At 39.8% G+C, this 115,570-nt stretch overlaps 9 protein-coding genes across 13 annotated transcripts in view; 3 read left to right on the top strand and 6 right to left on the bottom strand.

Moving 5' to 3' along the window:
- Nucleotides 1-2,339, top strand: part of LOC108885463 (fibroblast growth factor 20) — a 4,496-nt gene extending 2,157 nt beyond the window's left edge. Inside the window, exons 2-3 of the mRNA XM_018679827.2 lie at nucleotides 801-904; nucleotides 1,080-2,339. Of these exons, the coding sequence (XP_018535343.1) occupies nucleotides 801-904; nucleotides 1,080-1,325 (350 nt within the window). The 3' untranslated portion in view covers nucleotides 1,326-2,339. The remainder of the gene's footprint in view (nucleotides 1-800; nucleotides 905-1,079) is intronic.
- A 20,580-nt stretch (nucleotides 2,340-22,919) lies between these two features.
- Nucleotides 22,920-26,523, top strand: kpna7 (karyopherin alpha 7 (importin alpha 8)). The gene is made up of 12 exons (XM_018679691.2): nucleotides 22,920-23,059; nucleotides 23,141-23,284; nucleotides 23,358-23,443; nucleotides 23,670-23,838; nucleotides 23,999-24,098; nucleotides 24,404-24,486; nucleotides 24,717-24,803; nucleotides 24,890-25,066; nucleotides 25,182-25,415; nucleotides 25,670-25,852; nucleotides 25,968-26,114; nucleotides 26,368-26,523. Exons 1-12 carry the CDS (start codon nucleotides 22,994-22,996, stop codon nucleotides 26,452-26,454), a joined length of 1,563 nt encoding a protein of 520 aa, XP_018535207.1. The 5' UTR covers nucleotides 22,920-22,993; the 3' UTR covers nucleotides 26,455-26,523.
- A 2,461-nt stretch (nucleotides 26,524-28,984) lies between these two features.
- Nucleotides 28,985-30,495, top strand: LOC108885371 (NAD(P)(+)--arginine ADP-ribosyltransferase 1-like). Its single transcript, XM_018679692.2, has 3 exons — nucleotides 28,985-29,041; nucleotides 29,145-29,221; nucleotides 29,498-30,495. The coding sequence occupies exons 2-3, from the start codon at nucleotides 29,147-29,149 to the stop codon at nucleotides 30,341-30,343; spliced, it is 921 nt and encodes a 306-aa protein (XP_018535208.1). The 5' UTR covers nucleotides 28,985-29,041; nucleotides 29,145-29,146; the 3' UTR covers nucleotides 30,344-30,495.
- A 442-nt stretch (nucleotides 30,496-30,937) lies between these two features.
- Nucleotides 30,938-34,780, bottom strand: xpa (xeroderma pigmentosum, complementation group A). The gene is made up of 5 exons (XM_018679693.2): nucleotides 34,373-34,780; nucleotides 34,116-34,221; nucleotides 33,073-33,238; nucleotides 32,024-32,141; nucleotides 30,938-31,935 (listed from the first exon to the last, which is right to left on the bottom strand). Exons 1-5 carry the CDS (start codon nucleotides 34,653-34,655, stop codon nucleotides 31,781-31,783), a joined length of 828 nt encoding a protein of 275 aa, XP_018535209.1. The 5' UTR covers nucleotides 34,656-34,780; the 3' UTR covers nucleotides 30,938-31,780.
- A 3,312-nt stretch (nucleotides 34,781-38,092) lies between these two features.
- On the bottom strand, nucleotides 38,093-50,382 carry slc24a2 (solute carrier family 24 member 2). Its single transcript, XM_051070249.1, has 9 exons — nucleotides 49,421-50,382; nucleotides 41,669-41,704; nucleotides 41,403-41,514; nucleotides 41,075-41,158; nucleotides 40,171-40,250; nucleotides 39,948-40,085; nucleotides 39,580-39,669; nucleotides 38,711-38,877; nucleotides 38,093-38,565 (listed from the first exon to the last, which is right to left on the bottom strand). Exons 1-9 carry the CDS (start codon nucleotides 50,339-50,341, stop codon nucleotides 38,316-38,318), a joined length of 1,878 nt encoding a protein of 625 aa, XP_050926206.1. The 5' UTR covers nucleotides 50,342-50,382; the 3' UTR covers nucleotides 38,093-38,315.
- Nucleotides 50,383-56,958: 6,576 nt separating this feature from the next.
- LOC108885368 (sialic acid synthase) lies at nucleotides 56,959-61,122 on the bottom strand. The gene is made up of 6 exons (XM_018679688.2): nucleotides 60,867-61,122; nucleotides 59,572-59,787; nucleotides 59,393-59,492; nucleotides 58,788-58,942; nucleotides 58,067-58,333; nucleotides 56,959-57,939 (listed from the first exon to the last, which is right to left on the bottom strand). The coding sequence occupies exons 1-6, from the start codon at nucleotides 60,996-60,998 to the stop codon at nucleotides 57,730-57,732; spliced, it is 1,080 nt and encodes a 359-aa protein (XP_018535204.1). The 5' UTR covers nucleotides 60,999-61,122; the 3' UTR covers nucleotides 56,959-57,729.
- Nucleotides 61,123-61,341: 219 nt separating this feature from the next.
- Nucleotides 61,342-67,002, bottom strand: LOC108885367 (sialic acid synthase). Its single transcript, XM_018679687.2, has 6 exons — nucleotides 66,787-67,002; nucleotides 66,447-66,662; nucleotides 66,125-66,224; nucleotides 65,739-65,893; nucleotides 63,241-63,507; nucleotides 61,342-62,399 (listed from the first exon to the last, which is right to left on the bottom strand). Exons 1-6 carry the CDS (start codon nucleotides 66,916-66,918, stop codon nucleotides 62,214-62,216), a joined length of 1,056 nt encoding a protein of 351 aa, XP_018535203.1. The 5' UTR covers nucleotides 66,919-67,002; the 3' UTR covers nucleotides 61,342-62,213.
- Nucleotides 67,003-71,138: 4,136 nt separating this feature from the next.
- On the bottom strand, nucleotides 71,139-81,877 carry clta (clathrin, light chain A). 2 transcript variants are annotated; one of them, XM_018679684.2, is made up of 7 exons: nucleotides 81,600-81,877; nucleotides 80,802-80,830; nucleotides 79,430-79,547; nucleotides 78,981-79,092; nucleotides 76,786-76,839; nucleotides 73,950-73,985; nucleotides 71,139-72,381 (listed from the first exon to the last, which is right to left on the bottom strand). In XM_018679684.2, exons 1-7 carry the CDS (start codon nucleotides 81,775-81,777, stop codon nucleotides 72,210-72,212), a joined length of 699 nt encoding a protein of 232 aa, XP_018535200.1. In that variant the 5' UTR covers nucleotides 81,778-81,877; the 3' UTR covers nucleotides 71,139-72,209. The 2 variants fall into 2 exon arrangements, with proteins under 2 accessions (XP_018535200.1, XP_018535202.1); XM_018679686.2 differs by lacking the exons at nucleotides 73,950-73,985; nucleotides 76,786-76,839 and having other exon boundaries at nucleotides 81,600-81,876.
- Nucleotides 81,878-82,786: 909 nt separating this feature from the next.
- gne (glucosamine (UDP-N-acetyl)-2-epimerase/N-acetylmannosamine kinase) lies at nucleotides 82,787-98,846 on the bottom strand. Of its 4 annotated transcripts, none has more exons than XM_018679683.2 (14): nucleotides 98,683-98,846; nucleotides 91,910-91,963; nucleotides 91,252-91,400; nucleotides 90,832-91,078; nucleotides 88,202-88,409; nucleotides 87,957-88,109; nucleotides 87,614-87,826; nucleotides 87,264-87,351; nucleotides 86,690-86,900; nucleotides 86,315-86,444; nucleotides 86,013-86,234; nucleotides 85,742-85,924; nucleotides 85,112-85,228; nucleotides 82,787-84,890 (listed from the first exon to the last, which is right to left on the bottom strand). In XM_018679683.2, exons 2-14 carry the CDS (start codon nucleotides 91,940-91,942, stop codon nucleotides 84,655-84,657), a joined length of 2,190 nt encoding a protein of 729 aa, XP_018535199.1. In that variant the 5' UTR covers nucleotides 91,943-91,963; nucleotides 98,683-98,846; the 3' UTR covers nucleotides 82,787-84,654. The 4 variants fall into 4 exon arrangements, with proteins under 4 accessions (XP_018535199.1, XP_050926684.1, XP_050926686.1 ...); XM_051070727.1 differs by lacking the exon at nucleotides 98,683-98,846 and adding an exon at nucleotides 96,086-96,192; XM_051070729.1 differs by lacking the exon at nucleotides 98,683-98,846 and adding an exon at nucleotides 94,229-94,249.
- Between the last annotated feature and the right edge of the window lie 16,724 nt (nucleotides 98,847-115,570).

Genomic DNA, 115,570 nt, shown 5'->3' with positions numbered 1-115,570 from the left:
ACTGGAGCACCTACTTCATATAACCATGAAATAACGTGCTGCTCCAGCCACACAGGTTACTATAATCAAATGTTGGTTGTATCTGTAGTAACCTACTGTGATGGAAGCTGTCGCTGCTTTAACAAGCCTGTAGTCTATGGTGCCACTACATGTCATTATGCATAGAGCGAAGCATAATTTATTTTAAGATGAATAAGCTTTCCAGGTGGGACAATAGTTGGAATATTTTATGTTTGCACATTTCTAAGACATTTCCTCTTACAGATTAGATTGGGAGCTTTTCTTTACTTTTACCAGCTTATCTCCAGTTATCAACATAAACAGCTGCAACTCAGGGCAGATCAAAAGTAGACCTCTTGAAGAGGCCTTTTAGTGCTGCAGGGCTTTAACACTGCTGGCACTTGATTCATTCCATTTGAGACTTGGATGTAACTTGCCAGAGGCCATTCCTGACACCCAGCCTTGCTTGTCAGAGTCAGCTGGTGTAGACACAGCATAGATTTATGTACTGTATGTGTATTGAGTGCAGGTAGATTTTAGTATCACCATCAGGCATCTTTAAATATGTTCCATTTGGCTGGTATATCTAAATTATTTTACAAATACTTGATGTTATCGGATATTTTGCAAATAGCTTGGCAGGATTAATGCCATACTGTATGCTGTTTAAAATCATGCTCATGTGTTTTCAGATGTGATAATCAGACAACACTTATTCTATCTTGCTTTGACAAAAACATCTGCCAAATCAATGTAATGTAATGTAAAGTAATGTAATATGTGTGTGTGTGTGTGTGCAGGTATTCTGGAGTTCATCAGTCTAGCTGTAGGACTGGTCAGCATCAGAGGGGTGGACAGTGGCCTCTACCTCGCTATGAACAGCAAGGGAGAACTGTACGGATCGGTGAGTACGCACTTTAAACGCACACTAAAACATTCACATCATCACTTGCACACAGATGTCGTATATTTCAAAATTAAGTATACACCAATTCTCTGTAACCCTCTGCCAGCAGGTGGCACATTTTGCACCACAAAACTCAGATTTCTTCTTTCTCTGTTTGTGTTTGTCTCTGCAGGAGAAGCTATCAGCAGAATGTGTTTTTAGGGAGCAATTTGAAGAAAACTGGTACAACACGTACTCCTCCAACATCTACCGGCATGGAGAAAAAGGTACATTTTATTTTGTTGCTCTAAACAAAGATGGGACGTCCAGGGATGGAACGAGGTCGAGGCGGCATCAGAGGTTCACTCACTTCTTACCGAGGCCCGTAGACCCAGAAAGGGTACCAGAGCTGTACAGGGACATACTGGGCCAGAGCTGAGACTGATGGGGTGTTACTGAGCTGGTCTGAGCCTTAAAAGCAAACCAAGTGCACCTAATCCCAACCCTGTCTTGACGAAGATGGGAAATCTTGTTGATCAAGACAAAACAAGATCATAAAAAGTGCACAGAATCAACACTCCCCATCGCTGGAACGGAGGAAGGAACTAGGGGTTCTTTGAACCAGACTGACCACGGAGCTCGACTGAACAGCACCAAGGAACTTCTGTGGAAGATGTGAAGGCCCCGTGACAGATACAGAGGTTACCTTGCCCCTTCATTGGCCTATGCAGAAGCCCTGGTGGCCAAGCAGATGTTTCATGGATTTCCTTTGAGTTTCCTAATTAAATCCAACTACCTGCTAGTCCAAACTGCATGTTGAAGAGGACTAAAGTGTGGAACTAATAGTTGAGATAAACAACTGGCTGCTAATAGCTTGTTACTGCTGTGGCTGGTGAATCTTGTCATTTTCACTGTTTTCAGTAGGGCTTTTTATTTTATTCTAAACACTACTGTGGCTGCTATGTAAACGATTTATTAAAATGCATAATCCACTACAAAGAGTGGCTGGTTTACACTAAAAGGTAGTTTCATGCACTGGAAAGCAGCCATGTTTGTTCTGGGACACGGGTCTGTTGCGATGACATGGATGGATTCTCTTTGAAACGGCTCCAAAGACACAAGCTGCTCACAAAATGTGACTTTTCTACAAAGTGCATGAGGAATAAGAGAGGAACAGGTCCAGTGGCGTTTTATAAGGACATTTTCTCTCTTGTGTCCCCTGGCGGACTACTGCGTGTTCTTGTGGGACTCTAGAGACTCATTCCAAAACGCAGCGAAGGATGTTGTTCTCCCACTGACTGCACGACACCTTACAAACAAGTTGACAGATTTTATTCTTATTTATGAGGTTTTGTTATCTAGGACATGCAGTATATTTATTTCATATATTTATTTATTTTGAGAATATATTTTTACAGGTATGAGATAAAATAAAATAAAAGATATCCAGAACAAGCCATGAGAGGTTATTCTTGTTTTTTTTGTCACAGCATATACTTGTATTTTGATGGATGGATGGATCATTGCTGAAAAAGATCTCTTCTCAGTTAAAAACAGCAAAGTGTCATTGTACCACCATGAGTCCATTTGTCATCTGTATTTGTGCTAGTTGAACGATTTGAATAATGTGACCTTCTTTGCTAGGTAAATGCCCATTTCAAACTCCACAATCCCACTTTGTGTTAAATATTTGTAGTCTCCAAGCCGAAAACAGGATTATTCAAGAGATGGCGCTTGGGTAATTTTCTCAGACCACAAAAAACCTCCACCACAGCCACAGAAGATATTATACAGGCTCCCCAAGACTAACAAATTGACTTCGACATGTAATATCACTGGAGTGCCTCTTTAATATACATTATCTATCCATCTGACAAATTAATCACAACACAAACCTGCACATTGTAGGCTTTCCGTATCCTGCTTTTGAGAAATTTGCAATGGGCCTGATGTAACTGCCCTGGTTGACAATGCCCTTAAAGTCTACTTAGACAGAACCAGTGAGACAAAGCATTTCACATCTTGTTTGTACTTTAATACATCAAAGTCAAGTATATGTTGAGAAGTATCACTAGCTGGCACACATCCCAGGACTCACATTGGCTGATCCTTACACAACCTTATGCATCCTTATGACTTCTCTTTTGCTCTAATAGCTATAGAGGGAAACATGCAACACCAAGAGATAGTTTATACAGAAATTAGCCGCTGTAGTTGACACCAGAGAGCTGTTGGGTTTCTCCATACTTCAAGAATATTGTTATCTGAATGCAACTGTGTGCAAATGTTAAGAAGACAACGACCTGGTTAAATCAAGCAAATAATAAAGTCTGTTCTAATCTGCTTACATATGGCTCACACCTAAATTTATTAATGAAAACAGCACTTATTAGCTTTTGGAAAAGGACTGGACCACCAGTATGGCTGCCTTGTCACAGATTACATGTTGCAACATATGATAGCATCGTCTAGTAGCTCACAGCCCGAATGATATCCAGTAAAAACAGAAACCCCAGTTGCACGCTTTGCTTGTTGATCCTTGTAGAAAAGTTTATCTTCAATTAAAAATAAACTACAGACTTTTCCATGTTTTACATATGTGATATTAAAACTTTGAATTCCATGTCAAACTTTTTCAAGCTTCAAGGTCAAAAACATCCCTCTACATTATTTAAAGTCTGTTAGTGAAAAATACATAATCAATGTGTGACTCTATTAGGTAAAAATAAAAGGATGGTTTTTCCAAATTCTTTCAAATTAAAAAAAATGTGTTCAGTTTCATGCATTTTTGTATTTCCAAATTGTTCATGTGGGTTGTTTCCATTGTTATTATGGAAATGGTACAGCTAAAAGATACTGTACAGACAGAGTGATGGGAGTAATGGGAAAGGAGGAGAAAAATAACATGAAGTCATCTACATGAGGAGACAGCACGCGCTTGCTCTGACAGACACTGCAATTAGACAAGTGACTGACAGCACAAGTGATCTACTGCACTCTTTCATCCTCCCCTTCATCATCCCTTTATCTCTCTCTTCATCCCCCTGGCTTGGGTGAGTCATCACTTGTTACTTATGACACCTGAGACTGAATTGGGCAGATGTCACTGTGGTATAGGTGAGAGAAAGAGAGAGAAAGAGAGCACAAGAAAAAGGAACGCTAGAGTTAGAAAATAATGTTGGAAGACAGAGAAGGATGAGTATGAGAAAGATGAAGGTGTGGGATAATTGTTTTGGAGTCTATGGCAGACAAAAAAATAGAGCTGAAGGCACTGTCTGCATGTTATTGTCCAGGTTTCAAGCATCTCTGTGTGTGTTGAGTTCATTCTTTGCCTCAGAAAGACTTGACAAAACAGTTTCACCTGAAGGTCCATTTAGTTGCTGTTGTGAAGCTTTTGATCGCACCTTGTGATCACCATGTGAATCCTGGTATCTGGTGTTACAACCATCATCCACTCGATCCACATCATTCACTCAAAAAACATTTCTATAGGTCATGGTTGTTTAACAGCTTTCAATAATGTTATGATAGAACTGAAACTGGAAAATATCTACAATTGACAAAACCCTTTCTTAGTCAATTAGCTAGCTGGCTGGCTAGCTACAATAAAATACCCTGGCACCAGTTGCTATTTCATCTGGAAAGATCAATCCTTACTGACTAAAACTTGAAAAATGTTTCATGTGATAAATCTACATCCATCATCACTGTAAGCTGCATACATGTCATGCAGTAACTGAGAGCTTGACAGGTGTAGAAACAGTATGAACAAGAGCTGCAAAACTGCTGCTAAATGGACCTTCAAGTTTTGGCAATTTGTGAGTGTTTGTGTTTATCAGTGCATTTGTAAGTATTTTTAATAATTTAAGTGTAATGAGATTAAGGTAATACTCTGAAAGTGAAGTGAAACTGGAGTAAGCGTAATTCAGTTAGGCTTATCAGAGTTTGGTTACCTGCCAGTCTTATGAATTACTTTGGCACACCTTAAGTCCTTTTCGCATGGGACTAGAATTACTTGGGGACCATGTGTGATTTAGGGATTTACCCCCATGTAATGTGAAGTAACCTTTGTTCTACTTCGTACAGGCTAAGCGCTGTAATAGACTCCATTATGTGAGTGAAGTACGATGCTTGGACCCCCATCTGTGGCACCCGAAGGCCCCTGTGTATTGGGGATGGGAATGAAAGGACTCAACAAAGCCTGGCTGACCTTGCACAGCACTGAAGTAGAGCTTAGTACTGCCTCTAAGTCTGTACCCTTAAACATCTGGCTTTCAGTATGTTGGTCTGACACTGAGGAAACACCAGTTCTGTCATATTTATCTTGAAATTGTTTTATGTCTCCAGCTGCATTTCACATCAAGGAGATATTGCTATATAAAGGTCGGAACCAGCATACAGGCTCATCAGCACAGCAAAATGTCTCAGATAAGATTACAGAACGCAGTGGTTCACATCTGCCCAGTTGTACAGGCCAGAGCATGGTTACAATGTGTCTAGTTAAGACATGGTTCAGTGTGTGTATAATCCTCTGATAGGGGTATACAGTGTAGGATGAGAGGGAGAGAACATCAGAAAGACAACGCTTGAGTACCAGCATATGTACACTGGCTGAGAGCGTATGTCAGAGGGAGAGAGGAAGAGAGAGAGACAGAGAGACAGAGAGACAGAGAGATCTTAAAACCAGCCAAGAGAGAGGGAGGTATGACTTGAAAGTTTGTTAGAAACAGGTGGGTTTCTGTGAAAAAGAATCAGAAAAAAGGCTGTATGTGGGTTCTTAGTGTTGCCGGCCTGTCAGGTTGCAATCTTTCTTTGAAGTGTGTGTGTGTTTGCAGGGAGGGGGGGAGGCATGTTTATGTGAGTCAAAGTGACTGCATAGATTCATGTCAGCACAACGTCTGTGAGTGTGTGTGTGTGTGTGTGATCTGTGAATCTGTGTGAAGGTGAGCCAGGGGTTCTCCTGACTTGAGGGCTGTCTGACTGATGTGGCCCGTGTGTGTGTGTGTGTGTGTGTGTGTGGTGCCCTCCCTCCACCCCCTCTCTTCACTCTCTGTCTGTCCTCTGTGGGGTTTTCCATTGACTGGTTAGATCTGAACTGTTGGATCCAGCAGGTAATGGTCCATGCAGAGATAACCAGAGCAAAACAAGTAGGAGAAAAACTGATGCTGAAACTCTCCTTAAAACATCTTTCCTCTTATCTTTCCTGTGAATCTCCTCAGCACGTACTCTAAAAAGCTCCATAAAAACAGTCTACTGTCATGTGATAAAAAAATTGCATTTAGTTTGAAGTTAAAATGTGGAATAATGTATGGTTGACAGCGAGTATGCGTATATTTTTTAGAATTTGAGACTCGTCAGCCTTAGTCCCTTTTATGGTTTTATGTGCCATAAAGCGAGAATGTGTGTATGTGTCTGTGTGGGTTTTTTTTGTTTTTCTCAGCATGCAGGTGTAGAGGTCAGTGATTCCTGCTGGTACGTATCTACTACTGGTGGAGTCCACACAGGTGTTCTTCCTGCAGTCCTTAGCACCACACATGCACACACACTTCTGACATGCGCACACCGTCTGTCATCACTCCTCTGTGCGTGAGATTAATGGTGCTGTGGGAGTGACTCAGCTGTGGTGAATTCAGACGAAAAAGAAAAAAAACTATGCGTCCTTCCCAAATTCTTAGACCTACTAGACAGCTGTGAACTCATCCAACAAATGACTAACAAATGACTTCAACCCTGACGTACTTATCAGTGGCTACATTTTTACAAACTTACGTTGTGCAGCCAGCCACTGCTGAAACCAACACAATGTAAACTTGCTGACCTCTGTTGAATATCCTAAACTTTTTTTGAAGATGCCGAGTTCAGTATCTGGAATTTGCATCATTCAGTTGAAATACAAAAGTTTTCAAATGTGTTTGTCCCAACTGCAACATTTCTATATGAACAGGGCCTTCAAAAAGTAATCTATGTGTTAACATGACTGAAGATGAACCTGAAGGAAAAATCATCCTAAAAGAAAACAAGCTTGACTATTGGCTGGACAAGAACTCTCTGGTATTAAAGGCACATGCTTTATAGACCAAAGTCCTCATGCTCATCACTCCTACTGAAAAATTACATTTTATTCATTTTAAAGCTGAACTAACCAAATATTATATATTAGCAAGGGGTCAAGTGACTGTGTGATATGAAATGTGTGAAATCCATAGCTCCTGTCAGCTCAACAGAGACTTTGGTTTTACATTCTGTGGCAGGCAACTGCTTATAGCTAAGAAGCTCTAAAATCCCACTGTGCCCTACCGGCCTAGTATCAAATGGATTACAAATAAAGTTAGCGACGAGCTGGTGGTGGAGAATTTAGCAGATAAAGAGCCAGATATTTCCCTCAGGAATTAATGGAGACCAAAACAGAACTAAAAGTTTTAGCCTGTCATATCAACTCCAGATAAATGCTAATGGTGTTTCATGTTTGTTAGATGTGTAAATAAGCAACTATTTGCTAACAAGATCTCCATATTAACTTTATAAAGGTGATAAGGAACTATGTATTTACAGCTTTTAACACTGCCCCCAGGTGGGCAGAAATAATCAAGTCAAGCATTAAAATACAGCAGGACAGTACTATGTACTAATATCTAGAAATTAATTACTAGTAACTTTAAAACATATATTTGAGTAACAAAAGCATAATTATTTTGAAAGGGAATACATTTCAAAAGAATAGAAAGTACTGTTGCAACAGCATAAGGATGTTGGCCAAATTAAAGTGGTCTCAGAAGAAACAATACACAGTCAAACCACATCACAAGCTAAAGTAAACCAAGTGTAGCTGATGTGTACCTCCACACCCTCCTGCTTTTTCTCTTGGTCTGTTTCAATGAAAGAGTGTTACCTGACATATTGCAGATGAAAGATTCACAACAGTGCACATATTTTCAACCCTGTTATCATCAACAGTTCTAAAGCAGCCGGTGAACATGTTGTTGAGCAGAAGGCAGATTCCATGTCAAATACCCATCTAACCACTGTCTTCAGCTCATATTCACAACTTTAAAACCACAAATTACACACAACACTGGTAGGACACGAAATTGGGCAGAGGACGAAAGCTAGTTCTGTCAGTTCTAACTATCTAAGTTTGTTTCATAGATGATCAGGACAATCACAATGCATTTTTATTAGTTTACAGTGGGTTTTGCCAATGAGATTTTGATTGGCCCTAAAGTCACAAAACAGTGCCTGCAGATAAAAAATAATTCCCTTTTAAGTCATGCAAACATATCAACAGTACATAATTGGTGGTGCAAGGGATCTACATGAAATCAGTGGTTTGTTTATGACTGCAAACTGTTTAATGCAAACTTTAATTAATTTAGCTGACTGACTTATGCTAGCGGGTGTCCGATAATTCATGTTTGCCAGTAGACAGACAACTAAAATGAACAACAAACTCAGTTGAACCTGCAGGTGTGATCATACATACAACTGCAACAGATTTATTTTGAGAGTTGTTCAGGAAACATTGTGGGGATGAAGTCAAGCAGAATAAACACCTAAGCTGGCCAAGTTGCACATCAGCTTAATTCTAAACTTATAAATAATATCTGCAGCAAACTATTTTGATTTTCTTTTGATAATTTACTATGAAGTGAAAGAGTGTGTGCAGATAAAGAGGTATTGGGAACTGAACTGATAGGAGGGAAAATAAGGGATTAGAGATGAGACAGCAGACACGTATTCCCTCGTGGTTCTCCACCTTTGTGGTGTAAAATCATTTATGTGGCTTACGGCGGACATGTTGGCTCAATGCTATGGATTCACAGACAAATTCACTCCTAAATTCTTAATAGGACTGGAAACATCCATCAAACATGCCAGACAAGGAGGGGTACAGGGAGGGAGAGGATAATACTGTAAACTCAAAAGAAGGAAAGAAAAGAGGTCTGTGATTTAAACCTACGGTGTATTTAGTATACACAGATTTTATACACACACACACACACACACACACACATTTGGTCTCCATGTTGTTATGTTTAACTCCAAGACAAAAATTATGAAAGACAATGAGATGGGTGACATGCAGGTCAACAGAGTGAAACACAACTTTGTTTATCTGTGTAAATGTGCTACAAACTAAATGTGTGTATACAGTTAAATTTGCAACAGGTCTGTTCTCAGAACACTTGAAACTTGATTTCTTTCTGTAGCAAATCAATTATCTGCACTGAGCCAGGCCTACATAAAATTTCACCATTCAAATGATTAATGTGGAGGCCGTTTTACAAAATGATGGTCACGTTAAAAAGTCATTATATTTTGCATTTGAGAACTTGATGGATTCAACCACGATCATCAGCAACAAAGAGCAAAGGACATATTGTACTTTATATAGCAACTTGGACCTGACTGATTATTTCAGTGCAACATAAAATTGCTTCACTGTCCATCTATTAAAGGACAGATCTATCTCTAAGCCATGGGTTGAAACACTGTTTGATTAAGGTTAAGAGGGGAAATTAAGATTTGGAACTTAAACCCTTAAGGATAAGTGTCCATTGCACTGAGTGCAACATCTCAACCATTCAGCCTGACTGTGTTAACACAGCAATTCATAGATCACAGCAAAGGAGCAGTGCAAAAATGCAGAAAGGCTGGCTTGAACCTGCATAGTTATATGCTTTTAATCACTGCAAAAATGTATTATTTTCTCAAACAAGGTATAAATAATATACAATATGAAATGGGCAAAATGATTAAAATATTCTGCATTCTTTAGATAAATGACTTTCCCTCCTAAATATACACCTTGAGGGGTCACAGCCCCCAGGACTCTTCTAAATACTCAGCAGACCCTGAATTCAATAATGGCCAAAGCTGTATTTTTATTATCAGCCTTCATGGGTAGTCTAACACCAGTCAGCCTCTGGGGGTACACACACACACACACACACAAACACAAACACACACACATACATATACACATACACACACATACAGGGTGGAAGTAATTAAAGCAAGTGGAGCTAAATTGAAGTGTATTGAACTCATCTCTCACACGCTCCCACTCTGTCGATAGATCACTCGCCAAGAGCTATCGACCGCTGCAAAGACTTCCCTCTGCAAAACGCTCCTTTCTGCAATGTGTTGGTGTCAGTGTGTGAGAGCATGTGTGTGTGGTGTGAGCTGGTGAACAAGAGAAAGGGACAGACTCAATGAGAGAGAGGAAAATTTAGACAGAGACAGAAGGGTTGCTCTGTGCAGCAGAATTAGCAAAAAATGATTTTAGACTTGCCCTTCATGCTATTTTTTCTCCTCCTCTTTCTTTTTCTCTTCATCCCTCATTTCCCCTCCCTTCCCTTGTTTTTCTCATCTTTTTCTCTCTCTTCATCTGCCTTCCTTTCTCCATCCAACCTCCTGTTTTCTCCTCTCTCCCTAAATCCCTTTATCTCTATCTATCTTGCAGGAGGGGTAATGATTTTAACTAAATGAGAGTCTTGCACTTCCCCACCCCACTAGATTAGCAGATCAATGGAACAGCGTTTGTGTGTTCATCGGTGAGGGGGTGGGGGGTGTTTATGTGTGTGTGTTTGCTCAGTCCACACAGACTGTATAGTCATCATAAATGCCCAGTACCCCAGGTGACTCCGCACTGCACTGAGGACAAAGCCCTGCTGATGAGAAACAGCAAGAAAAAAAATGACAGCAGAGATTTTCCCCAAAATGGCAGGGGAGTACAAAGCCATGGATTTTTATTGAATAATCGGTAGGAATTCTCCAAAAGGTCTCGACATGACAAATGTGTGTCAAACACACCATCAATAGCAGAGGAGGAGAATGCCTCAGCTGCTCTGTTGAAATGCCTTTCTCCCTCTGCCTGATGTGAATTCAATTGGAGCCCAATTGATTATCTCCTATTTGTGATCAATCCTAAGTGGGTTTGCATCTACTGGCTGAGTCCTTCCACAGAGTGACAGAGCCTCTCAGTCTCAACCTTTGTCTCCTCCACTTGCTCTGTTTGCCCAGTTTCTCCATCCATCCCTAACTCCCTGTGTTGACTTTGTAGTTTAATGAGACGGATCAACTTTTAAAGGCTACAATAACATGTTGGGAGACCCATTTGATTTGACACATTTATAGGTAAATAAATATACTGCAAGCTTCTAAGCTCCACCTAAGCAAACCAAGATGGATGCCTATTTAAAGCTAAGTCAGCTACAGTGAGTGAAGCATCACTCAAATCACAACAACCACAAAACAAACAGGAGTCAATGTGGAAAACAGTTGGTTCGGCCAAAATTGAGGGGGGGGACACAAACATATACACAATTCTTTCTATGTTAGTCTTCATTTATTCTTTCACTGTTGTTATTTGAGTGAACCAACCATTTAAAGGTCCCATGCAGAGTTTTCTCATGGATATAATAAGAGAACTGGGTACCATGTTACAAGATGAAGACAAACCAATGAACGTTTGTCACCACGTGCATTTTCAAAAAAAGTTTCTCAAACTTCTTTTGGGGCCTATAGAGCATGTACATTACAGTCCATCTCTAGCACAGTTTCATTTAGTTGCCTAATCCTAACCATACCTAAAGCTTTGCCATCCCATATAGTTGTCACCTGCAGATGTTGTAGCTAGAAGTTATTTATAAATTGTTAGCATGAACATACGCCAGGATTTTGTTTAGCCTCACCGCTGTTTAATATATATTTAGGCATCATGCAGCCTCATTGAGCAGTGGAACCTGAGAATATGTAGCATGCAGACACACAACTACATGCACTCACACTGACACACGTCCATGCATGCTGTACGCACATTTCTGTTCAGTGTGGAAGGCTTATCAAAGCATGGTGGTTTCCTCCTGTTGGTGTGACAGCTCTTAAGCCTCACACATGAAAGACTGACAGGGAAGTTTTATTACACCTTTTCTCAAGGCAAGTGTGTGTGTTACTGTGTTCTCAGCTGGGAGAGGTGTAGACAGCGGTCAGGCTGAAGAATTGCCAGATTTTCAGGACAAAACATGACTTAACAGCAACACAACCTTTCTCAGTACTTTTATCTGTTGCTCTTTTATGAAACATGTTGCTGTCAATGCAAACACCAAGGATTAATCCTTACACACAAACACACACGTATATGCAGACTCAGACAGGGTTTGGCTGCTCTGGAATCTTTTCATAATTTCTGGATTAGAAATTAGAGAGAGAGTTGAAGTTTGTGTTAATTTCAAGATTTTATTCTTTAGCAGGGTGGAAATCTTTGAGTAGAATAAATATTTAAATTATCCCAAGATATTTTGTGATAACTGCATGTACCCATCTACTAATGCGTTCATAATAAAGGTGGAGCCTGTGCATTAACATCATTAAAAATACACGTAAATCAAATAAAACATTAATTTTCAGTGTTTTTAGCAAATGTTGTATATTTAATAAGTACGGCTGTTGTTGAGGCCATCATCATTTGTTGGTAAAAAGCCAGAGAGAAATTCTGAAAAGGTGGATTAAGTGTTCAAAATTGCTGATATCCCACTGCCTGCATATTTGTGCAGTAATTTAAGGAAAATAAATCTTGCAAAAAAGATTTTTTTTTTCAGTAACTGAAAATCACTGAAAACTTTACATGTGAACTATGACTATGATATCATTCATTGGGCTTACTTTTATCAGTCACAGCTGCTGTCCGAACAACCACACGCATACCGATTGGAAGTATTGGATCATGTTGTGTTTTGTGGTTGTGTCACCTGTGTCTCACCGATGATTTCTCTTCAAATGGGGAGAGACCTAAACAAAGAAATAGAGACAGATAAGAGAGAGATGTTTGCCTGTGATGACAGTATCCATACCTGAGGAGTTACGACATGTGGAGGTGACAGACAATATTTGGAAAAGCAACTCTATGTGTGTGTGTGTGTGTGTGTGTGTGTGTGTGTGTGTGTGTGTGTGTGTATGTGTGCAGAACAAATGGCAGCACATCTATGGAATGCTCGTCTTATACATGCTGTAGCTGCTGTACTCATGAACGAATGCAGACAGTAACTATGGCAATAGAAAGCAGATGACTGTAAGAACCACATACACACACACACACACATAAACACACACACAAACCACACACACGTTGTTATCAGAAGATCAGGATATGAGTGATCACTGCCTCTCTAAGCCAGGGAGTTTCCTTTCCTGGCTGTAGCTCTATTAAATTTGTGTGTGTGTGTGTGTGTGTGTGTGTGTGTATGTGTGTATTCCTTACCACTTCCAAGCAGCTTTGACCTGCCAGGAGGTAAACAACATTGTTGCCTCAGGTTCTTCTTAGATATACCTCAATTACACACACTCATGAGTTCAAGCAAGCACACGCACTCACACATAAACACATTTGCACATTCACACACTCTCTCTCCCTCTCTCTCTTATTCTCCAGAGGAGTGTATCATATTTTTGCTCTTCATTGACAAAGCTTGGAAGTGAAAGAAAGCAGTGTTCTCTCATTAGCAGCTTCAATCAGTAATTCCATCACATGTCATGTCACAATGCAAAGCTGTAAATGACACCAGTGAATTATTCGAATCAACACTATAACTGAGATTTATGAGGGCAAACATCATCTGTAGAGGGGAGTAAAGCCACCTAAACCTAACGCTAGCAATTTCCCACAGCTTTCAAACCCTTGCCCAATCATTTCCCAAAAGTTGGAGTGCTCCTTTTAACTTGCCACAACTGATCCACAACTTATCCTTACATCATTAGGTGTGATCAGAAAGGTCAGAGACTGTTGCTGTTGACAGAGCTACAGCACAGTAATGCACATGCAGCCGGTATGAGCCCTAAGTGTTGTGAGCCAAAATTCAGACTTATGCATTTTTGTGACCATTCACAGGTGCACACTTGTGATCTCACCATGGAGCAGAAAGCAGCACTGTGTTGAAGTCTGCAACGATCTCTGTCAACAGGCCTGGGATGTCCCAAACCTTCATGTTGAGGATCATGACCCAGAGACAAAACTGCAGTCTTCACAATGGGATAGCCTCCAGTCCCAGGAGAGAAGAAGGTGTGTTATTTTCATCTTTTTCTTTGATATTTGAGGGGTTGTCAATGTGAAATCCTGTAACTGCATATCCTAACTTATAAACAGACTTCCTCTCTGAAGACTGGACCTGACATTTGAGACTGGAGATTTGACTTGGACTTGCTCCAATAGACTTAAAAGCAGCTCTGCACTGAATTAATAAAACTGGACTGGACTTAAATGTTAAGACTTTTTAAAACCACAACATCAACAACAACAACAAAACAACAACAAAAAAAAGACTTGTCCAGAACACTTCAGCTACAACTCTGCACAGAAAAATATTCCTCATCAGTTCGCTCCTCTTTCCACCTTGCAGCTAATCTGTGGTCTCTTCCTCAGAGAGGCTGAATTCAGGCCCATCCTGCCCAGCTGTGTTGCATTGAGCCTGGACACGTCAGGACACGTAACTTCTGTGTGCTTTAATCGCCGAAAAAAACACACACATGCAGGCACAGACAGTGACACAGTGGAGTTTGCAAATACAACATATGTATATGTGAAAGAGTCTCTCCATGTGCTGTGTGTCAGCGTGTTCCTTAAAGAGCATGTATGTGTTTGTGAGTTAAGATGAGTGTGTCCCTACACCGAAGCCTGAAGTCAGGTGGGGCTGGCGCATCTAGGGTCCCCTTTGAAGGTGTGTTCATGTACATACACACACACACCAGCTGTTTCTCTCTTCCATTGCCTTTGATGTCTCTACTTTTTCCATCCTACTTACTGTAGTTGCATCTCTCTCTCTCTCTCTCTCTCTCTCTCTCTCACACACAGTCTAGTCTGCAAATGATTCCTTACTGTATCTCTCTATCTCATCATCTCATTTTGTATAATGTTATTACATAGGCCAGTTCACATAGAAAATTACAGAGAAGTCGAAGTAACATAAAAGTTTTTCTCTTATTGTACAAAACAACACAAAGCTTTTGTGCATACACACATAGACGTACTAAGACACATGCATCTGTCTGTCTGTATGTCAGTCAGGTATGGTAATTATTGTTTAGATTCAGGCCTCTGCAGTACGTATGTGTCAGCAGTATAATGTACAGAACAATGCAGAAATCAACATTCCTTTTCATTCATGAATGTCCCTGCTGTTGTTGCACGATATGCTCTGGCGCTAAAATGGGGATCAGTTACATACATAGACACAATCCCTTTTGATAAACACACACACACACACACACACACACACAGATATAGTATGTCAGCTTTTATGTTTGCTCACTATTTTTGTGTAAGGCTATTTCCTCAACATCTCAACGCGGTATTTTAAGTATTTGCATAAGGCCACCAAAATAGCTGAGAGGGCTAAATCATCTAAATCACTCTGACCTTGTCTGTGCAGCACCTTAAACCATTTTTTAAAAATCCATCCATCCATTATCTATACCACTTATCCCTTAAGGGTTGTGGGGGGGCTGGAGCCTGTCCCAGCTGACAGTGGGCAAGAGGCGGGGTACACCCTGTACAGATCGTGTTTTTTTTTCATCCCATATAAATTTTTTATTGGAAGTTGCTCTAGAAATTTTTGTATACATTGACAACCACAAACAATAGCAAGAAATAAATTTTTAGGACTTCATTATTGAGAAAACCTGACATGACAAGAGAAAGGAAATTTATCAAACATCAGCAGCTGTTAACAAAAATATGACATCAGTAAAACAAGATCCTACCATTTGCGATAGTGTATCTCTTGTCTAGCTAGTACATGTGTGCACTTACTTTTACATGCAAAAGGTACATTTACCATTTCCCACATTTTCTCTAACAGTGACATTCAGTCACTATGTTTTTGATATTTACAAATTAAAAAAAGTAAAAGTAGAGAGTTAAGAGGGAACAGATTGGTTTAAAGAAATAGTTTGACATTTTGAGAAATGCACTTCCTTGCTTTCTTGCTGAGGGTTAGATGATAAATTAGTTTAGCGTTGCATAGCACAAAGACTGGAAACAGAGGGAAACAGCTTGTCTGGTTCTGTTAGAAGGAAACAAAATCCAACAAATGCCAACCAGGCCAGCACCTCTAAAGCTTGTATTTTATTTAATCTGTAGAAAGAGTACAAAAAAGCAGTTTTACAGGAACTTATGTGGCGCTGGATTTTTTTGGTTAGCTGTTCCTTCCAGTCTTCATGCAAACCTAAGCTAATCATCTGGCTGCAGCTCACATATTTAATCACCTGGCATGCCAGTAGTTTTGATATTCTCATCTCACTCTTGGCAATAATGAGAATAAGCATATTTGCTAATATGACAAACTTCGAATTTTTTCTCCTGGATTTACTTTTTTTTTTTTGATTAAAAAGCTTGCGCTGTCTCTATAAGAAGACATTTTTTCTTTTTGTTTCTGGTAATGACAATTAAGTAAACAAGTGGCAAGAACCTGATCATGCTGCAAATGCGTCATACTCAATCAAAAATAATGGTGAATCTGTACAATGTTTGTGCTGAAAATGCTGTTTTAATAATGAGGTTTTCATCTGCACTTTTGTGTCAGAGAGTGATCAGCGTATGAGAAACACAATGCTGGTGTTGTGATTAGCATATTGATTTATTCCGTATGATTTTCACCTTGTTTGTGTGTTGAATAAATAAATATCTGGATCATATAAATAAACAAAAATAAACATGTAGTTTCTGTGAAGCGTTGCCATGTTCAGTTATTCAGGAGGGCTGCATGGGAAAAAGGTGACTGTTGACTGTGGAGCCTCAGACCATCAAAAAGCTCTGTTTTTAACCCAACATTTTCCCATGTTGTAATCTTCTTCTAACCATCTTCCCTTCATCTTGGGGCCATTAAGACCTTCTAGTGTTACCTGGCCTGTCTGTGGACCAGTGGAGCCCCAGAGCCCCAGCCTTTGTCCAGGTCCGGGCAGCAGGTGAATAGGATGCCCATGCGAGGGGCCTCTCAGCTCAGATACACCTGATACCTGGCTCATACCCCCACAGCAACATCCACCCACCACCCCTCCCTCCTAAGTCCCCACCGGACCCCCAGTGCCCCCCAACTCCTCCTCCTCTTGTCCGCCTGCCAGCTGGCTTTTTTTTACTTACAGACACACAACAAGAATGAAGGATGTTATTGTTGACAGTATTGGCAGCTTTACCCCCTCCCACCCCCACCCACCGTGTGTATGTTATGTGTATGTTTGCAGTTCTGTCTTTTTTGTAGAGTCGATGAGGGCTCTGCCCTGTTGTCTGAGCCTCATATCTGTGTGAACTCTGTATTCACCTTTGAAGTTCTCTACCGTGCATCCCTGCGCCCCCTCCGCCCCACCCTGTCTCTCCTCCACTGCTTTGATTCCCTTTCTTGTTACGGGGAGTTGGCTGATCCACAGATAATGCCACTCAGTCTCTTCTAGGCTGCATTATTGAAAAAAACAGCGTGCACAGCTCAGGTGCAGAGCAACTACAAAAGTACTTAATCTTATTTGAGCTGCTCCTTGTGTCATTTGTTTATTTGTACATTTAGACGTGGGAGTATGTGCTGTAGTAACATCAATAGAGGCAAATGTGTGGGATAAGTGCACAAGACACGTGGGCACAGAAAACGGATTGGACGGTTTGAAAACTTTGTTTGCACTGATTCATTGGTGTGCTTCCTCCACAAACTGTCTACTGCTTTCACTTTTTACTGCATGTCACCAATGTGCTGAAATAGCACAGTTGCTTTGAAGGCACACAAGTGGATTAAAACAAGCCTCACATTTGCATGCTGATGATAGTTTATCTGGGCTGGCTTAAGGACAATACAGTTAAACCATTTCATTGCTTTTTACTGCCTTCACAAACAGTAGTAACCTTCACAGAAGTTCCCCACTAACCGTCTGTTTTATGTTAGTATCTCCAACGTGTTAACTCTTCAGGGACATTCTTATTTTTGTCTTGACCTGCTGTGCTGTTTAGAGGTTACTATGGCATTCTTTGATTAACACTACTACAACTGGATTTCTGTTATTAACATCTTATCTTACTATGTAGTAGCTGTTCTGGAGCTTTTGACCACATAAGATCTTCTTTAGCAGAGGCACCAGTTATATTGGAATTGTAGGTGCTTTAAGGATTTCTCATCCATCTTGGCTTAACAGTTGCAGATGAAAGTTTATTCTTGACCTTGGAAACAGCACTTTTGACAAAACAAACTCACCACAAGATCCATTTAGTAGCTGTTCTGGAGCTGGACCTCTGAAGCTCTCAGCTGAAAGGGTGGTGCACCTTGCAGTGTTTTTAATCAGCTGGTGGCCGTATCATTTCTAGGAAGAAATAAATGAAAACATTTTTTGAGAAGATCACTGTATTCACAACACAATGCTGAAGGTTCTGCGCACGTTAACCTTGTATGAATGTAAAATAATAAAGCTTGGTTTTCGACCATGCGGCCATCAAATGTTTGACAAAAGAGAATCTCAAAGCAACAACTCAGTTACAGGTCCCCCATCTTTAAATTTGTTTCATAACCAATAAGCTCTTACTGTGAGTAATTTATCAGAATGCATGCACAGAGAGTTCATTTAATTTAATTTGTGTTTACAGCAAATAATTGTTTGTGCCGTTCATACTCTTAGTCCTCTTGGCCTTACTCCAAACTACAACCTGACCACTGGGAACACTTTTGTGTGTGTAAACTTACAAAGTCATTGGTTGTCTGTAAGTGATTCATTTATTCAACTTTGTTTCCTGTTCCTATGTTCTGTAAATCTTTTATTTTTTGACTGATCATCTGAGAAAATCTGTATTGATTTTTCAGCTGTGCATGCCAGTAAACATCTGTGTATGTGTGTGCATGTGTGTGTGTGTGTGTGACAGTGTGAATGTGTGTTTCTACAGGAAATGATAAATGGCTCATTTCGATCTCTCAGCTGTTGAGCCCTCAGCCTGTTTATACAAGCCAATGACAAGGGCTTTGTCAGCAGAAACAAATGATCTATCAACACACACACACACACACACACAATTTTGCAGCCTGGTCAGTGGTGAGTATGATGGATTGGACCTGAGGTGTGTCTTGTCTGGGTTATTGATAGGCAGGTACTGGAGTGGCAGCATGAAATATTAATAGAGTGGAGCTAAATGCCGATCTGACAAAGAACGAGAAGGAGAAAGTGAAGGGCAAAGAGAAAGACGTTTGAAATGCAAAAATGCAATGACAGTAGCCGAACCTGCAGCATTACAACATGAAGAAGTGATGAGCAGCATCAGAAAAGCAAAGCATTCACATACGAGTGTCTGAGAATTCAAAATATGTCTGATATCAGTATCAATTTTGTTTTCTTTTCTCAATGGAAATTCCCTCCATCCTTGATACATTTCACAAACACACACACTTCAATCTTTCTCTCTCGCTCTGTGTTTCTGTCACTCTAACCCACATCCTGTTGTGGTTCTTGTTCTCTCCTCCGCTTTGATATCTGAGAACCGCTGACTTATGTGGACAGACAAAGCACACCTTTGTCTTTGCCACACTGCATGAGTGTTCGTCATCATTTCTTGCGATCTATGTTTTGCGTGTGTTTGACTGTGCCCAAGTTCTTCCTCCCATAATGACGGCAACGCGCACACACACACACACACACACACACACACACACACAAACAACAGCAATCCCTTGCCAAGAATTTGTCCTCAATATTACACTTAAAATGGCAATGAGGGATCAAACATCCCTCTGCTGTTAGATGCAGAAAGGGCATATAATGCACAAGTTTGTGTGTGTGTGTGCGTGAATGTTCGTGTGAGTGTGTGTATTGACGCAGCACTGCAGCACAATCTATACTAATGATTTCCCATAGACACCTCAAGTTGATCTGGGAACCAGGGAAGATGGGAAGGAGAGAAGTCAAAAGAGACGAATGAAGAGATGGAAGGAAAGAAAGACTGAAGGAGGCAGCAGAGAGGAATGTAAGGAGGGCGTGGACGGGTAAATACCAGTAATGTGAATCCACAATTTACAACTGAAACAACATATACTAATTCTTAGGCTATGGTTTTGTGCTTTTTAGGCACAATTTTATTGAGAATCTGACACCATTTCCTAATAAAGGTTTAGCTGTATGGGTAATAAATTCCTTCCTTATAATGTAATTTATTGATCAGTTATAAGCCAGCAATAATTACTCTTTTGCTGGTGGGTCATTAATAGTCAAATCAATGACAAAATGCCAATAGGTTTCTCACTTTCTAATACGCGATCAAGTCTGCAGGTATAGATGTTTGTAAGTCGTAATACAGGGTCAAGAGTTCTTCACATTCTAAAAATCCATCATCAAAAGTTGGACAGTCATCTGTGATTCTAAATGTCAATCAGTCACGAGTCTGCAATGTTAATAAAGAGTTGATTGGGGCCCTGATGCCCTGCAGTTAAAAAGACAAAGCAAGAGCCCCCAGCCAGAGAGCAAAACACTGTTTTCAATAATGGCTTATAACTGTTACTGGCCATTAATAAAGCCATTAGTTACAACTTTGGCAATACTTATTCAGAATATGAAAACAGAGGGATCTGTAGCTCTGATGAAGAGCTAATGTAATTAGTTTTTTTCTGAATTGTAATAAAGTCAAAAGTATTAAAGGGAGGGTTCTACAGTCTTGGACTTGGACAAGAAAGACGCGTAGATTTTCACAGTGATATCAAATGTTCCTGCATTTGCTAATGAAACATGAATGCATTACTTTTCATCCATAATTAGTGTTATTAATGTGTCTTATCCTTGTATTCGTCACATTTCTTTGAGATATGAGATCATGTAATAGTGAGTGTGCTAACATGTAGGTGTGTGTGTGTGTGGGTGTCTGTCTCTGTGTGTGTTTGTGTGTGTGAAGCCTTGAACCTGCACAGTGGAATTTCCTCCAATCACCTCACATTGTTCAGACTAACAACCAGTCAAATACGACAGGGCAGGACAGAAACACTCCGCACCCTTCAGGGCGTCTCTTAGGAACCATAAGCACTTCCAGGTCAAAAGGCCAGAAGGATGATCTCATGGGCAATGAGAGGAGCACACACACACACACACACACACACACACACACATAGTACAAAACTCCACTTCAACAGGTAACCTTGCCAGAAATTATGTCTTGAATTTGCAGATTTCTTAAGAAGCAGCACTGCCAAACAGTATATCAACACCTCTGGTAAAGATTTGCAGTAGCCTGGTCATCCTTTGAAAGACATTCTGACCTTTACAGTAATAATAATAAAGAAAAGTACCTAGAGAGCATGAGAACAAATTAAATCATCCATCTCTGTTTATCCTCTCTGGTTTCTCACGCCAGACAGAGGGAAATCACTAATAGTAAGGGAGGGAAAAGAAAACAGAAGGTCGAGACCAGTGAAAATATACTTTTCCATCCATTTTTTCAATGATTTCAATTTCGCCCTGTGAGGTGACTGATGCTCCTCACTTTAATATGATCCTCAACTGACTGCCAAAGTCTGACTAATACACTAACCATTAAACAAGCCACTAAAATGGTCAATGGTGTAAACCTGTGGTTGTACAGGAAAACCATGATTCAACAAATACAGTCACTAAACAAATACCATTTTTTGAAACAGTCCAATAAGTTCTCAACAAACATCTGTAGCTCTCTATGGTACCACAAACTAAGTGATCAAAAAGTGGCAAACTTTTTAAAGCTACATTAATGCATTTTTGACCACTAGGGGGCTGAAATACTGGCTGAGACTTCAAGATTTATTACATGTGGTGAGTGTTTTAAAAAAAAGATCATTTTCAGAGGTGAAAATTAATAGACTGATCCACATCAGCGTGGACAAGGCCTGTGTATGTGTATGTTTGTGTTTGTGTGTGTGACAGCTTCTTCAGCACAAGGTGTGGGGAGGAAGGTTTAAGGTTCTGTGTTAGAGGAAACAACCATGATGAGGTCTGTGACCTACACTCAGGTTGGTGGTGGTAGGCCTGCAGAGGGACTGAGTGTGTTTATACATGAGCCTGAGCACTCACAGTGCACACTCACATGACCCTGTTTCGTGCAGCGTGAGTGTGTGAGTGCATATGTTATCAAGAGGAAGTGATTATAACTTGGTCAGAGGGAAACGTCCACTTCAGCAGCTATTGTTCAGCCCTTCCTGGTTGTTAGAGAGGAAGACGAGAGTCCATCACTGTCTCACTTTTTCTCTGCCTTGCTTTCTCTCTCACCCACTTTGTTATCTTATATATTCTTCACCAATTTATTTTTATCTTTTCCTTTGATTTTGACCTCATCCTTGACCTCACCCATCTACAGCGATGAGGCTAAAACAAAACACCTGGACTGCACATAGATACTCCCCTTTATGGCAGATATGAGAACACAGATGCAAAATAAATTCACAAGCTCCCTGTAAATTTAAACACATCAGATTTAATCACAATTACGTCACACACACTCTCTCTCTCACACACACAAACACACACATCTAGATGTCAGTTATGTTATGCTGCCATCTATTGTCTAAGACACACACTGACAGGTTATGGCAGCAGTCCATAACCACATAATTGTTTTCACATTGCCAAGCTATTTAGACTATTTCCACATATTTTAAAATAATAATTATTAGTAGTAATGGTGGTAACAGTTGGGCATACTATAGGTTTGGCTGAGCCAGTTTAAACAAGACAGGGAGCATTTTGACGACAAGAACGACAGGCAAGAAGTCTGCAAATGTATGAAAGGAAAATAAAGATGATGTGATTTTAAAGCGGGTGGGATTTGTTAGAGGTAATCAGTCATTCGTGATATTGAATTCACCATTGTTCTTACCGTAAAGACGGCAGGCTTTTCTCATTCACACAGGCCTTTGACAAACCAAACTGGTGCTGGAGGGAACTCGGAATTGAAACTTTTGATTGAAACGCGCACAACTGCAGGTGAATGAACCAATAGGAGTGCAACATCAATCGCGGATAATTAGATTCACCTGAGGCGGCCCTGTTACTTATAACCTCCCCGCGGAACGTTTTATTAAGTTTTCATCAGTGAGTCAAACAGCTCCGATCGTGTCCGTCGTGCGTAAAGAGACCACCATGCCCACCAAGAACGTTACTGACGAGCGGATCTCCAAATTCAAAAACAAGGGGAAAGACCCAGCGGTAAGTTGATTTGGAATTTTCAAGGTCATACGTTTGAATATTTTTTTTAAAATTGACTCTACGTTTGTCGTCCACTTGCAGAAACTTCGTGAGAAAAGGATCACGGAGTGCGTGGAGCTGCGCAAAGCTCACAAGAATGAAAGTTTCCTGAAGAGAAGAAACATAACTCTGTCGTCTCTTCCGGACGAGGAGGCCCTTTCTCCCGACTACCTCTCCAATGAGATTGTTAGTTAATTTACACCTTTTTAACTAGTTAATTCAAACTGGTGTGTTCTCTAACCGTTTACCTGTCATTTAGGCCACAATTTTATCTATTGAGGAGATCATTAAAGACGTCAACAGTGACCGCAAGGAGTCCCAAACCCGAGGCTGTCAGGCAGCCAGGTGAGCCATCAGGAATGAGTCTGTACTTCAAATCAAATGTGAATTGTTTTCTCATGTCATCATAAACTGGAAACATTTGTTCCGGGAAACCGCAATTGTTCCACAAGAACCAGTTGGATATTCCTCCAGTGTTCATCCACTGAAACTATTAGAAAAGAGGGGGGTTGTGGGGGGTCTAGAATAAAATGTACATTGTTCAATTACATTTCCTCCACCATTCTCCCAGGAAGCTGCTTTCTCAAGAGCGTAACCCTCCCCTGAAGGAGATCATAGATGCTGGTCTGCTGTCCCGCTTTGTGTCCTTCCTGTCTATGGATGATGAGCCGACTCTGCAGTTTGAAGCTGCTTGGGCTCTGACGAACATCGCCTCTGGAACATCTTGGCATACACAACAGGTGTCAACACTGTACTGAAACTGTGAAGCAGAACAATGGCTAACCTAATGTTTAATGTGACTGACATAACTATTCAGTTTCACAGTAACTTGGGTTCTCATTGGCTTATAAAGTCATCAACTTCTTGAATCACTCTCAGAATAATTCTTTCTGTCTTCAGGTGGTAGAACATGGGGCTGTACCAGCTTTCATCTCCTTACTGGCCTCACCGATGTTGCATATCAGTGAACAGGCCGTGTGGGCTCTGGGAAACATTGCAGGTAAAATGTTAAGTTGAATTGTTTTGTATTGTCATGTCCAAATAAGACAGAGTTAATAAACTGAGAAGAGCTTCAGCAGGAAAATGGTAATGGTTCTCAAAAGTACAAAACTTAAGTGGTTCTCCACCTTTATGGACCATTAACTCAGTGTGATTAAGCTATGAAAATGCTCAGGCTCATGTTTTTCAGATGTTGGTGTGGGCTCAGTGCTGGAAAAATATAAATCTGTCCAGTAAAGGTGGTGGTGGTGCAGATAGAAAATACACGTGTTCCACTGTGGATGTACTAATGAATGTAACTAACAGGTGATGGTGCAGCTTACCGAGATGTCCTGATTGAGTGCAATGTCATTCCTGCCTTGCTGGCCCGTATCTCCCCAGAGACACCAGTAAGTGAAAACTTTTATAGGACCAATTGCTGTTGGTATCGTTTTTGATGTTGTAGAGTCCTCAGCCCCAACTGATGCTGACTGAAGTGACCTCTTGTGTGGCTCCCTCTTTGGCCACAAAAGGCTTAATGCTTTTCACATATGCAGTAGTACTCCCAACACTTGTAAGCTATGTGGTGGTCTAAATTTTGCTGCTGTACAGTCCTGTTACTCATGACTTATTTCTCCAGGTTGGCTACCTGCGTAACCTAACATGGACTTTATCCAACTTGTGCAGAAATAAGAACCCATTTCCACCCTTGTCTGCAGTAATGCAGGTAAGTGAGTGACCCTCAGCTTCATTCTTTCTCAGTCCAGAAAGATGCCCACATAAGAGGACTAATGTGCTGTAATTGTCCTTCAGGTGCTTCCCTCTCTGATCCAGTTGCTCCACCTCAGTGATAAGGACATCTTGTCTGACGCATGCTGGGCAATCTCCTACCTCTCAGATGGTGACAATGATCGTATTGAGGTTGTGGTAAAAACTGGCATCGTCTCTCGGTTGGTGGAGCTCATGAGCCATGGGGAGCTCAGTGTCATGGTAATGTTTGAATCAAAATTCCCAAGTGATCTCACACACTATATCCACTGTCCTGTGGCAAAGTGGAGTCAAGGTAATCCTAGTCACTTTTTGGACCTGTTTGCCTGACCTCCAGACCCCAGCTCTCCGCTCCATTGGCAACATAGTGAGTGGCTCTGACCTGCAGACCCAGATGGCGATTGATGCTGGAGTTCTGGATGTCCTTCCTCAACTGATGAGGCATCCAAAGGCCAGTGTGCAGAAGGAGGCAGCTTGGGCATTGTCCAACATCGCTGCAGGACCCTGTAAACAAATTCAACAGCTCATTACCTGTGGACTGCTCCCTCCTCTGGTAGAACAGCTTAGAAGTGTGAGTAGATCACAATGAATGAAATGTACAAGTAGGTAGCATTTGAAATTATTCTACTGGTGTTGGAATTAATACAAAATATAGTAATCAATAACTTATTACTTTAGGGCTTGAACACAGACCATGTGGGGATTGTAAATCTCATTTGGAGTCTGCTGGTGTTGAGAATTCTTGACCCATGAGAAACACTTAAAGTTCATTCTTTTAATTGGATGGCGACATGTTAAATTAACAGATGAGCAATCTTTTCTCAGGGGGACTTCAAGACTCAAAGGGAGGCAGTGTGGGCAGTGACAAATTTCACCAGTGGGGGCACTGTGGAGCAGGTGGTCAATCTGGTGCAGAGTGGAGCCCTGGAGGCAATAATCAACCTGCTGCAGGTCAAAGATGCTAAAGTCATTCTGGTCATACTGGATGCCATCAACAACATGTTCATGGTGAGGATGGGGGCAGAGATTAATGTTTGCTGGTTTAAAACTACAGTTTGATCCAACCAGGACTCTGAGATGACCAGACATTACATGGATTATGTTGCTGTATGTGACTTTTCAGGCAGCAGAGAAGCTCGGTGAGACGGAGAAACTTAGCCTGTTGGTTGAAGAGTTGGGAGGGCTGGACCGCATTGAGATGCTGCAGAACCATGACAATGACATGGTGTACCAGGCTGCTCATAACCTCATAGAGAAGTACTTTGGTGACGTAAGTGGCTGTATACATGGCAAATCATATCTAACACAGAGGCCATTTCGCAAGACCAAGACAAGTTGATTATTTAAGGGCTTTCTCTTCATGCATCTTTTTCAAATGACCGTTACATTTTTGTAAAATCATTTTGACACATCAAGCTTATTTTTATGAAGGTTAGGTAGCACTCTTGGCAGAAGGGCTTTTAGATTTAACTTTTTGAATTTGACTTTTTTTTTTTTTTCTTTTTTTCCTCTTGTCCCTCTAGGATGACGTTGAGGGAGTCAAGGTTGACACTAACGATGATGCATTTGCATTTCAGTGTTCTGATGAGCAGAGAACTTTTGAATTTTAAACTCAAACTTTACTATTGTATGTATTTTATACTCATGGTGAAATAAATAAATAAATGTATTGCAGTACATTCCTTGTTACAAGAACTTGACTTGCTGACGTTCACCAGTTTCAGTACAGTCTCTATGGGGGGGGGGGGGGGGGGGGATTTACCAGCAATATTCAGCAATTTGGTATCTTCAACAGCAGTAAATATAGAATGTAAACCTTTTTGGGTAGGGATGTGCATGTGTAATCAATTAGTCGATTGATCGTCATGGTAAACCTAGTCGACATCTATTTAAGAGGGGGTTGCTTGATCTTCAAAGGAGTTATTGTTTTAGTAGTTTCATGTTCAGAATCTGTTTAAGGGCCTGCAGACTGAAACAGCTGCTGCTAATGTTTGCTTGTGTTTCTAGATACTGGGCTTGTTAAGTTAAAATAATGAACACCCCCTCAATACTGGGGGCTGAATTATCCACAGAAGACTCATTGAATAAAGCAGTTTTATATTAACACCAAAGGAGAAAAAGAAAAACCTGTTTCACAAGATGTTGAGAGCAGCTGTTTGCTCAGCTTGTTTCTCTGATTACTGAAACTCCAGACGTCTGGTTTAAGATTAGCGTTATCACAAAGTGACAATGTAATTTTAAAACCTTAAAGTCTGCTGAAAAATTTTTAATTTCCAGCTGACAGCCATGCTTACGGAAAACACTGGATTTATTGTACCTAAACGCTTGTGACAGCAAACGGCAGGAACAAATAATAGATTTGGTGACTTGAATGATTTCAGATGATATGCAGGTACAGCTCTTAAAAAGAATAGAAAAGCCAAGACAGTTCTCATGACTCAACATGACATTATTTTGGTTTAGGTGGAGGGTGTGTGTTAGTGACATTGCAACTAATCAACTTAAATTTGCAAAAATTAAAATGTCCATCCCTACTTTTGGGACTTAAAGTGCATAGAATTTTTTTTTTTTTTTTTTTTTTTTTTGTTTGTTTTTTTTTTTTTTTTTTTTTTTCCAAGCTATAACCTCCTAGATTGAAGTGTCAGCCTTCCTTCAGTTTTAACAATGTCGAACCGCTGCAGCCACTCATCTGGTCTCTTGGGATTGTGGATCATGGTGGTCTTTGTAGCTGATTAAGATGTAACAAAACTGGTAAATCTTTCTGGGAAATACACTCCATATAGAAATATAGACCGAACTAGAGGACAAGCTGTTGAGAAAGCTATGTTTCAAGTCTGGAATTTTCTTTTTTACATACTTCTGGAACAAAAACCTGGACTCTGCAGTTTCGCTGTGACACTGTATTGTTCTTGTGTGGCAGCCAGAAGCTTTACTGCAATGTTAAACATGAATTGGCACAATTACAACATACACTTTGCAAAAAATGTAGTCAAATACAACAGTTGAGCAATAAATCTACCTTCATCATGGTTATAAAGTTCAACCTGTGAAGTCTTACAGGTGCTGATGCTGATGATTGTTCTGGAGGATGTAGTTTGTGGTGCTGTTGAACTGCATTACATTACTTTTGTTATTTAGCCTACCCTCATTACTGTAAATTTGGACAAAATAATGGAAACTCACAGTTGAATCAATACCACAAAAAGTTTCAACATTTTTATTTATTGCAGGACTGTTGTATTAGATTGCATTTGTTTTGGCTTAGATGTACCTAATAAACTGGCAACTGAGAGGACACTGTGACCTGGCCATCAGAATATATTGATTTTCAGCCCTGGTGAACTCTTACTCGGGCTTCTGTCTGAATAGATGGCTGTGTAGCTGAATAAACCTGCATCACACCTGGGTGTTTACCACCATGACCTGATAACTAGACAGATTCCCTTTCTAATTAAGCATTTGGCCACTAAATAGTTTGTATTTCTTGTGCTATGACATTAAAATGGACAGTTTAGCGAGCAGTTAAAGGGACTTTCCAAAGGAGCGGACACTCACTTGATTTGACACATTTCACAACAGCAGTGATTCACAGGAAAATCTAAAATTAGGTCTGTTTTCTTCCTTGTATTATGGAAATCTCACTCTTCCACTAAAGTAAAAAGGAAGGACCTTATTTATGCTTACTCATTGCCACTTAAACTGATTTTACTTCTTCCCAAAACATATTTGTTAAAGGTAGATATTCAAATGTTGCAGTTTTTGTACTGTTCATGAAGTTACATTTTTTCATGGAACTCATTACACACTGAGAACACAGTCAGCAATTTCCATACTATTTCTTCGGTAAGAAATATTTCTGATGGAAAATGTCAGCAGCTTTTACCCGACACAGAAAAATGTGTGTGTGTTTTGCCATAATTCAGGGGCAGAGACCCTTTAACTTTGCAATTTCCATCTTTTGAAGCTGATGAAATCGACAGAAAAAACTGTCACGCTAGCTATCTATAAAAACATCTGGGGAATTCCTGGGCAGTTACATGAGTAAGGGTTTTGATTGACAGGGTAGAGGATTTTACGCCTTGACTCCACCCTTCTCCTACACATATCCACATCACCTATAGTATAAAAAGACAACTGGCATCATCCAAACACCTCACTGGCCTCTGACAGTTACAGCAGCTGCTGCACCATCATCTGGTGAGATCAAATACGATGATTATTTCATCTGTTTGCCATTAATGTGTAATGGTTTACTGCTCACTTGATACTGTACTAAGTTGTTCTACTTTTTAAATTTTAGACATGTCGAAGGATAACATGTTGTGTATTGTCCTCTGCTGCCTGTGTATGAGGATATGGCTTCTGGACGCAAAGACAGTAAGACACACAGCAACACTATCCAATGATGTTAACGTCTTACCACAGCTCGTAAAATGTATATATTTTGAGTGGTAAATGTATTTGAAATGAGTCCTTAGATCATGATTTAAATAGATAACACAGCTGTATTTTTGTTAACATTTACTGATCTGTGCAGATTCAATATATGAATTCCTCCTTCCATTAAAAACCATTTGAACCAATGTGGCCAGCTTTATTATTGCTGAATGTATTAGAAAATTCACTTGTTGAGTTCTGTTGTTTTTTCTACAGTTGGAAGTTGGGACATCATCTCCACAGGAGGCTGCAAAGGCCACACTGGACCCATCTTTAGCCTCTGAAGATCCTGTAAAGGTTCAGAATATCTCTGGCCATGCCGTCTCTAATGCCTCACTGAAGGCCTCTGGGGCCTCAGGTCTGTCCCGGCTCATCAGAATCCCTCTGAGCTTGTCTCTAGACTCTGTTGATGACATGTATTATGGCTGCTCTCAGAAGATGCTCATAAAGGTGAAACGTCACTACCTGCCAAGGAGCACCAGCGAAGGCCTGCACACCACATACACAAAATTCTGTGCTCTTAAAGCCATGAAGAACAGGGACGTCTATGACCCTCTGTCCTGGAATCACTTCAGGGCTCTGTGTGCCTACACAGCGGGGGCCTATGACGACTTGAACCGAGCAGTTCGCAAGGGGAGGGCTTCCTACAAGACCTCGTTTCAATTCCACGCTCTCCACTTCCTGCTGTCTGATGCCATCCGGCTCTTGAAACTCAACCAAAGGAGCTGCTACACCACCTACCGAAGGAGCAAACTGTTGTACAGCGGGGAAGCTGGACAAACCATGCGTTTTGGCTCCTTCTCCTCCAGCTCCCTCAACAAGGACCTGCGTCAGTTTGGACGAAGGACGTGCTTTGAGATACACACGTGTTTCGGTGCGTACCTCAAGTCCTACTCAGAGTTTGACTCAGACGAGGATGAAGTACTGATTCCACCATATGAGATGTTCAATATTGTCTCTGTCGACACGTCAGGAGAGAACGATTTACATTGTGATGTTCTCTACAAGCTGGAGACTGCAGGTGTTTACAGCAGCCTCAACTGCCAGGCTCTGAACATTTAAAAGGTGCTAAGTATTAAATTGTAACACTAAATCATTTTGATACATCAGTATAATTACTGTCATTATAAGCCACAGCCTCCGCCAGTCAACATTTTTGTCATGCTTCATTGTCTTTAGTTTATTAAAACAATTATTTTGAGTTTGAAAGATCATTCTTGACTGAGTCGTCAACTTTTGATATCACATTGTCACGAATTGTAACTCAGCATTTCTCATCCATGCTAGCATTAAAGTTCATTCTCAAACTGTTATTACAGCACAAAAGATTAAAAACAGACAAATTAGGGAACACTACAGCAAAACTTTAAGTCATACACTTTGGCTTATTTGCTCTTATGCCTTTTAAATGACTTTAAAACAGTGAGGGGGCAAAAGTTGTGAATTTAACATGAAGAAGCAGGATTATTAGATAAATGGTTTAAAATATGAGAAAAAACAAAAAAAGATCCTAGAATTTCTTTTACACTGTAGCCAAATTTACTCAAAAGCAAACTGCTCAACATAATAAAAATATACTTATTTCTAGTTACATAAATATCAAAATTTCTAACTAAAATGAATGGAAGTGAACAAATGTAAATCACAACTGTAATGTGACTTTTACATGACACAAATTTATTTTACAAAGATAAAAACATTTATTCTTTTTTTTTTTTTTTAGAAATTATCAAAATAAGTCCTGAGCAAACCCACAGCACCATTTCCGTATCATCACAAATATCTGCACAATGACAGCCTGCGTCTTACAGCTGATACTACGCAGTATCAAATGTTTGTTTACAGAAACCATCTTAAACTCTGATTAAAGTCTGATTTTACATGTCTGAAACATTTCCCAGCAACTTCAGACCAGACTAAGGTCTAAAGCACCACTACATCTTTGTCCAACAACAGATTACACATGTCCAATGAAAGCTGAAAGCCACAGACTTTTTCTACAATTCACATTTTTCTACAAGGCAGCAGAGTTTTATTCTTAATGCCAATATCTGTTTCAGTCGTAAAGATAAAGTATGCCCCACAATTCACTGTTTTACACAAGACAGAATTTTCTAATTTCACTATCGTGCCTTCCTCGATTTGCAGAACGTGAAAGGGAACTCCTAACAGGAAGTGTAGCAACAGGCAATAAAAGTTATTGCTAAAAATATATATAGTAACTATGAGTCAAAGTTGAGGCTGAGGTGAGTGACTGCTGTTTATAATAGACATTAATACTGACCGGGAAAAGTCTGTGTGTGTCACACAGGATTGTGTGATTTTGGCCCCTTGTATGTGATGAAGATGGAGAGTTTAATTAATGAGCAAGAAAAAGAAATAAATAACAAGAATACTCCTGGTTTGTGAGAGGCATGGTTCCCCACAGAAGCACCAAACATCATCTTCAATCTTGTCCTTAAAGATTGAGTCTGTCAGTGTGTGAGTGTGTGTGTGTGCCTACATCTTCTCGTAGGTAAGTTCATGTCCGCAGGTGGTGCAGGTTTTCTTGTACAGGTCCTCCTCTGGATCCACCACCTCCTCCGGCCCGTACTGGTGTTGGTGGACGCTGGTGTCTTTGGTCCACATGCTGCTTCTCACTGCTCTGCGCAGCTCTGACACAGACAGACACACAAATGTTTAAACAACGCACGGTGGGGCCGACTCAGAATTTGGGAGTTTTTTCTCAAACAGGAAACCGACCTTTGACCTTCTTGTTGAAGCGTTTTTGTTTCTGCTCCTCTTTATTCTCTTCCCTCGCCTCCCTGGCCTCCTCCAGAGCCTCCTCCGAACCCCACACCTCCATACATCTCTTCTCCACCTGGGGTGTAAAAAAAACCACACATACACACATGTACAGACAGACTCATTAAAGCAGAGATGGGGTAAGAAGACCTTACAGAGCAATGAGGGATTATCTGACCTTTGACCCAAAATCTTTGTAGCTTTGATTTGGGGATTCAACCAACCATTAATTTCACTATTAATTGGATTTTTGATTAATTATTTAGTCCAGATAAAAGTTATATTAAAATGTGAAATCTCCCAGAACCCAAGGTTACATTTCCAAATGTCTTGTTTTACCAAGCAACAATTCAACATCTAAAGATATTTAGTCAACAAGAGACTGCAAATCCTCACATTAAAGAAACTGGAACCAACCAAATGTCTATTCATTTTTCTGAGGACTGACTCACTGATTTAGCTTGTTTATGGCTTGATAACTTTTTGCTATTTGTATATTGGTCTTAAAATCTTTCCAAGCTTTTTAAATATTTTGTGCAATTTCTACACATCTACTGACCTTAAAGCTAAACTGCAGTAAAAATGTACTTCATTTTTATACTTAAATTAAATGGTTCTTGATGTGTGATTTTCACAATTAGCTTATTAGACTGCAGATTGCTTCAGTTACATGTTGTCTTAGCAGCAAGTAACATGTAGCTGTCAACCTATAAGACAAAAGGACAGAAAAGGAAAAAAAAAAAAAAGTCCAAACTGTATTAGTCAAGTGTTTTTAAATGTCGTGCTTGCAGAAGGTTAATTTCCAAACATGTAGGATAGTCATGTAAAAAGTAAATCAGAATTTAGCATGGTGTGATATAAGTTAGCGTGCACTTATTTAGAAAAACTGTAATATACTACATTACATTTAAGAACATGATGAGCACCTGGATTCTTCAGGATTCAGTCACAGGGCCCTCACTACCACACACACACACAAGAACAGGAACACACACGTAGTACAGCACCTGTAGTCTGAGGTAGAGCTTCATATCTCCCCAGCGTGGGTTGTGAGGGTTTTTCTTCAGTATGAACCTTAGTGGGGGTTCTCGCTTGTCCAGGTCACAGTCCTTCAACAGGTAGCGCTGCTTGGCCTCAGTTCTGGTAATCAGCTTGTGCTTCTCCTCGTTGTCTCTGAACAGAAAGGTGCTTAAAGTGTTAGCCTATCTTAACTGTATTTCAGTCACGCAATTATACAAACAAACATAGACAGATGCAAGGACAAAGGACAGGAAATCAGAAAACCATGAGCCCAGATATCTGCCAGTTTCAAAACTTTAACACAATACAAAGTCAAATTTATGGCTAAATGACCAGAAAATTACATGTTTTGAAATGTAATCCATCTGTGATGAGATCCAAATATTTTGAGCACATCATATTAATTGCATTAATGCAGGAAAGACATGGCCTTGGACATAACAGGACTTTCTTGGAACGGTGCTGCTGCACCATAACACTTCAAAATACAAAGTTAAATGCATAGAATTATGTCATATTAGCATGCAATATCCAAAATACTGTATGTTGGTATTTGCAGGGATTCTGGGCAGAGTTCAGCATAACACTCATGATATGATATGATATGACAGATATTCTGGTGATCTTATGAATTTATCTACCTTACTTTCCAACTTCTCCTTGACAAAAGTATCTCAGCATGTAAAGAGTTTGACATTATCTAAACTAAGTTGAGGTTTTACCAAAGTGGCAAAAACTTAAAGCTGTCTCTTTGTCTTTATGTTGCAAAGGTAACAAAAGAATACAAACATAATCCATTGATGTATAGACAAGGACTGTGCTGGTGAGATTAAAAAGGCACTTTCAAAGCATCTCATCAATAAATTAAAGACAAATTATGAGAAAACTGAATAAACAAATAAAACAATAAAAATGTGAAATTTGCATATTTCATGCTTATGCCCACAGTAGTGAGTCACTGTGAGTGTGAGTGTGTGTGTGTGTGTGTGTGTGTGTGTGTGTGTGTGTGTGTGTGTGTGTGTGTGTGTACCTGCACTTGTCACACACAGACAGGTCAAAGCTGTTGCTGAGGTAGGAGTCCATGAAGGGTTTTTGACAGTCATCACACACCAAGTAATCTGGCTCAATCACTGGAGCTGGAAATAAAACACACACACTCACACACAATAAGGTTGCTCAACACACACGTTGTATCATTCGCACACACAAACACAAACACAAACACACAAACACACACACACACACACACACACACAAACACACACACAAACACACACATACACAAACCTGGCTGATGCACCACCTTCCTGGCCCTCTGCTCCTCCTCTCCGTCCTCCTCCTCCTCGATGAAGAAGCCGGCGCCGGAGTCGATGATCTTGGAGACTTTGGCCGAGGTTGCGCCCTCCACGGCGGACAAAGGGCGGCTCGCCAGTCGGGCTTGCCGGAGCATCAACGCGCGCTGCCGGTTCCTCTCGATTTTAGCCCGCATCGCTGCAGAAAGCTCGGGTTTAGGACTCTGTGCTGGGTCTGGACCAGCAGCGTCCGCCCCTGCTGATCCTGAGGGATCCATGCTGTCCCCTGAAGTAACGATCACCGCATAGAAATGAATGAAATGGCCCTGCAAACCAGACGTTACTTTTTCCCCATACAAAGTGCAGCGCTGGGTTGTTACAAAAGTGAAAACTGCATGTTTCCGGCTGCGTCTTCTTCTTCTCTTATTTTGAACTCTCAGGTGCTTTACCGCCCCCTAGAGGCTTCAGACAGTGAATCTTCAGATATTAAATCCTCACAGTGGTATATTAGTGTCGTGGTTAATAACATCAAGGAAGCTGCATCTACCAAGTTAAATTCAAGATGCCTCCAGGTTTTCAGTCCTTCCATTTGTGTCACACTAAATAGAAGACTTCTCCATAGCTGTGACATTTTCATATGAGAAAATGGCTGACACAAACATTTGACATGATAGGTTTGTGTAACATTGTCTCTGTTGGTTGGCAGACGTTTACAGCGTAGTGAGTGGGTGTCTTTGTGAACAGAAACGCAAAAAGAAGGTGAGTATGTCCTTTATTGGTTGTCCTCAGGTGTCCAATGAATCCCTGTTGCATCACACTGATCATGGCAGACAGCCATGCTTGCTGCTGTAAGAGGCTTGTGTCAAAGTAAAGCAGATCACATCCTGATAGATGACACTGCAAATCTGATCGCTGTTGTAAGGAGTTAACGTGAACCAATTTGGTTTGTTAGATTTCAAAATCTTGTACGATCCTTGCAAATACAAAGTACAGTGTTCTCTATAATAATAATCCAATAATAAGGCCTTGTTGGGGTAACTGCCAAAGGGGATCAAGATCAACACCTAGGTCTGGTTCCTCAACCGTCAACTGAAAACAAAGGTAGTGAAAATTTGAGTTTTCATTTATTTGATCATATAACACTTTATACACAGTTGAATGATATATGTTTTTTTTTTGTTTTTTTTTTACAGTATAATACATGTTTCAAGTAGTACACGAATATGATTCCATACTTGCATAACATACAAGGGAAATACAAAAGCAGTTTACCATTTGTCATGGTGTTTATACTGGTTGAGAATAAATTCTTATCAATATTTCTAAATGCATTCATTCATACACACGTTTCTCACATTCAGATGATCCATCAAAGCAAGAATTATTTAGAGATGATACTGCATAGACAGGCTAATTATGACGCTGGATTCTGAGATAATAAATTGCATTGAGGTTCGTACATTATCAGCTGGCTATCATTACATACAGGAGCTTATGTACAGTCTTGCATTACACTTTACAAATCTTTTGTACATATACAAAACACACACTTTAATACAGCGAGACTGGGAATAAATGGGGCCAATTTTGTGGACAAACCTTTTTCATGTTCATTTGCACAAAAAAATGTTATGAAAACATACATTTAAAAAAAATGGTTGTGACACAAAATCATTTTTTTTAACCTTTGGTAGAGCAGAGCTAAACATTTTATGGAGGAAAGATAATCAGATCCAGTTATCTAAAGGGGGAAAAAATGTCAAACACAAATTTATTGCAAGTTTATACCTGAGTAAAACTGTGTGATCATGTTTTCCTTCAAAACTTACAGAATATTTTTTTAAAAAGGAAAGAAAAAGATTTTAGCAGGACACCAGTTTTCACATTCATTTACCACCTGCAGTCTTTACCAGTCTACAGGACCTTTAATCAGTGCGGGGGGGACCATTACCCTAATTCAATTCTTCTACATAGATTTGACATGGTGGAAGCAGGTGACATCAGGAAAATGGATGATAAATTTGTATAATTATTATATTACACTACTGTTTCCTTCCACCATTTTTATAGGCTGTTTGCTCATAAAAAAACAAAAAACAAAAAGGAAAACAACCAACCAACAACCAAAAACTAAATGGAAACCCCAATTAAAAAAGAAAGAAAAAAAATCAGAGAGAGAAAATGCAACAGCAGAGGTTACTGTGTGTTTCATCTTTTTGCAACCTCCTCAGAATATTTGCACGAGATTATTTGATGGAAACGGACACTTCAGTCATTTTTTAAAAATATATGTAACATTTGAATGGAAATATTGTACAGTCACTGTTCTACAACAGAAGGACCCTAGTGATATTTCAGTAGCTGAGCAATGGTTCACAAATGTAACTCTAAAAGAAAGGAAATAGGGAGCAACAAAGTTTGTGTCAAAATACTCTCTCATCTCTTTACCTGAGTTTCTCCAACAATGTTTTACTTTAGAATAAGGATATGGACCTACTTGATGTTTTTTTTATAACAATATTAGTCCAGGATTTCCCACTGTATGCCACACACCAAACACAAGAAAGTAGTGTGTCAACACAAAAATGATGGCCCCCTTTTTGATTTAATACAGTACAAAAGGCCTACAGCAGTGGAAAATGAGGAAAGATGACAAAAGTATTGCTATCATTTGCTTTGTATACAGTACATGAGTTTTGTTACATCAAAACATCACAGAAACCTGGTGTTACCTGTTGATATCGAACACCCCTTTTTATAAATACACATTCAAAAAAAAGTAAAATACAACAGAGAACACTAATCCTTAGTCCACCACTTGTTGTCCAGACTGCATCATCTACTGGGATGCAAATGTGACGTTGACCTGTTTATCACTAGGAGCATCTCCAGTGTTAGTCAGGATTATGAAGTAATCTCTCTCTAAAGTGGTGCATGTAAAGGCAGACAGAAAAAAAGACAGAACAGTAAAAGTCACACACACAAGCTTATTATATGAAAACCCAAAATAAGATAACTGGGATATACTGATATAAGCAGAAATATTGAGCATGAAAAAACTTCAGCCCGTTTAATCTTGGTCCATGCTATCTGTGTACACTCTATTGTAATTATTCAGCATTTAATGTGTTCTATTTTAGATATTCATGAATTGGAAAAAAAAAAGTTACAGTGTCTGCCATGTATGACCTGAAATGCAATGCAGTGTATTTGGAAAACACGCTCAAAGTATCAACACTAAGTGCTTCTCTTTTGATGACAGTACAAAGCCATACAGGTGGTGGAATGGGTGTAGTTAAAATCTAAAGGTCTGTTAAGCAGCTTTCACACTGGTGTGTTTCCCCAGTTTTACCCCATGACATACAGTATCTCTCCAGAGCTCTGCAAACAAAAAATAGTCTCTTTCAGCCCCCAAACAATATGGCTGCTTGCATTAGTAGTAGAGGTACTTTGTATACTGCAACACAGTCCCTTGATTGAAAAAAAAAAAAAAAAATCTGATGCTCTTCAACTAAAATTTGCATCTTAGTGGCATCTGAATCACTTGTCCATCAGTTCCTTTCAGCAGGTTTTAACCAATAGCAAGTACTGAAAGCAGTCACATGATATAATTTGAGAAGAGCCTCTCCTGTTGGGTGGCATTGTGTCCATTAATGAAGGACTGTCTTGCCTGCCACTGCTGGAAGGCTGTCATGCACCTTTAACAGCATGTGTGTGTGTGTGTGTGTGTGTGTGTGTTTGCTTCGTCTGTGTGTGCAGCTTGACAGTGAGCGTGTGTCTGTGTCTTTTCTACTATGTGTGTGCGTGAGACAGATGATGAGTTTGTATCCGTGCGATCATGGTGTTTTTTCGTAATCTTGTTGTAAATCACGGCGCACGTGAGCATGTTTATGTTCTTCAGCTTTCTGAGAGTAGGCAGGAGTCGCTCTCTCTCTCTCTCAGACGGTGACGGGACAGGTGATGATTTTGTCCTCCAGCATGACACTGACAATGAGGAACACGAAGTAGAGCAAGAACATGAGGAAGCCCAGGAACTTGCTCATTTTCCACTTGCAAGCTGCGATGGAGATGATGACAAAGAGGAGCATGAGGAAGAGGAGGACGATGGCGCAGAACAAGCCGTTGCTGCTCACCTCCACCGGCTTGAAGTCGTTGATGATGTTGTAGAGGAGCCAGGGGAATGGCAGACTGGAGGGAGGAGAAAGCAAAAGAGTGACAAGTTATTTTGGGTCTTCTCTTACCTTTGACTATGATCATTTCTAAATGGATATTACACTGTCCTTTATACACAGCAATTAGAATTAATGTTTTCTTTGTTGTTTGCCAGACTCACCCCACAGTGATATCAAAGATGTTGGAGCCCACAGAGCTGGACACAGCCATGTCACCGAGGCCTTTTCGTGCTACAATCACACTGGTGATCAGGTCTGGGATTGAAGTGCCAGCTGCTAATATGGTCAGACCCATGATCTCCTCTGTGATCCAGAAGGTTTCTCCAACCTGAAAGGAAGAGAATATGTTGCTTCAGCTGTTGTAGCTGCACAGCTCAGAAAACCATAAACACAGTAAAGATGCTGGGTTTTATGTGTTTATGCATATTGTTACAATCTTGGGTTGAAAGGTATCAACACCAACCATCACTGCTGGGTGAGGTCAGGTGTCTTCACAAGTAGAACACACCACACCTGACCACTGTGATAGGTGCACAAGTTGTGGGGAGAACATGCTGTCACCACTAGTTGGCTGTACAAGCAGGATTATTCTACTTAATGGTACTGATCGCATCCTATACAACAGAGTTGGTGAATGCTCACAACAGTTATTATGTGGATCATTTTGTGGCAAAATAATAATAAAAAAATTATGCGACAAGACTTCAAATATTTCCAGAAAGAAAGCATGGTGCGCTTCCTCAGTGACCTTGCACACATGACCTCTGTCTTTGCATTTGTGCTGTTAAAATAGAGCATTACAGGTTGATCTGGCTGTGGATCAAGGCAGATTAGTCAGGATAAGCCTCCCTGGTCACACATTCAACACCCTGACTGCTGATAAGAGAGGCTTCAGAAATAGCACATAATGCACCGGAATAGACAGCTGAGTTGGGGGATATGATGAACAACGACAGAGGTTAAAAGAAATACACATTTTGATGTACGGATATCTTCAGGATTGTGTTGCATGAGTGATTGTGTTTTGTACCTGGTGTGCCCACCACACCATCAGGTAGGAGAAGAAAGCAATCCAACAGATGGAGCCAAGGAAAGTCATGGGGAAGAACCTTGCTGAGGTCTGGAAAAAACAAAAAACAAAAACACCACTCAATAAATCAGTTTCTGGTCTCTGCCAAGCTAAAAACTTGATACACCTGATTTATCACTTATATGGTGCTAAATATTATACACATACTATATAGTGAAACAGCAATGACTGAGCATGCTTTGAAAATACATAGTTTTGTGTTTTTTATGTTTCGCTGCACATTAACAGTCTGTCACTCTGAGCTGCTTGTCCCAATAAGTGTACTTTTGTGTGTGTGTGTGTGTGTGTGTGTGTGTTTGCGTGGTCACCTCTCTCCTGACGTCAGGCAGTGTGATCCACAGTGGAAGGACAATGGGCAGGATGACAAGGTAGGTGAGCCTTTTCCTGTTGGTGTCGGGCCATGCCAAGCTCAGAGGCTGGTCTTCATCCTCGTCATCATCACCACCCTGAGGAAGAGTTCATCAATTATACTGTACATAAACCTATCAATACATAGACTCTACAATAACACTGAAAGACAAAAGCAAGTACCTCGTCTCCTCCTGCAACACCGTTCATGGGTGGCGTGACCTCCACTGCGACATTTGTACTGTTGGGGATGTTTTTATCAGCTTGAGGAAGGAAAAAGAGGAGAGAAAAAGGCAAAAAAAAAAAAATTAATAGACTCTTGTAAGAACAGAGTTAATTAGAAATAGAAAAAAATTGATGGTCTAGTGACAGTGAGTGATAAGATGAAACTTAGTACAATTTGCATTTCTTGAAGGTTGTGTCTGGGAGGGGGCTCCTATGTTGAGACACAAAATATGCTTGTTAATTTTCAGCCCATGATTACAAGTGTAATATGGAAGCCCTTTTATGCCACATAAAGTCAGTCAGTCAAGCTGATAAATAAATTGACAAATGTCAGATATAACTTTGACATTGCAGACAATTGGTCATGTGAAAAAGAAATGGTACATTTGCTGATAAAACAAATGAATAAATTATATATATTAAATACATGCAATTTGATGATAAGATAAGGAATTTTATCTGACTTTGCAAAAACACCCCTTTAGCAGTGAGCTCACTTTTCATAAACCACGAGAACTGGAGGAGGTTAAGTGATTAAATCAACCAGCTATCACCACTTTGACATCTTCTATTACATCAGGGAAGTAACTGACAGCAGTACACACATTTTAGCATAATAAAGGTTATATCAAGATTTGTGACATGTAACATTAAAAGTGCAACTTCAGTTTTGTTTCACAATTTTATTATTTAATTAAACTGTTATTCTCCATCCTGCCCGTTGTCCATCTGCTGATTAAAATATGTGTACTGTACCTATCAATAACCACAGTTCTTTATTATTTGATATTTGATTTGTCACTTGATTTATCAGTTGAGACATGTGGGCTCCCATATGATACAATTTATCAGTGTTACTCACCTACACCGTTGGCATTGGCAGCATCGTCTTTACACTTCTGCTTGGCCATTTTGTGAAGGATTGACGCCTTCTCTTTGAAACGTCCTGAAATAGAGGAAATGGGACATTTCAAGCAGTCTGAAGGTCTGTGATTAGTTAGAATGGGTTCATGCTGTGTGCAGTGGGGGGAAATGTTTTACTGTGGTAGAACTACTTGCAGGAGGCACAACCATAGGAAAGAGACATCTGATATTAAGGCAGAGCACTGGAAAATGGTGGGATGAAAGAACACACTCAGCACTTATCTACAATAATCCACCAGTGTGTTGTCTTTGTGTGTTTGTCATACCTTCATCACTGAGGGGGTCCAGTGTGTGTATCATGAGCTGGAAGATGCTGTTTCTCATCAGTGAGTTGTGTAGAGAGGCACAGCTGCCTTCTCTCTGCAGCCTGGGTTTTGCCTGTAAAAATGTAAACATTTATCAGCGTCTTAAACAACCCCTTTTCTATCAACTTTGTGTTGACTGATACATTCAATATAATGCAAATATAGACAGACACACATGCTTTCTTATTACATGATCAGATAAGTTTACATACAGAAAACAAACTTACCATCAGCTTGTTCTCATCATCTCCAGGTGCATTTATCTTTGAGGAAAAACACAGAGAAAAAAAAAACATAATGTATACACAATATAAGTTAAATATACAGAAATGTATTGGATGGAGGGTGTGGACACAGCAACACAAATATGTATGTTATATGCAATCCAAAATACTAAGCCTGCAATAAATTCACTTAAATAAAAACATGTGGCATGTTCATTTGATACCAGTTTTTCAGTTTGTGTTGCTGTTGGATTGGATTGCATTACTACAATGGCAGGGTGGATGAGGGGATAAATGCAGCTACAATACAGCTCAGTAAACTACAGAGCCATAGGGGCTAATATATAAACATGGAAAACTAAAATCACTTAATGAAAACAGACATGAGCAATGATTCAAATCAGTACCATTCACAACGTCCAAATGTTTGAGCTTCTAAGCAGTTAAAAGGAGGGAAAATAAAGTAGAAAAAAAGGATGCTAGATCTTAGCAACAGAAAGTTCAAACCAGGAGGAGCAGAGAAGGGGCAGGCTCTGAGTCTGAATCAGATATTATGTACTATGCTGGCTTACAAGTGATTTATTCAATTTATCATTATATTATATTATATTATATTATATTATATTATATTATATTATATTATATTATAGGTATATTGTCAGCACAGAATGGTAAGGACTGGTATGAAAGGTGAGTCACGTTCAACCCATGATATGACAATGAAAAGACCTCAAAACATCTTAACCAGCTGATCCTGTATTTCCCTTCCTCTTTTAGAAAAATGAACTACTTTACTTAAATTACATAGCATAGATCCATTGTCTCCTTCTTTATCCCTTCTCACATTTGGAGGGAGGAAACCAGAGCCTGAGGTTTTGGGTCCTATTCCAACATGAAGATAAGGATCGCACACACACACACGTACACACACTCACAGAGGAAGACTTCCGCTAATGTAAACCCCAGCCATTTCTTCAGAGGACATATACAGCACAGTGGTGTCACCAAACAGAGAAACACACACAAACACTAACAGTCCACCGGCTGAGACAGACAGAGAACTGTGGTGTTAGTTTGTGAAAAATACAGAGGTGGTGAAGTCAGCAGTGGGAATGGTTTAGTGTTGGGGGTCAGGGATTTGGAAATGTTCAAGAAAACAGGTGGGGACATAAAGTTGTGTGGGTAGATATTTTTGTGGATAGATTTACTAAAGCTTATAAAAGAGCCCACTCAGTCTGTTTTACCACACAAACTATCAGAGTGACAGCTCTATTGCGCCATAGAGCTGTGCTTCTTCAGTGAGAGAAGAGAGAAGCACCATGGCATTGATTAAAGGTACAACCAACTGCAGATTACAGTGTATACAAAATAAAAAATTAGCCCAAGTTTGAAATCTGAGGTTTATCTCAAAATGACTGACAGTTTTTTTAATAAACAAACTCAAAGTATTGACTACATTAAGTAAAAATGGTGGTTAGGCCAGTTCAGAAAGCTTAAATGATGTTGAAATGTTGAAAGAATACACAGGTAATGTACCCACATCTGATAATGTTGGTGTACGAGATCATTTAAATTCATATTTCATGGCAAATCAGTCATGTTTTATCAATATTAATATGAATCACATTCCAAAGCAAAAACAAGTCAACAGAAGAGTCATTTTCTGCGTCCACCACTCAAATCTGTCTCAGTAAGGAGCTACACTGGTACTATTTTGTCTGAGGTAGATTTTGCTGGCGTGCCTCGTCTTTTCCTTAAATAGCACTTAACTTACACCACTTACAAATGGTTACATCACACAGATGAGGTAACTATTCCTTTTCTTTTTATACACTTCCTAATTCACTACTACAGAGAACCAGTATCATACAAAGGCAATCAAGAAACTTGAAAAGCAAACGCAGACAACCACCAAGCAGAGAGGTGGAGGGTTTTGTTGTTGACACGTTTTCATGATGGAGGCCTTAGAGTTTGAGCAGATAATCCCCTTAGTTCGCATCTGACAAGACACCTGCTACTGTTATGGCTGAAGCGAGGCCAAAGCCAGGGTTTGATTTTTGTTTTTAAACAGGTGTCACCCCCTGTTATTTAGAAAGAAAAAAAAAACAAGAATGACAGGAAGGAAAAAGAGGCCATGTATCTGTCTGTATTGCCCATCTGATGCCATAGCAGCGTGGCATCTGCGCTAATAGTAGAGGCCAGCTTGACATTAGATCATGGTGTCTAATGCTCACATGGCTCCTGAGAGCAACATGATGACAAAAGACAAAAGCTGCTGTAGAATCTGCTGTGACTGAAACTGGCTTTTAACAACTGCTCTTTGTGTGAAAACCCAGTTTAGATGATTTTCATGTTTGTTTGTTTCAGGACATGTATTACATTCCACAACCACAAAAATTTTAACTCAACAAAGAACTCTCATCATGCTGAAATCAATAAAACCTTGCCTGTTTGGACATAATTTTACAATAGTTAACTGCCTTTTTCTCAGTATACTTACATAATCAAGTGTATTTTTTGTAAAATATTTGCATTTTGCATGGCATATTGTAATGTCTTTAGAGATGCTACATGTTTCTATCTTCCATCTTTCCCTTTTCTCCGCTTCAATGTATCTGCGAGGCTCTGTTGGTCCTCTGGTGGAGCTGCGGCCTCTCCTCCTGTTTCTTGCATGAATCATTAATGACTGATCACCAAAAAGTAGTCACAAAACTGGTCAACATCCTCCTGATCCTAACCTTTTTTGTTTGTCATTTCAGCAGACTGCAGCAACAAATTAAATATATTATGAAGCCACATGATTTCATTCATATCTAGTTATTTTCTGAGTTCAATGTTTGATGCATTTTCCTGGTTTTACAGAGAATTAATCTGCTCAGTTCCTTTTGTTTGACTTATAATGTACATCTCTTTTTACGAACTGATAATGTAAGGCGGTGTGGAAGGATGAGTAAAAAAGATGCTCTCTTGTGCACGTGTATCAATATTGTGATATTGAGTGTTAAGGAGTTCCTCTATGTCACTAAAGAATTTGTCTTAACAGCTTAGTTAAACACTGGCCATTTCTATGTTTAACAGCTGAAAATTATGAAGCAATTTTAAACTTAGAGGCAAAATGTCTTCAACATTCAAAACTTTCTTGAAGAGATTTTTGCAAACTAACACAAATAATACTTAAATACAAAATCTTCCTGCTGTTATTACAAGCAGATCATGACTCGTTCATGTTGTAACAACAAGCTGTTTGAGATTTGAGGATGATCCATTTAAAGAAGAAAGCTTCACTAAACGATCTGTTCACGTTGGACTGAGCTGCTGTTCTAGTTCAGTGGTCTCATCCCTCCTCCAGACGCTGGATGAGTGCCAAGATGAAGAGTGCTGAGCACAAACCAGTAGATTTACACCAGACTTTCCCTTCATCACAGCTATCGTTGTTGCTGTCAACAGCGAGGCACAATCAGATCACCATTTAAAAATTCTAACACATCCACATTTCTTCTCCCTCTCTCTCTCTCTCTGTCTCTCTCTCTCTCTCTTTCTCTCTCCCCCCAGTGTCCACCTGACTGTCCGAGCTGTGGGACTTAGCCAGGATTAAACGGCTGCCGAGCTTCACACACCAATGTATATGAGGTCCTGCACCAACTTTCACAGGTCACCGTGCTGTCAAACATTTCTCTATCACACTCACCTATCAGAAAATCCATGCTAAATAAATCAAAGTTCCACTACAGTCAGCAGGAATTTAACAATGATATATACTGTATCTTCCCAGTTATATAACATGAAATTTATGGTTGAGAAATTAAAAGAAAAAAACAAACAGCTTTCCACTGCCATGTTTTAGTATAGCCAAATTCAATAAAGACAACATTGATATGAAAATAAAAATACAAAGTCAGTCCTGTTGAGAAACTGATGCAAAACAGTTGCAACTGTGAAATCAATCAGTTTAAAGTGATGCTGCAACATTGCTTGCACTGTGATTTATGCAGGACAGAAATTCATGATTACAAGAGGAATTTGTGAATTTTGTGAGCTCTCTGCAGAGGAGCGGAGTGAGAGTGGGCTGGGCCGTGTGTTTGCTGTCGTCACTGCAGGTAAGCAGTTGATAAGGGGATCAGAGAGGATTGACAGTCTTCAGTGCCATCATCAAGCAAACCAGCAGATCACCCCCCCCCCCTTCTACACAGACACTGTATGCAACATCTAAAACACACAAAACCATCTGAAACATCCACAGTTATACACAAAAATAAAAACCACGCCAAGCTATGAGCATGACTCCTGGCTGACAAAGGAGCATTCAATCTTTTCTCTCTGTGATCTGCTGATTCCTGCTCCCCCAAGGAGCATCTGACTATTATTAGCGGCTCTAATGGGATTGGAGAGCATTAACCCCTGGGGATTATTTAGGAGCTACAGACACACAAGGGCAAGGCAGTGGGAGATCAAGTGCTGGACGACAGAAAGAGAAAAGCTGTTCTTGGGTTGAGGGGAGGAGGCCCAAAGAACAGCTGATTCCCAGAAGGGCACAAATGTCAAACAGGGCTTCTTCAACAATACTGATACTGACAGAACTTCATTAGCACACACGCGTATGAGCTCACAGGTCGATGAGACAGACGAAGAACATGAAATTCAAAAACGTGGATCAAACTGGGGATACGCTAGTATGCAGTTCAGATGATACACTTTGGGCCTGGGGAAATAAATTTCAGTTTCAGTCAGTGACTGACTCTTAGTGAACACGCTACAATGAATTAAGAAAATATTAAATACAGTCCTCATCAGCATTAATTGTAACAAATTTATAATTAGAAAAAATGGAAAAGCAGTTAAAGGATGGAGTTAAAGGGTGGAGCTTTAAAGCAAATAACAGTCATACTGGAGGCTGATGATCATGAGCTCATCTGTTGCCTAAAACTTCTGCTTGCCTAAATCACTGCAATGCAAAATAGTTGCACCATTCTGTGAAGTGTTTTCAACCAGTGTCATATCTTAACAGTTTGTTCTGTTTACATTCTGAGAACAAGACCTCATTTGATAGGCCTATGACGTAATGTGTAATTAATTAATATTCCTGGAGAAACAAAAGTGGCACTGCACTGTATACGCCCCTGAAGAACTGGTGATGGATGATGCTGGTCTAAGCTACAGGCAAGCTGGTCTAAGATCAGCCTACAGTATTTTTAACATTTTGTCACCTGTGCGCCGTATGAGATTACAACATCAGAGAGCAACAGATCTGACTCCAACTGCACACATGGACAGAACATACAACAGATAGAGAAAGAAATGTAAAAAGCCCGCCCTCCCCCAGAAAGCTCTGTCATGAGGATGCATGTGTTATTTATATACTCAGCACCAAGCAGCAGCACAATGAGCGCTCCAAGCAAATCTCATAATTATACTTTCCCATCATCTCTTCCCAGATACCTGGAAGTGATTGCTTTAGTGATGATTGAAGTGACTGGTAATGCGAGTGTGTTGCCATTACATTAACATCCTGTCTGTACAAATCACACTGTGCAGGAGCCTAACTAAAGAACTGTCAATAACCTTTGATTTCCAGAGTGACAAATTCTGGTTATTTTTAATTCTGAAAAGTCAGAATAGTTTCATCTATCTCATGCTGTTCTAGGTTTTCCTAAACACAGAGGCTTATGTAATATGTGTGTAATCCATGTTGGGATGAAGAACAAATGTTCTGAAATCATGATTACCGCGAATGAGTTGAAATACAGGACAAGCAACACTCAGAGCTACAGCTGACCTCCAGAAGACCCATTGCCATAACAACAATGCGGAGCATGCTGATGAGGTTGGAGAGATGTTGAATTATTTTTTGGGGGGACTAACTTCACATTTTGTTTTTGCTTTTAGTTATCCATTGATTTTATCACACAGGATGTCATCCATTGGTTAGAATCCATCTCAGCTCTTTTTAAATTGTCATTTGGAATATATTATTTGCCTAGAATGCTGTGCTCTGATACTTCATATCAAGATTTAATAAACCATATGGCAAAGCTATAATGTGTTTCCCTGGTGCACTAGCATGAAATTATCTTCATAGAGTCATAATGTTCAGTAATAGCGAAAGATATACTATATTGCCAAAAGAATTCGCTCATCTACCTTCACATGCAGATGAACTTGAGTGATATCCCATTCTTAATCCATAGGGTGTAATATGATTTTGGCCCATCCTTTGCAGCTATAACAGCTTCAACTCTTCTGGGAAGGCTTTCCACAAGGTTTAGGACTGTGTTTATGGGAATTTTTGACCATTCTTCCAGAAGCGCATTTGTGAGGTCAGACACTGATGTTGGATGAGAAGGCCTGGCTCGCAGTCTCTGCTCTAATTCATCCAAAAGGTGTTCTATAGGGTTCAGGTCAGGATTCTGTGCAGGCCAGTCAAGTTCTTCCACACTAAACTTGCTCATCCATGTCTTTATGGACCTTGCTTTGTGCACTGGTGCGCAGTCATGTTGGAATGGGAAGGGGCCATCCCCAAACTGTCCCCACAAAGTTGGGAGCATGAAATTGTCCAAAATGACTTGGTATGCTATCACTGGAACTAAGGGGCCGAGCCCAGCCCCTGAAAAACAACCCCATACCATAATCCCCCCTCCACCAAACTTCACACTTGGCACAATGCAGTCAGGCAAGTACCGTTCTCCTGGCAACCGCCAAACCCAGACTCGTCCATCGGATTGCCAGACAGAGAAATGTGATTCGTCACTCCAGAGAACACATCTACACTGCTCTAGTGTCCAGTGTCTAGTCAAGTGTCAGTGTGCTTTACACCACTGCATCTGACGCTTTGCATTGCACTTTGTGATGTAAGGCTTGGATGCCATTCCATGAAGCTCTCTACGCACTGTTCTTGAGCTAATCTGAAGGCCACGTGAAGTTTGGAGGTGGGTAGCTATTGACTCTGCAGAAAGTTGGCGACCTCTGTGCACTATCCGCCTCAACTTCCGTTGACCCTGCTCTGTGATTTTACGTGGATGGGTGAGTGAATACTTTTGGCGATATAGTGTATGTTTGATAAATGTGACTATATATAGACTTTATTATCTAACTAGGCTAACTAACACATCAAAAGCACTCTTACACAAAATTTCTTTGTATTTTAATCCAGTTGAAGTAGGGGCATTTTACCAACCAGCTCTGTTACATTAGCCCTATTCTGAGAGCCTTGTTTGACTCTGGTCTGGACTTGGTTACTAAAAGTGGTGACTGTAGATGAAGCCTGTACTTAGACTTAGTCAGCATGAAGAGACTGCAGTCTGGCACTGTATGAACAACACAGGTGGGAGGTTAAGACAAATCTTTATATCCTTCCCACAGGGGAATTCAGGATGGCTTGGCTGCTTGACAGAGTGCTGTCTGTTCAACAACTCCTTCAACACTCTCTCAGAGTCCCAGAAAAAGAAGAACTACTATTCTCAGGATCAGTAGCCTTGTTTTCAACAAAGACATACTCTTGATGGTTGTTTCTGATGGGGATGAGGATCAGTGAATAGTAGTGGATGGAGGGTCAGTGAATGAGAACAATGGGGTAAATGGATGGAGGGATGAACCTAAGATTCAGCTGTCGGTGCCCAGGGTGAGGTGAAGGATGGGTTCCATTCAGTGGATGGTGCTATCAATGAGGTGGGTACATCAAAGGAATAAGGGTTAGGGAAAAATGGATGGATGGATACTTGGATGGGTGGGTGGGTGCACGGATGGATGGATGAGGCTCACCTTTGGTGCAGCCTCCAGCTCGTCCACCTGGTTGCTGCCCAGCTTGCTCTTGATGAGAAGTTCTACTTTGGCATTGAACTTCATGAATATCACATAGCAGGTGTAGCACAACAGCAGACCGATACTTTCCCCCAACGTGATTTGATTATCCAGAAAGAAATAGATGAGCATGAGCAAACCAATGATATAGAACGAGACGTCTCTGAACAGAGGCCACCAGGTGAGGTTCAACACCTCTTTGGAGAAAAGGGCGCACATCCCGATCACAAACAGGATGTTGAATACGGCAGAGCCCACGATGGTACCAATACCTACATTACTGTGGGAGATGAAGACTCCTATGACAGAGGTGAAGAGCTCTGGGGCTGAGCCACCTGCTGCCATGAAGGTGGCTCCTGCTACATCATCAGAGATCTCCAGTTTCTCTGTGATGACAGTGAGCGCAGGGACAAAGAACTCATCGCAGACAATGGCTAAGGCTATGAACATGTACAACATGCCAAACATATGAAGCACCACATAGCCCTGACGTCTCTCCTCCACACTGAAGTAGTCTGTTGGGTAGTCCCCGTGATTCATCTCTATGTCGGATGATTTCATGGCCACCGGTGTGTCCTCCGGCACGGCTGAGAGGTTGTGGTACTGCAGAAGAGTTCTTTGAGGCACTGCTGCCTCTGCTGAGCCTTCGGTGGCCGCTTCCAGCTCTGTGGCCACTGTCAAAGCCAGCGACAAGGCACTCCATGAACAGACTGTGCAGACCACCACCAGGCTGATGACGAAGCCCAAAATCCGTCCAGACCGCAGCTTTCTCTTGATGCCATGGTAGTGGTGCCTGGTGCAGCTGCTGTGAGGGCCCAGAAGAGGAGCAGAGCTGGAGGAAGCCATCATGTCTTGACTTCTTATGGGTAGCATGAAATCCATGGTGTCTGGTGCAGGTTTTCAGGCAGTATGGAGGGTGTCTAGAAGCCCCCCCAAAGCTGGTTTGATGGTGCCGGTGGCTATGAGAGCAGGGGTTTGACAGGCCGCGGCGGTTCACCGATTTGTTTGCATGCTGCTCCCCGGTCTAAACACAACGGAAGCCCTGCAGTCTGATTCCTGGATCTAGCCCATTCAAAGGCTTCCTCATATTAGTCACTAGATAACAGAGAAGAGAGTAAAACAGGTTTTAATGCAAGGGGGCAAATAAACAATGACCACACATCCTAGATCAGAGTATAACATCAATAGAGAATACATTACGTTAAACCTCTTTATGAGCATGAGTGTTCGAAGCCTTGTTAACAGTAGTGGAAAGAAACCAAGTGCACTTTCTGCTACTTTCTACCGTTACAATCCAAAATCTCAGTGATAAATATTGTACTTTTTACACCACTACATTTGTCTAACAACTGTTGCTAGTTTCCTCACAGATGAAGACTTTACATACAAAACATTATGAATATGATTTGGAAAAATGTTATATATATAGACCACCCAACAGATCATAGCTCAAATTAGCACTCCCTCAACTGCTGCAACACTAAAATGTAGTATTGATACTTTTACTTAAGTAAAGGTTCTGAATAATTGTTCCATCACTGTTTGTTAGAGGCAACTTAAAAACACCTATATAAATGTGATTTTTTAGCAAGCCACAAAACACAAATCTCAAATGAAGCTCCAGAAAAACAGACTTAATAAATCATTAATTGAATATTTAAACTTTTTTCGAACAACTGAACTGTCATTTACAAATAATGGCTCATGATTATGCTACTGAGGTCTTGTGAACTGTGATGTCTATATTTGGATCTGCTGCTGACAAATTTTAACTAAGCTAAGCTAACTTTAAGGTCAACGCTCAGACAAATTGTCATTTTTGGGCAGAATATTCTTTTTACACAGACTACACTGATGATGGAACAATGTCCGATCTGCAGCTGCGGTCAGTGTTTATGTCAATGTGAACAATTCATGTCAAAATATCTTACATAAACATTTTTTTTTTAGGTTTTAGAGTTTTTTTTCTTAAATCTGTGTTTTATAGCAGTCAGAATTACAGTATGTACAAATTGGTAATCATAGCAGCAGTATAAAATAGCAACAGTTCTGTTACAGTGATGTGGCCTTCCTGACATTGTGCTGAGAACCTGCAGTGAGAGCTCTTCTCGAAGTGAAGCTTGGACATTAGTGAAAGCTCATTAGGAAGCTATTTAATCCCTGAGAAGATATACTTAGATTAGCCTCAGGCCCTGCACACTGATGCCACTGCACAAAGTCAAAAAGTTGATAACAAGAAAATAAATGACAAATTAGAAGGTAACTTTCACACCGGTTATTCAATTATGAAACAACTACACTGGGACAAACTACAATGTTGGAACTTATTCTTATACAAATCCTAAATATAACAGTCTTAATCTGCTATCAAACACCAATGTCAGTCATTGTAAAACATTTATTTTAGAATTTCAAATCCAACTGTGCTATAACAGCAGCTCTTCAAGAGACACTCTGGACTCTATAAGAATATTAGACCAAAGACAAACTGCAGCAACACATGAAAAGCATATAAGCATCATTTTGTTCTCATACCACTTTTGGATATTTCCCGTTGAGCAGGAAGGACTCAAGTGGGTAGGCAGTTCCAGAGTCTCTGGATGAATATTCCAGTAAATTGAATCCAGAAGGAGAAGGGTCCCGATGGCTCAGTGCTCAGTCTGAAGGTCCACAACAGTAAATCCTCAGTGAGATTTTCCTCCCTCAGCAGAGGTGGAGCTCCAAGACATTGGGTCAAAAGCCAAGGACCGAGGACTCCTCCCTTGCCCTCTATGTTCCTCCCCTGTTTGACACTGCCTCCCTCCTATTACCTTTCTCCTCCTTCCCTGTCCTCTCTCTCCCTGCATGTCACTGTCTAAGAACGACGATCAGTGCTGTCTATCACAGTCTATCTTCCTTCCTTCCTCCTCCTCCTCCTCCTCCTCCTTACTGGTTCCCACCTTCCCCTAGTGTCATGTCTCATTTCTTCCCATCTCCACACCCAAGAAAATGGGTCTTACACAATGAGCTTAGAGCTCGATAGCGTTGAAGCCTGTTGTGCCATCAGATCATGGTGCTGTGCATAAAGCCCTTGAAAACCATCCCAATGGCTCCACGATGAAGCACACTGTGGTGTTCTGAAGAGATGCTGCATGTTATTTATATGCATTATAGTTTTAGAACTTTTGAATTAGAGTATCAAACAGAGTGAAAGAGGCACAAAATACAGTTTTAAATCAAACTTTACATTTGCACATCTTCATTCTGGCATATTATTTAGATTACATCAATAATCTGTATATTACATAGATTATAGCCACTTCTTTCCAATTCCTTGTTTCCACTTAACATTTTAGTAATAAACAGCCAGTTGTCAACCAGACGTCACCATGCCTTCTGTCTTTCATTTCCCGTATGTCTATAATTGGCTCTGGGAGTGACACCTGCTCTCAAGAGACAATCCTGCATCCTTCATTTATAGCACAACAATAAAGCCTGTACACTGACACTTGCTCATTTGGACCCACACACAGACAGGCCCTGAGACACAGAACCGCAGATTCACAGTATTAGTGGATATATATTAAGAAGCCCTCCCCCTTAATTTACCAAAAGGAGTAAAATGACTAATGTACAAAAATATCCCAAAATTATTTTTAATAAGGGGAGTAAATGTGGAATCTGGATTGAGGTGGTTGTGTGTGCGTGCACACATTTCAAGTCAGGTCAGGGTTTACACGTGAGAACAGTAAGCTTCAATAGCCACCTGGAGGTGAGTTCAAATGATGTGATCTGTTCTGTTACGTAGCGTGTTCCTAACGCAGTTTCACCTCTCCCTCCACAGGTGCAATGTCTATTTGTGTGTGTCACAGAGAAAGTGTCTGTGTGTGTAAAAATACTGTTATAAAAGGGACAATTAGAAATTATAAAAAAATTTGAATTTATTTTTAAATTTAATTAATGACTCAATGCAAAAACAATGTATTGAAAAGATGGAGATTTTGGCAGTCAGTGATGTTACAATGTGACAAATTATTCCAATTGACTTCCTTCATTAGTGACACATTCCCTGCTGGGAATAAATCCAACCAGTCCTGCCGACTGTTTCTCACCTCCAACTGTTCCTATCCAATTAAACTGGAACACACTTAATGGAGTGGACTGCTAACTTTCCCTTGCAGGCAAAATGTTGGTTGTAATGGCTTACAGCCGATCTGTTTCCTCACCCAGCCATGACCACCTAAAATGCTGAAGACCTTTACGAAACAGGAGTGTGATTTTTGCTAAAATTGTGTTCATAGGATATTGAAGTTTCAGGATTTTCTCTGGCTGCCCATTGTCTGTTCAAGTGGTCTCTGGATTCTTTAAATAAGAGAGAAAATACAAACTGTGCCAAAATGACTTTGATAAAAGGTGTTGTGTCCTCTCTATATTTAGTACTGTCTGTATATTTCCACAATGTGGAATAACAAGCCAATGCCACGGCCTGAGGTGACACTTGGTTTGGTGCAGAGGATTTTGACCTCAGTAAGGATTCTTTATTTGGGCCATAGCTGTTATATTAAGGGCTATGTCCTGAAAAGGCTAAACTTGTTACATAACCAACCAAGCTAACCTAAACCTGCTTCTAGGTAGGCTGCGGTACATCGCCTGCAGAACTTGAAATACAAGTCTCATGGTATGCAGAGGAAACCTCAGCAGACCTTTGGTAGCTGTTTCAGGTTAAGTTTACAAAACTCGTATATAAGATCTATCAGGAAAAGCTGGTGTTATCATACAAATATGTCACCTAAAGGGAGTGAACAGGAACATTAGCCAAACTTTGGTCATATACACAAACAAACCTTGATTTTGCATTAGAGAGTAATTTGCATAGTCCATTAAATAATTCAGTCTCTATTTTTTGCACACTGTATCAAGCAGAGTAATGGCTAGGTCATTTTCACTGCTAGGTCAGGCAGTGAAAAGTAAAAGACATAGGTTCATGTTCCTCTGTGAAGCTGGGATCAGCAGCAGCTTACTGGATAAAGCTCCTGCCTGAAATAGCTGCTAAGTTATATATGAGTTAGAAAGAGACCCTTTATCTGTGAACAGGGACAGCCCAGGTAATCTGTGAGCGCTATACAACGTGTCCACGAGCAGAGTCAAAGAATTTACCTCTTCTCAGGGAAAGTTACCATTCAAGAAGCCCTGCCCCCTTAGTTACCATTACTGTTAGTTAGGTAATGACTCTACCTGTTACTTAGTTACTGTTGCCACACCTGTTAAGGGTGCCTAGCTTCACATATCAGGGGGACCTGGGACAACAATTTGGTGTTGGGTCCTAACACCTCAGATTAATTCAGGAATATGCACTGCATAAGCACAAATATCACTTTTGATACATGGAAATCTCAAAATAAAATTGATGATAATTAATTAATTAATTAAATTGAAGATGTGATGATATTTAAAACCTCTGGGAAAAAATGTATAAAGGCACCTTGAGTTGGGAATGTTTAGTCAATTAAAATATCAAAGTTCTCACTCTATATTAGGACCCCTTTATAAATGACCAAAACCTGGTTTCCATGCTACGTTGCCACTTTGGTAAGCCAGCCCTGTTGTCAAGCACAACTGCAATTGAGAGTGATAACAGTGGCAGATTTACCACTTGAAATTCTTTTAAACACTGACTCCTTGATATTCGGGTTTCTTATTTCGAGTCTGCAGCCGTTGATTTTGGCAGCAACAACGACCACCGCTAGATTTATTAGCTGTAGCTGGCTGATTAAGTTAATATTAGCTTCAACATTAACATGGAGGGCCATGACTTTAGAAACAAGGGAGCTGAAAAATAAAATGAGCGAGGGAGAGTAAATAAATAAACTAAGTAAATTAAGTTCAATTTATTTTATCAACTGATTGGAAGTTTACAGTGTAAAATTTTACATTTCTTTTTTAATTCATTATTCATCAGTGTTCTAAATGAATGTATTTGTTTTTGTTCTCTTTGTTTGTTTGTTTTACTCAATAACCTTTACTGCTGAGCTTGCTATTATCAATATATGACACTGTTATGACAACTGAACATGTAAGATCAGATTATTATGTCATTCTAATATAACAATGTTTGGCTGCTAATCTTATATACCTCGATAAGTACAGCAGTGGTTAGTGATCGATTAATGCTATATTGATTATATTTTGAGACATAATGTTTTAGCTTTGACACTACAATAGAAATGCAAATGCTGGTTTGGTAGTACATTATATAAAGTATGTTAAGTGCACTGTAAAACCATGAAACCCTAACAGATATGTACTAAATCCTGACATATTGTAATATTATTACAATATTTGTTTTGATATTTCAGTACATGTTGATACTTTTTTTTTTTTTTACAGGTAGTGTTCTGTTACACTGTGATGAGGATCATGATATCAGTAGCTGAGATGGCTGGTAAGAGCATGACCCATGTAGCTCATTAGCTTTATGTGGCCCCACCCTCTACCGCCAGCAACCTAAGACTCGTGCCAGACAGACAACTTTGCATAATCTTGGGAAAATCCTCTGATTCTCAAATGCAGAGAGCAGGATTACCACGGGCTTAGTGGCCCCTGCTAAAAAGATATGTCATTGTTTGTGAAATGGGATGTGGAGTTTGTCATGTTTTGGACATTATTTCAGATAAGAAATGTCATTGACAGCTCATTGTAACACTGGCAACTGCCTTTAACGCTGGAACAGACAGAGATGGGTTGACAAGCTTGCTTGTCTAAATCCAGCTTGAGATAATAAGGATATTAGATGAACAGCTCCACCTAGAGGTTCAAACATTATTAACAATATTACCAGTACCTGTATATGTGGTCCAAAGAAGTGATAACAACTTCTTTTCTCAACATAGCAAAATGTAAACTTACTTGCAGGGAGCTGGAACAGACAATGGACTGTTATCATCCAGCATTCAGTGCTCTGTGTGCACTGTTAAGACAGCCAAAACAAAATCCATGTAATATTCGCACCTGTAATAACAAACACATTTCATAACATGCAGATGGTGGTTGTAGAAAACCAGGCTAACTCGTCACCAACATAGTCGGAATCTGTGAGTAACTGATTCTCTACAAACACCATCTGCAGATGATGAAATGTGTTTAGATTATCCATGTTCAGAATCCATCGCTGATTCTGGACACGTTGGTGAGCTAGGTCTGCGGTGATCCACGTCCAAAACATCATGGCCTAAATATACACTTTGGTTTCTATTTTTGGATCTGATCTTGACTAGGACCATTTCAGTTTTATCGAACACACTGCACCCAACTGTCATGACCATGTTTCATTATAGTTAGATGAAAATCTAATAGAGATAATAACGGGAGAAATCTGCATTTAGCATCATGGACTCTGTAAATAACCATAATACTGCTATACAGAAAACATTAACTACATGTAAAGAGCCCGTCATGGGAATAAGTAGTACTTCTATGCATGATTAACACCAGTCAAACACCACAGCAATGTTGCAGAGAGATTTTGGCAATATCGATATTTTATTTGGAGGCTTCATCTTTTTGGATCATTGCAGATTTCTCAACAGAGTCTCAATAGTTTTTCACATGTTAATGAGCGTAACATCCTTTATCTTTAAGTTATGGTTAGTGGACATTGTTGGTGCCAGATTGAAGACAGAAACATCTGGTTTATGACAAAAGCAAGGTTAGACAACTGCACAAAGCCCGCTTGATTCACTACCAGAAATTTCAGTGACTATAGAATCATTCTGGTACTAGCTGACAATCCTGACAGCTCAATGAGCAGGTACAAAAAGAATACACTGACTTCTGGGCACACAGGATCTGTGATGCCACTGTTGTGTGATGAGATGACCGGGAGCAGCTTAACCTCTGTGTGTTCACTATTCATTTAATCTCTGGTGTGCGTGCTAAAACTATAGTGCAAAGTACGTTTAGTGAACAGTAACATCTGGCTTTGGTGCCACCTTCAAAAACACCACACCAGTGCTGATCAAACGACTACGGAGCCTCTTGTAAGATAATGGTAGGTAATGGTAGATAATGGTAGAAAGGTAGGTCTGTTGAAGAGCCTGTTTGCCAAAAAGTTAGTGCATCACATTAAGGAGGCTTTTAGGAAATTAAAAAATACTTTGGCAATGGAGAGCTAAGACAAAAAAAGTGACCATCACACTCCTGTGTGTGTCAGAATTATCTCCAGAGGCAACGATTCAATGTCCTCTTAAATCAAGTACCTTATTTTTTACCCATTTCAAACCTCTCTTCCCTCCTCAGCATTTTGCCTTTTTGCCATAGCTGTCCACCACCCCTGGTGTTACACTCTCGTCCTCCTCCACGTCTTCCAACATGGTTTTACCGACCAGCTGGAAGATGTTCTCAGCTGGGACACCCATGGGCTCAGCCACCTTTACTGTCAGCATGTCCAGAGTCAGGACGGTTCCTTTAGGGATCTTTACTTTGGCCACCACTGACTTACCCAACTGGTAAAAAGAAAGAGGGGAGTGACATTACTATTGTTTTACTCTTAAGTTTTCTTCTATTTTCTATAAGAGGGAAGAGCGAAGAAAAATTTATTGTGTGTTTTCTTGAAGACAAAGGATATCTAACCTTATCATGGCATGGCTTTTCGCAGGGTAACATCTGCTTGAGGCCGCTGCCTAGCGCCCTCTCCACCAGTCGGACGGAGCGGACCAGCTCGGCCAGCTCAGAGGGCACCAGCGAGGCTTCGTGGTCACTTCCTTTCCACGTCTTGTCCAAAGTTACGTGACGCTCAAGGACCTTTGCCCCGAGAGCTACGGCCGCCACAGAAATACTGATCCCAGACTCGTGGCCGGAATACCCGATGGGAATATCAGGAAATTCTTTTTGATATTCCTGTTGTGGGTGAGACAAGTGACATTCGTTATGATGCCCATATTTTCATAATCAGGTTGTAGCTACAGTTTGTGAACATTAATAAAAATAAATTGCAGTAATTTTGCCGTTACAGCTGTAAATGCTGACAACTGACCTCAGTGAAATCTGAATGAAAAAAATACAGCATGCTTTAACTAAATTATAGACTTTGTCAGATTCAGATTGGAAACCATACATTTTAAATACTGGGGAAACTAAGCAGGTGGATGACTTTGTAATGTGAAGACGGTATATCTCTTTACTTGGAGAGTCCCACGATAATTGCGGTAATTGCTCAGTCCCATAGCGGCTCTCTAGTGCCTCTACGCCCATGAAAGTGGGCAAAACTTGTTTTAAGAATCTATTTTAAAAAGCAATTGTTTTCCACACCAACATTTTATAAAGGAGTAAAACCATGTTCTTTTCTATTTACTGTGATCACTCGGAGGTTGACGTCTTCAGCTTCCAGAGGGTAGGCGCTTGTGCACTGCAGGATGGCGAAGTTCTGGTTGTGCTCTTTCACAATCTTGTAGACCTGACGCATCGTCTCCATCGTCTGCATCCCACTGGACACTACCATGGGACGTCCTGGGACACACGAGAGGGCAACAGTGTGATAAACATCTCTAACATGAGCAGAAGGCAAGATGCTATGGCAGCACTTATTTTGCTCTCAGAGAGTCCAAGCAGTTCATACAGCAATATAAAAGCAGAGCAGGCTGAATAATAATCACCCTTGCTATTCCATATTTTAATAGTCCACACCCAAAAGAATTACATTTTTAAAGCTCATATCATTACCTTTTTTTGTCGTAATTAATTTTTTAAAGGCGTGAGTATTTAATCTTTTACTATTTTTCGCACATATTGTCCAAAGATCACAAAGGGCACAAGTTTTAATGTATATTACATTACATTACATTATCTTCCTTTAATCCTACTATTAACACTAACTTAACTTGCTTGCTTTTTACATATAAAATACATCTAATGACTAAATCTCATACTTTAAACATTTTTCCAGTCACGACGGCTCACCCTTCTTGGCAGTCTTCTCCAGATAGGGGAAGTTGTTGGTGTCTCCAGATCCCACTTTGAAGAAAGGCACATTGAGCTCATGGAGAAACTCCACTGCCATCTAAAGACAGAGAAAGTTATGGTTAAACTTAAACGTAAACCTAACTGAAATGTCATTCAAACCTCGCTCTCTTTCTTACCTCATCCATCCCTGAGGCAGTGAAGAAGATCCCCACCTCCTCAGCATATTTCTGCAGTTCCCTGTACTGCTCGTGACTGAACTCCAGATGGCGTTTGTGTTCACCGTATGTTTTCCCCCAGGAGTTTTTGGTGGTGTATGGACGCTCCAAGGCTCGCTTGTTAAATTTGTGCTCTAATTCACTCTTTTGGAATTTGGCACAGTCAGCACCACAGTCCTGTGAAGGCGGATATACAGTAAGGGAGTGCTAATACAGGAGGTGAAGCTTGTAAATCATATTGAAACAGTAATGATTTATTTTAAGGGTCTTCTAGACTCCACTCATGTCCCAAAAAGCAACTGATATATAACTGTTAAGCTTGCAATAGGAAATTTATGATGAATTAATACATTCACTAAGGTTTAAAAGAGTAGAACTTTCAAGAAACTTCCTCACAAACTTAACATAATTACACAACAACTCTGAACTTTGCATTTTCCCTATAAGTGTTACAAAATTACATAATTATTTTTAGGAAATGTCTTGGGAGATTGTTAATAAAAGACATACCTGTCAAATGACGCACTACTTAAACTATACGGGAGGACTGAAGTCTTTGGTTTTGCTTCTGAAAAGATGTGTTACTATTTTTATGTTTATCATGTACATCTGCAATCTCAGTTTCTCAACCAATGCTGCACTCCATTTTACTGAACTGAAGGCAGATGACATAATTATTATTTGTCTTATGAAGGCTGCATCATATTCGTTATAATCTGAACTATTAATTCAAGGTGAAAATCAGATATTGGCTATATTATAGTGTTGAACTGAATAAACAAAAATTGGCATGTACAGTGGCTTCAGTACAAATACAGTGGTCTAGTAGGGCCACTATGTGCCAGGCAAGAATTTGCATGCAATACTCCATTCACAAATCTGTCAATTTAACTGTTTAACGTGATTCCACGTCTTCCTCCAAAACTCCCTCAGAGCCAGTTGATACAGCTGGTCCTTAACTTTGCACATTATAATCTGAACTATTAATTCAAGCTTTACGTTTAAGGCACACTCTAGCTTTATTTAGACTTTATTCAAATGAATGATTCAGATGAAGGTTTCGCGAGCAAGACACTGAACTAGGTCGATTTTTAGTGGAGTTCTGAATAAAACGTCATGTCCTGGCGTTAGCACGGTCCTCTCTCTCTCTCTCTCTGTGTGTGTGTGTGTGTGTATGTGCAATCTGTTCAAGATATAGGGAGAAGAAAGACAGTCAAAATAAACTAATACGTTGTCTTGCGTGTGGTTTTTACTACCTTTGCCATCTTGATCATTTGCTTAGCAATCTCAATGTCTCCCTGGTGGTTTTGTCCAATTTCAGCAATGATGAAGCACGGATGGTTACCTCCGATCATTCTCCCAGGACACAGCTCAAACTTTAAAGGCATTTTGTTCGCAAAAAAGAAACGAAAAACCAGTGAAAGTAATAATTTCGCAGAAAACTGGACGAGGTGGTAACGGTGGGTTGTATCTAAGAACGCCGACCGGAACTGTTAATATGCTGCGTTGCACATCCAGGATGTGGGAGGACTTCCGTTCTTGTAGTTCAACGTAAAAGCCGGATTAAAAACGTAAAAACCGGATTTCCTTTAAAAATAAAAGCATTCATTTAAGCGTATTTTAGGAGTGAAGCAGAACACCAGAATCACATAAAACTAATTAAAAACATTAATTAGGATGCAAAAATATGAAAAATGAGAATCAAAAAATGAAAAAAATGAGATTAGAATATAGAATTTATTAAAACCCTTTTTATTTTCAAGATTAACAGCAGGGAAAATGTGATTAGTATTAATGGGCCACATGTGGCACCTCTGAATTTAACCAAAGTTTCAAGTGAAATCCCACAAAAACTGCATATAAGTGCATCCTATATATTAATATAGACAACCACATTACATATTTTCATCACGATTTACTGCTGGGAAAATTAGGCAGGGACAGATCATTCTAAACAGAGATGATGTTCATACCACATATGAGAAATATATTTTCCCCTGTTAAAGGCCTGTGGCACACAGAAGGCAAATGGTGCAGGGATGCAAATGAGGGCAGGTATCACCATCACCAGGTAATATTTGCATGTATCCAAATTATTAAGTACAGACCTGGTCACTTTTATCTTGTTAAGGTTTAAACCACACAGCAGCCACGCAACTCCACGTTTGTGCTGTTAGTTTGAGAATATCTCATCATCTCAATGTAGAGGGGACAAAACAGACTAGCTTGAATTTCAGATCATGGAGAATACATACATGGCTTCATTTCTGACATTTGACCATTGACAATGTTCCAAACTGAGATGCACAACTAGTTTAATACCACATCCTGTAATAACAGTATGTTTGTCATTACATGTCATGCCATTCACGTGGAACAATTTTAAGATCTAAGACCTGTTCATCCTCAATGTAATTTGCCTTGCTCTAAGTGCACTTCTCTGTTCCTCTCTTTTGTTCCTCCTCATTCTCTCTGCTTTCTGTTCACACACTGCAGCACTGTCTATCCACCCTCTACCTGTCTGCATCTCTCTGTCATTCTCTATCTATTTCCCTCTCTGCCTGCCTTTCTGCCTCCCTCTCCCAACCTTTGTGGAGTATTCTTTATTCTATCATGTTTGCCAAGATGCTGTTGTCCTCCTTCACATCCACTTTGAGCTTCTTGCCCACCAGTTCCTGCATATTCTCTGGAGGGATCCCCTTTGGCTCGCCAACCTTCACTGCAAACATGTCCAGTTTCAGCTCTGTGCCTTTGGGAATGTCCACCTTGGCCACAACCGACTTGCCCAACTGGAACCAAAAAAGAGATGAAACAAAACAAAAATACTGACAGATTAATATAAGTGACAGATTAGGAAAGAAAATAACATTGAATGAAGTGTATGAATTCCAGTGGAATGAGTTGATGTGTGCCTATCTCACCATAGCAATTTTTGTCAAACTGACTGTGGCAGGGTGTGTTCTTAAAAACGAAACTGGATGTTTCAGTTACACTGGTTGGACAACAAGTCATATGTCAGACTTTATAGATGTCACCAGTGAGTGATAGCGAAGAAAGCTAATAGCAAAAGTATAGTATGAATTATTTCATTCTCATTAAAATCAGCTACAGTACTATCATGTGTGGGGAATATTAACTACTGCGTCTGTGTATTACTACTTGTATGACAGGATATATTAAATCAACACAAAGGTGGACAAAGTTGAGGTATAAACATAATACTGATGATACTGGAAAAAAAATCAGGCACCAAAGTGGAGACATCCCAACCTTTAGTCGAGTATGGATCAAGCTTCAAAAACAGTAGATCCTACATATCCCAGAATGCAACTCAAGACGTCTGTCAAACTCTACGCTACCAGTTTGTAAGGCAGGTTTTCGTTAAAAACTCAAGTTGAGATTAGAGTTATTTTCTCACATAATTGCGGTGTTTCAGTTCAATACTACATGCTAATTTTATACAGAATATACTATATAATAATGGTTATTGTATACTATTTTGTTTGCAACTAGTATCCAAGAAAACAACAGAATTTACAAATTTATACTCTATCAATGGCAAAGTACTAACTTTCAGAATAAAATGATACTGAATAAACTGAAGGGGATAAAGACTCGAATCAAGCCAACCTTATCGTGGCAGCTCTTCTCGCAGGGTAACATCTGCTTGACAGGTGATCCCATCGCCAACTCCACCAGTCGGATGGCTCGGACCAACTCTGCCAGCTCTGAGGGCTCCAGGGATGCCTCATGGTCATTTCCCTTCCAGGTCTTATCCAGGGTCACATGGCGTTCCACGACTTTTGCTCCCATCGCCACAGCGGCCACAGTGATGTAGATCCCCTGCTCATGACCGGAATATCCGATGGGAACATCAGGGAATTCCTTCTGGTATTCCTTCAGGAAAAGGAAAGGGAGTAAAAATATATTCACCACTAATGCTTGTGTGAGTTGTATAAAATGCCTGTTACCTATGTTTTTCATTCATGTGTATGTGCTTCCAACAATGATACTCTTGCATTAACTGTAGAATATTTCCTCTCTCCTCCATTGTTTGTTGAATGATAAAGGAGGGAGGACGCTGGATGAGACAGGTGTAGTTTCCAGTCTAACTGGTTGTCACGAACACTCCCTAAACTCAAATGAAGTAAAACAAACACCTGTCACAACAGGTATTACTAAGGTATTACTGTCATGGACAAGCACAGGCTATGTCTCATGGGTAGGACCACACCTATTTTCAAATTTGGCCTTGATTTTGATCAACTGCACATCATTAAAGTTTCGTGACTGTACGTTGCATGGTTGTAATGTTGCCATGTTAACAAAGTCAGGGCAGAACGGAGCAGATCGCTGTTGAGCGTGACAGGCCCAGTTTTAGGGCATTGGTTTGCTTAACTATTTTTTTTAACTGATCATTTAGCAGCATCTGAAACACCCACAAAATTTGGTCAAACTTTCTGACTATGTTTTTGAAACTAAAACTGCAACAAGCATGCCAACTTGACACAGCAACTGGCCAAGTGTGCACCCATGATGCACCTATGATGCACCCATTGTTGTGTCCAAATCAAATTACATTTACAAAAGTGATTTTATATACATAGAAAACATATGAAATAAACTGCAGTATCTTCTTTGGAAGGACAGTGGCAAAGAATAAAGATTTAAAATGACAATTAGTTACTATTTGGGAGCTGTATTGTGATCCTTACATAGTCTTTTAATATGTAATCTAATTATTGTTGCTCTTAATATGCCTCATAAGATTTTTTGTATATAAACTGTTCCACTAAATGACAATTTAGTGGAGGTCTTCTGTAAATTGTGCTAAAAACCTATGATAACCTATTTTTCAGAAAAAAGTTGTATCACATTTTTACTTTCTCAATGCTTGAAAGAAACTTTTTGTCTTAGTTCTAAGCATACTGAAATCTTCTTCAAATCTCGAAGAAGGTTTTAGTATGCTTGAATTATCTTCAAGATGGAGACCAAATAATGACAATAATATAAAAATGAAAGTAAATATTTTACATGGGATTCACTGTTGCTGACAGTAGCTATAGAAATGCAGGCATTTCCTTGAATGTTTTAGGTCATGCAAGAAGCTTGAGTTACTGTAAATCTTGTACTGAGGCATGCCCACAAAGAGGGCAGAACAGCTTTGTTGTGGTGTTACATGATACTGTAATATCATATGATAAGCAGGCACTAGCTTGAATGGCATCTAATTGTTTGCTTGTTAGGCTATGTGAAATGTGTATGTTTAGAGCAAAGCCTTGACTACTGATTACTGATTTACTTTAATGATGTTGCAATGTAATCGTCGACTGCAATGACATCCTGAACTCACTGAACTCGTACACTTCAGTCCTATGGAAAACATGTCTGAGGTAAAAGGTATGGTATTTACATATGTACATATTTATGTACATACCATACCTTTTATCAAATTTCAGTCAGATGTTTTAAAAAGGATGGTCTTCACCTGAATAGCATGAGTGCTAGCAGTAACTTAAAAACTTAAATTTAACAGTTCTTTACCTTATCAGCGGGGGTTTCATGATTGGACACAACACCAATGATTTATTGGATCGTCTTGTGTTGGCAAAAGCCCAAACTTTCATACCAAGGTACATTTGCGTTAACATTTGATAGAGTCATGTTCAAACTGACATACTAGAGGTACAATCCAGTCACAGGATACGAGGGGTCACTGAATGGTTCGATAATATGCTTTGATCACATGCTATGGCCTTCACAGTCATCACCCCAACCAACCCAGTTGAACACCTTTGGGAGATTTTGAACTGGGGTGTTAGCTCTCCACCACTATCACCAAAGCACCAAATGAGGGAATAGCTTTTGCAAGAGTTCAAGAGACTTAGAGAATCTATGTCAAAGTGCATTGAAGCTGTTCTAGTGGTACCAACAACTTATTAACACCACTTTATGTTGGTTTTTCCTTTAATTTCTTTCCTGTCTGTACATATATATATTTATTTATGTATGGTCGCTCTATAACAATATACTGAGATATCACTGATTATTTTACTGCACTGAAAACAGGGAAGAGTCAGTGGACATTATGATTGACTGGGAGGAGACACTTGTTCTTTTCATCTTACCTTGATCACACTGAGGTTGACGTCTTTAGGATCCAGAGGGTAGGCACTGGTGCACTGCAACAAAGTGAAGTTCTGGTTGTACTCCTTCACTGTCTTATAGACCCTCTGTATTGTCTCCATGGACTGCATCCCAGTGGACACCACCATGGGACGTCCTGACACAGATTGACACAGCTTTATGTCTTTATGTGAAATCATCATTTGTATAAGCTCAGCCTTGGTTTTCATGCTCAGCCATGCATAAACCTTCATTCATTTTCATCACCGTATTCTAAAGGCAACAGCTTTTATTTTGTTTTTTGGTCGTCAGTCTTTCCTCCCCTTATCTACAAAACATCTGTTGATATAAACAGGTAAAAAAAATTGCCTGATACACGGCCTCATACCTTTTTTGGCGGTTTTCTCCAGATAGGGGAAGTTGTTAGCATCGCAGGAGGCAACTTTGAAGAAAGGCACATCCAGCTCATGGAGGAACTCCACAGCCATCTGTGGAAATTAATATCATGAGGGCACAAACATACTGTAAGTACTGTAACTCTCACAGGTTAAGAAACGGCAATTCTTGTTTGTTTTTATCAGCTGTTCAGCTGTGCATTAACCAATTTATCTTAAAGAATACGGTAATTTCAAGAACAGCCAGCATGCAGCAATACACTACACTGTTCTTGTGGATTAAAGTGGAGCACTGTGGACAAAAATACTTCTTACCTCATCCATCCCGGAGGCTGTGAGGAAGATTCCAATCTTTGCTGCATACTTTTTCAGCTCCCTGTACTGATCGTGGCTGAACTCCAAGTAACGCTTGTGCTCACCGTAAGTTTTACCCCAGGAGTGCTTTGAATTGTACGGGCGCGCCAAGGCTGGCTTGCTGAATTTGTACTCTAATTCACTTTTCTGGAATTTAGCACAATCAGCACCACAGTCCTGAGATGACAGAAGATGGGGAGAAAACAAAAGAAGAGAAGACACTGGATTAATTTTGACAACACAAAGCAAAACATAAACAACATCATCATCTTTATGGAACAGTTTCACCCCCTTATTTTACCTTCGCCATCTTGATCATTTGCTTAGCAATCTCAATGTCTCCCTGATGGTTTTGTCCAATTTCAGCAATGATGAAGCACGGATGGTTACCTCCGATCATTCTCCCAGGACAGAGTTCAAACTGCAGAGGCATTCTGGTGATGTAAGAGAACAGATTAATAAACTGCAAAGAAGTATCAGTTGTCTCACAACTTGGCAGATGAAGATGTTAAAGAGGTGCGCTCCCGTGGTAGGCAATGAGTGGAAAGAGTGTCGTGTGATGTTGTGCCTTTTATAATACTGAAGTACATCCCGCCTCCACATCCACTAAATGCATACTTAATGAGGTGAACAGGTAGGCTAGGTCACACACACACACACACACACACGGAAACACAAAACAGAAAGGGAGAGGATCAGCATTAACCTCTAAACAATGAGTTAAGTGTCTTTGATGTTTGCTGTCTTTAACCTTCTGAAGTGTGCAGGAGCTCTCTCTTATATCCTGTTGTCTTTAGAGCGTAATTCCTCTGTGATAATTTAAACTAGAGACATGCAACCAGAGTGTCTGACTCTTTTATTTTAATATCATAGTGCTACTTTTTTAAAGACAGAGGTGGATAAAGTCTCAAGGAATAAACACAATACTGATTAAACTGAGATGCATAACTTGTTTTTCCTACCACACCCTGTAACAGTAGCCATGCAACTCCACTTTTTTACTTTTAGTTTGACAATGTGTTCTTGTCTCAGTGTTGAAGGGATAGAATAGAAATGCCAGCATCATATGATTGTAGCTTGAATTTCAGATCATGGAGATGTGGCTTATGTGGCTTCATATGTCTATATATATATATCATTGGCAATGTTCCAAACTGAGATGTGTAATTGGTTACCACACCCCTTAATAACACTGTTTTTCATCAAATGTCACGCCAGCACACTCAAATATCCTCTTTGGCTCAGCTGTCAGCAACATGTGGAATAACACCCTCTACCTGTCTGCATCTCTCTGTCATTCTCTATCTATCTCCCTCTCTGCCTGCCTTTCTGCCTCCCTCTCCCAACCTTTGTGGAGTATTCTTTATTCTATCATGTTTGCCAAGATGCTGTTGTCCTCCTTCACATCCACTTTGAGCTTCTTGCCCACCAGTTCCTGCATATTCTCTGGAGGGATCCCCTTTGGCTCGCCAACCTTCACTGCAAACATGTCCAGTTTCAGCTCTGTGCCTTTGGGAATGTCCACCTTGGCCACAACCGACTTGCCCAACTGGAACCAAAAAAGAGATGAAACAAACAAAAATACTGACAGATTAATATAAGTGACAGATTAGGAAAGAAAATAACATTGAATGAAGTGTATGAATTCCAGTGGAATGAGTTGATGTGTGCCTATCTCACCATAGCAATTTTTGTCAAACTGACTGTGGCAGGGTGAGTTCTTAAAAACGAAACTGGATGTTTCAGTTACACTGGTTGGACAATAAGTCATATGTCAGACTTTATAGATGTCACCAGTGAGTGATAGCGAAGAAAGCTAATAGCAAAAGTACAGTATGAATTATTTCATTCTCATTAAAATCAGCTACAGTACTATCATGTGTGGGGAATATTAACTACTGCATCTGTGTATTACTACTTGTATGACAGGATATATTAAATCAACACAAACACAAAGGTGGACAAAGTTGAGGTATAAACATAATACTGAAAATCAGAGCACCAAAGTGGAGACATCCAACTTTAGTCGAGTATGGATCAAGCTCCAAAAACAGTAGATCTACATATCCAGAATGCACTCAAGACGTCTGTCAAACTCTACGCTACCAGTTTATAAGCAGGTTTCATTTAGTAATCTACATACTATCATATACATATCATATACACTATATAATTAATACATAATATATTAATGACTGTATACTGCTTTTGCAACTGTATCCAAGAAAACAATATAATTACAGTTTATAAGTGTAAAATACTGAGTTTCAAATCAAACCAACATTTTAGTGACAGGTCTTATCCAGGATCTGTAAAGAACTTTTCATTCATGGACTGGGCTGATTAAATTAAGTGTAAGAGTGTAAGGCAAAAGTGGGAAAATGAGCTTGGAGGCTTGCCTGAGATGGCGTGACAAAAAACAAAACCACACACAATTTTCCCAGCTGATATAAAAAAAACACAATGCTTGCATGAATACAATTTTGACACAGTTTTATTTCAGTACTTAAATATTTTCTCTCTCTCTCCTTCTTAACCCAACCGGTCGAGACAGATGGCTGCCCACCCTGAGTACGGTTCTGCTCAAGGTTTCTTCCTCTTACAAGGAAGTTTTTCCTTGACACTGTCGTCTAGTGCTGCTTGTGGTGGGATTTGTTGGGTCTCTCTCTATAAATACCTATTTCATAGAGTATGGTCTAGACCTGCTCTATATAAAAAGTGCCTTGAGATGACTTTTGTTGTGATATGGCGCTATATAAATAAAATTGAATTGAATTTGAATTTTCACTCTCCTCAATTGTTTGCTGATCTGTTTGATGAAGGAAGGAGACAGTTGGATGAGACAGGTGTAGTTTCCAGTCTAACTGGTTGACATAGACAAGAAGTATATGCATCATATTGCTCAGGTATAATTAAATGTTATTACTGACATAAGCAAACACTAGTTATGTCTGCCTATTCTTTTGATAATAGAGTTGGCAAAGTTTTTGTTCTGCCTTCAACCCAGAGGGGGTTTTCTTGTCGTTTGACATTCACAGACCCAGAACATGAAGTCGGCCATGTTAGTAACATAACATAACATTAATATATTGAAATATATTATTAATATATTTCAAGAGGTGTAAAAGGGTTGTATTTCCAAACAAAATACTGCAGAAAGCAATTTAGCAATATCAAAATACATACTAAGAGAACTTTAAAGTCCCTGCCAGATTAATTACTCAGCTAGGTTATGTGTTCCCTATATATTTATTTAAAAAGTGTAAAGTGTAAAGTGTCTCATCGAATGCCCAAATGGAAATTATTTCCTTGGCTTTCCCTCAAGCAAAGTGCCTGGATTCCTACAACCACATTTTCTCTGCAAAACACCTTAATATGACAAATTGTTGCCTGGTGCCATGTTGCAATGGAAATATAGAGAAATCTGTTGATGATGGACATTGGCATTGCCATTTCTTATCAGTTTGAATGAAGGAAACAGGTAACTCATAAAGGTCACTCAGAGAGTCCAAAATGATACTGTACAAAATGATACATTGGCATGCCTTTTCAGGATGAGGAAGATTGCTTTGACAGTTAACAGATAACCAGTTTGACTGCCTGGCGGAAAGTGTTGGTGTGTCTAGGAATTTGTGGCAAACTGCTTTTTTTTTTTTAGCAGAAAGGCCAACTTCTCCTGTGTCATGAAGTGTGTCAAGGCAAATGCCAGATATGAGAGAGGTCTTTCTGAAGTAGTAGTCATGAAGTGTCAAGGCAAATGCAGATATGAGAGAGGTCTTTCTGAAGTAGTAGTCATGAAGTGTGGATTGTGCAAAAGGTGAAACAGTGTTCTTCAGGTTCTAAATCACTGAGACATTTTGTAAAGCAGTGTGGGAGTCAGCATAACCCGTGACGTATTTTCAAGTGTCACTTGAAACCTGCAAAGAAATATAGTGTTCATTTGGACCCGTTTCGAGACATTCAGTGAATATTAGGTCCAACTGTGACTCACTTTTTACCTCTGTCTTCATATTTCACGTAGGCACAGGTCATCCACTGTTAATATAAGAATACTGATAAGTGCAGCTTTAAGTTCAGTTATTCAACATCAAATGACTCAAGAGATCACTAAACATTGCACCTCTACAGAGCTTTCCCATCTCTTAAAGATGCAGCAGGCAGTTACTTAAAGCCAAAAAGAAAGAAAGAAAGAAAGAAAAAAAACCTGCTGATAAACCCACTATAAGCTGCCTAGCACCAAACAGCAAAGTTTGTGTCTAAAAAATGAGAAGCTAGCAAGCTAATAACCCAGATGTTGGCATTGGAAGCGACTAAAACAGAGTTAAAAGGAGAACACATATGACTTTCATTGATTGGCTGACCAGAGAGATGACCCCAGTCAAAATAGTAGAGGAAGTCTAGGTGTACTGGATATAAATCTATGCATTTTTTGCTAACTTTAAATTTGCCACGCTGTGTTTGGCAGTTTCTACTAGAGCAACTATATTCCTCCGAATGGCCACAAATTGATTCAGGGTTACACATTAGGTTACAGTTAAACTCTCAACTTTCAAGGATCTGCAAGCGCCATACTTTCAATCAACACAGTGCAGCCACATTCCTGAACAACAGCATAACATTAAATATCAAGTTGAAGAACGACGGGACAACAACTTTCATTCACTTTTTACTGATACTGAAATCAAATGGACAATGAACACGCATGGTCAAGCAACAGCTGGCTGATATCTAGTTCTCTTTAAAACCACAACTGTCTAATTTCAGTGACATAAATGTTTTATATACTGTATATATATTGCCTTCTGTATATGTACAAAGGTACACACAAAGAGTACATACACACACACTGTTGAGGTTTAAACACACATACAAACGGGTCACATTTATTGTAATGACTGGACTTTGTTCAGTTCCTGACTGGAGGAGGGGGAGGCTTTTCAAAAGGAAATGCATAGATTGGAAAATTTAACACAACATGCCACAAGCAGGCTCTACACACACAGTTCAAAGGACACACACTGATTTTGGAGTTTTGTCTTAGAATTTGGTCCTTTAAAAAAAAAAAAAGACAACAACAAAGAAAAATCTGAAGATACTTTTTGTAAGGATGGGAAAACATGAGGTGATGTGTTGGAGGGCAAAAGGTGAGTAGACCCATTTAACATCAATCAACCCTCGCATGTCAATGAAAGATTCATAAGACTGACAAGTTACGAGTTAAAGTACAGCATCATGGGAATGATATTGTTTGGGGGCCATGAGAAGCAGGCTGTAGTGTAGCTGTAGGCCCAAACAAACATCAGCCCTTCCCTTTTAGTGTCCCAACTCCCCACTGTTACAAGTGCTACACAAGACCACAGACCATGAGACTCAGTGAAGATCTAACTGGCCTTCATCTATTTAAACAAGGGAAAGGAATTTATATGGTCTTGACTGGTCTGTGGAAGAGGTGCACACAGTTAAAAACCTTTCAGGGGGCAGAAAATGGTGAGCTGGTGCTTCAAGGCTAATCTCTACAGCCCTGCTGGGAGGAGATGGATAGGGGTGGGACCACTGGCTTTATCCTTCCACAGGGGGAAAAAAAACAGGGCTATGTATGGCAAACATATGGATAGACGAGGTGCAAGCCCCCTTGTCTTCAGAATACAGAAGGTGGGACATTGGTAGTTGGGTTGGTTGGTGTGTGGTGGTAGAGGATGATATGGAACGAGCAGCCTTGGCTGCCTAACGAACGAGCGGGGACTGCTTCAGGGAGATGAGGACGGAGCGCATGCGGGACACGTCTTTAGCCTGCTTGCTGGACTTGGGGTTGAAGTCGCAGAGCCGAGCCACCCGCTCCCACTCTGTGCCGGGGTTGTTCTCATCCAGATCTGAGATCATGGCCTCCTCAGCCGCCCTACATGCCACAAGGAAGAGGGAAAGGAAAGGACATGGAATAGAGAACAGTCAGTGGGGGAAGAGGTAAAATAAACAGATACATGTACAACCCTGAGAAAATCCTCTGCTGATCATCAACAAACAAGTTTGGAAGGAAACCTTGGTAGTACCTCCCGGGGTCTGGCCTGTCTGAGTCATTTGCCAGATAAATTAATTTTAAGTTCAAATTTCAGTCTGGCATCAAGAACTAAGAAATACTCTCCTAATGTACGGAGTATAAATCTCCACAGATAAGTCTGTTTTACATTGTTTTCTTGGCTTGGTGGGACTTTGTTGGTTCAGCAGAGTCTACCTCAGGGTGGGACAGTCCCATCATCACACAGAAACAGACATCCACTTGTATTTATGCTCACAAAGAGAGACAAGCTACGACCATTTCTTTACCTGTGACATGCCCCCAACTCTGCTTACACATAACAGTACAGTCACCTGTATTTTCAACTCTCCACAACAGTACATAAGGGGCAGTACATATAAAACACTGATGAGAAATCCAAAGAGAAAACAAACTGAAGCTAAAAAAAAATGATAATAATAATCATAAGGTCTGATAAGCATTTTTGGTTGGTTAAAAAGACAGTTCTGTTCAGAACTGAGGGAGGGGAGTTTGCCCACACCCGTACACTTGGACTTGCCCTGTAGTTGTATATCACAATGTTCTCTTTCCTCAAGAAGAACCAAGTATAGGGATGGTGAGCTCATCTGTATACTTGTCCTTGATGAAAAAAGGAACAATAATGACAAGTTCTGTTGTTGTTGATGTTTTTTTTTTTTTTTTTAACCAAGCCCAAAAGAACTGGAAGCACTACTGGGCCTTAGCCATGCATTTTGCTGCGGCTGAAAAGCAGGCTACTTGGAAGTGTGGCAAAGAATGTGTTTATTTTGATCTCATGTGCCATAATTGTGGAACAGATCAATTAATGTCTTCCTGGTGAAGGCTGATGTGTTATTAAACCATCTATCAAACAAAAAAATGACATTTACACTACAGGACTTACCACATTACTTGAAATTAAAACATAAAAGTGAAAAAAAGAACATAAGACAAAACTGAAAAACTACAAATGGATCAGTGCCACCATCACAAGACATTTTAAGATGCAAGCCACAGAGTATGGCTAAACAAATGAAAGCCCTCATCACACCCAACCCGCATAAACACAGTAATACTTCCACTGCCATATTCATTTCTATTTACAAGGATTTTGTTCTAGTTCCCACCCCACCTGCAGGCACAAATTCAGCTAATAACTACAACACAAAACACAAAGCAAAATGGGGGATGAGAAGCCAATGAACATTCACTGTCACAACCAACTACAAATACACAAGGGACTAGAAAGACCACAACATCACAGAAGGGACATTATACTAAACCTCTATCTAGGCAGTGGATCTAACTGTTGGACTAGTAAACTGGGCATCTGTACAAAGCATACTTATCTAACACACACAAAGAACTGCATCTATCCCCTGTCAAAAAATATGAGTATTTGGAGGTTCTGGGGTTTTATATTTTTACTTAACTGGTCTAGGCGGTAGCAAGGATGGTTAATGTGTGTGCTTTAAGGTGCATAGGAAAAGAAAACAGGGAGAAACAGTTTCACAAGTCAGAATTTAGAAGAGAGAGAGAGAGGGGGGAGGGGACGAAATGAAAGACAACAAAAATGAGCTAAATGCAGATGTTGAAAGCAAGCATGCAAAAGCAACATTTTTTAAAACTTGATTCTTTTTTCATCAAAGTGTTCTACAGAGAAAATCGTGTGCAGCCTTTGGTTTGGTGAGTGTATATATTGTCTCATGCCATATTTCTGTCTAGTACAGACACAAGGACATTAAAGCTTGGGGTCTCTTTTATAAAACTAGATTCTTTCCTATTAGCTTGGGTCAAAAACAAGCTTTGCATAATTTCACACTTGAACACTATTTTCGTCATTACTGTGTCATATATGCTTAGCTCCCAACCAGAAAGTTTACAGAGATTGTTCAGTAATTGTGCAGAGATGTGTTCATTCTCCTGTCACCTCTGTTAATTCACAACTTTTGTGTGGGAAGTGATATTCACACTTGTTCTTACTGAATGTTTATAAATGAGGCCCCAGCAGTCCCTGTCTTAGACTCAAACCAACAGGATGAAGGAGGAGGAAGTGGTGTGATTCAGCCTCATTCCACACCAGTATTGCTGTGACTGTAGAACAATTTGTTCTACAGTATAGGGAAAATCCCACATATAAGCTAATATTATGTTATGCATAGGCTGCATTGAGGTGTGCATATAATAAAACCGCAGGTGATCAAAAGAACATTTTACCAGGAAAGATGTCACACTGTTCTCACCAAACATAATGTCTTTCAGCAACACATTAATAACCTTGAAACCAAAGCTAATTAACGAGAAGAGACAAAACGTGTACACCACAATGCAGGCTAATGGATGTTCCCAAGTAAATTCATAGCAAAACCAAAGGCTGCACAGCTCAGGCTATTGGATAGCTAGCTTGGGCAAATTAGCATGTCATCATATAGGACAGCAGTAGCTACAGAGCAGCTAACATTCTAATAAAGCATGAACAGAGTTTGGTTTGAAGCAGTTGTGTATTCCTCACATGACAAGTGGTGCCAGCAATAAAATCTTGCTGTACTTTCAATTTTAGCAGTAATAAGACAGAAAGGAGACAGACAATGGGGGCAGTGAGTGCTGGAGCTTATTGTGTCACAAGTCAAGATATCTGTAGCTTCAGGAAAAGCAAACTTAAACTGTTTAGTGCTCCCTGGAAATTAACTGAAGATCCATTTGAGAACCAAATTTGAGGATAAAAAGCTGGAATCCTGTATTTCTTAAGTAATTATTAATGACCTTTCTGCAGCCTATAAAAAATTGTAAAATATACCTGAAGGCAAAACAAGGTACCAACTTGAGTTTCTGAATCCTGTTAACAGCTTGAGGAAAAACCAAACTATACTTACTAAAGTATATTAAATGTATAAACTCTGTAGTTTGATAAGAGATGTGACAAAAAAAAAAAAAACACCTAATAAGATACCGTAATTTCCGGACTATTGAGCACACCTGAATATAAGCCGTACCCACTAAATTTAAAAAGGAAAAAAAAAGTACACACATATATACACACACACACACACACACACACACACACACACACACACACACACATATATATATATATATATATATATATATATATATAGGCCGCACTTGTCTATAAGCCGCAGGTGTCTACGTTGTAACATGAGATATTTACACATTCACGCTGCCGTCTCCAACGTCTCACCATCGATTCATTGATGTCAAGCTTACATGCAGCAGCTCTATTTCCTTTTTCAACAGCCAGAGGCTAAATGTTTTGCCGTCTATAAATTACTCGCATCTTGTTTAAGCCACAAGGTTCAAAGCGTGTGAAAAGTCTGGAAATTACGGTATTTAAATATGCTGTTGGATGGGGCATAATCCTGTTCTACACCAAGTCCTTGTCCTTACAAAAGTGATTAACTGTGGCTGGGAATGTGCACAGCTGAGTATTTGGGAAGCTTGACTTGCAGAGATTTAGAGGAAGGAACCATCACTGAGATTAATCAAGTCAACTCTGCACATGAAGTGGTGATAAATTTCTAATTTTAAAAACAACTCTCATGATAAGAAAAAGAAAGTTCAGATGATACTGACACAAACACCACGTTCACTTAAAAACACACAATTGCTTCAAATAAATCTACAGGCATCCTAGTCCTGAATAGATTTTGTAGATTAATTTGGTGAAAGTCACAAATATAAAAGGCGTTAAGTAGAAACAAAACACTTTCTGTGAGATTTAATACAATTAATGTAAGCAAGTGATAACTGTTGTGAACATATGAGATGTATGTGCATAATGTTTTGCTGAGATGAGTTAAAGGGAAATGGAATGTAAGTGGACGGTGGATGAGAAATCAACACGGGCAGTGATGAAAGAATTAATTTGATTCTAGTGGATGTGACTGAGGAGCTTGGCAGTGAGTGTGTAGTAGCATGCAGTCAATCTCTTTACTGAAGTATCCTGACAGGCATCCACTCACAAATGGCATGCAGATATATGGGATGAAAATGACTGCAGTCTGAAATAAACAAAAAACAAAAGCAAGAACTCCAAGCCAAATGAGAAGAGAGGAAAAAATATAAATCCAAGTAGTTAAATATGAAAAACGAAAAGATGGAACTAAAGCTTGGCAACACAAGGGGAGGTAACTAATGCCCTAACTAATGACAGGAATGTGATGTCTATGGTTGGATGCTGGGAGCTGATGACGATGGAGAAAACAAAAACAAAAAAAATTAAAGAGGAGGATGTTAGTTGGAGCAACATACACATAACCAATGAGCTCAGAGAAGGGCTGCTTGTAGAAGTCTTCATCCAGCACCCTGGACAAACATCCGCCCAAACGACAGAGCAGCAAGAAGGCAGGAGAGAAGAGAGACAGAGGTAAAAGGGAGAACAGGATGGAAAACAAGCATTAAAGGTTACCACACAATGATATGCTTAGGCATATAATCAAAGGCTCAGGTTTTTGGACGGAGTAAAAGCAGTGTCTGTGGGGGAGTTTCAAAGATTCAGGGAGGATCTCAGCTGATTGTGTCTGCCCCTAAAATCTTTAACTGCACAGCAACAGTGATTCACAAGAAACCATTAGCTCTTCAGATTTAAGACAAATTACATAAGTGAGAGGATGGCATTGAATTAGTATCCAGTTCAACTTTTCCTTCCTTCTGAACTTATTCAATTAATTGACTCATCTCTACACAGTATGTTGGAAATATAGCTAATGATTATAAATGATGAATCCAAGATACAAGTACAAGCTTTTCTCATGTGTGGACTCATACCATATCAAGTGAATATGATTCTTTTAATAAATCAATTTGATTTCTGGTAAATTAGTAAGTGAGGAGATTTTTATATTTTTTTTTACAGTGATTTATTGATTAGTTCAGAAAATAAGAAAAAGTGAAATTAAGTTGTTAGTTCTAGCCCCAACTTTTTGCAGCATTTGTGCCATACTTCCACATTTCTTTGAGGAGTTATGCAAATCATTTATTATTACAGGACAAAAACAACCCAACCTAAGATTATGCAGCAGAAAAAGTTTTCTATCAAGCAGACACGTAGGGTTGTCATATGAACTGGGAGTCGTGACTGTTGGTAGTTCATTATTAATAGGGCAGCAGGGCTGCATTACAGTGAATGAGAAACTGAGACAGAAACTTTGCCAGTTCAAATCGTCAAAACAATGAGTTACCTGGTGGCTGGTGGAGGACACAAATATACCAGCCGAAAGGTTTTTAGTACATCCTTAAACAGTAGTACATGTTAACAACGAAAGGCAAAAACAACACATCAGTCTTATGGTGTGATATTATGCACTAGTCAGGACCAATCAACTAAATTTATACTACAAATAATAGACAATGTTCTTTAAAATTGTCAGTTTTATCACAATATTCTAGAGTTGTAAAAATATTTTTAGAATTACATTTGAATTGTAGATGTTTAAAATCAGTTTACATGACACTTTATTTTTGCAGAGCAATTCTTAGATACTTCTCTTAAGCCTCTGTGCCACACTAATCATAACAGGAAGCTATACCCACAGTCAGGCTGGGAGAGCCCTGTGGATTGTCCTCAACAATATACAGGTATGTTGCTAATGCAAAAAGCCAGGCCACTGTCATGGGACTTGACAACTTTAGCCTGATCTGGCACATAGACAATGCTGAATCATGAGAACAGAGGTAAGGTAATTCTAAGATAATAATATAAACAAAATACAACAGTTGCTTTTAACCCCCATGACAAATACAGTGTACAGTAAGACCTCACTTTAGCTGAAAGATAAACTTTAGTTAACCTATAATTTACACTGAACACAGTTGATTAGTAGTAAGAGTGCTGTGCCTGGGAACCATTACAATCAATACTGTGTTGTATAAGTCGTACAGCATGACATTGTACTATATGTAATAGATTGTAGAGGTTTGCATTGCCCTGAGGTTGTTACAGAACAGGAGTGTGAATAAAGAGTAAAGAGCATACGTTTGTGCCACAGCATGAGATGCTTCAATACGGCTGTTAATATTATGTTCTTGGCTCATCTACTGTAGCTTCTCAGTTTGCTCCCTGAAGAAAAAAAGGCTTGTTTTCACATTATTTTAACTGGAGGGTTTGGGCTAATGAAATATAGGTAATGTGAGGTGCTGGGACACCAAACATTGTCCTTTCTGAAACCTCAAGGCTAAGTTGGATCCATTTCTTTTCATGCTAAAGACCCTAAACACTGAGCTAAACTTTCATATTTGGTTATACACAGCTGGCCTACAATTGAACCCAAAACTGCAGCTATTATCTAAAAACATTTTTAATTATTCAAACATTTTCCAAGATTATGTGTTCTTGTGACCCCTCTAGATCATAATCTTGGATTTTTTTTTTTTTTTACAGTAACATTAGCCTTCCCTCAATTATATTAATATTCTGTCCCGTTTCTATCCTTCTAAGACACCAGTACCTGTTATTGGTTTTGGTTTTCTCCAGCTGCTCGTTCTGCCTGGCGTGCCACTCCTCCAACTCTACCTTGGCCTTCTCCTTCCACTCTGACTCCTGCTTGCGAGAATTGGCGTCTGGGGGGGGTGAGCAAGGAGAGGAATGATAAAGAAGTGAGGAAGCAGATGGGAGGATAAAGACAAAAGTAAGGGACAGTGGTAGGAATGACAGGGCAGGAGACCTGGGAGGACAATTTGGTACTAGAGAAGGAGGAATTTATAATTACTGCGTTTGGTTGCCGGTGAATGTTAACATGCATGCTTTTTAACTGATGTTTTACACAGATACTATGAAAAAGACCTGCTAGGTTTGAATTAACAAAGACGTCACAATATCAACCTCTACTTTTTCTTATCTTAGAGAGCATGGTCTATCCTGTTTTCTTTTAAAAAAAACTCTCTGGTCTGTGCTTACCTAGCACCTCCAGTCTCTCTCTTTGCTCCTCCCTCCACTTGCGTAGGCTTTCGGGTTCGGCCTGCAGCCGGTCTGCATTGGAAATTGCTGCATAAGCATCTGATGGACCGTTACTTTCCTAAAAAATAAGAAAGATGATGAAAGAAAGATGACAGAAAACCATTTAATCAATGAGGAGATATAGTGAAGAAAGTCCCTCCCTCAAGAAAATCCCTCATCCTGAATTATTCAATAATTCATCTTCATGCAACATGGATGCAGTGTAGGTGCTTGTAAATATTACTGGTATTAAAAAAAAACAAAACAGATCTGGCCTACTATGAGTTTTATCAGCTTAGTTTCTCTCACAGCCAGAAAGAAGTCCTGACAGTGCAAAAGGCAACATTATTGCAATGACAGCACAGGAAAAGGAAGTCGAAGCAAATCAGCCAACTATTCAAACATCTGAAGGTTAGTACTAAAATCCCATTGCGGGAGTGGTAAAAGAAAAGCAGTGTTTTCCACACCACCACTGAAATACTACAAATGTTCTTTAGATTTTATTCAATGAGAAAGCTGCTGTATCAATACATTAAATGAAGATAAAACACTGATGCAAATGTCAACATCCCATTCGTAAGTCTACTGAATACTGAGCTGATCAATTCACTTGAATGGATAATTCTGGTTTATTACACCTTTGATTCAATATTTTGTATTTCTGGTGATCATTCCTATCCCCAATTTAGTGAGTGCAGTGCTCTACACTACACTCACTAAATTGCTTAGATCTGGGAACATGGTCACATCACTAAAATGAAGCCAGATATTCCAAAAACCATGAGAAGTCTAACAATCAATTTCAACCACCGAACAGGTTACCCAACATCCATTACAGTTTGCAGACCAACTTATTGGTTCAACTTTAACCTACTGTACTTCATGTATCTATTCATGCACACCATTTCTTCTGTGCAATGAGAGTTTACTATTGGCATTTCCAGTGGACATAGTTTCAGTTTTACAACCAAATGAGATGTCGCCATTTTCCTAGATTTCTGCAATCAACTTAGTGAAAACAACATTAGAAACACTGACAGGAATGATGGCCATCTCATAACATTTTACTCTGACAAGTACAATGTCATGCATGACAGAAATGTGATCCTTTGCAGGGTCAGCACAGACAAAAACACATGGCTCTTAAGAGGCAGCATTATTATTACTATTATTTAGAGGTCAAAGATTGCAGATATTTGGACATCATGGGTACAAATAGGCTGGTGTCAGAGTCCTACCCAACCACATACAACACACAGAAGAACAAACAAGAGGACAGACAACATTTGACAATTTAAAAGCAAAATTCCTAAGAAAATTAACAAAGTATTACCCCATGAAGCTCTCCATTCATAGCACCATCTAAAAATGACACAAGGAAAATAACTGTTAGAAATGAAAAAGTACATAAATAAAACCATAAACATGATTCAATAAGTCTGGGAAAAAAACAACAACAAAAAAAACTTAATACTGTCTACACTTTGGCTAACTTGCTGATTCCTAAAGATTTTCTTACACACATATTTCATAACATGATATGTCAGCATTTCTGACCAACTACAATTGCTAAACTTCAACGTAGCTACAGCTTCAAGGAAATGAGGCAGTCTTGGCCAAAGGTCGTTAAGCTCCATCAGTTTCCTCTTGAGACTATAACGTTAGCTGGCAAACACAGCTGGAGCTACACGTAGCGTAGTCAGCAAATAGTTAAGCTTGACATGCAGCAATGAATGACACGGCTAAGAACTGATGTTATCAGACAGCTTCATTCATTTAGGAAATGCGAACAAAAGCTTTGGTCATCTCATAACAAACATCAGCTACTTATTCCGAGGTTTCCTATAAAGTGTTCGTTTTCATTTGTCAAGTTTAAATAACGTATATACAAACTGATGTTAACGCTAGCTATCCCCACTTAGCTAATTTGCTAGCTCAGCTAACGTTAGCAAGCTGGCTAAAACACCGTCCACTCCGGTGACCGTTTAGGCTCAAATTACAGTTCATTGTAATAGTTATCGTTTAGTAACAATCATAACCCCACAAAAAGTTAAATCTAGGTTGACTACACCGACAATGTTAACGTTAAACTGGAGTAAGTTGCCTCCGCTTGACCATAGCCGTCACCCACCGTTAGACTCCCCAAACGACGAGGGGACCTCTCCGCTGTCCAGGATGCTGAAGCCTTCGTCGTTTTCAATCCCCGCGATTTCGCTCTCTTGCTGGGCCAAGAACGCGGCAGCAGGGTCCTCCTCCGAGCCGACACCGTTTCCAGCGGTGGGCGCGTTCAGCATGTCAAAATCGTCCATGTTGTGTCTACTTGTGGGAAGATAAATACGACAAATGGAGAGCAGGTGTAGCGGTTGACCGAAACCGATTAGCTCAACGGGAAGAAGGACGATAAAAAAAAAAGTGAAGCTAGCGAAGCGGAAACGGTTGGACAACCAATCACAAAGCATCAAGGATGATTGATAGTAGGGAGCACCAATCACACGGCAGCTACCTCAAAATGGGACCAATCAAATCTTTGAACCCTCCTGCATACGGATCCCATGATCTGCTACGTGCTGTCAGAGCTGCGAGAAAAATCCGCAGTCTGCGATTCGGCGAGATTTCACTGCTAGATGTTTAATGAGACCGTTGTCAGGCCCTAATTTTATTTCTATATATTGATACACTGTCATGATATTCTGGACTAGAATGCACTAGAAAAAAATCCAAATGTATACTTTGTAATATATATTATGTATATGTATGGACTAATATCTTGTGCAAATCCAAAGATACAAATTATGTACAATTGCTATACTAAGACTCGGACTGCAGGTTAGAGTAGGTTTGTCTTCAGGGTATGTTTTACTGTCGTGGGAATGATTTCTGCCGATGTCCGCTACTATCTCACACAAAAGAAAGATGTAGTGTGATCACTTAAAAGCTGAAAAAATTTGGTCCCATCAGCTCATAGAGCCTTAGTCCCCTTTGCTTCAGTCTTCCACATTCCTTCTGCCTCCACCTGGCAACACTTGTTGTGTCCAGCCCTAAGTATAATGTCATGGTGGTTAATTATTAACAACTCTGACAGTCTCAAAGAGCTCAGGTATCAAGAAAGCACTCACCTGACCCAAGGTATGAACCAAGGAGCAGACATACTAGCTTTAAACTATGTCACAACCATATCAGTGTGATTAACACTTGAACTGTTGTAAGGAGTCAGTACAACAGCATTTTAAATTAGAACTCACTACAATTTGAAAACTAGAGAATCTGTTTGCTCTGAGCTGTTGAATATAAAAAAAACACAAGGAGCAAGAACACACATCCAGTTGTTGCAAACTTTACAGAGATCACTTCCGCCACAGTCTAAAGACAATAAAGGCATGGCTCTTTGCTGATACAGGTGCACAGTTTTACAGAGCTGTAACATTTCATATGATTATGGTTTTGAAGTCTTGGGACATAAATGGGGACTGAGTGGCTAAAAAGATTAAAAAGACAAAAAAAGAAGTGATAAAAATACAGTTTACATTATGTCACCTCAACTGCTTATGATGATTGTAATTCAGGCATACAAATTCATATCAAAATACGCAAACAACAGAACTGAAATGACTTCATAATAAGAGGTCACTTGTGGAAAATTCACTAAACCCAGTTCACAGGGTACAATCACTAATCATCCACAAGATGTTTGTGGAAGACTGAGATACTGCAATTCTGTGCTCTGAGCTCCAATAACAGATATGGGAATGCTGAAGCCAACACAGTTACAACCAGTGCCCATGCTTACAAAGCAAAAATCCCATTTACTACTTAACAAAACAACTAAACAATGTTAAGTGACTGAATATTTCGTTCAGTTTAAATATCCAGGAGACTCATGTGATGTGCACACAGAAATGTTGCAGTTACTGTTACAAAGTAAAAGGTGCAACTGGGAAAACTTATGGAATCGTTTAATTGAAAACCAATTAAATTAAATAGAAAGCTTTGTCAACTTCTTTACTCTACTGGACCCCCAGAAACACATCACCCCAGTATCAGATTTTTAAAATCTTCTCACACTCTTTACATCGAACCTTTTTAAAAAATATATAAATCAGACTCTCCTTTATGTACCAGTGAACATACATTTATAAATATTTCAAGGCTGTTAATACTTGGTGACTAGAAAGTTGCAAAAACCCCAAGAGGGCAACAACACTGTGGATTGTAAAGTCAATTTCTTGCGTATATCTTAAGCAAGTATTGGTATTGCCCTCATCATCGTACAGTAGCAGCAATTAGACTAAGACAGTTGCTGCCCATTAATATGAGCAAATATTTATATTGATTTTATGATAATGACTTATTACCCCTAAAACATCCAAAACCATCACCATAGTAACCTTCTTAAAGCTTTTGTTTTTTTTTACCAACACAATAAATTAAGCAATATTAACCGAGAGGGTGTGCTTTAACGTCATTTGAGCATGACAGTGATGCAGTCAGGTCCGCAAGCATCACTGAAGTTATTAAATTAAATTAATAACACAACATGGAAATGTAATACAATAACTGGACAATCACCCTTATCTGGAAAAAAGACACAAATTCATAGCATTCACAGAGAATAGAGAGGAAGCTACAGGAGCATGTTTCAGCAATATTTTTGGTCACATCTGAAACAAGCTATCCATTTCTTAACAGTCTTTTCCATAAAAAAAGCACATCACATCAAAAGTAAAGTGGGTGAGCCTTGTCCTGTATGGGTCATTTTGGCTTGAAGATGGCTTTGTAGCTTACTCAAAAACTGATGCTTTTTTCTAAAAAGAAAAGTCTCTGAGGCTTGATTAAACCTTGCCTATGTAGGTATGAAAGACAGGTGGGATTTCTGGTCCACATAATGAACCCACCTCACACCTGAAGTATCTGGGCTACTATATTGCCAACATCTGACATAGTGAAGGCATGATTCTCACAGGCTTGAGAATTTGTATTTTTGTAGACAACACAAGTAAAACTGTCTTCATCAAGGTTATCAACAAGCAGGGGGAAAAAAAAAAAAAAATCGCTAGCGCTTTCACACTTCAAAATGTATCCCTTAGATATGCTTATGTATCTATCTGGGAAGTTCAGTTAGGTGCTTTTCTTTCAGTTTTGCAGTTGTCTTGTTGGTAGCGGTCCTAAGTGAATAAGGACTATATCCTTCAATATGTCCTTCGGGTTGCATAGTCTAAGACCAGGCTAGCAGCCCCAAGTAATGCAGGTTCCTCCAAGTCTGATGTGAGAACTTTGATGCTCTGGGCAGAGAAGAGGGCTCTCTCGGTGATGACCTGCTGCACTGGGGCTTGGTAGTAAGAGGCCAGGACTCCAGACAGAATCACTAGTGAGGGGTTCACTATGTGCAGGATGTTGATGATCCCCACACCCAGAGCTGTGGAAGCTGGAGAGAGAAAGATGAAAGAAAAGATAAAAATGTGATATTTCTGTTGTTTTATTATGACAGGTGACATATTAATTATGGACTATGCCACATTGCACTGAAGCCCACTAATACAAATGTAGCAACTCATTGTCAAACCTCCCTCCTATACTATGTTGTCAATGTTCCCACACACTGTTTGAACCCACTATTACTCTCGGACACTTAAACAAAACACAAACCCTTGTTCAGAGCAGCCTCAGCTTTGGAGTTCCCCAGTTTGGCTGCGTTGATGAGGTGGGCAGCAGTCACGGGCTCCAAAAGCTTCATATCCCTCCCCTCCACCTTTAGCAGGTCCTCTGAGACACACCAACACACAGGTCAGACATTACAGAGCCTCAACTATGTGAATGATACTGTATTGTCAAGCCCTTTGAGACAAGACACTATATTTAATTCATATGACTTAAGGACTTGACTAGGTTTTCTTCATTCTTCTAGATTTCAAAAAAGTCATAAATCTAAAACACTTCAACAACACAACAATGATAACAATGTAATAAGTTGATGCAAAAATCATTTTGTAATTATCTGCTTTTCTAGTTTTATGTTCAAAAATTGCTTCAAATTCTCATTGTCCTATATTCAGCTTATATGCACAGGCTCTTTCTTTGGAGATGCCCTTGTCACCAGTGTGTGTTATGTGTACATTTTTGGGTGAACTATTCCTTTATGCATATACAACCCTTGAGAGAAAACAAAACTACAAGCTGTTCTCAGGGTGTACATGCACCATGTTTAGACTGACTCTAGAATGACTCTTCCTTGAAGAGAGTCTTCCTTGAAGATTCATATATACAAAAAACACTTACCATCGTGCAGCCTTTTAGCCTCTCTCTGCAAAGCCTGGCCAGATGCATAGGCCTCTATGCACCCACGACTGCCACATGAACACTCTGGGCCATCTAGCGAAACCATGATATGACCCAGCTCTGCAGCACAGAAGGTGCTGCCATGGACCAGCTCGCTGTTATGGATAATCCCTCCTCCAATACCTACAGACGGGGTCATGATATTTACTTACTTACTTTTCCTCAGCTTATCTTCAAAAAATATGATGACTATGAAAATCGACCTCCCCACCTGTTCCTGTGATGACTGTCACAAAGTTCTCCACTCCTCTGCCATGACCAAACTTCCTCTCAGCTAATGCAGCGCAGTTGCCGTCGTTGTCGACCCAGACGGGTAGGTGCAGGGCATCAGAGATGGGCGTTCTCAGGTCCACTGATGACCATTCCTGGATTAACTGTGTTGAGTGTAGGACCACACCTTCTTGTGCATTTACACGCCCACCTGTGGACACTCCTGAGATGTGGATGACAGAGTTATGAGATGACAGTTTTATAACGTGTATGTTGGCATCATAGTGGTTTTTCATTACATACCGACACCAAGTATTCTGCAGTTGAGGCGGACAGCATCCAGCATGGCCTCAGAGCACATCTTTAATATGAGCTGCATCCTGGCCTCAAAGGTCTTTGGATTGGGCTGAGTATACTTCTTTACTATCTTACCCTGGACAGAGAGGGAGGGGGCGAATGTGACATACCAATACGGAAAATAAAAAGACAAAGTAATGTATCACCATAGTTATTTGTAATTGGAAAGCAGTTCTGAACACAGTGAAGATACAATATCTGTACACTGATCAAATGAAAATGACTAATAACAAAGTGAAACTAATAGCTTCACAATAAAAACTCTATACTCTAAACTAATACACTGATGTGTCTGTCCAGGTAAGAGTCTATGTAGCCTACCATCATGCAAACGATAGCCACTCTGAGGTTGGTCCCCCCCAGGTCAACAGACAGAGCACTCTGCGTCTCCAGGATGTGATCTATGTCCTGGGAGATGGAGTCTTTCACCGGGGGGAAACAGAAGGTCTTCTGGAGGGGCTCGTCCAGGTTAATTGTACGCAGAAACTTGAGAATACGAGGCACTGCGTTCCCATCACCATAAATCTTAGAGCTGATGGGAAACAGAAATGAACATTCATCTACGTTTTAAAAAACAAACAAACAAAAAGAACGTAAAAACAAAATCAAGTTTTAGGATCTGTTAATAACGATTTATGTAAGCTAAACCATAACTTCCACAGACTGAGCTGTGAAAACCGTGACCCAGACAGAAATAATAAAGCCTCTTTCTAATCGGTATTGCAAAAAAAATAAAAACCAAAGCAGGGACAACAACTACGTTGTGACAGAACAAAGATGCACACCTGTGCTTCCCCACCTTAATTAACCCACTGAACAACACCAGAAAAAACCTGGAGGACAAAGGACCCAGACAAAGACAAAGTGAGACAGATAAGCAGGACATTGGTCATACCAGGGGTATCTCTTTCCAAACTGCAGCTCCAGAGCGTGGTAGATCTTATTGTATGTATCGGCATCTCTGACATGTAGAACATTTTCACCTGGCAGATACAACAAAGATAAACAATTGTAGATCATCAGACTTAATCTAACAGAATAATGTTTGCTTTGATTTGCTAGCATGAGGAAACTGATCTTGATCCCTGAGGTGCATTTTTGACCTCCAGCTGCCACAGTCTTCTGATATTCAGAATTGTTTTGATCAAAACAACAACTTGGGTGAGATGATGAAATCATGAAACCATGCCAGAGGAAGCAGAATAACAGTAATCTTGTTTATGTAATCTTTTTTGTCATTCTCACCTGTCTCTCTGCCAGTTTGCCTTGTTCCCAGGTTAATGACAGGGGTGCCGAAAGCCCCGGCCTCTCGCACCCCACAGCTGCTGTTTCCGATCATACAGCCGGCGTGGCAGACCAGCTGGATGAACTGCTCAAAGGGAATGTGCTTCACTGCTCGGAAGTTGGGGTGCTGCTCGATGCCCTTCTTCCGCATCGCGCGCACCATCTCCTTGCTACCTGATAACGTGAGAAAACAACCCCAATGATCCTCATTCTAATTTGACAAAGAAAAAAAAAACCCTTACATATAGAAGAAAACAAAATGTGCAAAAACAAGTAGGGGAAGACACCAGAAGGTGAAGCTAACCAGCATCAATGTTAGGGAAGAGAATGAGGGTCTTCTTGTTAAAGCAGATTAAGGCATCCAGCATCAATCCATAGATCTTAATGGAGTGCTGGATGTCTGTGGTGACCGGGTGCTGCAAAGCCACAATGTAGTCATGCTCCTGCACCTTGTCACCTGCAACACAAACAAACACACCACACATCATATACAAACATACACTGAGGTCTCAGGCTACATTTCTGCCCAGTGACTGTGTCCCTGCATACCTAGCCAGCTCTTGATAATATCCATGTAGTCCTCTCTGTGATGAGTTGACAGCAGCTTGTCGTATGAAGGGCAGCCAGCCAGTAAGATGCGAGAGTGGTCCTCACACATGGCAATGAGGTACTTCTCTGCCCTGCGTGTGCAGCAAGCGTGGTAATGGGCCAGTTTACTTATGGCGTGGCGGATTGAGTCATCAATCGTACCACTCACCTGGGAGAAGAAGCAAGGATGAAAAGAGATATTGTAAGTTATTTGTCATGTGGTAACAATTACTACAAAGGTCCTGCAAATCAAAAAGTGTTATGGACAAGTGCACTGGATCAAACACCGTTTGAAAGAAGCAAAAAATCCAGCATATACTGTAAAAAGTATAACAGTATAGATACACTCACACAGGTGTTGTAGTGACATCCGGCATCAGCCTGACCTATTATCAATCTATCACACAATTCATAGAAAAAGACATGAATGTGTTCCTAGAACTGCTCTCAGGTAAAAGTATGGTCACTGAGAATTATGACATGAACCCCCTTCCTCTCTTCAGCCTCCCCAACTCCCCAACCCAAACCTTCCTCCCAAGCCAGGGTCAAAGGTCAAATGGCCAGCTCAGAAGAGATTATTCTAGTGTACCACAGTTCATATGGAACTTATGAATAAACACTTTCCAAATTTTCATTCTGTGCAACAAACTTTGTCTCTGCATTAAAGATTCAACTGTTTCTTTATCAAGAAAGTAACCTGAAAAAGAACTATGCAGATTGGACTCTCTCTGATCCATAGACCTAACCACAGTCTTTGTTTTTCTTTCCCTACACCAAGTAATGATTATTCTTCTTCACTCATTTATTACTAATGCTAAAAACTATTTATTCTTTTGCAGTTTTATCAGTTAATCACCTTAATTGTGTTGGATTGGCAGATGAAGAGCTTTGCTGCAGACAGTGTTGACAGGCTTATCTACTTACAGAAAAATCTCATAATAGCAGAGGAATAAATAGCTCATGCCCATATTGGCTAATTGATATTGCATTTTACATCCGGAATGTAGCCTATACTGAAGTATTCTTATGTTCGTTTAAAATAGGCAAAGCACTAGCTATTTCTGAATTTATGTTTCCCCCAGACTGTATATGGCAACAATTTGTCAAGGATAAAGTGCACTTTTTCTTTTGAAATTATTTACCCCTGTTTTTATATTATTGTATAGTGTATACCAGTAGTCAAGGCTAAGAGGCACTTTAACATTTGAAAGTGTTTTTGGTTTACATTTTTGTATGTTTTAAATTTTCATACATATTTTATACTACTGTATAGTGTATACAAGTAGTCAAGGAATAAGAGGCAGTTTACCATATGAAAGTGTTGTGTTTAGCAGTTAACTTGAAAGGAAAGTGTTCTATTATTCAGTACACGAGTGATACTGGAATTTGTTTACTGTGAGATTTGCTGACAAGCAAAATAAAGATATAATTTTGGGAGAAAAAAAAACAGTTCTCTTTACACACAAAGCATGTACCGAAACTGAACCGAACCCGTGGCCCAAAAACCGAGGTACGGACCGTACCGTGGGCTACCTGTACCGTTGCACCCCTATTGTCTATAAGCGCAAGTGAGTTTCTCTATTTCTTAAGCCAACCAACGTCAAGTTAAGCCAAAGGAACAAAAGTATCTGAATACTAATCCTGTGTTTTTATTCTGAAGATTTTTGACACTTTTAGAGTCGTCTGGCTGACACCAGCCTCCTCTAAAGTTATCCAGAAAACGTTAAGTAGGCTACGTGAGAGCTTATTTTTCCTCAACCTGCAAGAAAGGCCTGCAGATTACACAACTGCCTGCAGAGAAACCTGCAAGAAACTAAGTTTGCTGAGACAGAAAGTCTGTGAGTAAACTCAACTAAAGGTGAACCATTGAGACACCGGCAGAATCCATCACCATGTTAACCAGAGACACGGCCTCTAGGGAGAATCCACCTGGATCCTGCATTTCCATGGTTACCACCTGCAACCTCAGCTGCCTGGATTCCAGCCAAGTCTGCAGCTGCCACAACTCACAGTAGGCCGGTCTTAACATTCTGCTAAACACGTGCTGATGATAAAATTAGTAAACTTTAATTTCACCATCGATAGACATCTCAAAATTCAGTACAAATAGATTATAGTTATAGACTAGAACTATTTTTCTGCCATTAGATCACTCTGCTCATTTTACTTGCTGTTAGTTCACCATGCTAGTTTGATCATCCTTACATTTCTGTTTTAATTTTATTTCACATGTTTTCACTCTATATCTATATTCACTTTAGTAATCAATAAATTGTAAATAGAGTGGTGGACCCAGCAGTTTTGTGTTTCTTTGCAATGGTGAGCTGGATCTCTCTATCAAGAAATCAGATATCAGACTGATGAAAATTTATGGTGTGGATATTAATGCAGAATATTGATATCAAAATTAATATCCCCGATTTCAGTTCCAAAATTGGATGGTGGTGCCACAGAATGAGTGTAAATGGATCTTCAATGATATTTTGTGCATTTATGCAACAGTGTATTGTGTGATATAAATAAAGTAAAATGATAGCAACAGACCTTTTCTGTTATAAAGCAGATGGTGATCAATAGATAAGCCTCCTCACCTCGCCCCCCTCCAAGTGAAGTATTCTAATGTTCATCAGCGCTGCAGCGGTTGCCAGAGCGAGAGCATCAAACCGGTCACCGTGGACGATCAGGAGGTCAGGGCACAGCCTCTGTAGGACGTCAGGGAGTTTCACCAGCGCCAGCCCAACACTCTCCACCATGGCTGCCTCATCCTCCCCTCTCACAATGGTGTGGAGCTTGGAGCCGATGTCAAAGTCATCCTGCTCAATCATACGGAAAGTGTTCCTGCAGAGTGAGTAGTAGGAAAAAAAAACACGACAAGTTAAAGGAAAAACAATAATAAATCCAGATGTAAAAACAAGTGGACAACTAACTGTTGGACTTATGTACAACTGTACTGTTTTAGGATGTCTACCGTAAGTGTTTTCAAAGGATCCTGTTGTGTAAGTGGTTCTTACCCATAGTCATCAATGAGATGTGAACCAAGCACCACGACTTCCAGTTCAAACTCATCTGGGTGCGATTTGATCCCAAACATGATGGGGGCCAGCTTGGAGTAGTCCGCTCTGTTGCATGTTGCCACACACACTCTCAACTTCCTCTTACACTAAAAGGATAAACACTGGAGGTAGGCATGTATAAATGCAATCTCGGTCATTTATCGATGTCATGTTAGAACAATTCTGTCATGGACACTGCTGGAGCTTCTTCTATTCAGCAGCAGACAGAATAACCCGTGAGAGTAGTGTACCTAATGAGTTAGGACAAAAGCAAGAACAAGACTAATGATTTTTTATTCAGTGCACTCATACATTAGTTAAACAGCATTCATTTTTGTTGATTTGATGTGTCTATTAGCCACTATTTCTTCATGTATCTGGAGTCTAAAAACATATTTAAAAAATTGTGAGAGGAATCATGATCTCAATTCTAGGCAAGAAAATCATGATTCTTATTTTTTCCAGAGTCGTGCAGCCCTTTCTGAGGTTTACAGGAATATAAACATCTTCACACATCCCTGTACTTTAACTACAGAACAAGGCTTCAGAAATATATTGATGCTTCTTAACAACTAAAAATTGGAAAAATTGTGGAGACAAAGACACAAAAACATACCTGATTCTGCTCTGTGACCTTTTCTCTCTCCATCCTTTCTCTGAGCCTTTCTTCCTAGAAAACAAAGACAGTAGAGAAACTGAGATCCAGTAAAGAGACTGTAAATCGTAATATTATCTATTATTTTTTACGAAAACCCAACCACAGGTCATACTCACTTGGGCTCTCCACATATTCAGATACTGAAGCATGAAAACACACAAAACTACGCAAAAAATTTGTTGTTTTTCAGATGAAGAACACATGCCATCACATTTTTCCAGAGGTTAGAAACATGCTGTGGGACAGTGCTTTGCCTGACATGACAAAACCTGCACTTGGCATGCTCGGGTCACGATAGAAGAAAACTGGTTGGGCAGGGAAAACTGGGTTTTGTACACTATGCAAAAAGCATACAAAAGCCTTTCTTTATGCTTATGACAGAGCACGTCACTCGTAGGTGAATTTCCTCCTTAGCCTGAATATCTTTACAACCTGTTTGTGTTGGTCTTTTTAATTTTAACTGATGTCTCTGTCCCTTCATTATCCTTCCCATGATACACAAGTGCTATGATACTAGAGTTTCCTGAGGGTTTAAATAGTATGATTACTATTTTAGCTGATAACACGCGACACAAAACTACATCTTCATTATTTTAACTTTATTCATTATGGCTTGACATACTAGGAAAAGCACTAGTACCTTTGACGATGACTACGCTCTATTCAGGAGTCCCACTAAACAACGATTTAGCTTTAACAGCTGAACGCCAAATATTAACATATGTCACTTATATATCGTCAATAGGTGTGTTGGTGATGCTGAATTTTTCAGTAACCGCTCCCTTCATTCAAGAGAATCCTCAACTGAGAAATACCTGCTGCCATTTGCTGCTGTGAATGCATTATGACAACTGCACTCACCTGATGAAACATTCATAGTCTGCTTCTAATGTAGCGTAAAAAGATCACACGCAGTTATTTTGGTTCTGATGCAGCGGTGCCTCTCTGTCTGCAGTCACTACACTGTCTCCAGCATTGACCTCCTTGACTACTAATATAATAATCGGTATCAGTATCGGCCCTGAAAAAACCATATCGGTCTATCACAATAAAAAAAAAAAAAAAAAAAAAAAAAGTTTGCTGGGTGGAGAAGCTCCGGAGAGCAGATATATGTTTCTTTATTTACTGTAGAAAACTTTAGGGAGCTATTTATTTGTTTAAGTTTTCATCAAACTTTATAAGACATGCTGCTGAGCCTGGGAGCTCCCTGCACTTTTTGTTAGAATTTTAAAACAAAGATGTCTATTGTCTAAGATAATAAAAAACCTTTAACATGTTGCAAATCTGAAAAGCTGTTTAATAAACATATGCTTAAAGGCATTTAAATGAAGTTAAGTGTTAGAGTTTGTATTATTCAAAATTTTACTACTGCTAATAATAATAATAATAATCGCTATCAGTATCGGCCCTGAAAAATCCATACCAGTCTATCTCTAATTACAATGCCACCTCTTCATGCCACAATTGCATGTCAAGTCGCTAACCTTGGCCTACCTTTTGATTCTCATGAACAGGTTTAACCAGATCACCCAGATGCCATTTAGGTAACACGAAGAGACTACTGAAAGGGAAATGATCGTATGCAATTTTTTTTTCCATTCTCAGTTGTAATTTTTTGCTTGTTTTAGTCACTGTAGGCAGGGGAAATCTAGTCTCAAGTGGCTCGAATTGGGGTTTGGTCAGTGTTCATACACCCAGCTCGCGTGCCAAAGTTAAAGATGACATCAAGTCAGCATTTAAATACATTTTACATAATCCCCTTTCAGACATGCACCTTGTTACATAAATGAGATGGCAACTTAACATGTAGGTCTCCTGTCACAGTAAAATTTCTAGTTGCACACCGCAGGTTTATTATCATCACACCACTGAGATTTCATGTAAATAAAATAAAGCAAAACTAATTACATGAAGTAAAAGCTTGTGGGTTCAGCTTTTTTTTTTCTTTTTTGTTACCAAAGCTGAAGTTTATATCTACAATATAATCTATCTCCAAAGACTTTTTTGTCTTCTGTAGAAACATTTTGAATATAATAATATATCTTGTTGAATAATTTAAAATCTCTGATCCTGTTTCTGACTGTAAACAGATGTCAATGTGATTTCAGTTGGACTTTAACTTCTTCCCTCTGCTTCTACATCATCTTAATACCCAGAGGAAGTGCTGCTGTTTAGTTTTAGTTCTGTTAGATCATTACATTTGTTAATAGTTTTTGTTGAATGTTAATGCTGTTAATCATCCTCCTTAGTGTCCCCTTAGTAATCAGTCATACTCACTCACAAATGAGATACAGGGAGGTCAGGACAGTATGTGGACAGCCTCTTTTTAAGCATGAAAAAGAAAAGCATATGTTCAAATGCTGTTCATCATGAGCATAGGCTACCAGCCTTTAAAGATGTAGCATCACCACATGACATAATCAAAGCAACATTAAGACTCATTGTTTGCTGTTGAGCCTCTCTATTATGTTCATGTGACACACACACACACACGCCCCCACCTTCTGGACTAAAGCCTGTGATTTACTCTGAATTTCACTCAGCACACCGTGACTTCCACTCAAGCATCACAAGACAGCTTTAGCAGACCGTGTTATGGTATGGGGGGAGATTCGCAAAATGCAAAGGCAGGGATGACACGGCAATAGAGGAAGATACCGAACATACAGAATGAAAGAGAGCTAATGACAGAAAGTGACAAGAAAAGAAAATGAAAAAAGAGATAAAAATATGACAGAGGAAGAAGAGAAAAAAAGGCATCTGACTACATGGGTTGTACACAAAGAATCAGTGGTAATACAGACATATAATGAGGGAGGAGCCGTGAGAGATTGGGTTGGGCCATTCTGGTTTAAAGCCTGTGGTTGGCTGAATGGGTGAAAGAAAGATGATGTGGCATCCTGCTGGCCATGCAGCAAGGGAGAGTCTCAGCAGTACCAAGACACTATCCAGCCTCCATATATCACATATGACTACTTCTAAATCTGAAATGATTAATGTCAGAAATAGCATGCTTCAGATGAAATCTGCTGAGATTCAGAAAATAATTAGGATAATTCTCAGTTGTGATCCTCAGCTTGAAAGGTTTTGCCTCTGTCTCTACCCCATCAAAATTCAATTTTAGAAGAGATGGGAACCTCAAAGTTACAGGAGATTGTTTCACATCTATGTGAGGGAAGCATTTTAAGTTACAGGATCATAAAATAACTGGACATCGGCAAGGTTAGAATTAAATAATATGAAAAGGACTGTGATAAATAATATGCAATATTTTAGGTTTCTATGGCAACTAGGGATAGGACGATATACAATTTTATTGCCCATTACAATTAAAAAAACACTCAAAATAAGTTGATTGTACTGAATTTCCACAGTATGTAACGTAGTGTTAGTGTAGTTATACTAACGTTGACGTTTATCTAAATGTTGTTACGTTATGATGCTGTTGTGTGTTGTGAACATTATATAACATTTCAGTCACCAGTGAATTAAGCTAATATTAGCCAGGTAATGTTAGCTACATGGCTAAACAACAAATATCTCTGTTTGACTGTTTGGTTGGTTTTCACTAAACAGAATGTTCACTAAAAAACAATTCAGGTTTTTTTTTTTTTAAACAGAAATCCCTTTGCTTTGTTCTTGTTTTTTTGTTTATTTGTTTGTTTTTTGCCAGTATCCTCTGCGTTGGCACCCTGACTGTGTAGGCAGGATGGCCACATTCAAATGAGTGAGAGGGCTGCATTTTTTCATGCAGGGCTAAAGTCAGTCTGAACACAGCTTAAACACAGTTAGCTCATCATATAAGTTAGCTCAGCAGATGTGGCAGACTGCACCAATTGTTCCAACAACACACATTATGAAAGATCATTTCACTATCCACAAATTGGGTCTGAATACAATTTTTTGTTTTACAGACAAGCACCATTGTTCAGAGTGACACGTCGATCATGCTATGCCAATATTAAAAGTAATTAACAATCTGTCTCTGTCCATACTGGGACACTCCCACCAGACTCCCACAAAGATAAGAGTCACAGCTGAACTCCGGTCTTCTACTAACAGACCATACTGTCTACATACTTTCATTTCATTTGTCAGAACACCCTTGATCCCCAGCAACCCTAAATTTCCTACCTTGATCAGATAAAGTTGGGCCCAGTAGTCAAATGAAAACAAGTCATAAAAAACAACACAGCCTACTGCATCTTCTGAATCTGAATCCACAGCAGTGTTCATTAACTGACTTTAACTAGGCTTCTCTGTTGATTTAGGAGGTTCAAGGACCTGCAGGCTTCTGCTTGTCTCAATTTACCTAAAGAGTTCAAGGTAACTTTGCCTCAGTTCCTCACCAAATTATTTCATTTCAGAGAAATTAAATAAAAGAACAAGTCAAAAAACTGACATTGATAGTAATGCAGGTCACAAAAATCCCGCCTAGAAGGCCTTAATAGAATGAAGACTCTGTCCATGTCTGAAGGGAAATTCTTCTTGCTTTGTGAGGCAGTCAGAAGAGAAGCCCTAAGAGCAAAATGTTTACAGTCACTCTGAGGAAAAGCTGGAGGCACCTGGACTATTCTTGTTACTATGCAGCTTTCTCAAGGGTGCCTTTTTTTGTTACTGTTGTAAATGCATTCACTCTCTGCATTTGAACTGCCATTGCAATTTATTTAAATCATGGGATTGGAAATACAGTTGCAATTAATTGCAATTACAGACTCAGTTTATTGATTCACTTGGGAAAAAACATGGCAGATTAATCAAAAATAAAAATAATAATTAGTTGCAGCCTTTATCCTAACAATGAGGCACAGAGGAGAGGCCTCACTCAAGAGGATATTCTTGCCACACACACTCTGCCATAGCACAGACGTAATAACAGACACATAACATCAAGTGAATATAAGCACCCATTCAGGAAGCCTGTATTTGACATGAGGGAATGACTGACTGGGTAAACTATCCCCAGTGTTGACATAGTTGTGACATCCTGGTTCACAATGGACAAAGGATAGTACCACGTCAGACTAGACCAAATGATGATCTTCTGGTGCTGCACCAATGTAGATTCATTCTGATGAAGCAAAAGAGCAAACAAAGCAATGGGCCATGAACTGTGCACTCAACCTGCTTCTGCGCAGAAGATATCAAAAAATTTAAACTAACTATAATAAATACAGGATTGACTTACTTGTTTAACAACATGTAAGGTTAAAGTACAAAGCTCTACAAACAGCCTTAAAAGACCATAAGAAGAACCCACTCAACATATAACTAGTCTTTGAGTTTATCTTGAGTAGACTCAACTACTCTAAAGCTGTCCATGCAGGTCAAGGTTTCTCTCAGAGTTCTCACCAAGACCAGGAAAGTGGATCACATCAGTTCAGTTCTCAGATCATTACACTGGGTTTCTGGTCTGCTGCTCTGTTATGAACAGTCTCAGACAGTCTGGGTCAGGTCTCCTTACTGTCCCCAGAATCAAAACTTTATGCACCACATATGTTCTTTAACTTTTAGTACTTTTCAAAGAGGGCTTAAAACTTTTCTGTTTGAGACAGAATTTTATCAACTTAAACTTGTGTTTATGTATTAATAACTTGCACTGCACTATAAATGAAATGTCACGGCTTATTTTCATCTTTTATGCTATATTACTAATTTTAAAATTCTATCTATGCGTCTTTTTATGTTGTGTGTCTTTTATATATTTTCTCAATGCCCTTTTGTCTTATGTAAAGCCCTTTGTTTGGAGTAGTTATAGTTACTTCTTCTCTTCCTAGCACAACATATTGTTTCTGACCTGTACAATTAATATCTGTTTTTATTATCTTATGAGGGCATGGGTTGAAATAGTGGCCTACAGTGTTAGAGACAAATGAAGGTGTGCCAGATGACATGCTGCCATCTAACGTTCTTCATAAGGAACAAAACATTGTAACTGTCTGATTAGCAAAACACATCCTTACGATCCTTACGTGCTGTGGATACAGTAATACGGAGTACTAGTAATTAGGGGCACAAACGAAGCGGTTAAAGACGCACCAATTAAATGTTTTAATAAAACTGAATCAAACGATGACAACCTAACGTCGTAACATAAATCGTAAATCAAAGACGTTATGTATTATTTAGCATCTGGGTAGTTAGCTAGCTATGACAAAAAGCAATTTAGTGTATTTTTGATGTGACTGTACCCATGTCCCCATGTCATTCAGTGGCTGCAACACAAAGACATCCTTCTGTGCAGCAAAAAAGGTTTGTGGGTGTAAGGTTCCATTTACCACCAGTCAGACACAAATCACGTCTTTGACATTCAAGTTTCAAGTACGAGCACGTTATGAGTTCAGCAGACAAAATCAGGCCGATTTACCTTTATTCTTTGGTATTGGTTCGTTACGAATAGCTCTTGGGGCTAACATAACCGTTAACTCGGAGTTGAACAAAGATCTGACTTTAGCTAAGGTTACGGTATTATGCGAGGATCCGTTATACCACTGGCAAGCGGACAATGAATAATACCACTGCTAACACCGTCATATCAACATCCACGCAGTGTTTTATTGGCAGAGCTTGGGACACGTTGCCCTGCTCACCGCCACACACTACCTGAACCTCTCGCAGCAAAGTAAAGTTAGCTAACGTTAGCCCGTGAATGCCACCTAACAGTCAGGTTAGCTCAAGTTCTCAGTCCATACTCTAAACACAACTGCGGATTTTCATGTTATATCAGTTACCTTAAATTATTCAGAGACGTTGTGTTCTATGCTGAAACAGTCGATGGTTACTTTCACGTCTTTCTCTTCTGCTTTGGGTGCTCAGCGGTTACCAGTCAATGGTATGGGACATCTGGGTGTTCACAGGATGGGGCTGAGCACCGTCCACATACAGACGAACGGCGATAACAACACCGGATGTGAGTGCTTTGATCCTTCAGAATAAATATATATAATATAATATATATATATATATATATATATATATATATATATATGTGTGTGTGTGTGTGTGTGTGTGTGTGTGTGTGTGTGTGTGTTTTGTATTTTTTAAGTCAGCACACACAGTAGCCTATGTGACTTATTATTATATTTCAGGCTAAATAGGCTATGAAATGACAGAGGGACAAAATAAACTTCCCAGGGACATGTGTTTGTTGCAACAGCAGACGTACGAATAGCAGAAGTAACGATTGCATGCAATGCTCTCTTCTGAGATAATTACGCGCTGACAGTTGTTGCTGTAGGGTTAATCAATCATGCTCATATTATCTTAAAACCTAGGCGGAAGTGGTTTTATCTTCGCTAACTTTATGCAGCTCCAGGCTAGGGCTCAACTACGTCAGGAAACCTGGCAACAAACGTGAACACAACTGGAAAGTACCATTTTCCGCTTTTAGGTTTTCCGTTGTATTTGACACAAGTCTGTGACCAAACTGACAATCTCTGATATTTTCATATAAATCTGGGAATAATTAAACATTTTAAGTGTTCAGAAATATTTTAAGGCAGAACCTATGTCATATTCAATGAAGAGGAAAAGATAAGATGTTGAACTGCTTCTAGTCTTCTAATTTGAGGTAGAGATAAGCTTAACTTCAAAATACAAAAAAATCTCCTTGATTCCTTTGAATTGCATCCCCTCCATTGGGGGATGGCAAGAACTACTTGAATACCAAAGAAGACCAGGGGGTCCTGACTGTCATGGACTTTCCTCCATAGTCACCTGACCTCAGCACCACGCCAAGCATTTTGTGACATCACAGGAAGCATTGTCAGATCATGCTGGGATAATATGCGACATCAGGTGATATTATAAGGGCTGGAAAATAGTATATTTTGTAATATACTACATTCAAAAACAAATGCAAAACAGTATGTTGTACTTTATATACACATATATAGTTAACAAAGCTGCAGAGGAAAGACATCTGATACATTATTATACTTACACATTTGTGCAGGACAGATTTGTAAATAAGTATGTGATATTAAGCAATGTTCTCATTTTTGAACTGTTATATATAGACACACACATATTATGACATTTGTTTTAATACATAATCTCACTATGGTCACAATATGAACCATGTGAGCTGGATGTATTGTGTCTAAAACAGTTCTGACAGCAGGTTACATTGATTTGACCTTGAGAAAAAAACTATTATGAGACCCATTCTTCTTTTTGGGCATGAATTCAGAGAAACACCCTTAAATTAAGGCTGAAACAGTGTTTCACAGCAGCACCAGTGCAGAGCAGCATAACCACACAGCGGTGGTGGAAATGGCAGCATTTTGTCTCAGCTGCAGTTCCCATAATGCCTGCTGCCATTTTACAGCTGTGCTGCATTGCAGGGCTGTTTCCCCCCCACAACCAGGGCTGGGGTTGCATAAGAACTGACAGCATCATGGTGGTTTGAAGGAGTCCTGAGAGGGAGCTGGGTGGAGGAGGCTGGGGTGGGATTTGCCTAAGGAAAAAAAGAAAAGTTAGGAGAAAATGAAAAAGTTTTTAGAAAGATTGCAGGCAGAGGTTGAGAGTGAAACAGAGAAAGAAAGAAAGACCATAAGAGAGAAAGGAGCAGATAGGAGAGTGTTGACAAATCGATTGTTGGGTGTGTGTGGAGGTTGAATGGAGATGGGGTAAGGGGAGGGCGATGAGTCACGGTGAAGGAGGGTGTGTGTATGTATATATACAGTATATATATATATGTGTGTGTGTGTGTGTGTGTGTGTGTGACGCAGTAGGACGTGCACAGAGACTGAAATGCACTTACTTTATCTCCCCCTCTGCTCTCTCTTCCTTCCACTCAATCCTGAGATATCTGGGATATCACAAAAACACTGCTATTTATTACTCTGTGTGTGTGTGTGTGTGTGTGTGTGTGTGTGTGTGTGTGTGTGTGTATGTGTATCCAGAGGGATAGTCTCAGCCTGGCCAGTGCAGCAGGGTCTGTGCCACAGCTTTCAACAGCGATGTTGCACTACAGGTTTGGCTGCCGTCACTGCTGACACACTTAGTTACTGTAAATTGCATTCTTTTAGCCACCCTGACACACCTGCTATTATTCAAAGTGACATAGGTATAAGCTATGACGACAATTATTCTATACCATCTGTGAGCCCTAACCCACGATACCTTACATCCTTACTATATCTGTATCTTGAATTTTTTTTTTTTTCAAATACTACAATGATTTGAGTATGAAATGACATGTTTTTTAATTGTAACATATTTATTTCACTTCACAAACATGTCTCCAAAATGTTTTTATGTAAAGGTCTGAAATTACTCATGCTTTATGTCCACAGGAAACACATTGTGTGTGCACACAAATGACCATGAGATATACACCATATATACTTCCTATTTAGCAGATGACCTGACTCGATTTTGTAGTGCAGTTCTGTCTAAAATAAATTAAAAATGTTATTTTGAACTGTCTAATTCTTTTAGAAAATAAATTCACATTACAGTAGTAACATCCCTGTGTACACTGATCAGCCACAACATTAAAACCACTTGTGTAATATTCTGTAGGTACCCCTTGTGCTTATAAAACATCTGGCTTGCTCTGGTGTTTCCCACAGATGCTCAGTTAGATTTGGATCTGGGGGGTTGGGGACCAGGTCAAGGAATGGTCAAGGCCAGGTGGAAGACTAATTCTCCCTACATGAACAATTCAGTTTTTATCATATTTGTTACTTGGTGTAGCCAAGGTCTTTATTGGATTGTGTAATCTCCCCTGCAAATGTGAAACTGTGAAATTGTCCTTCTGAAAGGGCTCTGTGAAACTGTACAATGTAATCGACACGAATGTGGCATGGCCGCCCCTTCCTCTAACCTCCATGGAAGTAGTTTCACAGCAGCCGTGGAGGCTCAGAGGAGGAACTGATCCATTCTGATGCACTAAAAGAGTATGTATCCATGGGGCTTGGCTGCACTGAATGGACTGCACTCCACTGCAGTCACAGCAGCTGGTTTGCTGTTCCTGTTTGGTAGGCATTAAATTGACAAATGCCTCAAGTCAAACCAGATTTTGGAAAACTGAACACTTAAAAGCTGCTTAAGAAATGCCAAAAAACAAACAAACAAACAAACAAACAGAAGATACAGATTTTTTTTTTTTAAATCATAAACCTCATTAAAATTTGTAAATATGAATATCTGAATACTTGATATATGACCACAAATAACAAATGTTTTTACATGACCACTGAACATTTAGACATATATATATAAAAAAGGGCTTGAAAGTGTGTGACATGCATGCACAGAACTCAAGAGGCCACAACTTATGACTGTCATGTGGCTTTGCCTTTGTGCAGAGGCAGAATTGAGCCATTGAGGTCATACTTCCATTTTTATAGTCCAAGTCTTCAAGGTGTCATGGTGACTTTATGGCTTTTCAGTTTACCTAAAATCTATGCTGCTGTAATAATTCATCTGCTGATTTCTGGACCAAATTTCTGCTGGTGACTGACAGATGACTGAGTGACTTATTCTCACTCAGTGTAGTAAAACCCTGAACTCTCAAAACTATCAACTGAAAGTGGGAATGTTGTTCACTGAACATTTTTTTCTTTTTTCTTTGCCTTCTCTCAATGTTTGCTTGACCTCAACACTACAACCATAGAAACTGCAATATATATATATATATATATATATATATATATGTACAACTAATGCCAAGTACATTAGTTGTATATATATACAACTAATGCCAAGTACAAATACAAAAGGAAACACCAGCCACTCCCATTGTTCCTCCCTACTGTACATTTGCACTCATGTGATGGAGGATACCCACAAGGCATCTCTTTTTCTTCCTCATACACACACACACACCTAAATGTTGCAGCAGGATAAAGAATACCCCAGTTGTAGTTTTTTTTTTTTGTTTTGTTTTGTTTTTTTAAACCAGTCAGGATAGGATGCAGAGAGAGCATCTTATTACCACAGTTGTGATAACAGGCAGGATTTCCCTAGGCTGAAGCTGAGCAACTGCACAACAGCAGCAAACACACATGGTCGATAAAGAAAATCCTATCCAGACACACAGATTATCAATTGTTACTACTTGCCCTCCTCTTAATGTACTGTCCATTTCTCTTTAGTTGGTCGCCACTTTTTAATACATTCCTGCTGCATCACTGATAAGGAAATAATGAATGGGGAGGCTCACTGAAAAGAGCTGCCAATACAGGAAGTTCACAAAGTCTTTCTTCCTTCTTCTTCAGCATCTTATCCACCAAGATAAACATCAGAAGGATAAACATCACATTGCACTGACTGACTTGCAGCAATGTCACAGTGGTAGATGAAGTTGACACAGTGTGGGGCTGGATTTTGACAACCGCAAATATGATACCATACGTATTTCTTCTGCCAGTTAGTATTATAGATCAACATTATCAGGCATTCTGAGATGTGAATAGCAGTGAATAGCAGCTCCACATCGAGACCCTGACATGGTCAGACTTCTTTATAAGACTGAATCAATTTAGATTAGAGAAGGAACCTCAATGAGCCCTCGGGGAGGGGGAGTGTTAAAGTTGCACAACACTGAGGTAAGTAGGATAGACTGTACAGAAGCACAGACTTTTTGTTCCTATAAACTGACACTTTTGGAGCATTTTGCTGGTATGAGAAAATGATTTTTCACAATAAGATTAATACTAACCTGTTTCTCAGTGGGGAGTTTTGCTTTTGAGTTGCTTCAGATGCACTAGCCTACTTTTACAGTTTAAGGGAAAACAAAAAGTTTTCAATTTTGGGAGGAAATAATTTTTCACAGAATTGGTCACTTTTAAACTATATAAAGCAGATCAGATCATCAGATAATCAATGAAATATATAAATACCATCTCAGAGTCCAGTTGTCATTTTTTAGGTTGTCTCTGCTTCAGGAGTGAGAACTTCACTGATTACAAAGTTACATAGGAAACACAGGTACATAGGTATTTTAATTCTAATTCTAACAGGTTATTTTACTTGTCCATTGAAACTGTCACACATGTTCTCCCTATCATTATAAAGCATTTATTTCCATCATTGTCATCATTCAGAGTCATTTTTCCATTGCAATAATGCAACAGCTGTTACACTCTCATGCATAGCGGGAGGAGGAAAAAAAGGATCATGCGTGACTGACAGCTCAGACTATTATACATAGTAACTCAAGAGTCACTGGAAATCCCACCACCCGTATGACTGAACTCCATCATATCATGCGAACACCCTCTGTAATCAGATGCACTTTTCTGTATTGTCCACTGAGGGGCAGCAGCATAACCAGAGTGCTTGTTTCATTGCCATCATCATGACTGCAATGCAAGCCAAGGTCTCTTTCAAGGACACACATCATATCTGCAAAGTCACATGTAAAGCAGCAAGAGGCTGTATGGGCGTTTTCAGCCGGAGCAAACACAGTAATTCAGAGGAGGTTGTGGGCGGGGGGTGCTTTTAGTCTAGACATTCATTGAACAGCTCTAAAACTGGCACAATATTTCACATTCTGCTGTAGTTGCAAATATTTCAGGGTGAAACTTTGAATGAGAGCAAAAATAAATTAGAAGCCAAATGGTGTTAAGCAGGACTGCTGACACAAGAGACTTAATTTTACCGTCTTTGCCGGATGACTGTGGGTACTATGGCTGCTACTCATTCTGTCATTAATATAGTTTTCTACCATTGCACTGGAAATATCCTCACTATGCTGTTTGCATAGCTGTGTAAGGTAGAGGGTGTGTTGTACTTACGGAATGGGCAGAGCCATCGTGACTCTCCCCCCAGCCTTACCTTTTTATAAGCCATCAAATATGCATGCTCCCTCTGAGTGTACATACTGTATAATGTATTCACAGATCTCTGCTGCACTGGAAAGCTCACCCTATCAGCAGTCTGTGTGTGTGTGTGTGTGTGTGTGTGTGTGTGTGTGTGTGTGTGTGTGTGTGTGTGTGTGTCTCCAGGACAAGACAGAAAACATAATCAATAAACACTGATTCTTGGTCTTCGGTAAGAAGGGAGCCATTTTTCAAAGGAGAGACAGAGAGAGACTGTGGGTGGCATGTTTTGTATCTGTCATCATAGTGTGTGTGTGTGTGTGTGTGTGTGTGTGTGTGTTTTAAACTTATTTCCATTAAAATGTTGCAAATATAAAAGGTTCTTGCCAAAATAATACATTATTAATGCTTGAAATCATTATTATAAATGCTAAAAGCGCTGATTGAGACAAATGTTATTGCTTGTTGGTTGGTTGGTACTGTTTAAGTTTCTAAAAATTAAAGCCATATTTCCCATAAACCCTACTGCTTCCTGTTTCCCCATGTGTCCAACATGCATCTTGTGTAAAGAGGTGACTTTCCCATCAGTCCACTCAACCACCACCTCTGACCATCTGCCACCCTCAGTGGTGGAAATATTCAGATCCCTACTTACTGTGAGGAAACATCTTAAGTACAGACATATAAAACATATGATCATATTGAAATAGTAATTAAATAACACACCCTGCTAAAATGTTTCTTGTGAGGAGAGGTAATGTAGCGCTAAGTAACAGCTAAACGCCGTATTGTCTTTATTACTGTAAAATTACCAGGAACATTTGTGGCCACCCTCCTGAGCATCACCTTCCACTTGGTGGCAAGAATTACACACCATGTTAAACTTTTAAAATGTCCCTTCAGAAATGTATTGAGCGACATCACAGACACGACCCATGTTTTGAAATGAGTCTAGATTACCAATCGCATCACTGGGTTTTGATTCAGATGTGCCGTTCCTGTAACCACTCCCTCTCTTTCATCCTATGGCAATGGACGCATGGGTGGTGGGGTGGGGTGGGATGCATGCACACACACACACACACACACACACACACACACATAGACACACCCTTTTTCACTGGACATGAGCCATGGGTGGTTACTGTAAGACTGCTCTGTCAGCGCAATTTTTATCACCGATAGGTAGGATGGAGTGTGTGTGTGTGTGTGTGTGTGTGTGTGTGTGTGTGTGTGAGGCTATGAGACAGTACAGAGGGTTGAGAGAGCAAGAGAAGGATCTGGGTGACGGACATAAAATAAAAGGCGGCTGGATGACTGCAGCTAATAAAAGTACTGACTATGACCCGAGGAGTATTGATCACTGCACTGAGACCTCCTTTAATCAGCACCACAAGCGCACGCACACACACACACAATTACCTGCACCCGCACTGCTGATGCAGTTTCCATCTGTGTGATTGAAGTTCACTATTATTTAAAAACCCTAAATCTCAATTAGATAGATAGATAGATAGATAGATAGATAGATAGATAGATAGATAGATAGATAGATAGATAGATTTTGTGGAAAAACATTGTCATTGTATCATATTGTTTTCATGAATAGTACTTTGTAGCATTTTGTTTGTGAAAGCACTCTACAAAGATATTCAACATATCATTATTATGACTCTCAGGAACATGGGTGCTAATGTGGCTAGTTTACCCTGCCAAGTTGGACAACAGAGGGTTTTCTAATTTAAGGAACGGCGCTTTCAGCCAAACACTCTCAGCTATTAATTAGGATGACTTCACAGAACAGCCAACAAACGCACACATACAAAAGCACACACACACACACACACACACATACACACCTCTGTCTCTTTTCCGTGCTCTTTCTCACTTGTTGGCTGTCTCTTTGATGCTCCCGTGCTGATAAGAGTGCACACACACATTCGTATACGCATAGATGCACACACACAAACACACAGATCAGATACACATACACATACACACACACACACACACACACACACACACACAAGTGGGTGCTCTAAAAGCTGGGGGTGGTGAGTCTCATATCTCATGCATCACTCTCCACACTGGCTCCTCTTTGTCGTCTTGTTCTCTCCTCTCACCTGACTCAGAAGTCTGTTCAGCTCTGCAGTCAGTCCAGCTTTTCCACTCTGACTTCAATCCAAAGATACCAGGTTGGACACTCAGTGCACAAGTGTGCTTTTATCACAGGTGCAAACAGTCTGTGTTTTGAAGTCCTGCCTGATCTGTGTCCCACTGTAAAGTTGTGAAAAGATAAGATTTGGGCTGAAAAGGTAAAAGTCATATTTCCCTCTGCTGCCAAACTCCAAGGAGCTTCACAGAATTAAGAGAAAACCATATCATTCCTTAGATCAGGTAGTTTTAAACAAACCTTGTTAAAATATCAGTTTCTGTAGGTCCTGTGTCTTATTTCCACACTTTTCTCATTTATTGTGCAAAATCTTCTTTTCGTGGGATAGAGAGTACAGACAACTTCTATCAGTGCAGCACCCTTTGTTTAAATGATAGCAGTGCAGTATGTTCTTTTGTAAAAGATAGTCACCTCTCCTCGTTTACCTCAAAGGAGCATCTGTTTAGACAGAAATAACCTGTCAGAGGTGCTCTGCAAAAAACTGCCTTCGGTGCAGTTTGTCTCTTCAGGCAAACATGACACTTTGGTCCCGATCCAATCTTTTGTGTTTTTTTTTTGTTTCTCATACGGTAGGTGGCTGAGAAGGCAGTATCGCTTTGTGACAATTAGCCACTGTAAGCATTCACAGGACCCTGTGAGCTATCTTTGACTCACTCAGATTTGTGACACATCCCCAGATATTGTCATTTGAGCTGCTTAAAGCTGATGAGCTAACGGGGCAAACCACTGATTGTTGTGAACCACGTACTCATTTGTTTTTCCCTCTGCCTCTGCATTTTATAGTGTCCAATAAAAACTGCCACAAAGTCTCTGTAAAACAGGTACTCAGGGAAATAAGTACATCTATCGCCTGGCTATGCTTTGGCCATGATCAAGTTCTTAAAACATGACTCTTTGGTCATTCAGACAGGTATAGAGGACAAGTTTATTCTGTTTTCCACACAGTAGCTTTTCCTGACCCCATGAGGGTTACTAGGGCAAAGCAGTCCCAGCTGCATAACACCGTTTCAAATCTGCACATTATTCTAGGTTTTATTCAACTGTGTCTTAAATCTGCTCAGAGAAATCAAAATCTCTGCTCTCACTGTCCACTGCACTACCTTTATGTTCATATTTGGTTGTGTGGTGGGCGTGAATCCAGCTCCCGCCGTCCTGTCACGTTCTTCTCTTCACTGCATTGCTCCGTGACAGTTCTACTGCACTAGCTTTCTAGGGCACGATGCGCTCCACTCTGGATGCTTTCCAAGTGTTTTTGTAAAGGAGAGTGGGGGGCCCAGCCTCCTGCAGTATTTTATTCCTATTTCAGACAGGTACAGAGGGAAGATACAGAGGCAGCAGGAGGATTTGCACTGCTCTCGGCCTGCAGTTAAAAGATGTGGACAATAAACCAGAGACTGGGTCAGGGGGGCAAAAGGAGGACTGAAACTTAAGAGGTCCAGCCCCGGTCATGTTTTACCATTAGACAGACAGCACAGTGATTACTGTCCTCATACACCTGCTGCATCGTAGCCGAGCTGTGACTCAGTCCCTAAGCTGCACCCTTCTTTTCCTTTCATCCCACTTATCAAGGGCAAGTGAGGAAATCCAGTTAAGCATATGCAGTAACCTCACGGCTTTACACTTGTTTATGTCACTCTTTATCTTTTATACACAGGCAAGCATTGTCTCCTCACACTGGAGTGTTTCCAGTCGTCACACAGAGCTGCTTCCTTCACCACTCCTTTGCAGTGCTGTTGGACCTCGGGGAGCGAATGATCTCTTGACACCACAATATGGCGAGCTCTGATGTCATGCTAGAGTGAAAACCTTGTAACTCCAGTGATGATAATTTTAATGATTAATTAAAGGATCCTTCTAAATGCTGCTGTGTCGTTTGAGACAATCTATAGACCCTGATTGAATTAAACCTCTTAATAGACAATAAAGGCAACTCATTTCTAGGTTGACATTTTGGAGATGTTAACTTTCCATATGTGCAGGGATGTAGTGCAAACTAATCTCTCCTGGCATTAGGTCATAACAGACATGCACAAACGATCATGCCACTTCTAAGCAGGAACATATGAATCAATCCATTGTAAAGGCTGGTCTAAAGGAGCTGACAAAAACAAAAGCTAATGTAGCTAAATTTGGTGGTGATAGGAGTAGGGCTGTCTAGATGTGAACATATCCTCCATTATTGCCAAATCTTCTCTGTGTAAATGCATCTAAATGAGAATAAATGACTACACAGAAAAAATAGCTTTTTTTTTGGGAGGGGAGTATGTTTACCAGTTTTTTTGTACCAGCTTCAGTTCTGTTAATGGTGGAGGAAAAAAGCACAAGGAGAAAATCTAATATCTGTTGTTGTGTCCTCTATGGGTGCAGTAATGAAGGACCACACTAATGAATGTGCAAAACCTATTTTTTTAAGAGGGCAACACTAATGAGGTCATTGATCAAAATGTTATAGATGAGATGCTACAAAAGATAATCTTTATTTACACATATGATGTGGCCCTGTTTCTTCAGGGTTTTCATTAACATCACATCTTCATCCATCCATCCATCATATATACCGCTCTATATGTGCTTATCCTTAAGGGTCACTGGAGCCAATCCCAGCTGACATTGGCCGAGAGGTGGGTCTATCGCAGGGATGACATATACACACTCAGCATTCACACCTGTGAGCAATTTAGAGTCACCAATTAACATAACCTGTTAACATGTCTATGGACTGTGGGAGGAAGCCAGAGTACTTGGAGAGGATCCCACACAGGCACAGGGAGAACATGCAAACTCCACTCAGAAAAGCCTCAGGCGAACCAGGGTTCAAACCCAGAACCTTCTTACTGTGGAGGTCGTGAGGAGGTCGTTAAAAGACTTAATATTTGCCATTTGGCTGCTGCAATAATAGAGGTCAATACTGGTGCCTTGTCCCTTGCCCACTTGTATAATCTAGCACCAGAAACCAGATTGAACCATGGATGAACCACTACATCACTATTTTTTGGTACACTTATTTTAACTTCTGTATACACTTGCTGCATACTGAATGACAATAAAAGTCTGTCTGAGTCTAAGTCTAAGTCTAACTGACATGTAATATAAGAATAATGGTAATTTCTTAAAATTTTGTTTTAGGTTTGTATCCGAGTGCAGATGTCTTTTTTTTTTTTTTTTACCATTAAGGGCTAAATAATGCTAATTTGTCAAGAATGACTTGCACGTGAATATGTGGGTATGCAGTTGAAAAGTAAATGACCTGCTTCAATCAAGGCTGAATCTCTTTGTGGGAGCTGAATAATATCATTTATGTGTAATTCATCCTGTACGTTTATTAGACATGTGCTGTTCAGCCTCCTGACAATGGTGCAGTATTGGATAGTATGAGGTCATACTTAGTAGGAGCTTATATGAGCTTTGTATGTACATCATAATCAACTGAGGATTTTTTTTAAATTGTGTAAAAGTTTTGATGTCAACAATGAATGGGAAAACTTTCAACTTTTTGTCAGTGGGTCAAACATTTTGTTGGCCATGGGCCACTATATTTCCTACAACTGTTCCACTAGGAGGCTGTAAATGTATCATTAGAGGATGGCAGCAGGACAAAAGCAGTGTGTAATGACTGGCACCAGTGTCCTGGACCATCAATCTTCTTTTTCGCTTTTGTCCTCTTCATTTTTTTTGGAGGAGAGAAAGATTAAGTTGTTACTTCTTAGAGTGTAGTTTAATATTGGAACACCACTGTGTTTCATTTGATTCTACAGCCATGAGAGAAAGGGCGGAGGAAGGACATTAGTACATGTCAATTAGAAAAAAAATTAGTCATGAGCACAAATAGCGCTGATATAAAGTGGAGTCAAGACCAATGAAACTGAAGATGAAGCAGATTTCAGTTGATTCAGTTATATACACGTGTAAATGAATCATTCACTTTCAAATAGAACACTACTGAAGTGACCAACACCACGGCCTTATTCAGGTCTCTTCCCCAAGTGTGGTTGTTATATATTTAGTTTTATTTGTGCCAATTCTCCCCTGGACCTGCACGATGACGTCACCAGGAGGTTGTTAGGAGATGGATGATGTACCTGAGAAGCCCTATAAAGTCACCAAGGTAATCAGCTACCCTGACAGCTATTCAGTTCAGTATACAGTACAAATCGCCGATTTGGTCAGTCAACCAGTCATTCAGCCTTTCAAGTCAGTCAGCCCGCTCACTGCGTGAAACCGTGAAGCTGCGATGCCTTTACGCATTGCAGCAGTACACACCTCCCTCTATCTAGGACTTCAGAGGTCCTCTACGGGTTGATGGACACACACACACACACACACACACGCACACACACACAGTTACATGCAATCCCTCCGCCTCCTTTCCCTCCTTCTTTCCCTCCCTTCGCCTACTCCTTTCCCTCTTTCAGTGTCTCTGGGGACCTCAGAGTGCAGCAGGAATGATGGACAGCAGACTAATATCCAAAGCTAATGACTCCTCCCCTCTGACTTCACAGAATAGCCTGACAGAGGCCACTGTGCCCTTCAGATGGAGGAATATAGCCCACTACAGTATATGTTGGTGAAATGTTGGTGATGATAAAGCCTGAAAAGCACAAGAAGAGAAAAAAGATGGAGGGGTATGCTGTGAAATTATTAATATTGTAATCTGAATTTTAAAATATGAATAAAGTGCCTCTGCGTTAGACACAATAAAGTCACTAAAGGCATCACATTTTGTTCACCTCACAATGCACTGATTCTAAGGGGAGTTTCAGTTTGTGTGATACAGAGAGTTCACACAGTCACCGTAAAACACAGGGGAATAACAGAGTACTACCACTCCTATAACATAACATCACACTACATACATTTGTTCCTGATTTTTTAAAGATGTAAAGTGGATCACACTGGTTCTTTATCATTGTACAGATCATTATAGCTACCTTTAATAACACACAGAAGGGAATGAATCCTTTGTGCTATTTTGGGTCAGTAACTATGTAGGAACTTGCTTGAGTCTGCAAGGGGATAGGGTGAGAGCAGGGATGTCATAAAGGTTTATCAAGGAGGCAGCTCCTATTACAGATGTAAAATGTCAGCAAGAATTTCCAGTGTCCTACAGCTGACCCTCTCCAGCAAACAAAAATCTCTATGATGTAACAGAGCATTTTCACTTTGGTTTACACCTGAATGAAAACAAAACACTGATGGGATGGCTGAAATGGACCATCAGTATCAGGACTATCAGTACAGTCTGCGGATCTGATCTGATTCTTGCCTGAGAACCCCTATCAAAATATCTCAAAAAGCAAACAATCTTTGCACAAAATGTATCAAAAACAGTTGTAGAATTGCATGAAAAAGGTATGACAAGCAATGAGTGACGGAATCAAAATCAATCAAATTACAGCGGAGGTTTGATGTGATGAATGGACAGATACTTAAAAGCAACATATGCCTGGTGGCCTATGGCATCAGCATCTGGAATTGGGGATTGTGGGTTTGCATTCCACCTGGCTTACATTTGAGTTGATGTGGCAAGTGACTCAGGATGTGTATATGCAGTAATTGTTGTGCAGCGATGACAGCTGCAGTTAAAAAAGATGAGTAACATCTGCTGCTGTTAAATTAGCTTTGTTTTTTTCTGTCTGACAAGGAAAAAACTCTCAAAGTAGCTCACTTGATCAAAAATATTTAAGGTAGGGCTCTGTAAAATGCAAGACCAAAGGAAGCACATTATTACCAACAACCTCTCTGGAAGAGTTGACGCTACATCGATTGCTTTTCTAGTGAATAATATATGTTCCTATTTGATAAGACATTAACATTCAGAGGTTCCAGCCTCCATATTAACACAGTTACTGCCATCATCCCAAACCATTTAGTAAAGGTTATAATCCCAAGTGAGTGTTCATCGCTTGGAGTTACTATGTGTACAGGATTTTTTTGGCTGCCACTGCAGATGTGGTTCATCTTCTGAATAATCTTTCAATGTGCTTCAGACAATTCAAAGCTTCAAAGTGACTCCGTCCTCATGGCATTCAGTTGACATTCTGCTGGCTTGCATATTTTATCACAATGAATGGTATTTGATATGAGTCCTTATGTATTCTACTGCACGCCTCCGTAGCTGAGGTGGTATAGGGGCAAAGGGGTGGACTGCTGGTCATTTGTCAGCAAAAAAGGTTATCTGCTAAGCACAGAGGTGACTGAGACTATAATAATAAATCTCATACATAAACCACACATGCCAGGATCTCCATATCTTATGTTTATGGGAAATTAAGATTAAAAAGGCTAATATTGGAATGCAGATGTAGCGATCCGAGCAAATAGGTTTTATGTTGTTATACTGCTAATGGCATGTAATTATGAGTAAATGCACTCAAAAGTACACTGAAGGGATTTCAAAAGGCCATTTACAAAGAATCTACTCAGGTCACTACCTTTTCGTTACATCCTGCCTCAAGAAATGGCACAGCAGCACTAAGTTGCTGTCCTGTAACATAATCCATTTTTCATTTGACTGCAGCTGCGGCGAAAGATGGGAGGTAAGCACTAAATTCTGTGCCCTGTTTCAATATTAGCTCCTCTTTGTCCCTGGGAAACAGCTTCAGCAGATCAGGTGCAGGTAAATCTTTCCATAATGGCCATACACAATTGGGTGTTGCCCTAAAATACAATAAAACTATAGTAAGGAGTGTAGTGTTTTGCCTTAAAAACCTGAAGTCTTTACAATGATCTTTAATTGGGCGTCAAAGTTCACAGCATTAAATAACATATTATTTTAATTTATATACTCATATCTGTTGTTCCTTTATTTTGATAGTTATGGCAAAATTTATAACAAAGGGAGATATGATGCTGCCAACCATGCTAGTAGAGCAACTTTAGGGATGGCAATGTCCAGGCGGTCCGCCATTTTTGTTCGGTACACCATATACCTTCAAAACATTCCCATCAGCCTCAGCATAGCTATACTTTCTCGTTAGGGCTAGTTAGCAAATGTTAGCATACTAACATGCTTAAAAAATTGTGAATATCATACCTGTTAAACATCAGCATGTTAGCATTGTCACTGTGGTGATGTTAGCATACTGACATTAGATTAGCCACCCACACAATGACTAGCATGGCGAAAGACTCTTAGTTTTGTTTGTTCAAAAGCAATATTTTCCAAACTCTGCATCTGAGAAGATGTAATTTATTTGTGAGTCACGCTGATTTCCATTTGTAAGCAAAACCTATTCCTTCAGTGTTGAACAACAGAGTAACTCTTATGTGTTTGTTAGAAATACAGATGGTGAAAGAGAAATGCCAATCATTGTGGAGCCATTATTGTGTTATTCTTGTTATTTTGTCACTGCTCTTGGTTCTGGGTTTGTAGCAAAATGTGCTGCTTTTCAACCCTTCCATGAATTTAAAAAATTTCCAGTGTATTGGTATTGTCAGTATTGGTATTATGAATTCAGCTAACATCAAAATAGCTTGACAAGAGAGAAAACCAGCACTACAGCAGTGTTTTCATGTGATGGCAGTGCTATGCTAATTTGCCCTTTTTTGAATGGCATGCAGTCCCTGTGGTGCTCTGCCATACATATTTTGGTATAAAATGCTAATGCAGTCATCAAATGCCATTCATTGTAATTGTTTGTGTGTTTCATAGGTTGCCACACCATCAGTGTATTGAGTGTATTCAGAGTGTGTTTGTTCCAGTAGCTCAGGCATAGATTGGTAACTTTTTCTGTTTTGGCACATATCCACAGTGACTCATTACTTGGACACAGGCCACATGCTGATATACGGAGAATTAAGAAAATACAGCCGTTTGAATTCCTGTTGTGAGAGTAACAAAGGCTCAACAAACAACAATAAAATACACATATCACATCACACAAAGAGACAAAACGGTACAGGGTGCCAGATTACCACCTGGCTGTTTGCATGTTGTGCTATTAAAAGTGCAAAGTGCCCACAGAAGCTCAAAGTGAAATGCTTAATTGAAAACATATTATCTGCATAGGATAACTATAAGACAACTTGGGTGTGAAGATACACAGTTAGACGTTTTTGTCTTCAAACAATAGTACTGTGGATATGGGTCAAGAACAAAAATGTCCAACTTCTGACCTTAAAACCAAGAGACTATAAATCATAGGGCCATAAAGAAATAAACAAAACTATGTATGACAGTTTCTATGTGGGTGTGTGTGTGTGTGCGTATTTGCAAGCATGTGCACTGCTGTTGTTTCAAAGCCTTACTAGGCTACAAACAAGGTGATGGATGCTTGTGCCAGGGCGTGTTGACTGGACACAGTCTCTCCTCTGTCTTGATTAATTGATGGGAGATACAGCAGTTTAAGCTCCCCTTGGCCCCCTCTGTGCTCTCTCTCTCTGCCTGTCTGCCTCACCATGTGTGTAAAGTGCGGCAATGTTACTACGCTGAAAAAAGCAAGGACGTCACAAGCATTTGCAGGGGCAGAGAAGGTTTATTTTAGAGCTAGAGGTTTAGTATAGCGTCAGAAACAAGGTTAGGTTAAAGTGATAAACATCATATTCTCTGTCCTTTATATTTGCCCTCTGTCTGCTCATGTTGCTCTGTTTGTGCTGGGTGAATAACTAGGAAATTGTTTGCTAACCATATTATAATAAACACCTCTGAAAGCTGTTAGCATATAAGGACTTTGT

The sequence above is a fragment of the Lates calcarifer genome, linkage group LG5, assembly GCF_001640805.2.
Source record: "Lates calcarifer isolate ASB-BC8 linkage group LG5, TLL_Latcal_v3, whole genome shotgun sequence".
NCBI classification, from domain to species: domain Eukaryota; kingdom Metazoa; phylum Chordata; class Actinopteri; family Centropomidae; genus Lates; species Lates calcarifer.
Note: the sequence above shows the minus strand (reverse complement) of the source record. Positions and strands in the feature narration are given on the sequence as shown.

Bases quoted from the DNA above. Each gene is read 5' to 3' on its own strand.
- xpa (XM_018679693.2), bottom strand. From the start codon at position 34,655: ATGGATCCCTCAGGATCAGCAGGGGCGGACGCTGCTGGTCCAGACCCA. The intron at 33,239-34,115 runs GTACACACACAC...CTTTCTGTTCAG, and splicing joins TCTGTGTGTGACAAGTGCAG to AGACAACGAGGAGAAGCACA. The intron at 31,936-32,023 runs GTCGGTTTCCTG...TGTCTGTGTCAG, and splicing joins CTTCAACAAGAAGGTCAAAG to AGCTGCGCAGAGCAGTGAGA.
- LOC108885367 (XM_018679687.2), bottom strand. From the start codon at position 66,918: ATGCCTCTGCAGTTTGAACTCTGTCCTGGGAGAATGATCGGAGGTAAC. The intron at 66,663-66,786 runs GTAAAATAAGGG...CTGTCATCTCAG, and splicing joins AAATGATCAAGATGGCGAAG to GACTGTGGTGCTGATTGTGC. The intron at 62,400-63,240 runs GTTGGCTTGATT...TTTTGGTTCCAG, and splicing joins AGAAGAGCTGCCACGATAAG to TTGGGCAAGTCGGTTGTGGC.
- LOC108885371 (XM_018679692.2), top strand. From the start codon at position 29,147: ATGTCGAAGGATAACATGTTGTGTATTGTCCTCTGCTGCCTGTGTATG. The intron at 29,222-29,497 runs GTAAGACACACA...TTTTTTCTACAG, and splicing joins GGCTTCTGGACGCAAAGACA to TTGGAAGTTGGGACATCATC.
- kpna7 (XM_018679691.2), top strand. From the start codon at position 22,994: ATGCCCACCAAGAACGTTACTGACGAGCGGATCTCCAAATTCAAAAAC. The intron at 25,067-25,181 runs GTAATGTTTGAA...CCTGACCTCCAG, and splicing joins ATGGGGAGCTCAGTGTCATG to ACCCCAGCTCTCCGCTCCAT. The intron at 25,416-25,669 runs GTGAGTAGATCA...ATCTTTTCTCAG, and splicing joins TGGTAGAACAGCTTAGAAGT to GGGGACTTCAAGACTCAAAG.
- clta (XM_018679684.2), bottom strand. From the start codon at position 81,777: ATGGACGATTTTGACATGCTGAACGCGCCCACCGCTGGAAACGGTGTC. The intron at 79,093-79,429 runs GTAAGCACAGAC...CACCCCCCCCAG, and splicing joins AGAGAGACTGGAGGTGCTAG to ACGCCAATTCTCGCAAGCAG. The intron at 72,382-73,949 runs GTTAAGTAAAAA...TGTGGCATGTAG, and splicing joins CCTTGCTACCGCCTAGACCA to GGCGGCTGAGGAGGCCATGA.
- gne (XM_051070727.1), bottom strand. From the start codon at position 96,187: ATGAACACTGCTGTGGATTCAGATTCAGAAGATGCAGTAGGCTGTGTT. The intron at 87,352-87,613 runs GTGAGAATGACA...TGTATCTGCCAG, and splicing joins GCAAACTGGCAGAGAGACAG to GTGAAAATGTTCTACATGTC. The intron at 86,901-87,263 runs GTATGACCAATG...GTTTCCCATCAG, and splicing joins TTTGGAAAGAGATACCCCTG to CTCTAAGATTTATGGTGATG.
- LOC108885368 (XM_018679688.2), bottom strand. From the start codon at position 60,998: ATGCCTTTAAAGTTTGAGCTGTGTCCTGGGAGAATGATCGGAGGTAAC. The intron at 59,493-59,571 runs GTAAGAAAGAGA...CTCTGTCTTTAG, and splicing joins CTGCCTCAGGGATGGATGAG to ATGGCAGTGGAGTTTCTCCA. The intron at 58,334-58,787 runs GTAAATAGAAAA...CACCCACAACAG, and splicing joins TCAACCTCCGAGTGATCACA to GAATATCAAAAAGAATTTCC.
- slc24a2 (XM_051070249.1), bottom strand. From the start codon at position 50,341: ATGGATTTCATGCTACCCATAAGAAGTCAAGACATGATGGCTTCCTCC. The intron at 41,705-49,420 runs GTGAGCCTCATC...TTTTCCTCAAAG, and splicing joins AGCTGGAGGCTGCACCAAAG to ATAAATGCACCTGGAGATGA. The intron at 41,515-41,668 runs GTAAGTTTGTTT...ACATTTTTACAG, and splicing joins ATGATGAGAACAAGCTGATG to GCAAAACCCAGGCTGCAGAG.